The sequence below is a fragment of the Sminthopsis crassicaudata genome, chromosome 2 (assembly GCF_048593235.1).
Source record: "Sminthopsis crassicaudata isolate SCR6 chromosome 2, ASM4859323v1, whole genome shotgun sequence".
NCBI lineage: Eukaryota > Metazoa > Chordata > Mammalia > Dasyuromorphia > Dasyuridae > Sminthopsis > Sminthopsis crassicaudata.
In genome coordinates, this window is record NC_133618.1 from 331,375,386 (window position 1) to 331,480,389 (window position 105,004).

General features: G+C 35.8%; 1 protein-coding gene and 1 pseudogene across 2 annotated transcripts; both read left to right on the forward strand.

The window, feature by feature from the left end:
* Window positions 1-10,903: 10,903 nt before the first annotated feature.
* Window positions 10,904-92,667, forward strand: FNTB (farnesyltransferase, CAAX box, subunit beta). 2 transcript variants are annotated; one of them, XM_074290386.1, is made up of 13 exons: window positions 10,904-11,689; window positions 25,428-25,492; window positions 52,435-52,507; window positions 53,210-53,301; window positions 64,205-64,351; window positions 64,445-64,528; window positions 79,254-79,340; window positions 80,246-80,375; window positions 81,445-81,577; window positions 88,796-88,907; window positions 89,912-90,026; window positions 91,034-91,072; window positions 91,500-92,667. In XM_074290386.1, the coding sequence occupies exons 1-13, from the start codon at window positions 11,543-11,545 to the stop codon at window positions 91,512-91,514; spliced, it is 1,239 nt and encodes a 412-aa protein (XP_074146487.1). In that variant the 5' UTR covers window positions 10,904-11,542; the 3' UTR covers window positions 91,515-92,667. The 2 variants fall into 2 exon arrangements, with proteins under 2 accessions (XP_074146487.1, XP_074146486.1); XM_074290385.1 differs by lacking the exon at window positions 91,500-92,667 and having other exon boundaries at window positions 91,034-91,496.
* On the forward strand, window positions 71,510-79,247 carry LOC141556084 (ADP/ATP translocase 3-like; annotated as a pseudogene).
* Window positions 92,668-105,004: the final 12,337 nt, after the last annotated feature.

Genomic DNA, 105,004 nt, shown 5'->3' on the forward strand with positions numbered 1-105,004 from the left:
TGACAGAAAATTTATTAGTGTGTGATTTTTAGCAAGTTACTTCTGTTTCTGTTTGTTGTAATATTATAGTCAATATTTCTATGTTGCTTTATGTTTATGTTTTACAGAGTTTTACATGTTATCTCATTTGATCCATACAACAACCTTATGTGATAGGTACTTTTATTATCCCTTTGTACAGGTGTGAAAACTGAGGCTGGATGGGTCCTATGGACTCAGATAAAGTATCTGAGATAAAGATTCATGGTTTAAGACATCTAAGTAAATGATTTTGGTCAATCTGTCAAATAAGTAGGCTAGGAAAACAACATGATCAATTAAAGATATAGCTATACTAGATGGTTGTATATAAAGTTGGAAACCCTGAAGATAAGGATTATCTTTCTGTGATTGAAAGAAAATTTAGAGATAACATAGTCAAATCCCCTCATTCTATAGAAAGGGAACTGAGACCCAGAAAAATGAAGTCATTTGCCTTAACTCCCACAGATGTAAATAACAGTCATTTACTTGCACTCCAAAGCCTGGGCTCTTTCTAACATTTCTCATGCTTAATTTAGAAAATATCTCAGTATTTAAATGTTATGATCTCAAATGCAGCCTAAGTCACAGTTACTGTTATGTATTGATACTAATATTCTTAGAGAAGAAGTAAATAGGCTTTGCAACTGCAGGCAGCTTGTTTTGATTTATTTCTAGTATTTGTTATTCTTTTTTTCTTTTTCTTTTTCTTTTTTTTCTTTTCCAAGAGGGGAAATAGTAAAAAAAAAAAAAAAACACCAAGTCTGGAAATTCCATGAATATAGATCAGCAACTTAACTATGATCTTGGTTTTGATTTTGTTTTCCACTTAATAGTAATTTATTTTTCCCCAATTATATGTAAATAAGATCCTGGGTAACTAGATGGGCATTGATAGAGCCTGAATTACTAACAGGGAGGGATACTTACAGGATCATCTCAGTCTAAAGTGTACCTTTTGTTCAATTGGGCTTGGATTATAGTTCCACTCCATGTGGAGGTCTCTGGAAACCCTTTTATTGTATCCAATCAGAAAACCAAGTTAAGATGTCAAAACCCCAGAGATTTTATTTCCCCTATAAAAGATCTGCTCATAAGGTAGGATCCTTATTAATTGAATTCTTTAAGAATTTAGCCTGACACTTGATGGGGATCTTGCCTTATAGAAATCTTTTTCAGGGGCAACTAGGTGGTGCAGTGGATAGAGCACCAGCCCTGAATTCAGGAGGACCTTAGTTCAAATCTGGTCTCAGACACTTAACACTTCCTAGCAGTATGACCCTGGGCAAGTCACTTAACCCCAGCCTCAGGAAAAAAAAAAGGAAGAAGAAATCTTTTTCCTTGTTATAACTAACTCCTTTTTGAGATCAGTCCACTTGCTAAGCATCACAACAGTTAATGTGTATTAGGACTCTAAACCCCTTTTAGGATTAGTGCCATAATCTCCCATTTGCATATTGAATGGCATCTTCTTCCTAGTTAATTGTGAGTTCCACTAGGAAACTTGTTTTTCCTTTTGTTATTTGCTAAAACTCTTTTCTTTGCTGACTTCTCAAAGAATTTAGCCATATTTTAGTAGCATAATAAAAATTTTGCCTCTTGATTTGGACGATTTCTAAGCCTACAAATTCTTTTGAGACAACTCTTGACCCTGGCCCATAACTCCAATATAGTTTTGAGATCCAATACCCTTATACCTCAACATTATGGTAGTCTATATGAGAAGAGTCTAACTGCACCCTATATCTCAACATAAAGATAATTTTCACCATTCATCTTGGTAAGATTTTGAGTTCCAAATTGTTCTCCTACCTTCCCCCTCCCCAAGATAGTAAGCAAACTGCTATCACCTATAATTTATAGTCTTGAGAATTTTCTATGATAGGGTCAGAGTAGTAATTCCTTTTTGAAATATAAGATACAAGGCACATATGTTGAATTCCCAAGGGTATTCTCTCTTTTTAAATTTATTTAATATTTTCCCCCAGTTACATTTAAAACAGTTTTTTTCATTTGTTTTTAAAACTTATGAGTTCCAGATTCTCTCCTTTACCCCCAACCTAGCCCCCATTAAGAAACTACATGTGAAGTTATGCAAATCATTTCCATTAAAGTCATGTTGTGAAAGAAAATATAGATCTCCCATCCTAAGAAAAATTCTCAAGAAAAAGAAAATAAAAATAATTATAAATTTTTAAAAAGATTTTTCAGATATAATCAACTTCTGGGTATGGATAGCATTATTCATCATAAGTCCATTAGAGTAGTTGCAAATTATCTGCTGCTAAGAATAGCAAAGTCGTTTACAACTTATCATCCCAGAATATTGTTATTACTTTGGATAAAGTACATTTCACTTTGCTTGACTTCATGGAAGACTTTCCAGGATTTTTCTGAGAACATCCTGCTCATCATTTCCCAAAGAACAATAATATTCCATCATAATCACATACTACAATTTATTTAGCCATTCCACATTGATGGGCATCCTCTCAATGTTCAATTTTTTTGCCCTGAGAAAAAAGCTGGTATAAATATTTTTGCACATATAAGTCCTTTTCCTTTTTAAAAAATCTCTTTTGGTATTCAAGGCTAGTAGTGGTATTGTTAAGTCAAAGGATATGCATGATTTTTGTTTTTCTTCCCAGGTTATTTTTACCTTCTGAATCCAATTCTTCTTTTGAAACAACAACAAAAAAATTCGGTTCTGCACACATATATTGTATCTAGGATATACTATAACATATTTAATATGTATGGGAATGCCTGCCATCTAGGGGAGGGAGTAGAGGGAAGGAGGGGAAAATTTGGAACAGAAGGGAGGCAAGGGATAATGTTGCAAAAAAAATTACCCATGCATATGTACTGTCGAAAAAAAGTTATAATTATAAAATTAATTTTAAAAAAGAATGTGCATGAATTTATAACCTTTTGAGCATTTATCAACTGGGGCAAGATTCTTATATTTTATAAATTTGACTCAGTTTCTATTATGTTTGAAAAATGAGGCCTTATTAGAGAAACTTGCTTCAAAATTCTTTTTTAATTGCCAACGTGTATTTCCCCCATTTATTCTTTCTCTTCTTTCATCCTGTCTCCTCAAAACTGTTTTGTTACTGAACACTCCCTTCCCAACATACCTTCTCTTTTTCACCTTCCCCAACTTCCTGTATCCCATTCCCCTTCTATTTTCCTACCCATATTGAGATTTTATGTTACTTCCTTTTTGAGTCAATTCTAATGAAGTAAGTTTCACTCACTTCCCCTCTGCTCCCTCTCATCCCTTCCACTATAATAGCTTTTTCTTGCTTCTTTTTTTTTGGTGGCAGATAATTTACACCATTCCACTTCTCCCTTTCCTTTTCTCCCAATATATTCCTCTCTCATCCCTTAATTTCATCCATCATTTTTATATGTTATCCTTTCATATTCAACTCACACCTGTACCCTCTGTCTATATATACTCCTTCAAACTGCCATAATAATGAAAGTTCAAATGAGTTATAAGTATCAACCACCCACGTAAGAATGTAAACAGATAAATCTTATTAAGCCTCCAATTATATCACTTTCCTGTTTACCTTTTAATACTTATCCTGAGTCCTATATTTGAAAATCACATTTTTCATTTAGCTCTGTTTTTTTCATCATGAATACTTGAAAATCCTCTATATCATTGAATGAAAAGGTTTTCCTGTGAAAGACTATATATTCACTTTTGCTTGATTAGTGATTCTTGGTTGTAATCCTAGCTCCATTTCTCTCCAGAATACCATATTCCAAACCTTCTAATCCTTTAATGTAGAAGCTGCTAAATCTTGTGCAACTCTGACAAACTCTGCCATACTTGAATTTTTTTTTTTCTGGATGCTTGCAATATTTTCTTTTTGACCTGGGAGTTCCAGAATTTGGCTGTAATATTCCTGGGAATTTTCATTTTGGGATCTCTCTCAAGAGGTGATCAGTAGACCAGACTGCCATCCTAGTCAGTCTTCCCTAGCTACCCTTGATATTTGATAATGAAAATGTTCTGGTATTCCAATAATATTACATGTTCCTTGTGAGCCTCAGTTTCTTCATCTAGAGAATGGGAATGGATAACAACACGTGTATTTATGAAGTGTTCTGAGAAAAGCATTGTGTAAACTTTAAAGTTTTATGAAAATGTAAATGATTGTTATTTTAATTTATTAATGTGCTTACTTAAAGCACATCATTAGAGTTATTCAGGTTGATGTCAAAGAATCAGAAGACCTGATTTGAGGTCTTAGTTCAGATTCTAACTATGAAAGATCCAAAAAGCAACACCATTTCTACAACACAGCTTGCTTAGATGGAAACTGTGGACAATAATGGGGATCCCATGCAAGACTGGTGGGAAGAGATAATCAGAGGGTAGATGTATAAATCCTTTGAAATCAAATGTGAAGTGTGTCCATGAACTCCATTTCAAGGTATAGATTCTCACCAGGGTTTCAATAAGAAATTTAATCCATCAAGTATCTTAACCATATGCAAAGCACCCTTGCTACTCTACAAAATCTTGGAAATTTAGAGTGGGAAGGGGCCTCATTACATGGGCCCATGCAGGCCAGTGCTCTCACCTTATGAGAAGCATCTCCACGGCACTTGAATAACTTGCCTATGACCTTGACAAGCGAGTGAATTGCATATAAGTAAGGGAGAGCCGTCCAAGGTCACCAGCCTCCCTATTTCCTCTGGATTCTTCTGGGTCTCTTACCCAAGAGGATTGGAGATGGCCCTGGAGGCAAGGTTTTTAACAGGTCTGTTTTCCTGAGGCAGTTTGACCTGGGGAAGGGCATTGACAAGATTATCTTGTCTTTCAGTGGGCCTTTGTGGCAATGGTCTCTTGTTGAGTTTCTTACATTGTTAGGGTGATTTTGACCCCACAGACAGTTTTCAATCAGAATGTAAATCCCCCAGCTGACTCATTAGGAATTGACCCTCAGTCCTGCCCCAACTTTGCCCACCTTATGGCAACATAATAAAGCCTTTTGCCCCTTGACTTGGAAAAAGGGTGTCATTAGGGTTAGGTAAAAAATGAGGCAAAGATGGCTTCTTTCACCTACTTAAGATCACATTTATAACAGCTACTTCTTTCCTTCCTCACTCCCACCATCCTTTCCTCTTCCCTTCTTTCCTTCCTTACTTCCTTGCCCTTTCTTTCTTTCTTTCCTTCCTTCCTTCCTTCCTTCCTTCCTTCCTTCCTTCCTTCCTTCCTTCCTTCCTTCCTTCCTTCCTTCCTTCCTTCCTTCCTTCCTTCCTTCCTTCCTTCCTTCCTTCCTTCCTTCCTTCCATTTGAATGGGCCCAGGTGCATATTTCTCAAAAGCTGTAATACCCTAGGACTAAACTACAGGAAATTACATGACCCACAGGTAGTAGACAGCATTCCTGATCATTGGTCAGCTGTCATTTCTTTTTTAGTTCATCCAATGAACCCAAGTCTTTTGCTATTTAATCCATTCTTGGCTTTTGGCTCAGGGCCCCACACTGTGTTGAGCTGTTCAATTGAAATGCTTAGACCTATCTTGATGAGGACAGAACAAATGCTTTCTCTTTGTACCTGGAGATGCCTCAGAGAGTCAAGTTGGGTAAGGTGTTCTAGCATCCTGTCCCAGACAGTTGATGGGGGCCCGTCCGAGATCTGTGCCTTCCTGCTCTTTTCAACAAAGAGATGATTGAGGTCAATTCCAAGGATCTTGTGATGACGAGAGTCAACCCACATGCAGAGAGAAGACTGTGGGAACTGAGTTTGAATCACAACATAGTATTTTCACTTGTTTTGATGTTGTTGGCTTGCATTTTATTTTCTTACTCATTTTTTTTTTTGTTTTTGTTGTTTCTGACCCAATTTTTGTGCAGCAAGATAATTGTATAAATATTCACATATATTAGAGTTAACACATATTTTAATATTTGACATATATTGGATTTCCTGCCATCTAGACGAGGTGGAACTATAAGTGCAAGCTGTCCCTGGAATTAGGTTTGTTATTATTTGTCATACAGACCTGTGCTGATTTGTATTTGCCTCTGACAAGGGCACCTTTAATTCCCCAAATCCTGACTCTTCCATTCCCTCTTTTAGCTCCCAGACAAATACATTCTTAAAGGGCTGTTAAATCCCCTTTCCTTCAAGTGACCTAGAGGAGTACCTTCTTAGGGAAGGATTGGTAGATGGATTCTGCAATAAGCCCTAGGCAGGGGCTTCAAAATACTTCTCAAAACCTTCTGTTGTAAGTCTGAAAAGGCTTCAGAATTGTTACTAAAGGAGATCATACTCCCTGAAGGCCACACTGTTTTACCTATTGCCCCTACTCCTTTGAGGAAACAAAAGCAGGAATTGGGGGAAAAGTGTTCTTTGGTACCTATTTTAGGAAAAGCTGTCTGGATGAGCCACCTTCATGAAAGCTTCATCTTTCCCCTCAGTCTGCCTCTGGGTGGGGTCTCTGGTTATTCTCCTTAGTAATCCCTACACTAACTCCAATTTTTTTATTCTATTTTTAGTCCCATTTGATCTTTGCATTTTTCATCTACTTATGAGAGTTGCTTCTTCAACATGGTAAGCAATGATTTTCCAATGATTTGGTAAACCTAAAATCACTGGATCCCCAATTTTGCCAGTCGGCAAGCCCATCCTCCTGGTGCTGCCTACAAGTCAATCGTCCCTCTCCTCAGTCTGAATCAGACTCGGCCACATCGGTTCCTCGCCTTTTTTATGCTGAAGCAGGTCCAGAAGATGAGGCCTTTGTCCCTTTGTCTCAAATGAAACCCTGTATGGACTGCTTGAGATGGGAAGAATGGGATAATGGCTCTGTGGCCTTGGGCCTGGCCAATGCTGGAGTTCTTGTGAATAACACCAGTTGCCAGATGCCAAGTGTGTCTCTTTGAAGACAGGGATTTCAAGACAGATGGTGGGAGTTGGTGGAAGCGGGGTCTCTGATTTCTGCTCATTGCTTTAAGCAGCATCATCCCATCACCCCCTTGCTTATGGACTTAAGCTCTAGAATGGGCCAAGATTCCTTAGCTAAAGTGGTGCTGGAAAGCTTCCACTGATGTGAGGTTGTTGGATCTTTCTAAATGGTAGATGTCGGGTTACAGTTAATACTGAGGAGAGGGATGAGCCTGAAGGCCTTGATAACCAGGATGTCTTTGTGAAAGAAATGCATCAGGACTGGTGGGAGAAGGAATGAAATAGAGAGACTTTCCTGCAAAAACAAGAGAGGAGAAGCCACAGGTAATCCTAGAGAACTTCTTAATTTAACCCTTTACACTATTAATTGTTTGGTTTTTGATGACGACCCACTGGCTCCAGCAGACAGGTTTTATAACTCTGTGGAAGGGCAGTATCTAGTGTGAGTAGCTCCAGTATCTTTAGATAGTTGCCAGGTGATATGAAGAAATCCAGAGAGTCATGAATGGAAGGGACCAGACAGACTAACAGCTTGGTCTCTACAGATGGGGAAGGAATCTAATGGGTGCCAACATGCAATATCCATCTTGTCATTGGAAAGAGACAGAAAAAGAGAAGACCCAGGAAACATTAGGTGGTTCCATCTCTGATCACTCCACCAATGAAAAGAATATGGCCCTATGTTTATGGCAATTGACTAACAAATATTACCATGGTCATAAAAGTAAATGAGTGTAAACTGTTAGCATTTTTTTGTTTTTCTCCCCAGGTTATTTTTACCTTCCGAATCCAATTCTTCCTTTGCAACAACAACAACAACAACAACAAATTTGGTTCTGCACACATATATTGTATCTAGGATATACTATAACATATTAAATATGTATGGGAATGCCTGCCATCTAGAGGAGGGGGTGGAGGGAAGGAGGGGAAAATTTGGAACAGAAGGGAGTACAAGACATAATGTTATAAAAAATTACCTATGCATATGTACTGTCAAGAAATGTTATAATTATAAAATTAATAATAAAAAAAGATGTTATTCTTTATTTTCTCCCAAAGAGGACCAATGACACTATAGAGTGATGTCTTGATGAGCATACATTGGATTTAAGTGAGTCAGTTGCACAAAATCATCAGCCTCACTCTTTTAGAGTCATCAAAGTCCAGTGACTGGTGATGGTCTGGGATGTAGTTGATATCCTTGGCATCTTTGATATCTGACCAACCTCTAAACTCTCTGAAGTGCCTGGTTTCACTTCTTAGCCATTAAGAACAGATTGTTCTCATTTATCCATTCTGGCAGGGGAAGTCTTCACATGTTAGAGGAAGACACTCCTTGAACTCATTGATGGATTTCTGGCCCATCTGTTACTTTCAGTCTAGTTTAGCGTTACTTTGTCTGTGAGATGGTTTACTAGGGAGTGTCTGCTGTTCATGGTATAGCTTCTTAGAGTTACAGGTGAGAGTTGGAGGTTAGATGGACACCAAAAGTGGATGAATAACCCTAAAAAGGGCTCAGCCAGCTCTTATACCAAACTAACTAGTTCTCTGAAGTGGACTTTATCTTGGAAGGGGCATTTTTATACAATAGAGTCAAAATCATGCAATGTAGCAGATGCAAGATTAGGTCAATTGGGCAAAGCTGTCTAAAACAATGATAATTATCCAAATCATGTATTTTTTTTTCCTTGTTATTTGTAACTGCAATGTGTACACCAGGAAAAATGCTAAGCTTGAAATAACAGTGAAAGATATCTCTAAAAACTACTAGTTGCTTAACTATAGTGAGTCACTTATACTCTCTGAATTCAGTTTCTTCACTTATGAAACTGGATAATAATACTATCCTGTGTTGTTGTAAAGAAAGAGTTGTGCAACATTTTAAAAACACTATACATCTTTGCAAAAAATCATTGTAGTTAGAAGAAAGGATATGAATTGGGAAAACTTTGCAATAACTATTTCTTATATCCAGAATCATAGGGGATTGATACAAACATACAAATTTAACAGCCAGTCTAGTAGATAAGTAATCAAAGGACATGAAAGTTATCAAAAGACAAAGTATCAACAACCACTTGAAAATGTTCAAAAGCACTAACAATTAGATAAAAGCAAAATCAAGTTAATCTTAAGGTACAATTTCCCATTCATTAACCTAACAAAGATGCTCAAATGTGATAGCAATGCTGTGAGGATCAAATGAGATAATGTATGTAAAGTATTTTGAAAATTTTGAAACATTATATACATGCTTATTATTATTATTATTGTTATTAAATGTTAGGTTCTTACTAAGTGCTAAGTTGGTATTTTAACAATTCTCTAGCTCAGAATTCACACCTTTACAAGCAGCAGCAAGTTCATTGGTTGTAAGTAATTCCCATAAGCCCCTGGGAGTACCCACAAGCCCATTCTCTGGGAGGATAAAAAGAGGCAATATTGAGTCTGGAGGAGCAGTCTGGATTAGGGTCAAGGGCAAGACTAACCAGAAGAACTTCATGGAAGCTGGAGGAGATTCAGAGACAGGATTCAGGAAGAAGAGGATTCTAGATTCTACCTTCGCTCTGGCTGCCTCCCAAGAAACCTGATCACAGAGAAAAAGATTTACAGAAAAGAAACCTCTTTTGGAATTTGGAGAATTTGGAACTGGAAAGAGAAGACAGAACATTACATTTTGGCGCCCAATGTGGGGCAAGGACTTTTGCTTATGCTGACTCTGGCTGATTCTGAACCCTTCAATGGAGCTAGCCCGGACCTTGACAATTAAAGTCATTCTCTGCACCTTCTACTAAACTTCTACTGAACTCAAGCAATATTTAATTAGCAATATAGGGTGTACTGATAAATGTTTAACAACTGGGCTCTCCAGAATGAGAATATTTATACAGTAACAAACATTTTATGATGATCAACTCTGTCTGTGAATGATTTTGCTATTTTCAATTATACAAAGATCCAAGAGACAATTATAAAGGGCATATGATGAAAAGTGCCATCCACCTCCAAAGAAAAAATTGATAGCCTCTGAATGCAGATTAAAGTGTACTATTTTTTACCTTTTTTGGGTGGTTTTGTGTATATGTTTTTGTCATAACTAATATAGAAATATGTTTTTATGATTGCATCCATATAAGCTATATAAAACTGCCTTCTCAGTGAGGGGGAAAGGAATGGCAGGGAGAGAATTTGGAACTGGAAAATTTAAAAAACTAATGTTAAAAATTGTTTTTACATGTATTGGAAAAATAAAATACTTAAAAAGAAAAAAAAAAAAGATTGGATTCTCCCCCCCAAAAAAATAAATAAATAAGGAATATAATTTTAAGTTTAATATGCATTGTCAATATTTCTTAAGTCTAGACAGGAAAAAATAAATCAATTCCTGCTTCATAGTGATTACCAATTTCTAAGGTGTTAATGTTTGCATTAAAAATTTAACAATCCTGAACATAGGTTCGGGATCACTCCTGCTGTGAGAAAACTGAATAATGGAGACTAATTTACTTAGGCACAATTGTGAATTAATTTAACTCCTTGAAATTCTTTGAAAGAACAAATTGTTCAATTGTTCATACCCACGTCACATAGAGATACCACTAGCGGGATTAGACAGGGAAGCTTAATTAATGCTTATTGATTGATGTGGTTTTAAATTCTGCCTCTGGTACCTCAGTTTCTTCATTTGCATAATTAGAGTTTGGGACTGTTTGAATTCTGAAGCGCCTCCTGAGCTGTAGCACTCAGAGACTGAGTTAATTAAAGAAAGCTACTGACATCAGGACAAAAGGGGAAAAAATCATAATAACATTAATGACAATAAAAAACTGGAAACTAAACATGTAGCAAGTATTCATTGCATTCAATTACATTAAAATCTATGGAATGTTAGGTGAATTATATGATACACTCGTGAGGCTGATCGAATGTCACCATTCCATAGAGAACGGGGAAGCTGAAATTCAAGGAAACTGGAGGTTGAACGTGAAGTTTGGCAGAGCTAACGGAACAAGCGGAACGAAGGTTACAGCGCAGTAAATGAAGTCCGGGCTCAGACTGAGTATGTGTACCACCCTGTTGAAGTTTAAAGACATCCCTTCTTTCTGCTAATAGAAGACCATCGGATCGGGCTCCGGCGGATTGTTATTGGGAACCAGAATGTACCAATATGTTTGCATAAAGAGCATTATCCGGATGCTTTATTAGTATTATTGTCATTCATTATAAAGCTAGGCGAGGTTCCGATCCGGGCAGGGCTCAGTAAGTACGACAAACTAGTCTGAAACGCAACTTCAGGGCAAATTGTTCTTCCGTCTCCTCGGGGTTAAGAATATTGCAGCTGCTTCTTCCTCCCTAAGGAGGGCGGCAACATCCTAGCAGTTCGCCCAGAGAAAACCCGTGTAACAGTATGCGTTTCAAAGGAGAAGGGCGGGGAGAATGGGAGGGAGATTCGCCTTCCGTCCTTTTTGGCTGCCTTCGCTTGCCGTAGCAGCCTCGGCCCGCCTGGGATTCAATACGCTACGCGTTGCAGTTTGACGAGGTTGAGTACAGTCTGCCGCCAGCTGTATTTTTTTTTTTAAGCCATGGCTGCCGCTGCTGCTTCTTCCTTTTCCTATTTTACTCCGCCCCTTCCCCCAGCCTGGTCTGAGTCTCTATACTGCCTGAGCCCGGAGCACGTGCAGGAGCGGTTGCAAGACGACGCGGTGGAGACGGTCACCTCCGTGGAACAGGTGAGGCTGCGGGGCTGGGGGAAGCCGAGGCCCGGAGGCTTCTGGGAGTGGCAGTCTGGCCCTCCATCGGTGACCGAGACTGAAGCACTTCTGGGGACTACCGTTCCCACAGTGCATCACGGTGGCTCTGTCCTGCGGGGTGCAGGCTCCCAGTGCCCGGGGCTGGGTGGACTGGGGGAGGGGAAAAGTTACCTGTACAGGTTGGGATGGGGAGGGGAGGAGGTGGACGACCTGGGGCTACCTGAAATAGGAGGTGAGTCCTCCTTGGTGGCTCTAGGACGGGGAGTCGGGGAGCTCCTGAAAAAGGTCAAGGGTCAGACTGACCTGCCCTCGTCTTTTCCTGCCCCCTTCTGCCCGGAGGAGCTGGAGTTTATCTCGGTGCTTGCTCCTGTCTTGCTGTCCCCTTCTCTTAATTGAGCCATTCAGTGTGTTTAAGGCTTTTGGGAGCGGAGGAGGGGAGCAAACGAGTAATTCTTGTGTTCCTGTGGTTGACCCCCAAGTGCCGGTCTGTGGCCCTGCCCCATCCACCTGCAGTCCGATCGCCTGGGCTGGGTGGATAACGGGGGCGGAACGCCCCTCTCGCTGCCAAGATGGGCCCGGAGGGCTTTCTGCTCGCGTTTTCCTTTCTCGGCGCCCTCTCTTTCTCCGAGCTGGAAGGGTTCCCAAGGTGGTCATTACTAACATTTTCACCATCTGGTGAGGAAGAAAAGCAGCCTGGCTGATTGACTTCAGCAGTGGGAGAACGGGCTGCTTTCCAAGCGAGGGAGACCTCCCGGAGGAACATGGAGGGAACAGCATGGCCTTTTAGGGCCAGGGTTGGAAACCTGAATTAATGTGAAGTTCTCCATTTTCCAGGACCCAAAGGCCCTGCTGGTTAGAGAGGAAAACCATTTAACTGAAGAGCTTGAGCTCAAATGGTTTAGTAAGAAATGAAACCCGTCCCTCGCAGATTTCATTTGTCCAAAGCAGGGCATCTTAAACTTTTTCTACTTGCAAGCCCTTTTTTGCTGGAGAAATTTTAATGTGATTCCGGGTTAGGTATATAAAGTAGCTATACGAGTCAACCATTTACTGATAATAAGCCACACTTTTGCTCCCCCCACATTCAGCTTTGGGGCCCCAGATGGACCACATTTTGAGAAGCCGGGGTCTAGGGCACTTTAGGGGTTGTGAAAATTAAATCTCCCGATGACAGTTTTTCTATCTATTCAAATTTCCCCAAAATTCTCAGGGAAAAAGTATCTAAAGAGAGTATTAACGGTAATAATTTAAAAAGGGGGATCAGTATGTTAGAGAACCAAAAAAATGATTAGGGAGAAAAAGATAACAAGTAATAGGGTTTTTTTGGATTTTTTTTTTTCAGTTCATAGGCATTTTCTCCCCCAGTTACCTCCCCTACCGGAGTTTGTGTGTGTGTGTAACTTTGTAACAAATATGCATAGTCAAGCAAAATGCCCCACATAGGACATGTCCAAAAATGATTATTTTATTCTGCCTTTCTCTTTTTGAGATTAGATAGTATTTGTCATCATCTATCCTCTGGAATTTATATTTCTTATATTTGTCTCATTTAATCCTCCCAAGAAGAGGAGTATTTAAATGGATAAAGAGTTATCCTTAGAGTCAGGAATATTTGGATTAATTCCTACCTCATGACACATTTGACTTCATGATCCCTTAGCAAGCTATTTTAATTTCTTAGGGCCTCAGGTGATCTTCTAAGACCATTGTATGTAAGTTGCCAATCTGCATCTGTGAAGAAACATCTTGAGGTCCTACATCAGGAAAGTCCCAAGTTATTGATATTTTAAGTCCAGACCAACGAAGTCTATATAACAACTCGGGGACTATCCCCATTTTGCAGATGAGTCAAAAGAAGCAAGTTAAATGGTTTTCCCAAGTCCTTGCTATTAAATGCAGCTTCCAATTCAAACCCAGCTTTCCCAGTTCTAAGTCCATTGGTCTTTTCACTAAACCACATTTATTTTAGGTAGGTACTCAGTCAGTTTTCTGCTCTTGCTGCTTGTTTGAAGTTTCTCAGTATTTGTCTTAATATGTCTTAAGCATGTTTTTTCTCATGGCTCACATTTGTGGCTCTTACTAGTAAAGACAAAGTGGTTCTTTTATTACTTCTCCTGATTTTATTTCAACTCAAACTTTGAAGGAAAGGGAGGACAAAAGAAGGGCTCAGATTGCAGGAGAATGTTCCTGGAGAATCTTAACCTTTGTGGCTAGCTTTGGTATTTTGATTACAGCTCTTATTCATATAATGACATATACTGAAAACTGACTCTTAATTTTATGCTTTTGCTGCTGGTAACAAATAGGTGCTTATCTCCATTTCCATATTTAATTATCATAATGCTGTATTTTAATAAGAAAATGTGATGTTTGAAGTGAAACCAAATAATGCTTGGCTAAAGGCCTTCTTGAACTTATCCCTCCCATTATCCTTTTCCCCTTTTCCTTTTATCAGTGCTAACTGTGACTCCCTTCTTAATGTAACCATCTGAAATCCATCCCTGTGCAAATGCTCTGTGAGTCAGGGCTGTATATAGGCTAAATATTAGTACAAGAATATTCTGAAATACTACTTTGCCCTGAACAGATTGTTCACTGATTATCCTGCTCGAGGTTTTTTTTGTTTGTTTGTTTCTTTGTTTTGTTTTTGTTTTCCTTTTTGCCACCAGTATAAGTGATAGAATGTGTCATTAGCCAATTATGGAATAATCAGGTAGTTGAGTGTTTAACTATAGATATGATATAGGTACTTTTAGGCTGTTATGTGGATGAGGGAGAAGCTTGTTTGGTTTGATTTTAGAGGACAGAATTAGAAGCCCCCCTAGAAGTTGCAGAAGGACCTTTCTTTTTGTTTGAATGTAAAAGAATATCTTCCTCATCATTAGCCTGTTGATTACTACATGCCGTAGGAGATATCAGGTTCCCTTGTCATTGCCTATTTCAAGTAGAGCTGGATACTGCTTTATTGGGGATGTTCTAAATGCTATTTCTGTTTTGGTATATATTGGAGCAGAAGATTTCTGAATTTCTTTCAACTCATATTTTGTGATTGTTATTTTTATGTGTTTTCTGCCTTCCAGCCAGCTTATATTTTATTTGGGGAGATGAGTCATACACATAAAACAATCAGGGGTCATGTAATTGTAATTTTTTAAGAGCTAGAAGTGATCATGTTGACATTATCTATTTCAGATTTGTCTGAACCAGAACCAGATTAAAATAGAATTAGGTTAAATTAAAAAATTTAAGGGAGAAAATGACAATAGAACATAGACAATGTTAATAGGTAATTTTTAAAGCCAATATTGGGCCAACAAAGTTCTTTTTTAATAGCTTAGAGTATATATATATATTGACATCTAGGGGACGGAGTGGGGGGAAGGAGAGGAAAATTTGGAGCACAAAGTTTTGCAACAGTCAGTGTTGAAAAATTACCCATGCATAATGTTTTGTAAATAAAAAACTTTAAAAAAAAATAGCCTAGAGGTCCCTGTATCCCTTATTTTATAGATGGAAAACTAAAACTCAGAGAAATTTATTCATTCATAAACATTTATTAAATACCTATTAATAAATATCAGACTCCATGCTAGGTATTTGTAATACAGAGACTATGCCTTGTTGCCTTTATGTGGAAAACAATATATATGTAACTAAATAGGAAATATATATAAAGCAAAATAAAAATAATAATTTTTTTTTATTGGGAGAGTAGGACAGGGCCTAGAAGAAGGGCAATTAGTTGGCACAGTAGAGTGCCTCAGAAATTTTACTAGTTCTGTGACCAAGGCTAGTCACTTAACCCATTTTGCCTCAGTTTCCTTATTTGTCAAATGAGCTGAAGAAGGAAAGGTTAAACCATTCTTGTATCTTTGCCAAGAAAACTCCAGATGGGATTATGAATCGTTGTACATGACTGAAATGCTGGACAACAGGACAGGGCACTAAGAGCTGGGAGCATCAGTAAAGGTCTCCTGAAAGAAGTGCCATTTGATCAGAACCTTGAAAGAAGCTGGGCATTCCAAGATAGGAAGTGAAGAGCAAAAGCATTCCAAGACCAGGAAAACCTTTGTGAAGGCATGGATATAGAAGATGGAATGTGATGTGGGGAGCAGCAAGTGAGCCAGCTTGGCTAGGGCGGAGAGTGTTCGAGGAGGAGTGATGTGTGATCTGCCTGGGAACATAAGCTAGAACTAGAATTGTGAAGGACTTTTAATGCCAAGCAGAGAGTTTTATATTTTATTTTAGAGACAATAAGCTGTTGAAGCTTTGTGAGCAGGGGAGTGGCATAATTAGACCTATGCTTTAGTAATATCAATTTAGCAATTCTGTGAAGCGATGAGATTGCGGAGGGGAGAAACTTGAAGCCAGATTATATTTCAGTAGTCTAAGCTGGAAGTATTTGGAGGGTCTGACTAGGATGGTTTGAGATGAGCTGAAGGAAGTAGATGTTAGAGATGTTGAATTGGGTTCAACAACACTTGGCAGCTGATTGAATATGAGGGCTGGGCAGAATGAAAAATAAAGGTTGATTATAAAATTGCTAATCTGGTTGATTGAAATGGCGGTGCTCTGCACAGATGTTGGGAAGTTAGGGAAAAGAATGAATTTTGGGGCAAAAAATAAGGAGTTCAATTTTGGAATGCTGAATTTTAGATGTCTGTAGGATTGCTATTGTCTATCCTTCAATTTCGAAAAGGACCGTGACATCAGGGAGGTGATGCCATGACATGCAAGTGAATTGGATTAGAATGAGAGAGGGCTGTGCAAGGTCACCTGCCTCACTTTCCCTTCCAGAGCCATCTGAGGAGTGACCCAAAAATTAAGGGAATATTGAAGATAGAACTAATCTTAACATTACTAAAACACAGGGAGGATAGAGTATTCAGGGGAAAGAAATCTTTAACAGGGTCAGAGATGTAAAAAAAGGTCAAGAATGAGACGACCTGAGAAAAAGCTGTTAAATTTAACAATTACAAGTTGTGGCTTAGGGAGGATTGGAACTTATCTACTTTCTAGATAATGCTTTTTGGGGGCATTTAGTTTTTTTTAACTTATATACATTTTCAATTAACAACCATTTATTTTTTCTTCTCCCTAAATCCCCCTCATCCTCATCTTCTCCTAGGTCCTGCCCTACTCCCCAATATTACTTTGTATATATTTTCTGTAAGTTACATATATGCATGTTATTTCCCCACATAAAGGCAGCAAGACATGGTCTTTATATTCCAGATGCCTAGCATGAAGTCTAGCATATAAATAAGTGTTTAATAAATGTTTGTAAATGAATAAATTCCTCTGGATTTTAGTTTCCTGTTCATAAAATAAGAGATGAATTAGGTCAGCAGTGTCAAACTCAAATAGAAACAGGGGCCACTAAACTATTTATAAGGAACTTTGCAGACCATATATTGACTTAGAAAACTACTAATTAATATCATCAATGTTTTATAGTAGGTTTTAAAAAATTTTTGTTAATGTGTTATAATTAGTCACTTAGTGTTTGGTTAAGAGCTGGGAAACATTCTTCATCAGTCTTCTGGAATCATGGTTGGTCATTGAATTAATTAGGCTGTTGATCAGGGTTTTAAATTATTTTTTAAATTAAATTTTTGTAGTCAACAAAAATCCAGCTTCAGCAAAAACTCCCCCTTCACCTCAATCAGTTCAGAAAGAAAAAAGTACAAAGTGTAATAAATTCCTGCATTGACCATGGTTTTTTTTTTTTTTTGTTGTTGTTGTTGTTGTTTTTTTTAATTAGAATCTATTCTCTTGAGTCTCATCTTTCGGAAGTGGTAGGTAGTATATTTCATCATGAATTATCTGGAATTGTGGTTGGGAATTGCATTGAACCAAATTCCTAAGTCTTTCAAAATTGTTCATCCTTTAAGATATTTTTATCACTTTAGAAATTCTTATCTTGGTTCTACTCACCTTATTTTGGATTATTTTATACTGGATTAGTCTTTCTAGTAACCATCTCTTTCATCATTTCTTTTAGAGCATTAGTATTTTATCACAGTCATATATCTTAATTTATTCAGCTATTTCTAATTGATGGTCACTCTCACTGCTTAAAATTCTTTGCCATCCCAAAAGTTGCTAATATAAATATTTTTGTATCATCTTAGAATTTGTAACATCTAGGACTAATTCATTCCTTAACCTACACCCCTTACTCTCAATAAGTAACCCTTTCTCTTTTCTTACCCTGGTAAATGGTCTCTCCTTATGGCTCTTCTTGGCTAGAGCCTGTTCCCAGTGACTGTTCAGTCCTTATACTACCCTAACCTAGGAAAAACAACTCACTATGATTTATTTATTTATTTTTTTAATTTTATGATAATGACTTGGCCTGATCTGATTTCTAGATTTAGGTGTTATTAGAGGGACCTGGTATGTGCTCCTTCCTGCACCTCTGCTATCATGGCTCTAACCTTATTGGCTCCCATTTCTTAAGTCTTGAATAGTTTTTCATTCTTAAAGTGTTATTGTTATTGTACAAAATGCTTTGATTCAGATCTCTCCAAATTTCATGATTTTGCTTCTGTCTTAGAAGAGGACAGCTTTTAAGTTGTCAGGACAGCTAGTTGGTGCAGTTGTCAGGACAGCTAGTTGGTGCAGTGGATAGAGCACCAGCCCTTGAAGTCAGGAGTACCTGAGTTCAAATTTGATCTCACACACTTAACATATCCTAGCTGTGTGATCCTGGGTAAGTCACTTAACCTCAATTACCCTACCCCCCCCCCAAAAAAAAAAAATAAGACGACGAAGAGACTCATGTACTCATTTAACCTAGTTAAATAAGTAGACCATGCAGATTTATATGCAATCTCTCTTAATTATAAAGGTTTAGCTTTTTGTTTTCTTTCCAGTTCTAATTAATAGTAATTTTGTTATTTTTAAAAAATGTTAAAATGACTCTTTAAGTAGCATCTATGTTTTCAGAAAGGACCTCTAGGAATAAAGAAAAAATATTGAAAGAAACTGATAGTTCCTGAAAGGAAAATTGATGTCCTTATTAAATTGATTTAAAGTAACAGCTGTGAAAGTAAAACTATTAGAAATTGCAATGCTGTATTTTTTATTCTTCCTCAAATATCAGTGAAATGGAAAGCATATCATATTCCCACTAATTGGATATCTAGAGAATATTTTATTTTACAAACACAAATTCAAATAGTGCAATAGAGAGTAAATTTTTCTGATTAAATATTAATTTTATTGGATTTCTGAATGATTTTAAGGAAATCACTTGGATCTCTTATTTTCCAACCGTCCAGATACTTCTTAGTTTATGAATTCCTGGACAAATGAGTAGCTCCTCCCCATCCAGATGAGCAGAAGGATCAGTTTTTGTTTGTAAAAACAAGATTTTCTTAATCTTTACTAAATTGCAGGTTTGGTGGTTAAGGGAAATAGGGGATATATTGTTTCAGTTAAAGTATGCATTAAAATGGACTTTTGAACATTGTCATTTATAACTTTGTTTCAGTGGGGAAATGTGGTCCCAGTTCCAAATAGCTCCTTCACAAATGAACTTTTACAACTTTTTTTTTTTTTTTTTTTTTAGGGGAAAATGGTTGAAAACTGTCTAAAACAGAGTTCAAAATGAGAAGTCTTGGTGCAAGGAAATGTACAAGTTTTATTAAATGCTTATTATGTGCCAAACACCATGCTAAATGCTTTACAAATACTTCATTTGAATCTCACAACAGCTCTGGCAGGAAGATACTATTATTTCCATTTTAGAATTGGGGAAACTGAAGGAGATGCTTTTTACTGACTTGCCCAGTACCACACAGCTAGTAAGTGAGTATCTGAGATCATATTTGAATTCAGATCTTCCTGACTCTGGGCCCAACTCTATGTCCATTTCGTCCCTTAGTTGTCTGATTGGATTAAGCTTCATAAAATGAAATGCTTTGGAATTACTTGTGAAAAGAACTAGGATAGCTAATACAGTTATGACTGTTATTATTTCATATAGGATAATAATTGGTAATATTTGGGGGCTTCATTTGGAGGTCCTCTTAAATAACTTCTGGGTTAATCAACATCTTTATCTTTTATTTTCATCTTAGCCACCAACAAGAATTTTTTTTATCACACTTATGTTATTACCACCCACATATTCCTTCCCCACAATCCATGCTTCTAAGATTCCTTTATCTAACCATAGCCCTTCTATCTTTCAATCTCTTCCTGTGTCTCAGCTCTTCTAAATCTGTTTTTTATTTTCACTGTAACTTATAATCTTTCTTCTGTCCCTTCCTGCTTTTCCTAGGTCCTTATATCTACCTTCACTTAATTCTCAAAATCTTAAATCAGGTCAACTTTTTTGTATCTTAGACACTTTTTTCTGACCACTAATTATTATTTCCAAGTCTATCTCTGGGTTATTCTACTTACTAGCCACCTTGTCAAGGTACTGATCAGTTTTCGAGGAAATCCAAAATCCAACTGTTCTGACTTGGCTCACTATAAATGTACTTTTAACCATGCACTCATTGCTATATATCAGTCCTTTTATTCTGCTCTGGAAAATTACCCAAAGTATTTTCCATAGAGAGCATCTCATCTTCTCTCATTTTCTCAAGCTACTTAGATATTCTCTTTATCTTCAGTAGAAAATCTCATTTTATTGATACCATTGAATTAAAAGCTTGCTTTCCAATTCTGTACTTTAAAATCACTTCAACATCATTCACCCATTCTCTCATTCTTTGCTTGCTAACACCAATCTCCCTAACCTTTGATTATATTTCCTCGATTTTTCCTGAAATATTCCCCTTTGACCATCCTTTCACTATTCTTAATTTTCTTTTTTAAATTGCCCTCTCCTTACTCTTACACTTACTACCTATATGATGCTGGGCAAGTTACTTAGCCCTGTTTGGATCAGTTTCCTTATCCATGAAATGAATTGGAGAAGGAAGTGGCAAACTACTCTAGTATTTTTGCCAAGAAAGCCTCAAATAGGGTCACAAAAAATTGGATATGATTAAAAACAACTGAACAACAACAAAATTCATTAAAACAACTTGATATTCATTGAAAAAATAAAAATAGATCAACTGAATAGAATTGATAATAAAAGCAATTAAAAAGTTTTTTGGTAAAACTCAAAAGTAAAACATTTAAATGACCATCCATCAGTAATGAAGTGTTTATTTGAAAATAGATTGCATAATTTGTGTAGGCATATGCCATTTTTCTAAGCAGTAAGATTTTTGTATGACCTTTCTGTTTCATGTATCTAAATGTTTAAAAAAAAAAAAAAAGAAAAGAAAAAAGCTCTGCACTGATCAGTTAATTTATGTGTTTTTAATTCTTAATATTTTATTTTTCCAAAAACATGCAAAGATAGTTTTCAACATTCATCTTTGCAAAGCCTTATGTTCTAAAATTTTCCTTTTCTCCTTCCCTCCCCACAAGAGCAAGCAATTCAGTATAGGTTAAACAAATACAATTCTTCTAAACATATTTGCATATTTGTCATGTACTTATACAAAGAAAAAATCAAAAGAGAAAAAAACACGAGAAAGGAAAAAACAACAAACAACAAAAAAGTGAGATACTATGCTTTGGTCCACATTCAGTCTCCATAATTCTCTTTTTGGATATGGATGACACTTTCTATTACAAGTCTATTGGAATTTCCTTAAATCACCTCATTGTTGAAAAGAGTCACATGGAATATCACATGGAATTGGATATCTTCAACATAGAGAAGAGCTAATCCAATTCCAATTGATCAGTGATGGACAGAATCAGCTACATCCAGAAAAGGAACACTGGGAAATGAGTGTAAACTGTTGTTTTTACCTTCTGAATCCAATTCTTCCTGTGCAACAAGAAATTCGGTTCTACACACATATATTGTATCTAGAATATATTATAATATATTTAACATGTATAAGACTGCCTGCCATCTGGGGGAGGGGGTTGGGAGAGGAGGGGAAAAAAATCTGAACAGAAGTAAGTGCAAGGGATAATGTTGTAAAAAATTACCCATGCATATGTACTGTAAAAAAAAAAAAAGTTAAAATTATATTAAAAAAAAAAAAAAGAGTCCATCACAGTTGATTATCTTATTATCTTGTTGTTACTATATAAAATGTTCTCTTGGTTCTGCTAATTCACTTAGCATCAATTCATGTAAGTATTTCTAGGCTTTTTAAAAATCAGTCTGCTTATCATTTCTTGTAGAAAAATAATATTCCATTACATCCATATACTATAACTTACCCAACCATTCCCCAATTGATGGGCATCCATTCACTTTCCAGTTTTTTGCCCCTGCAGAAAGAGCTGCTACAAACATTTTTGCACATGTGGATCCTTTTCCCTCTTTTGTGATCTTTTGGAATTCAACCCTAGTAAAGAGACTGCTGGATCAAAGGGTATTATACACAATTTTAAGCCCTTTGGACATAGTTCCATATTGTTCTCTAGAATGATTAGATCAGTTCTATGTGATTTATTAATAAAGGGAGCATTAGGAAAAGATTAAAGTGTTTGACTTGAATCTATATTTGAAAGCTTTGGTATATTTCATTCTAATGCCATTGAACTAAGCTCCTTTTAAAACTTCTGTCTCCCTTAATTTCCCTTCTGTCAAGTCAACAATCTGTAGGCATTTTTTAGTACTTACTATGTGCCAGGCTTCGTGCTAAGTGCTGGGATTCATAGAAATGCAAAAATTAGTGCAGAGACCACATTTTTGTACTTCTTTGAAAGAAGCCAATTGAAGGGGAAGGCAAACACTTTATAGACATTGGGGATAGTCAACGAAAAGACAGAATTGAAAGATGGAGTCTCATGTGCAAGGAACAACAAATAGATCAGTGTTGCTGGATTGTAGATTATGTGGAAAGTAGTAAAATATAAAAGAAGCTAGTAGTAAAATATAAAAGAAAAGTAGGAAGGGACCAACTTGTGAAGGACTTTAAATGTCAAAAAGGATTTAATATGTGATCCTGTAGGTGATAAGGGGCTTCTGGAGTTTGAATGAGAGGTGAGTGAGTTGGGGATGACATGCTCAGACCTATGTTTTGGAGAATTATTTTAGTGACTGAGTGGAGGATCTATTAGACTGAGGACAGGCTTGAAATAGAAAGATCAAACCAACTGAAGCCAATGAGAGCATGAACTAGGGTTCAGCAGGGTGAGTGAAAATGAAATATAGAAGAGATGTTGTGAATATAGAGAAAAACCCCCAAGATTTGGATATGCAGCATGAGAGAGAGGGGAAGATTATAATGTGACCCTAAAGTTGTACATATAAGTGACTATAAAAATTGATTTGTTCTTGACCGTAACAGGGAAATTAGAAAGAAGGGAGGACTTGGGGGCAAAGTGTTCTGTTTTGTATTTATTGAGATTAAAGATGTCTTATGTAATATCCTATTTTAGATGTCTAATAGGAAGCTAGAGATAGGAGATTGAGGATGAACAGATGTAGAGGAAATTACAGGTATAATGGAAAAAGAGAAGAGGGCTCAGGATAGAGGACTAGAGGCAACCCAGAGTTAAGACTTACTTTCAAACTAAAACTTCAGAATGACATAAATTCATTTTGGAGTTCTCATTGGTATTGCATGAACACACTTTTAACACTCATTTTCAATAGTTAGTGTAAACATACACTATAGGATCTTAGGATTTAGAATATGAAGATCATCTAGACCAATCTTTCAGTTTATAAATGAAGAAACTGCTCATGGATGTTCCTCATTGTTTGTTGCCATTTGTTCAGAGTTATATAGCTAACTCTATTAGCCTCTTTATGATATTCACTTTTAATTTTTTTCATGTTTTTTGTGAACTAACAACCACACACAACACTGTGGATCAATATTAGTAACAATATATATCTGTCTGTTCCCTAGGCATATGCCTCTAAAACAAACTTGAGATCATTAAAGGAACTTTGAAATTTCCTGGAGGTATTCCAGACCATCCTCTTTCATGAGGATGAACAAGGATAATCCTCTTTCTACTTAACATGAACCAAATACTAGCTAGATGATCTTGGACAAGGCACTTAACTTCTGTTTGCTTCAGTTCCCTCAACTATTATAATATATATAATAAGACATAGAATACATATTTTATATATATATATATATATATATATATATATATATAAAGTATAAAAACTATTATAACAATATCCACTTTCCAGTGTTATTATGAATATCATATAAGATAATATTTGTAAAACAAAAAGTACTTTGCATGATACCTGGTACATATTGAGCATTATATATACATACTTATTTCTTTCTCCCCTTTCCCTCTTCTTTTTTTAGATGTACTTAAGTGATGAACAAATTCTATAGATTGTCTCTCTAATTGCAGATCAGACCTTTTATATTTGCAGATGTGGTCTAGATATTTACATCTTTTTATATAGAATGTGGATATAGCCTACAAGTAAAATAGCTCTTTTATTCACTCGCTTCTTGTTTTGACAGGTCCTTAAAAGGGGAGGACGTCTTATTGGAGAGTTCTAAGATGTAGGCTTTTTCCCCCCATTGAAAGCCTAGATATCTAAATGTTGAGCAGATGTCAAACTTAACTGTTTTATATCTAAGATGTCAAACTTTGAGCTCACAGATTTTCTAAGTCTATATGTGCCACCATTATTTTATATTAACAGTTTTAAATGAGGAATATAGATTGAAATAGGCTTGTGTTTGAGAGTTTTTTTCCAAAAACTTTTGTTTTCTTCCAGTCAACATTATCTGACCTTGTAATGTATACTAAGCAAATATTTCTTTTGACATAATTTAACAGAATGGTTGTCCAAATACTTTGTTTATTATTCTATATTATTTACTTTTCTTATGTCACTCAGCTTAAAACCCCTCAGGAAGTCTTTGAAACCATATTTAATTATATTTTCCAACCTGGGAAAGTATGAATTAGAAATAGATCAATTTAGAAAAAGACCAACTGTTTATTTAGTTTGGTGTTTCATATCAGTTTAAGCAGTACAGTTTTTACTGGTAAAATGTTGTGAATGGGAAATTTAAGAATCTGGACAATTTTATTTCCAAGTTGTCTAACTTACCAGTGTTTGAATTCTTGACATATCAAATATATCCCTGTCCAAGTTACCTAAAAACAAATTTTTTGGACCAGGGGTTTCAAACTCAAATAGAAACTGAGATCACCAAATCCTGGTCTTGAACAGTGACTTAGAAAACCATGTATTAATATTAGCTATGTTCTGTTATTGTTGTTATTGTTGTTTGTTAAATATTTCCCAAGTATATTTTAATCTGGCTTAGACCATACTCTGAAGTGTTGATGGCATTATCATGTTTGATACCTCTGTTTTAGCTTATTTATTTTAGAATATTCATTACATAGATCTGAGAGGATAATGTAAACATAAGAGTATTATCATAAATGGGAATAAATTCCTCATTAACCAAGGAATGTTTATTATATTTATTTTAAATAATTCTATACATATATACATTGTGTATCTGAACTTGAATATAAACTGCTAGACAGCAGAGATTTTTTTTTACTTTTTTCTTTTATTCTTAGTATCTAGCATAGTGCCTGGCACATAGTAGGCATTAATAAAAACTTATTGATTGATTGGTACTGGCAGGAACTCTCTGAGGCAATAGGATATTGAATTTATAGATTTCTTAACCACATTTCTGTTTTTTCTCCCCCCTCTCTTTACTAGGCAAAAGTAGAAGATAAAATACAAGAGGTCTTCAATGCTTACAAGATCAACCATCATGTGCCAAGGTAAGATAAGGTGCTGAATACAGAGAGGAACACCAATGAGTGATTCCCCTTTCTCTATAACTTGTGTATTTTGATTTGAATCAGTCTTGGTTGGGAAGGACAATGTCTCAGCTATTATTAATAGATGACTAAGATTTATTAACCCTGGAACTAACTGGATGACCAAAGCCTCTATGGTTCTACTGGTGCTATGGATATTTTCATATGTTAGTCAGAAATCTTTTTGGAATTTAAATCCAGTAGTGAGTTAGATGTGTCAAAAGACATGAATAGTATTGTAATTTTTCTTGTAAAATCTATATTGTTTTCCAAAAATGATTGTCAGATTATAAGAAATGAATTTCTGTGCCTGTATCTTTGCTATTTTTTTTGATGTGAACTAATCTCAAAATTGTTTTTATTTGAACTTCTCTGCAATTAATAGAGATTTTGACATTTTAAAAAGATTATGGTTAATAGTTTACATTTCTTTTGCAAATATTATGTTCATATCTTTTGATTCCTTGTCAATTGGGGAATGGCTTTTATTCATAAAAGTTTGTGCTAATTCCCTCCAGATTTTGGATGTTATATTTTTGTCAGAGATAATTAATGCAAATATTTCCCCAGTTTTTTTCTTCTTATTTTAGCTGAAATTATTTTATTTGTATAAAACCTTTTAAACTTTATACAATTGAAAAAGTCTTTTGTCTTTTGTGATATGTTCTGTATCATTGTTGGTTACAGAGTCTTTTCCTATTAAGTTATGAGAGAGAACTTGCTACTCTCGTAACTTTTCAATACAGAAACTCTTGTTTATTTCTCTGGAATTTACTGTGGTATGTGTTGTCCATGCTGGGCTAAACCTATTTTCTGTCAAATTGCTTTCCATTTTTCTAGAAGTTATTGAACAATAAAAAAATTCTTACATTGATATTTTATGTTCTTAAATTTATTGAAGCCTAGACTGTTTGTATGAATTTCCTCGCTTTTCTGATCTATTTTATTGATCAATGTTTCTATTTTTATTTAGTATCTAGACCCACAACACCTCTCACCTGGACTATTGCAGTGGCCTCCTAATTGGTCTCCCTGCCTCAAGTCTTTCTCTATTCCAGTCCATCCTCCATACAGCTACCAGTGACTTTTTAAAGTACATTTCTGACCATATCACTCCCTCACTCAATAAACTCCAGTGACTCCCTATATAATTTTTTCTCTTTGGTTTTTTTAAAGCTCTTTACAACTTGGCCTTAACCTCCTTTTCCAGCTACATTATATATTATTCTCTTTCTTGCACTCTGTAGTTTAAGAAAACTAGCCTTTTTGCAGTTTATCTAGACAACACTCCATCTCTGATGCCCATGCAGTCCCTATGAGGATTGTACCTTTTGCTTATCACCACCTCATAGAATCCCTTCCTTACTTAAAGATTTAGCTACATGAAGCCTCTTACTGATTCCTCCAACTTGCTAATGTCCTCCCTCTCTAAACTATATTGTATTTTTTTAATTCCGTATATACTTACATATGTCTATATGTATATATTGTCTTCACCACAAGAGTGTAAGCTCCTTGAGAGTAGGGTCTGTCTCATTTTTGTCTCATCGCCTAGCACAGTGCCTGGCACATTGTAGGTGTTTAATAAATGCTTGTTGATTGATTGGAAATGTTGAATATTTTTGAAAGTAATTCCTATCTAATATATAATTTGAGATTTGCTCATGCCAGACACCATTAGTTTCTACTTTTTTTGCCATTATTTCCCTAAAATATCACTTTGACAATTTGGTTTAGTGTTAAATCTGTAGATTGATTAATTTGGATAGTATTGTTATTATTACTATAGTGGGAATATAATCTATTCATGATTATTGTGTATGTCTTCGTTTTCTTTATTTCTGTGAAAATTGTTTTGTATTCCTATTTATATTAATCCTATGTGTGTGTCTTGGTAAGTTAGTTCCTAAATATTTAATGCATTTTGATATTAATTTAAATAACATCTCTTTCCTTACTTTTTTGTTGGTGGTAATATTTGGAAAGTGATCTTTTGTATATTTTGTATACTGCTAAATAATAATAATTCAAGTTTTCAAAGGATTTTCTTTACATATATTATCTTAATTGCTGAAGAAATTGTCTTCATTATTTTTTTTGTTTGATTTTTGATTCTAAATAAACTATCATCTACAAATATTATTTTGCCTCTTTTTGCCAATGCTTACTTATTCCTTTAAATCCTTTTGTTGTTGTTGTTTAGTTTTGTTTCTTATATGTGTCTGATGATAACATTGCTGATAGCCATCCTTATTTCCTGATCCTATTGGGAAAATACCAAGTATTTTCCCATTATCAATAATGGTAGTTTGTGATTTTAAGAAAAGGTCCTTGTGCTTTTTGTTTTTTACTGGTTTTTGGCGTAAGCTATTTTATAGAAAATATTTTCAGTATCTATTGCTTATTAATGTAATTTATTATGCTACTTGTTTTCTTAGTGTTGAGCCATTTTTGCATCCCTATTATAAGTCATTCCTTGATCTTAATGAATTTTTTTTGTATATGTTACTGAAATCCTTTTTATTTCTTTGCTAGCATTTTATTGAAGTTTTTGAGTAGGTATTCATTAATGAGAAGGCAACATGGCATAGTAGATAGATAGCTTGCTGAACTTGGAGTAGAATTGCCTGGATTCAAATTCTGCTCTTATATTTACTCGTTTTATATATATGATCCTTGATGAATTACTTCATTTTTTAATACCTTAGCATTGCTGGAGTAAGCTCTTACATGAGGAGATTTCCTTAAATCACAGATACTATTCATTAATTCATTAGTGATATTGTTCTGCAGTTCTATTTCTGCTTTATTTCTTTCTAACTTGGGAATTCAGACTATGTTTGCTTCATAGAAGTTATTAGGTAAAGTATTATTTCCTTTGGGGAGATGGGGTTGAGTTTGTAATATATAATGAATATTTGTTTTTAAAGTATGTGATAGAAGTCATTTGTAGATTAGTTTGTACTGAGAATATATTTCTGAGAGTCCATTTATAGCTTGCTTAATTTTTCTTTTAGAAATTGAGTTACTTATTTTCTCTTTTTGATGTTTTTTGAGTTACTTGTCTTTTCTGTTTCATGTTAGAGTATTTTAAATTTTTGAAGATAGCCATTTCACTTACATTTTTAGTTTTTGTTTCTATATAATTTTATAGTAATTTCTGATAATTTTTCTCCTTTCCATTTAGAGGATATTTACTGTATATATACTGTAAAAAAAATTACTTTTAATTTTTATTTCTTTTTTTAATTGCCTTTTTTTTTGACTTAGCAAATATTTCCTAACAAATATCCAAACAAACCCTTGAAAGAATATTCCTGAAAATAATTTATTGATTACAGAAAAAAGATGGATTTTTTTTTCTTATATTTGTTCACGTTTTTTGGATAAAATTATATCATAGTTGATTAATTTTCTTAATCTTCCAAAAACATTTTTATTTTTAAAAAAATCTTCATTTTTGTTTCTAATATTTAATTTTTTAAAAGTCTCTTTTGTGTTTAATTGAAGATTATTAATTTTTAAAGTAAAGTTTTTTGCTTTCTTTTTTTTTTTTTTAATAACCCACACTTCATTCTATATTCTTCCTTCAAAACCCTATAGGAAACTGTCCCTTACAACAAAGAAAGAAAACTAAAATGAAACAAAAAAAACCCCAATTAAGCAAAACTAATAAACACATTGAAAAAATATTCTTTACTTTATCCACTATGGAACTGTGAAATACATACGGTCTGCCACTTCTGCATGGAATGGATAGAAGTACCTAGTACCAAACTTGGTCATTATGATTTCATACATTTAGGTTTAGTGATTTTGCTGAGGTTTTTCCCCCATTTACATTGTTGTAATCATTGTATATTTCTTAACCTAGGAGTTATGAATTTGGGGCAGCCAGGTGGCGCAGTGGATAGACCATCAGCCCTGAAATCAGGAGGAACCAAGTTCAAATCTGGTCTCAGACAATTAACACTTCCTGGCTGTGTGACCCTGGCCAAGTCACTTAAGCCCAATTGCCTCAAAAAAAAAAAAAAAAAAAAAGGAGATATGAATTTATTTTAAGAAATATTTTTATAACTATATTTCAATATAAACTTATTTCTTTCATAAACCTATATATTTTGTTTTATGAATTTAAAACCACTCTTCTATGAAGGGAATAATAGGCTTCACTAGACTGCCAGAGGGGAGACCATTATAAATAAAAAAATTAAGAAGTCTCATCTGTTTTCCTTACTCTATTTACTTTATTTTGTATCCATTCATGAATATTGAGAATTGTATCCAATATATTCATCATCTTAAAAAATATTCATTTTCCAATATATTTATTTATCTTGTTTAGCAATTCCCCAATTGTTGGACATCTACTTTATTTCCAGTTATTCACTATTACAAAAACTAAATATTTTAATCACTAGAGGCTTTTCTTTTTATCTTTAACCTCCTTGGGGTATATACCTTGGGATGGCAGGGCCAAAGGATGTGCATATTTTGATCACTTTCTTTGCAGAATTCCAAATTACTTTCTAGAATGTTTGTACCAATTAATCACAACTGTACCTCTAGTGTTCATGCGTACACACAAGCCCTCCAATATATATACTTTTCCTTTGTCACGTTTGGATGGGTATAATGGTATATAAAGGATATAATATGGAACCTCAAACCTGTTTTGATTTTCATTTCTCTTAGTATTTTTTATTTTGAGCATTCTTTCATATTAATAGTTTATTAACAATTTTTGTAGTTTCTTTGTAGACTTGTTTATATTTTTTGAAAAATTACAAAGAATAGCTTTTGTTCTTAGTTATTTCTGTTAATTGCTTAAATATTTTAAATAGCAGACCCTTATCAGATGTATTTGTTACACATATTTTCCTTAGTTGATGTAGGAAATTCTAATCCTAGTGACATTAATTTTGTGGCAAAATTTTTTGTAATTGAAATAATTATTTTTTGTAATAACCTCTGTTCCTTTTTTTTGGTCTGAATTAATCCTCTAACCAAAGTTGTTAAATTCTTCTGATCTGGTGCTTTTCTAATTTTTTTGTTATAGCTTCTAATATTTAGATTACATAAGAGATTATTAATTTGCTTGTTTTAAGGATTTTTAAAAATTGCACACTCAATTCATTAGTCCTCTTGTTAATGTCAATATTTAGGAATATTTCTTTTTCTATAAATATTGCTGTGGTTGTATTTTATATATTTTGCTAGGTTGTTTCGTCATTATTCTTACCTTTGGTATATTTTTAAAAATGTTTCTGTGGTTTGGCCCTTTATCAGCTCATGTAGGATGACATTTTTATTTTCTATTTAAATCATCTTTTGTTCATATTTCTTTTGTTAATTCTTCAATTTAATTCAACAAACGTGTGTGCAAAGCACAGCCACTGTATTAAACAGTGAGAGTACAAAGACTAAAAAGAAACTCCCTACAAAGCTTAAATTTTCCCAGGAAAAATACAAGACTGATTTTGACAAATAACTACAAGGCACTTACAAGAGGGGTAGGGCACTGATGTCTGGAGGGAACAAAATAAGGCTTCCTTTAGGAAGCAGCCTATGAATTGAGTTTTAAAGGAAGCCAGTTTCTAAAAGTTGTATGTACATATGGAATGCATTCCAGGTATAAAATGGAATCCTGAGGTAGGACATTTGGCTGGAATATAAAACACATCAATGGAAATAGTATGAACTATATGGAAATATTAAGCATGGGTTATAAAGAACTTTAAGAGCCTTAGGTTATATGTGAATTAATTGGAACAAAATAAAATATATTTATTGACATGATAGATTTTGTAATTTTTAACATCTTTTAAAATAACTTTTTAATATGAAACATATTCTTGCTTTGCTGAAATCATTGTATAATTTGGTCTTGAGTTCACAAGATTTTGACAGATATCCTTTAATTTTTCATGAAACTACACTTGATCATATTGGATGTTAAGCATACCTTTGAAGCAATATATTTTTCTAACTCTGGCCTTGATTATAATCCATAGGTTTTCTAGCTTAATGTCTTGTGAATTCCCAGGCCCATTAAACATGTTTTTGTCTCTCTTTTGGATAGGTTTCTTAACTTTTTCTGATGTGTGGCATAGTGCTAGGTGATTTGCAATATTCCATCTCCATTTAGGAATTTCTGTAATTCTGGAACAATTTTGTTTCTCAGTGTATTGATACAGTTATCAGTTCATTGTTTCCTCAATGAGGATAAAACTTCCATGTCCAGTGGAAGTAAAAAGGAAAAAAAAAAAATTCCCCTATATTTATGTGGGAGTGTTCTCTTTTGATGAAAATGCCCAAATTTTATTAGATGTCTTCTGACTATAATTTTGAATAAAAAATTAGTTCCATTGCTGTCATGAACATTTTGGGCAAAGTTACATTGCATGGCTAGAAGCCCTACTAATATGGGTCAGAAAAATTTATTGATGTTCATAGACAAGTAAAATTTAAAAATGGACAGATAAACAACAATTCAGTCAGGGATAATACTGAATATAGCTTTCTTCTCTTTCACTTTCTTTTTGGCAACATATCCAGTGATGGTGAGGATGAGTAGTGGGATAGGTTAAAAGCCTAGAGCCACTGATGTCTTTGGTTTACATAGGGTTTTCAGACAAAGGATCTGCAATGGTAGCTGTGATGGGGCCACATGGATCAGTAGCGAAAAGGGCATTTCTCCTGTCCTCCTCCCCCCACCTCTCTGTCTCTCCTTCTGGCATCTCTGTCTAATTTATTTTAATGATGAACTAAGAAGGCTTATTCAGGTTGAGGAATATGGAATTATAATTGGGATGAATCAGCAAAATTGCTGGAGCATTTTAGCAGCAGTTTTAACTAGAATTGGGTATAGTTTAGTTTTAAACAGAAGCATTGTGGAGCAGGAGGCCTGGAAGAGTGGAGCTGTTGGGGATGTGCAGGCTTTTGATGAGACAAGGCGCGGGTGAAGTAAAAGAATTTACTAAATTATAAGTAAAGGTAGAAGTTTAAGTTTATTATAAATCATCAAGAGATCTCAAATGGAGCAGAACTCTTTGATGGAATTAGAGTTCTGTCCGTTCTGCTCATCTGCCCATTCTTCCCACCCTCATATATATGATTTGAGACAATACAGAGCTATTGGATTTGAATAGGCTTCAGTAAGGATATAGAAAGTTTGATTAGTGATAGTTCAAATTGTATAGAGCTTAAGTGGAGGTACTAAAGGTGAATTCAGTTCTATTGATAGTTAAATAGGGGTACGTAACTACTTAGCTTTGGTTCAGCTCTATAGAAAACTTGGGTGGTGTCTGCTGAACTCTATAGAAAGGTAAATTAGAGGTACTTAGAGGTGGGGTTGGGCTGGCTTCTAGGTCTCGATAACATGGGAAATGACTCTTTTTGGGGTTTCCAGCCTCAGTTTCCCTTGTCAGATTCCCATCAGAGCTACAGACTCTTTTGGTAATTCAATTGGCAAAAATGTTACCTTTTCCACCAGTACTCCAGTCTTTGCATTGTTTTGCCCATGACAAGCATTGTTGGGGGTGGGGGGATTGGTTTTCACAGTGATAAATAGCTATTTTAATTTATTTTTGTTATTCTTGCAACTACAGCTGCCAGATGCCTCTGAAGGTCTTTGTTTGATGTTTGAGGATTAATTAGCCTGTTGCACAACAGCAGTTTGTCATTTTTTTTTTGGGGGGGGAGGTTTGTTTTTTACTCCTTTCTTTTTCATGTTAATGTAATCCTTGTACATTGTAGACTGCATTGACCTTTGAAGTACTTTACTTCCCCACACCAATAGCCCATATTTCTAATATTAATTGGTAGTGTTATTTTAGTTATGTTTTTTCATATCTTTATATGTCTGTTCTTAAAAATCAGAGTACTAAAAAAAAACAAAAAAAGCTCAGTGAAACATATCTAGCATCAAACTGATTATCCCAGCTCAATCTGCTTTCATCTAGTGAGGAAGATCTAGAAAAATCAAGGTTCTAAGTTATAAGTTTGAGAATCATCTGGCTATCAACTAAGATAGCATTTGCATGAGAATGATGAGGAGGAAAATGAGGCTCAAAGGGAAAGATGGTTCAATGCTTCCTTCTCCAAAGAACTTTTGAGATCACTTGTAGAGGAAAAGAAGTCTAGGATAGTCTTATGAAGATCATATTTCATGGTTCTAAGATGACTGATAATTAAGGAAATGAGGAACTGTCAGATATTTGGTAAGAGATTAAAAGAGTAGTCAAACATGTAGAGAAATAGTATCACAGAAGACAAAGGAGAAAAGACCATTCAGGGCAGAAAGGGTGGCTAAGTAGTTCAGAATTCAAGTGGAATATGAATTGAAGAGAGGTTGTTGGATTTGGTAATTAAGACATTGTTGGTAATCTAGGTGAGAACAGTTTCTTTTGAATGGTGAGATCTGAAACTAAGGTTGAGAAGCTTTGAAAGGTTAAGAAATGGCAAGCATATTCAGCTCTTGGAGTTTGATTGTGAAGGATAATAACCTTATGTCAGCTAAAATCAAGGGAACGACACATTTAAGTGAAGGGTTTTTTAAGGATAAGAAATTCTTAGACTTGACTGTAAGAATGTAAAGAAAGAACCATTAGATATGGAGAGCTTGAAAATAAGAGGTAATGATTGAAGGAGAAAGTTTCCAGGAAGAGTACTATCTCTTAAACTAAAGGACTTTGATTCATGTGCTCCTTATTAAAGTCATTTAACATCCCTGGGCTTTAGTTTTCTTATCTCTAAAATGAAGGGAGTTTAGCCTAGATGATATTTGAATCACATAGAGCTCTATGAGTGAGGTAGAAGAGTGTCTCAGTTAGAAGGGATCCAACGGCACAGGAAGGGGGTGTTGCTCTTGGACACAAGGTGGCCGTCTCTTCAAATGGGCAGGTAGGTAGCATAGTGGATAGAATCCTGGACTTATAATCATGAAGCCCCCTCTTCCTGACTTCAAATTCAGCCTCATACAAGTAATAGTTACATGGCCCTAGGCAACTCACTTAACTTTGTTTGCTTTGATTTCTTTTCAATAAAATAGGCTGAAGAAGGAAATGGCAAACCACTCTAAGTATTATTGCTAAGAAAACCTCAAGTCACATAGGTGGGAAGTCATCCCAAATGCATTCACAGACTCAAAATTATTTCTTCCAGGTCAAGGGGTAAAGCTTTATTATGTCAGTTAGCAAGGGGACAAAGTTCCTAATGAATTTAGGATTAACAATGTAATGCCAGAGAAACTGAGGCAAGATAAAGATTAGAGAGTTTAATATTTTATTTAAGGAAGAGATTTACCAAATAGATCCGTGGTTTGATCCCAGGGCTGAATGAGACTATCATCTCCAAGAATCCAGCAACCAATGTGAGTTTTCAATGACATATACTTGTAGCTCAGATACAGGGGGTAGACAGAGATAGAGGTAGAGTCAGGGTACTGTGAGTGGGAACGGGACTCTTGACAAGGTTGGGGGAGGCACAGGAGATAGGGATGACATAATGGGGGGAGGCACTGGAGATGAGGAGATAAAAAAGGTATCTGATATTCTGATAGATTGGGATGGGGAGAGGCATTCTGACATAAATATAAGATCTTTTATCCTTATCAAAATATTCTGATGATTAAGAGGGAGAGGTGGTTTTGCAGGATTAAGCAGAACAATTAGAAATTGAGGCAGAACAATTCAGGAAAACCAGAGCAGGACAATTTAGGGAAACTGAGTCAAGACAATAAAAGAGAACTGTAGTACAACAATCAAGGGAAGAGGTGGGACCTTTTATGAGAAGGGATGAAGAGTGAGTTATGTATGCTAACTGTGCTAATTATGTATGTCAGTAAATCAACTGGTGGCTTGTACAAGATAACCTTGGGAATTGACATATATACCTTTACCTCCAGATTGTATTGTAACAGTGGGCATCAATTCAGGATATCTCTATACAAGATAATTCTGTCAGTACAGAATAATTCTACAGGCTCAGTTTGTTTCTCACTGGGACCCATTCGGATATTAGGTTGCTACTAGAGATATCATCTTTTGCTGGAATCCATTTACTCCATCATAGAGAGTTGTCACAACTGATAACACCACAGGACAAGATTAGTGGATTTTGAGAAAGGAATAAGGAAAAAGAGAGTTCATAATGTACCACTTCTGTTTCTCAGTAAAGGACAAAAGGCCCTCTATTACTAGGAAGTATTAAGGGAGGGAGTCTCAAGTAGATACGAAGTTTGAAGCACCCACTATGAGAAGTACCTTAAGAGTTCATCTGAGAACGATTGAAGGCCCATGTGAAAGAAGACATTAAATAGTGCATTTAGAAGTGGCCTTAGCACCTTTGAGCTGCATTTGAATTAGGAACAGAGAAGGAAGGTTGAGTAAGGCAGTCTAGAACCAGATTTAACAAAGCATGAGTGGCAAAGAGAAAAGGGATTCAGGAGCAGAATATACTGGATAGTTGAACAGATCAGTCTTAGAAGCAAGATTTTTTCAGAGCAGTAATTGTGGATTAAAAGATGGCATGTTTGGGGGCGGAGCCAAGATGGCGGAAAAGCTAGATGGAACTTTCTAAGCTAATTTCTTTTCTATCAAGTATTTAATTCAGCCTCAAAAACAGCACTTGACTGATAAAACCCATGAAGATTGGAAATACAACAACTTACCAGCGGAAGAGAATCTGGAATATCGCCAGAAAAGGTTTGACCTTAGGTAGTGGGAGTAGACCAGCGCAGGCAGGGATAGCTTCAGGAGCGGGTGGTCTCTGTGGTTGGAAGGTTTACATAGAGCTCTCTGCCCTAGCCTGATTGCTTTGCTTTGGTGGCAGAGTAGTGGACCAGCAGAGAAGTTGGAGCCTAGGATAGAAGGTACTTTGAGGGACGCCAAAGCCCAAGAGGATCTGGCTGCGCTCATCCAGGACCGGAAGTGACTCAACGCAGACCATAACACAGCTCTTTGTGGCATTTTTGCAGTGAGGGGCTCGTGGTGGGGGGCAATCACACACAACAGGGGCACAGCCCGGGGCAGCCTCTCATCTGTATAGTGATGTTCTCGGCCTGGGGTAGTGGAATTTCCTCAGCTCAACTGCACTCCTCAGGCAGAGACACTTCCAGTGTGGTGAGGGACAGGATGACTGCAAATACTCAAAGCGGGCATTTGTGGGAGGGCAGCGATACCTTTGCTTCTTAACCTCTAGCCCCAAGGTGGTCACTAATCCTCACTGTGGGGCTCCTCGCAGGGCACATACACAGCCCTGCCCCGTGATACCCAGGCATACTCACTTCCGAATGTAGCTTGTCCCAGAGCCCTCCTGCAGTTTGGCCATTCGTTGCAGCCCATTGAGAGGCCAGAGACTGTCCATAAACTGATCCTTGCTATGCAGAGGAGGCTGGTAATCTCCTTGCCCTGAAGGCAGACCCTAAAGGCTTTTTTAAAAAAAAAAGGAGCAAAAAAATGAAGAAAATGATTGACAGCTTCTGTGCAGAAAAAGAGCGGGTTTCCAACACTGAGGAGGCTAATAGCACACAGCCTCCAGACAATACCCCAAATAACGCTCTCCTAGAAGAAACTATTAAAAATCTGGAGAGAGAATTAGAAGAAAAATGGGGAAAGGAAAGAGAAGCTATATTAGAGAATAACAGTGTCCTGAAATCTGAATTAGAAAAGGTAAACAAGTTCCTGAAATGTGAATTGGAAAAGGTAAAAAATTCACAGGAAGTGCAGGGAAATAGAATTAAGGAGTTGGAAAAGGTAAAGGAAACACAGGAAAGTAGGATCTGTGAATTGGAAAAGATAAAGAATTCCCAAGAAAGTAGGATTTGTGAATTGGAAAATGAAAATAACTCACTAAAAAACAAATTTAGTGAAATGGAAAAAAATTCCATAGAGCAAAACAACTCATTTAAAAACTCAATTGGACACATACAAAAAGAAGTAAAAAAAACCTAATGAAGAAAATAACTCATTAAAAATTAGAAGTGAACAATTTGAAATGAATGATTCACTGAGACACCAAGAATCAGTCAAGCAAAGCCAAAAAAATGAAAATCTGGAGAAAAATGTCAGCTATCTACTTGCCAAAATGACAGACCTGGAAAATAGATCTAGGAGAGACAATCTGAGGATTATTGGACTTCCCGAAAATTATGATGAAAAAAAGAGCCTAGATACTATTTTACAATTTTACAGGAAATCATCAAAGAGAACTGACCAGAAGTAATAGAACCAGAAGGTAAAATAGACATTGAAAGAATTCATCGAACACCTTCTGAAAAAGACCCTTTAAAAAAAAAAAAAAAAACTCCACGGAATATTGTAGCTAAATTTCAGAACTATCAGACTAAGGAAAAAATATTACAAGCAGCCAGGAAAAAACAATTCAAATACCAAGGTGCCACAATAAGGGTCACTCAAGATCTGGCTGCCTCTTCATTCAAGGATCAAAGGGCCTGGAATCTGATATTCTGAAAGGCAAAAGAACTTTGAATGCAGCCAAGAATAAACTACCCAGCTAAGTTGAGCATTTTTTTCCATGGAAGAAGATGGACATTTAATGAAACAGATGAATTTCATAGGTTTCTAAGGAAAAAACAGAACTACAGAAAAAATTTGATCTCCAATCATAGGACTCAAGAGAAGCAGAAAAAGGTAAAAGGAACTCTCGAGAACTATATTTCTGTTGTGGATATACATTAAGACTAATGTATAATTTGATTTTAAGGATATAACAAAAAAAAAGGGGAAGTAGAAATGGAAAGGGGATAGTGTCAGAAAAAGGGGAAAGGGGAGATAAAAAGAGGAAAACTACATCGCACAAAGAGGCAAAGAAAACCTATCTGAGGGAAGTTAGAGAGGAGGAGGAACATTGTGTGAACCTTACTCCCATCAGAATTGGCTCAAAGAGAAAATAATTGACATATTAGTTTTACAGAAAATTCTTTCTCACCTCATTAAAAAGAGGGAGAGGAAAAGGGAAAAGGAAAAGGGAAAAGGAAAAGAGCAATAATGAAAGGAAACAAGAAAGGGAAAGGGATTTAAAGGGAGGAGGGTGGGATACTAAAGAGGGAGGGCTGCGTGACACAAGTGGGGCTCATAAGTTTAATACTGGGGAAGAGGTTCAGGGGGGTAAAGAAAAAAGCATAATCAGGGGATATTATGATGACAGAAAATACAGAATTAGTAATTTTAACTGTAAATGTGAATGGGATGAACTCTCCCATTAAGTGGAGACGGATAGCAGACTGGATCAAAAGTCAGAACCCTATATTGTAATATATTGTTTACAGGAAACACATTTAAAGCAGGCAGATACATACAAAGTAAAGGTAAAAGGCTGGAGCAGAATCTATTATGCTTCAAGTGAAGTAAAAAAAAGCAGGGGTAGCCGTCCTTATTTCAGATCAAGCAAAAGCAAAAATTGATCTAATCAAAAGAGATAAGGAAGGAAACTATATCTTGCTAAAGGGTAGCATAGACAACGAAGCAATTTCAATATTAAATATATATGCACCAAGTGGTATAGCATCTAACTTCCTAAAGGAGAAGTTAAGAGAGTTGCAAGAAGAAATAGACAGCAAAACTATAATAGTGGGAGATCTCAACCTTGCACTCTCAGAATTAGATAAATCAAACCACAAAACAAATAAGAAAGAAATTAAAGAGGTAAATCGAATATTAGGAAAATTAGGTATGATAGATCTTTGGAGAAAACTGAATGGAGACAGAAAGGAGTACACTTTCTTCTCAGCAGTTCATGGAATTTATACAAAAATTGACCATATATTAGGACATAAAGATCTCAAAATTAAATGCAGGAAGGCAGAAATAGTAAAGGCTTTCTTTTCAGATCATGATGTAATAAAAACTACATTCAACAAAAAGTTAGGGGTAAATAGATCAAAAAGTAATTGGAAACTAAATAATCTTAAAGAATGATTGGGTGAAACAGCAAATTATAGACACAATTAATAATTTCACTCAAGATAATGACAACGATGAGACATCATACCAAAATTTGTGGGATGCAGCTAAAGCGGTAATAAGGGGAAATTTTATATCTTTGGAGGCTTACTTGAAGAAAACAGAGAAAGAGAAGATCAATGAATTGGGCTTGCAACTTAAAAAGCTAGAAAATGACCAAATTATAAACCCCCAATTAAATACTAAACTTGAAATCCTAAAATTAAAAGGAGAAATTAATAATATTGAAAGTAAAAATACTATTGAACTAATAAATAAAACTAAAATTTGGTTTTATGAAAAAAACCAATAAAATAGATAAACCTTTGATAAATCTGACTAGAAAAAGGAGAGAGGAAAATCAAATTGTTAGTCTTAAAAATGAAAACAGAGAACTGTCCACCAATGAGGAAGAAATTAGAGAAATAATGAGTTACTTTGCTCAACTTTATGCCAATACATTTGATAACCTAAGTGAAATGGAAGACTGCCTCCAAAAATATAGGCTTTCCAGATTGTTAACAGAGAAGGAAGTAAATTGCTTAAAAGTCCCATTTCAGAAAAAGAAATAGAGCAAGCTATTAACTCCTTAAGAAAAAATCTCCAGGACCAGATGGATTCAAAGGTGAATTCTACCAAATATTCAAAGAACAATTAGCCCCGAATGTTATATAAACTATTTGAAAAAATAAGGAATGAAGGAGTCCTACCAAATTCCTTTTATGACACAGACATGGTACTGATACCCAAACCAGGTAAGTTGAATACGGAGAAAGAAAACTATAGACCAATCTCCCTAATGAATATTGATGCTAAAATCTTAAATAAGATATTAGCAAAAAGACTACAGAAAATCTTCCCCAGGATAATATATCATGATCAAGTAGGATTTATACCAGGAATGCAGAGCTTGTTCAATATTAGGAAAACTATCAATATAATTGGCCATATTAATAATCAAATTAACAAAAATCATATGATCATCTCAATAGATGCAGAAAAAGCATTTGATAAAATCCAACATCCATTTCTATTAAAAACACTTGAGAGTATAGAAATAAATGGACTTTTCCTTAAAATAATTAGTAGCATCTATTTAAAACCATCAATAAGCATCATATGTAATGGAGAAAGATTGCAGCCATTCCCATTAAGATCAGGGGTGAAACAAGGTTGTCCACTATCACCATTACTATTCAATATTGTATTAGAAATGCTAGCATTGGCAATAAGAGTGGAGAAAGAGATTAAAGGAATTAGAATAGGTAATGAGGAAACTAAATTATCACTCTTTGCTCATGATATGATGGTATATGTAGAGAACCCCAAAAATTCAACTAAAAAGCTATTAGAAATAATTCACACCTTTAGCAAAGTTACAGGATACAAAATAAATCCACATAAATCATTAGCATTCTTATATGTCACTAACAAAATCCAACAGTTAGAGTTACTAACTGAGAAATTCATTTAAGAGAAATTCCATTTACAGTAACTACCAATAGTATAAAATATTTAGGAATCTATCTGCCAAGAGAAAATCAGAAACTATATGAGCAAAACTACAAAAGACTTTTCACACAAATTAAGTCTGATCTAACCAATTGGAAAAATATTAAATGCTCTTGGATAGGGCGAGCAAATATAATAAAGATGACAATACTACCTAAACTAATCTTATTTATTTAGCGCTATACCAAAAAACCTATTTTAATGACCTAGAAAAAATAACAACAAAGTTCATATGGAAAAACAAAAGGTCAAGTATTTCAAGGGAATTAATGAAAAAAAAAATCAAATGAAGGTGGCCTAGCTGTACCTGATCTAAAATTATATTATAAAGCAGCGATTACCAAAACCATTTGGTATTGGCTAAGAAATAGATTAGTTGATCAGTGGAATAGGTTAGGTCCAAAGGACAAAATAATCAATAACTCTAATAACCTAGTGTTTGACAAACACAAGGACCCCAGCCTTTGGGATAGGAACTCAATGTTTGACAAAAATTGCTGGGAAAATTGGAAATTAATATGGCAGAAAGTAGGCATTGACCCACACTTAACACCGTACACCAAGGTCAGGTCAAAATGGGTTCATGACCTAGGAATAAAGAATGAGATTATAAATAAATTAGAGGAACATAGGATAGTTTACCTCTCAGACCTGTGGAAGAGGAATGAATTTATGTCCAAAGAAGAACTAGAGATCATTATTGATCACAAAGTAGAAAACTTTGATTATATCAAATTGAAAAGTTTTTATGCAAACAAAACCAATGCAGATAAGATTAGAAGGGAAACAATAAACTTGGGAAACATTTTTACAGTCAAAGGTTCAGATAAAGGCCTCATTTCCAAAATATATAGAGAATTGACTCTAATATATAAGAAATCAAGCCAATCTCCAATTGATAAATGGTCAAAGGATATGAACTGACAATTCTCCGATAAAGAAATTGAAACTATTTCTAGTCATATGAAAAGATGCTTCAAGTCATTATTAATCAGAGAAATGCAAATTAAGACAACTCTGAGATACCACTACACACCTGTCAGATTGGCTAGAATGACAGGGAAAGGTAATGCAGAATGATGTAGGGGATGTGGGAAAACAGGGACACTAATACATTGTTGGTGGAACTGTGAACACATCCAGCCATTCTGGAGAGCAATTTGGAACTATGCTCAAAAAGTTATCAAACTGTGCATATCCTTTAACCCAGCAGTGTTACTACTGGGTTTGTATTCCAAAGACATTTTAAAGAAGGGAAAGGGACCTGTATGTGCAAGATGCTTGTGGTATCTCTCTTTGTGGTGGCCAGAAACTGGAAACTACGTGGATGCCCATCAGTTGGAGAATGGCTGAATAAATTGTGGTATATGAATATTATGGAATATTATTGTTCTGTAAGAAATGACCAACAAGATTATTTCAGAAAGGCCTGGAGAGACTTACATGAACTGATGCTGAGTAAAATGAGCAGGACCAGGAAATTGTTGTATACTTCAACAACAATACTATATGAAGATCAATTCTGATGGATGTGGCCATTTTCAACAATGAGATGTACCAAATCAGTTCCAATAGAGCAGTAATGAACTGAACCAGCTACACCCAGCAAAAGATCTCTGGGAGATGACTATGAACCACTACATAGAATTTCCAATCCCTCTAATTTTGTCCGCCTGCATTTTGGATTTCCTTCACAGGCTAAATGTACACTATTTCAAAGTCCAATTCTTTTTGTACAGCAAAACTAGTCATGTAGACATATATTGTATTTAATTTATACTCTAACATATTTAACATGTATTGGTCAACCTGCCATCTGGGGTGGGGGGGAAGGAAGGGAAAAATGGGAACAAAAGGTTTGGCAATTGTCAATGTTGTAAAAATACCCATGCATATATTTGGTAAATAAAGACTATTAAAAAAAAAAAAAAAAAAAAAAAAAAAAGATGGCATGTTTGTGAAGACTTTTGGGGTGGAGGAAAATATCATGGTAAGAAGGAAGTATAGAAAGAAGAATATCAGAAATTGGATTTGAAAGAAATATCAGAAACTGAGGTGGAGCAAAGATATGGGTCATGAAGAAGGAGAAAGGTTGGTATTTGAGAGAATATCAATATGTATATTGAACTTTCTTACTTGCATAAGTTTCTTTCTTGTAAAGTTTCTTACTGTGAGTCTTAAGGGATTTCAATGGGTATATTGAAGTATCTGACTTCAAAAAAGGGGGTTAGATTTCCCATAGTGTTTTTTACTTGTCAGTTCTCATGCTTGTTTTTTTGAATTTCTTCATTGATCCTATTTTACGTATGAGATCTTTCTTTACAGTTCTTATTATAATTCTAAAGTACTTTTATGGCTATTGTGATGTCCAAACTTGTTTCCACTGAGGCAATTTTGGTTTTTTCCTTCTGGAAATTTCTAACTTTCTTTTTTTCTCCACTTATTGAATTAGATCTCTCTCTCTCACTCTCTTTTTTTTTTTTTTTTTTTTTTTTTGCCTTCCTGATAATGTTTCCTTAAATTACATTCTGTAACAGTTTCTTTCAACTACTTTTTGTTGTTTATTTGTTGCATTGTCATTGTTTTGAGGTGATACAATAGATTTAGGTTTAGTAATAAACACTCATCTGGGAATCCCCTGCCTTACTCTTCCCAAGCCATTAAAAAAACCAAGAACAGATTCTGAAAATATTGGTAATATGAATAATAAAGAGCATCACTGAAATAATGGCAGCTCTCTTTTTTGATCTGTGTTTTAGTAGATAAGCACTTTTCTATAAGGGATTATTTTTAAAAACAAAGTTTTAGTAGAATAATATACAAATTATTATTTTTATAAAACATAAGTTTTTCAGATGTAAAAATAAATAAAGTGGCTAATGGTAATTCTTCCTTTAGCCCACAGTGATTTTTTTTTTTTTTTTTTTTTTTTTTTTATTTTTTTTTTATTTTTTAATTTTTTTTTTTATTATATATATATATATATTTTATAATATTATCCCTTGTATTCATTTTTCCAAATTACCCCCCCTCCCTTATTCCCTCCCCCCGACGACAGGCAATACCATACATTTTACATGTGTTACAATATAGTCTAAGTAAAATACATGTGTGTGAATATCATTTTCTTGTTGCACAATAAACATTAGAATCCGAAGGTATATGCAACCTGGGCAGACAGATATTAGTGCTAACAATTTACATTCCCCTCCCAGTGTTTCTTCTCTGGGTGTATCTACCTCTGTCCATCATTGATCAACTGGAAGTGAGTTGGATCTTCTTTATGTTGAAGATTTCCACTTCCATCAGAATACCTCCTCATACAGTATCGTTGTTGAAGTATACAGTGATCTTCTGGTTCTGCTCATTTCACTCAGCATCAGTTGATTTAAGTCTCTCCAACCCTCTCTGTATAGCCCACAGTGATTAATGAAAATTTTACTAGTGTTGAAATCTGCTAAGGAAATATTTTATCAGTATGTCTCCCAGGCATTTTCCACATCCTCAGCAGGTTTTCTCTGGCCTGCTCAGGCTCTGTCCAGACCTCCCAGCATAATATTTGCTTGAAAAAAATTTTTTTTTTGTTGGGGTATGGTAAGACTCATTAGGGTACAGCCAATTTTATGGGAAGAGTTGAGTATATCTTTTTGCCTTCTATAAAATTTTGTGTAGCAACAATCCCAGGAGCTGAAGGAATTGTGGAAAGGTATGAAATTGAAAATGATTTAACAAGATTAGATTGTGTAAAGATGGTGACAGTTGTGGAATTTTAAGAACTCACACTTTTTTTTAGTTACAGAATCCTAAAGCAAATTCTGTACGTGAACATAAGTAAGGCCAGGTCTCGATAGAACTTTACTTGGGCTTCTGATTGGTTTATCCCTCAGTAGACAAGCAGAAATAGAAGCGCAGACAAATAGTTCTCCTGAAGTGTAGTTTATTTGCATTAGAAATGCTAATAAAATCTGTCTTTGAGAATCAAACTTGGGAAAGCTTCCTAGAAACAAACAACTTAAGTAATATACTCCCTCTCCTTTCACTTTCTGGCTGAGTTAGCTATCTCTTTTCACTTTCCCTCATCTTTCTTTTCTCCTTTCCTCCTTTTCCCCTCTTCTTCCTTTGCCTCCTTTCCTCTCCTTTTTGTTGTTTTTACTTCTTAATTAGATATTCTAATTGGAAGCAGATGTAGAAGTACACTGTACTCTGATGGATCTAATACTTTGATTGAGATGAAAATTGAACTAAGCTCCTTATCCTTTCTTTATCATTTCCCTAGCCCTCTCTTGCTATAATTAGAGTCATGAGACCTGAAAGCATGAGATCTTTTGAGATCATTATTTTGTAGGTGAGTTATATAATGCTATTGGATATTATTAGGCATAATTTCTCTTTCCTGTAATCTTAAAATCTAATGGTATGTAGTGCTAATTCTTTTAATGATTTCTTTTGCAGACATAGAAATACTGCTTTACAAAAACCTTAGATCATTTCATTATTGAACTAAGACTTACAGATTAGGAGTCTTGACTCAGCATCTTGAATTCTTCTGTAATGGTGATTTTTCTTTTCCATAAATTCTGAGAATGGAGTACTACTTGTTCCATTCATGAATAAGACTAGCACATTATAGCAGGTTTCTGGCCAGTATACTGATACTGATAAAGTACAAATGAAAACTACTGCTAAAATAAAAAATAAATACTATCTGGCTTTAGGTTAGCGATTAAAGAAGATATCAATGAAATTATGATAGATGGATTACTTAGGGGTAGTCATAGTGAAAACTAAACTCAAGGAAATATTCTTCACTTCTTGAAGAAATATCTTTAAAATGCAGAAAAAAGAGAAGACATAGAAAGTCATTAATGGCTCTATTTTTGGAATGAGAAAGGGAACTTGAGCTGCAGAGCCAGAAACCCTGTGAGTGATATCTCTAACTGGTTACAAATGTGATTTCTGCAGTACAATAAAGTTTCTGCAGAGAGGATGTTGTTGACTATATTATCCATATATGTTCTCCAATATGACCTCTAGGTGCTTTTATTCAATTCAACAAGCATTTATTTTGTCATATTTTTATTCATCTTTTATTTTTATATCACCTTCATTTCTTAATGTATCCTTCCCCTCAAACTTATCCTTTGTGACAAATATTTACAAAGAGGGAAAAAAAAATTCAGCAAAGTTAACCTCAAACCAACCAAGTCTAACAGTATGTGCAATAATCCCCCATCTCTGCAAAGAAGGCAGGGAGGTGAATTTTTTTAACTCTTCTCCAGGCCCAAGTTTGTCAACTAGCATTTGTTAAGCACCTACTTTGTGCCAGGCTTTGTGCTGGATGCTGGGGATACAAAGACAAAAATGAACAGTCCCTGCCCTCAAGGAGCTTACATTTCTACTAGGGGGAAACAACATGTACACAGGTAAGTAAATACAAAGTGTGGATAAAGTAAATACCTAGTAATTGGGGGGAGGGGCATAGAAGTGATTGTGGAGAGTACTAACAACTGGGGGAGTTTGGAAAGGTCTTGTGCCATTAGAGATACTACTTGAACTGAGCCTTGAAAGGAATAATGGATTCCAAGAGATGGAAGGGAGAGCCTTAGCCATAAGAAGATAGTCACGTTGTGTATACAGAGTTGCAAGGAACAAGGAATATTTTTTTTTGGCAGTTGTGTAGAAATTTGAATTGGAAAGGGTTAAATGTTTTTTAAGAAATAATTGGGAATGGTTCGATCTGAAAGTTATAATGGCATTAATTAGTGATTGTGATGTATGTAAAGAAAAAGGGGACAGAGTTGAGAGACACTGTAGTAGTAGAATCAGCAGGATGACAACTAATTAGGTGGGGTGTGAGTAAGAATGAAGAGTTGAGAATGATTCTTAGCTCCTGAACTGGAAGAATAGCATTTCCTATATCAGAAATGGGGAAATTGGGAGGGGGGTGAGTTTGGTGGGAAATAAAAATTCTTTTTGATGTGTTGCTTAAGGATCTGCTTGAGGGCTTCCAAGAGATTTCAGTAGAAAATGGAAGAGTAGAGAGAGATTTAGAGAGAGCTAGGGACTAGACATTTAAATTTGGAAGTCTTCTGCAAAAAAATGGTAGTTCAATCCATTAGAGTCAACTAAATTACTAAGAAAGTTATGCAGAAAGAGGAGTTGGAAGCTAGGATAGAGTTCTAGGGTATAGTCCATTCACAAGGGTGGAAAACAGATGGTTCACCAGTAGAGGAAATGGATGATTTTGGTCTACTGAGAACAAGAAATGAACAAAGTTATTGAAACTCAGAGAGGAGAAAATATCCATGAGAATCAAGGTATTCAACAATGACAAATGTTGCAGAATAATGAAGACTAAAGAAAAGTTACTGTATTTAGCAACAAAGTGATTATTGGTGACTTTGGAAGAAGTGGTTTTCAGTCAGGTGATGGAATCTGAAATCCCATGAGTTGAAAAATAAATGGAAAGTGAGAATCCATGGATAAAGAGTGCCAGGCAACTTTCTTTGTTATCTAGAACTTTGGCTATGGAAGGGAGGAGAGAACAAGGACAATTCATTGATAAGATGCTAAGATCCAGATGGAGGCTATCTAGCTATGTTTTTAGGCTTCAAGGAAGGAGCTAATTGGTAAAGAAAGATGATTGAAAATTAGGGAGAGAAGAGAGACGATCAAAGGGGTTTATCTGCTGGACAACACAAAATCAAGGGCCTACACAAAAATGCTTATATCTTTTGACATGAGAGAAAAGGAAAAGAAAAGATGTTGAGGGGATTTCAGATATAGAAATGGAGGACAAGAATGAAACTGTTGTCTCAGGTTTTGTTTTGTTTTGCTTTTTCTAGTAAAATATGAAGTACAATCTATTGCTGAGGGGAAGAGGAGGGGAGGTGGTAAAAGTGATTTGAGGAGAGACTTAGAATAAAAAATGTGAATTCCTTGAGTGAAATTCAGCACTGGGGAGTGCTGGGAAGAATGGTAAGAATGTCAGCTTAGGATATGGAAAAAGATATGATTGATTAAGCAAGGTGTAATGCCGGAGAAACTGAGGCATAATAGAGATTAGAGAGTATTTAATAATTTATTTAAAAGAAAGAGATTTACTGGGACCAAATGGATCCATGGTTTGGTCCTAGGGCTGAATGAGACTGTCCTCTTAAAGAATCCAGCAAACAATGTGAGTTTTCAATGACCTATATACACATGGCTCAGACTCATAGGGTAGACTAAGGCAGGGGTGGAGTCAGGATGCTGAGAGGAATAGGACTCTTGACAGGGTGGGGTGAGCCTCTGTAGCGAGCTGTCGTCTCCAGAAGCTGCTGGATCGCTCTCTGGGAAGAGATCTGCTGTGTCTACTCAAATCTCTCAGACAGATTCTTCTTCCTGTAATGAACCATTGTCTCCAGGCAGTTGCTGTTAACTCTTGTCCAAAGAAGTGACTTCCCTTCCTGCAGAGAGCTCCGTCAAGCCTGATGCAATTCAGAGTCTCTTCTTTCTCTGAGAGTCCTCTCTTTTATTCTCCCAGAGAATGGGCGTGGGATAATGCAAGGGCTTCTGGGAAGAACCACCCCAGCCAATGAGCTTGCCCCCTCTATCAAGTCAACCTGAGTTCTCACCTTGTAATTGTCCAGAAAACCTCAGTTCTCACTTAGTAATCCTAACATCTCCCCCTTTCTTTTGATTTAGAACATAGGACAGTCATGACCTTGAAACATAAATCCATCATTATGGGAAGTATTACAGATAATTACATAAATTACATAAGCACATAGTAACATAGTAACGTAACACATGCTAGAAGTATATAACATAATCATAAATTGAAAATTTATAAATGTCCATAAGTCCATTGTCCATTAGTCTCATCTTGTGTGAGGAAGTCCAATGATTCCTGCTGGTTTTTAAAGTTCTTTAACAGTCTTCTTATTATCCATGCTCTTTCAGTGTCAGATGTTTCTTAGATCTTCTCCTTTATTTTGAGGCCTTTCTCTTTTTCTGTCTCTCTCTGATGGACAAGGCGAATATGACTCGTTGGCACCCATCTGATTCCTTCTCCTGCTGAAGAAATACAAGCAAACCCTCTCCCCCAGGCAGTTAACCTATCTGGTCCCTTCCATTCACCACTTTCTGGATCTCTCCACATCACCTGGCGATTATCTAAGGACAGTGGAGATGCTCGCACTGGACACTGCCCTTCTGGTGGGTTATAAAACCTGTCTGCCGGAGCCAGTGCATCTTTGTCAAAAATTAGAAAATTAATGGTATAGAGAACTAAATTTAGAAGTTCTCTAGGGTTACCTGTGGCTCCCCCTTTCTTTTGTTTTTGGAGGAGTGTCTTAATATCTCTGTTTCTTCTCTCTTAGCTTTAACCAATGCTTTTTCTAATCTTGTCATAGGCTTAGGCTGCTTCACAGGCAATTCTGTTTGTGTTTCTGCCTCTTCCCCTCCTTCTTCCTCCACCTCTGAAGGTGGGGTTGATGTGGGCCTGTCAATAATCTGTTCTCTAGGCAGAGTTGAAGCTTCTTCAAGAGAATCATACCATAATTCCTCATTTAAATCTTCTTGCTCTAGGGCAAGATCTTGATCTTTCCTTTTTTCCTCACACTTCCTCCTCTGTTCATTTTTAAAACTTTTCCTTCTCCTACAACTTGCTTGATAGTTTAAGGCTAATTGAACTATGTTGTAGATATAAAATACTTCTGCAGAAATTGAACGAGGCCCATTTTTTGCTTGAAATTCTTTCATTTCATATCCCACTAGCTTCCATTTATCTACATCTATCTTTTCTTCCTCTAAGAACCAAGGGGATGTGCATCTCAATGCAGCCAAGAGTTTAGCAATCTGTACCCAGGTTACAAGTAAACTCTGCTCCTCAATTATCTTGATTATACTCTCTATAGTACCACTCCTAAATGGGGGTGGAGCTGAGGTTGCTTCTGGGGCTGGGGTTGAGTCGGCTGAGGTCCAGGGATTGAATATAGCTAACATCTGCCCCATTTCAGCTATAAGAGATTCCTGGTTTAGCCCTTAACAAGTTGAAGTTCCTTATTTATCTATTAGCACGCTCACTTAATCTTTAACAAAGTTTCCTCGTTACTCACGGTTCTGGGTCAGAGAGACTGAGATCTAGATCGGAAGCTTTTCCACTGGAATCAGGACCGTGTCTGTCCCTGTTCGGGCGCCAAAATGCGAAGGTCTGGTCTAGCTCTTCTTGTCAGGATAAGCAAATGTCCTTGCCCCACGTGTGGACGCCAAATGTAACGAGCTGTCGTCTCCAGAAGCTGCTGGATCGCTCTCTGGGAAGAGATCTGCTGTGTCTACTCAAATCTCTCAGACAGATTCTTCTTCCTGTAATGAACCGTTGTCTCCAGGCAGTTGCTGTTAACTCTTGTCCAAAGAAGTGACTTCCCTTCCTGCAGAGAGCTCCGTCAAGCCTGATGCAATTCAGAGTCTCTTCTTTCTCTGAGAGTCCTCTCTTTTATTCTCCCAGAGAATGGGCGTGGGATAATGCAAGGGCTTCTGGGAAGAACCACCCCAGCCAATGAGCTTGCCCCCTCTATCAAGTCAACCTGAGTTCTCACCTTGTAATTGTCCAGAAAACCTCAGTTCTCACTTAGTAATCCTAACAAGCCTCTGGAGAGGGGGATGACATAATAGGGGGAGGCGAGTGGACATGGGGAGAGGCATTCTGATATTCTAAAACATAAGATCTTTTATTCTTATCAAATACTCTGATAAAGAGGGAGGGGAGGTTTTACAGGACAATTATAAACTGAGACAGAACACTTAGAGAAACTGAGTCAGGACTGGGTCAGGATAATTAGGGACACTGAGTCAGGACAATAAAAGAAAACTGACATAACAAAGGAAGCAGGGGATTGATGGATAAAGGACAGTGAAAATTTTTACTGGTTCTTAGGGTCAAGATTTATAAGTTATTTTGTATGACTTTATATTTGTCATGGGTTTTGTATTTCCTTCTCACAATGAGATGGGGAAAGGGGAAGGGAGGAAAAAAATCTGAAATTGAAAATGAAATAAAATTTAGATTAAGAAATTTTAAAAAGAAATGAAAGATTTTAAAATGGAGGAATAAAAAGAGGCCAGAGAGAGCTGATAGTCTGAGAAAACAAGGAGTAGGAGGCATGACTGGAAATGTGGGAAGAATTAGAAATTAATTTCAGGAGGGATGAATTACAGAGAGAGACAAGGAATGGGAGGCAGTGTATGGTCAAGAAAGAGAAATTTAAAATTATGCATAATGATGAACTCAAGAGTATAACTATAATGAGAATTGAGGATGTTGATAAACTAGCAGCCATACATCAATATGTAATTTGATATATATGGGTAGGAGTTGGAGTGAGGAAGGAAACTATGAGCTCAGCACTGAACTGGAATTAGAATCTAGACAAAATCAGATGGAATGGATCACAAAGGAGGGGAAATTGCTAAATAATGGAGTCTAGGGAGAAGATCTGGAGGTAGCAGTCAGGAGCACTATTCCACCTATGCTTATTCCATCTCTGGGACAGTATATTGGGAGTATGAGTATTTTCAATACTGGAGAAGGTAACCAGGTATGCAATGTTTGCTTAAGAGGAGTCAAACTTCTATGAATGCAAAAAGATATGAGATCTGTGAAAAGAAGAGGCCTAATATGAAGAACAGTTTGTTAACTGTAGAATGAGGTTTCTCTAGGAAACATTGGAAAGAGAGGGGAAAGTGATATGGAGCATGTAGGACTGAGGGAGCAAGGGATAGTAGTATCAGGACAGATCTTCCAGCTACTAGTCAGGCTACATCTCTGAATTATAAGGATTCTAATTGGAGAAAAGAGCTGCCAGCTATAGGACAATGGAGATATTTAATGTTGCTATTTTGTCTTGTAAAAAGTTTTATTGACTCCTTTTGTTTTTTAGAGTATTGTCATTTCCTGATACATGCTTCTCTTCCTCTTTCCTTGAATTCTCTTTTCTAACAAAGTAACAGTTAAGCAAAGAAGCAAAACCACCAACCTGCTTCACACTCTATTCTCTTGAACCACAATTGATCATTGTAGTCAGTCAGAATTTTTTTGCCTTTTTGTGTTGTTCTTGTTTATATTATTGTAATCATTGTATAATCATTCTGGTTTTTCTTTCATTACTCTGCATCAATTCATATAATTATTTCTCTGACTTTATCATATTTGTCATTTCATAGGCCTCAATAATATTCCATTACATTCATATGCTACAGTTTATTCAGCCATTCTCCAATTGATGGGCACTCAGTTTGTTTCTTTTCTTTGCTTCCATAAAATGTTTAACCACCTTTTAGGGGTATAAAACAGAGTCTATGTTTAATTGTTAGGGGAAGGGCACTATTCATGTTAAGTTTTCATAGAAGGTTTATTTATATATAATAAGCTCTTTGTCTTTTCAGACTTATTCTGCATCGAGAGAAGCACTTCCATTACCTGAAAAGAGGCCTTCGACAGTTGACAGATGCTTATGAGGTAAATATATCAACTCAGGATCACTGAATTTCACACTTCCCCACTGATCAGACCAATAATTATATAAACCTTTATGCCCTCTTTTTACCTGCTTAAAATTTCCTGAAATTGTCTTTCTCAAGATAATCCAGTGTACTATATACATTCTCATTGTAGGACTGTCATTATACTGGCAGTATTTCTAGCCCTTTTATGGGAATAAGCCATCTCCTTCATTTCCTCACATGGAATACTAGTCCCAGATATTTTTTTGAAGCTATGTTGTCCTTTTCTTTGAGATAAGAGCTTTTTTCTCTTGCTTCATCCTATTAAATATTTCGAATACCTCTCTGAGTTTATCTTCTCTGTTGGGTGTGTTCAATGATATTTAATAGTAGGTTTCATTAAATAAGAAAGCCCTTTCCCTTTCTTCTGCCTCCCAAAACCTCAGCAAGAATGCCAATAAGCTTTTGTTTTCCCTTAGCCAATGTATTCACTTACATAAGGTCCATTCTGTGTATCATTCCTTTGTTACTTATATCAGTTCCTGGCCAAGGCCATAGCTTCCCAAGCCATTTTCCTTCATTTATTGATTCTCATCAATAGGATGTCCTAACTTCTCTCTCACCAGGCTACCTGGAGTAAGACAGATGGCAATCATGTCACTAATGTCTTGGAGTAGTATGAATAGGAAATATGTTTTCTTCCCTGTTCATCTCACAGTGTCTGGATGCTAGCCGCCCCTGGCTCTGCTATTGGATCCTGCACAGCTTGGAACTGCTTGATGAACCCATTCCTGAGTCGGTGGCTTCAGAGTGAGTTTGGCTTTAAACTCATTAAATTTAGCTTTTGGGTGCGCTCTCTCTCTCTCTCTCTCTTTTAAAGAGTTAGAACATTACAGAAGAAAATTTTGCCTTTTCTTTGATATTTATAAACTTTATAAAATTTTCTTTTCTTTTTTTTCTGAGGCTGGGGTTAAGTGACTTGCCCAGGGTCACACAGCTAGGAAGTGTTAAGTGTCTGAGACCAGATTTGAACTCAGGTCCTCCTGAATCCAAGGCTGATGCTCTATCCACTGCACCACCTAGCTGCCCCCAATTTTCTTCCTTTTCAAAGGCTCAAATGTGAACTTTTAGGTAAACCAAAATTTGGGAATCCAACAGAAGGATTTTTGACTTTTTCTCTAGCCTAATCTCATGACCAGCTCATGGTCTTTGAAAAGTGAATTTGTCATCAGCTCTGATCATTTTAGTAAAAAACAAACAAACAAACAAAAAAAAACCCATGATCTTGGTAGAAAATGCGTAATGAATTTTATACTCACTAGTCATAGTCAAGTAGGAACTCAGGATAGAATCGTTTCTGTAAGGTACATTATAATGAAGATTTACTATATGAAGGAAGATTCTTTCATTCTAGGATTTGTATCAAAGCTTAACTTCTTTGGAGAAGCTCTACCAGTTCCCATTGAACAGATTATTCTTTTTTCATAAGTATAGTCTATCTCTATAATACCTCTTACTTTAGGAAAGTGGTAATAACCTTTAATAGTGCACTGGTGCTCAAAACTCTCTGGATAGACTTTTTAACTCATGATTTTCTTAAATATTCTGATTGCATAATTGGAGACTTAAAAATTGTGAATTTTCCTTAGTGTTTTGTGCAGGTGGTATTCTGTGTTTGATACTTTTTATTAAAATATTCCCTCTGTGTTTTGGAGAAGAAAAAAATGAGTTCTACAGTCTTGGAAGGTTTTTTTTTTTTTTTTTTTTTTTTATTCTTAATACAAAGATGAGTTAGGAGTTATATTTGGTGCTTGCTTTATTGATCAGAGAGAAATCACACTTTCCTTTAAGGAAAGCTTGTTATAGTTTTATAGACTGGGAAAGGACCTTTAATGTCATCTAGTCTAACATGCACTTTCTGAGACTCGACTCTGAGTTACAGGACTCAGGAATGGAAAGGCTCTCCAGCCAGGTTCATTTTTTATGCATCAAGTGGAGGCAGCTGTGCCAGGATACATGGAGCCCAGCCGGTGCCCTGGCCTAGGTCACATTGTCATGCCATAAGAACAGAACTGCACATTGTCTCATTCATTCTTTCTCAACAATAACCTCCCATTCTTGCTTTCCTGGGTGTAGGGTGTCTTGTGATGAATGCGGATGGTGGGGATAGTAAGGAATTGCACTTTGAACAAATCTCTTCTGAGGAGGAGTAAAACAATCTACATTGTCTCCATCATCATGAGGATACTATGGGCCAAATTTCTTTTAACAGTGGAAGTGGAGTTGGCAGAACTTCTGAAATAACAAGGATTTATTTGTCAAAATAAATGCCCATGTGCTTTTAAAATACCAGTTGGGGTGTGTGAATGGCATTTTTTTTCTTCAAATAGCAATGAAGCAGTATAGGAGAGCATTCTAATCTATAAGTGATTTTTTTTTTTTTTAATGCAACTGTCATAGACTTTTGTGTGATTTCAAATGGAGAGGGTCAGACTTGAGTAGCATCAGGCTAGAGAGATGACAAGATAAAATAAAGAATAAGTGAAGGTGAATAGAAAAGTACAGGTATAAATTAATTTGAACTTTATTTTCCCTAGATAGCATACTTATTGTTCTATAACTGTACAAAGCACTTGACTTATTTGAGTTCTCCAAGGAAAAGCAGTAATATGAGTCTTCCATTGTGTTGCTTCTGTGGCCAGTCCCAACTACAGTAATAGTAACATTAGCCACCTAGTTGAATTCCAAGCCATTTTTTATATTTGGTGTTTGGGGATTGCTATTCCACATTTTCTTCACTAACCTTGGATTTGGTTCTTCAGAATGAAAATTACATAGAGCATTTCACTTTCCAATAATGCATTTAGTTTCGAGTTTAGAAGGGAGTTATATAATGTATATTAATTCCAGCTAGTGAGCCAGATATTTATTATCCTGACTGTTTGATCTGGGAATTTGTGTGTGTGTGTGTGTAAAAGTTTTTCCTATAACATTTTTATTTTAATTAGAGAACAGGAAATTTTCAGATTATTCTTTTAAATTTTGTATATGAGAAAAATATATAGCAAATGAATTCTTAACTTTTTATTTTGGGTGAATATTGGAACTGGGCTGAGGTGCTAGCTTTTGGAGAATGGCTTTTATTTGTGGGATTCTGTTCCTGCCAGAAATAATATTTTTCCTCTTAATTTTATATTTCATTCACTGTTAAGCTTTTGTTAGTTTTTTTTGTTTTCTAGTTAGTAGTTTTATGAACAACTTGGGTTCCCTCTTGTGGTCAGCACTGTTCTTACCAAGTCCTATGTCTGGGGAACAAAAATAATAAGACTTAACTAGTACATTTCAAGGGGAATATGATCAAGTCATAATGTTTTTATATGTATTGTCATTTAGTTGTTTCAAGTCATGCCTAGCTCTTTATGACCCCATTTGGGTTTTTTTTTGGCAGAGATATTTGGAATAGTTTGCCATTTCCTTCTCCACCTCATTTTATAGATAGGAAACTGTGTCAGAGGCTGATTTGAACTCAGGTCTTCCTGACTCTCTTGGAATTCTTATCTGTTCTGCGACCTAGCTGCCCCTTTCATATGTATAGTACAAAATTACTCACATTTGATTTTCTTAATTGTTCTGTCATTAAAGAAACTTTTCTGACCCTGGACTAATGTGACCAGTTGTGTAATAGTGTCACTGTGTTGAGGTAGTTTTAATTTAAAGAACCATTGTCTGAAACCTAGTTAGTCATAAGCATTTATAAGTACCTACTGTGTACCAGGCAGTGTGCTAATTATTGGGGATAGAAAAAAAGGCAAGACAGTTCCTGCTCTTAAGGAACTTGTAGTCTAGATTCTGTGTGTGTGTGTGTATGTGTGTGTGTGTTGGGAGAGACCTATGCAAATAATTGTGGACAAAGATATGTATATGATGAATTTGAGTGACGTTTCAGAGGAAAGGTACTAATATGAAGGAGGACTTGGAAGAACTTCTTATAGAAGGTGGGGATTCAGCTGAGACTTGCAGGAGTTCAGGAAAGCCAAGAGGTGTAAGGAAAGAAGGAAAGCATTGTGGGCATAGGGTACAGCCATTGAAAAATCTCAGAGTAGGGAAATGTTTCATACAAGTAACCGCAAGGAGGCCATTGTCATTTAATTGAAGAAAATTAGGTGTAGGAAGAATGTAAAAGTAGGAAGTGGCAAGTCATGTTGAATTTTATCAAAAAGGATTTTATATTTGATCCTGAAAATAATAGGAAGCTACTGGCAAAGGGCAGTCTTTAGAAAGATCAGCTGAATGGGGAGAGACTTTCAGCTAGGAGATGAACTAGGTTATTGCACTAGTCCAGATGAGGAATTGCATAAAGATTCTGAAATAGCAAAATAATATGGTACAATCTGTTAGGATTACTAAGTGAGAACTGAGGTTGTCTGGACAGTGACAAGGTGAGAATTCAGGTTTTCTGGACAATTACAAGGTGAGAACTCAGGTTGACTTGATAGAAGGAGCAAGCCCATTGGCTGAAGTGGTTCTTCCCAGAAGCCCTTGCATTATCCCACGCCCATTCTCTGGGAGGATAAAGAGGACAGCACTCTAGGAAGAGAAGAAGACTCTGAATTGCATCAGGCTTGACGGGGCTCTCTGCAGGAAGGGAAGTCACTTCTTTGGACAAGAGTTAACAGCAACTGCCTGGAGACAACGGTTCGTTACAGGAAGAAGAATCTGTCTGAGAGATTTGAGTAGACACAGCAGATCTCTTCCCAGAGAGCGATCCAGCAGCTTCTAGAGACGACAGCTTGCTACAACAATCCAATTTAGTTTAAACACATGCAATTCTAATATGTTTGAAATTTTGAGGAAAATATTTGGAAAAAAGTTAAGTTGAAGAGCTCGTTGCCAGTTTACATACTTGTTGATGAAGATTTTACAGCATCTCTTGGAGACAACTCATTTCTAGAGGGATTGTAATATGTGTTTGTGGATGGAGAATTCTCACTAATAGCCAATTTCAGCCTGAGTTTGGTGGAGGGGAGTGAATTTTACTTTTATGAAGTTACCATGGGCCTTCGAGGTGGTCTTCACTTTTACAGATTCTGAAACTTGATTTTATCAGTTCACTTTGGAAGGTCAAGTTCTGAGAAGTGTATTCATATTAATCAAGTTTAAAGGATATTTCTAAACTAAGAAGCTGATTTCTTAATTTATCATAGGACACATGTGTGTGTATATGTAGTATAGTGTAAGAATCGGTTAGAATGATTTGCCATAGGATGTTCCACCAAAAAGATCAGATGAGAAGACTGGTGAGTTTAAAGATTCAGAATTGAGTCAAATAGATCTTGACTCTATAAAGGGATGTTTCCATGAACACTCAACAAGTTTTAGGGAAAGCAATTTACATTCAAAAACTAATCTGAATTGTATAAAGCTAATCAGAGAAGAAAAGGATTGTTAAGAGTCTGGAGTGTAATGTACTAAGAATTAAGGAGAATCGGTTATGCCATAAAATTGTATTAGCATCTTACCCTATATGGATTCCAAATGGATAAATAAAATAAATATATGTGTACATATTTATATATAATTCAAAGGAAAACAGAAGGTAATATATCTCAGTTATGGATAGGGATAAGTTTGTATTTAGTCATGCCATGGAAATGATTATAAAAGAAAACTTTGGTTATATAAAAAGAAAAAAATGTGCTTTTTAAATGCTATTAGAATATGAAAAGAGGTCAGAAAAAATTTTTTGTACAGAATATTCCTAATAAAAGTCTGATATATAGAAATTTTTGTGAATTGATCTAAATCTGTAGAATTAAGACTAACAATATATAAGTTGCCAAGAAATATTACAGTTTTTTTAAATTGAAATTATGATTTCATTGATAATAGAAACTCCTAGTAAGGAAACTCCCTCTACTAATATAAACCAGCCCCTTCAATATAATTGTCCATGCTCATATAGCCAGTAAGTATGTGGCATAAACAGTACTTAAATCCAAGTGTTTCTGATTTGAAAGTAAGCTCTTTATCACAATGCCATGTAGCCTCTCCAAACAAACATTTCTTACAGGAAGAAATCCCTATCATTAATACAAACTGTCAGAGAAAATTGCCAAAAATTGCCAAAATTGCCAAAAATAAGAGTAATGACCATGAAAATAATTCTGAAGTGTCATCTCATACCATTTCCATCCCTACATTGCCCCCCCCCCCCGCCGCCAAAAAACAAAAAAAGATAAAAGAAAATTTCAGTGTTAGCAAGGATTGCAGGAAAACAAGGCAGATAATTCATTGTTGGTAGAACACTGAATTTGTTCAGTTATTCTAGAACTAGGAAAGTTACAAATTTGTCATACTTGATGACACTTCCAGTTTATATTTCAAAGATTATTGACAATAAGCAAAGCCCTATTTGCATGAAAATGTTTATAGCAGCACTGTAGCAAAATACATGAAAAATGTATGATGAAAATGAATGATGGAGGAATATGAACATATGAATGTTCATACATATGCATGTAATAAGATATTACTGAGGGGTTAACATTGAGGAATGACAAATACTAAGAATTCGAAGGAGTTTGGGAGAATCAGAGTGAAGTGAGCAGAACCAAGATACTTTATATAATAAAAATAGCACTGTGAAGAAAAAGTGATTTTGAAAGACTTAAGAAATATAATCAATATGACCAAATATCAATATAATAATAATAATAAAAAATGATCAATAACTAATTGTAAGCCAAGAGGACTCATGACAAAACAACTTCTGATGGAGAGGTTTTGGACTCAAGGTACAGAATGAGATATTCTTTTCGTTACAAGAGCCTTGTTTTTTTTTCTTTTTTTAACTGGAGGTAGGTAACAATATTGTTACCAAAAAGAAAGCAATCTGAAACATTTAAAAGAAAATACACAGAAGAGTTGAGAAGGAAACAGTGCAGAATAAGATTCTCTATTGAATTAATCATGTTTTCAGTTTCTAATGCAATCCTTTTTCTATCCTACTTTATGTATGAAAATACTCAATTTTAGCGCAGAATTAAATTTTTTTTAACGGTAAATGATTGTACTAAGGTAGAGATATAAGAGCAGAGAAAAGGGGACAAATGTGTTTTTGTGCATCTGTTAAGTTCCTCTTATACTTGCCTTTAATACATAGTACAATATGCCTAAGAAATATCATTTCAGTTCTAAACAACCAACAACAAAGAAACATGGGTCAAGTATACTGATAATAAATTATAAAGTATATAGCTGTATTCTTTTAAATAGGATAGAATAGGATTTCTGGAGTGTTAAGTGTGTCTAATTAGGTTGGGCACTACAGAGTAGATGGTTCATTGACAAAGTAGAATAGATTAAGAAGAGTATGGATTGGAATAGTCTTTTGAGAGTCAAAATCACCATAACATTATAATGTGCTATCAGAGGAGCATTTTAAGATTTCTACTTTACATTATTTCTAAATTAGAAGATACGATGAAAAATAATAGTAGTTATCAAGCCATACTCTTTGAGAGAACTGAGAGACCGAATATGAACAAAGGGGTAGTGTTTTCGCATGTTTGCTGTTATTGTTTGTTTGCTTTTTTCTGATTCTTTTTTCCTTTCTTTCACTTCTTGATCTGATTTTTCTTGTGCAGCATAATGAATATGGAAATATGTTTAGAAGAACTACATATGTTTAACCTATATTGGATTGCTTGCTATCTGTGGGAGGGATAAGGGAAGGGAGGAAAAAAAAGTTGAAACATAAGGTTTTGCAAAGATTCATGTTGAAAACTATCTTTGTATGTATTTGGTAACATATAAAGTTATTAAAAAACCAAAAAAATGCGATTTAAAAAAAATCTTTAATTTTAAAAAGTCAGCTGTACATTTACTGAATGGAGGAAAGCATAGATAGATGGAAGTAGATTTGGAAAAATAAATCTGGGCTAAGATGGTTGGTTGTCTGAGTGGGAGACAGACTGTCCATCTCCCACATAACTACAACATTAAAACTGAGGATCTTATCACTTTGAAGAACGAACAAGAATTTCCATTAGAAATTATACTAGGTGTCTTCTACTCCCACACTTCACAAGAGGTCAACTAGAAACCTGAGCACAACTGGAAGGGGGGCTACTAGGAAAATTAGCACAGAGGTGGTCTCCTAAAGCAGTAAATCAAGACTGTGTGTAATCTGTAAAGCTCTGTGTCTGAAAACATCAAGGGTAGAATATTCCCTGAGAATGCTCCAGGGTAAGGACCTTTGAAATTCTGGGCAGTCACAGCAGGTAGTGTGGTTAGTGTGATTTGGAAGCATTTGGACCAGGATATCTTTGGCCTAGGAAATCTGGAGTCCCTTTTACTTTGTCTTGAAATGCTGGAGATATCCCTAAAGATTCAGTGTTCTGAATCTCAGAGATTCAGGACAATCTAAAGAACTGATTGGGAATCCAGGGCACCAAAGGTAGTGGAGCTCCTGACTGTAATGTTCTGTGTTTAGGTTTCCTGGAAGTCTCTGGGAGCAGCCTTCTTTTCGGTCAGATTAATCACCACAAGTACAGCCAGGTGTTAAAGTCTGAATCCTTTTTTATCTCCTTCAAAGTCTTGTCTCTTTTCCTGGGGCACAGTTATTTTTCTTAGAGGCCTATCTCTCTCCTTGGTTCCAAGAGCTTGAGCTCCCACAGTCTTCTATGCCCTCTGAATCTCTCCAAATGAATCCTGGCTAAGGCTCCTAGTTTATATGCTCTCTTATAGGTGTGAATCTTGTAGAACTATATTAAGTACTAAGTACTGAACTAGAGAACTGTTAAGCACCATGCTAAAGAACCATTGTCTTTATCAATTCTACTGAGTTAGCACCTTGTAAAAATCCTTTGTTTCAAGTTCAGAGTTCTGGCCCATAACACTTTACCCTAAAGGTGAAGATATAAATAAGTAAAAGAAAATACTAAGCAGTATAATAATGTATTTCAAATCTAAACTTTCCTTCCCTCCCCAGAGAAGAAGAATATGTTGTTACAAATGAATGTAGAGAATCACAGGGGGGAAAAAAATGAGCTTTCCATGGAGAGAAATTAAAAAAAAAAAAGGCAATTAAAACTCTGGAGAAAGAATTTTTTAAAAAGTAAATAGCTTAGAAGAGAAACACTCCCTGAAAACTAGAATAGAACAAACCGAAATCTGATTCTATGAACAAGATATATTAGAATGACAGCAGAAATTAAAGAAATAGAAGTAAACATAATAACATAATATAAGAACAACTGACCTGGAATATAGGGCAAGGAGAGATCATTTAAGAATCTTTGAACTGTCTGAAAAACCATGGCCCACCCTCCTTCTCCCCAAAAATCTAGATACTATATTTCATAAATTAAAATTGCCCAGATATTTTAGAACCAGAGGGAAAAGTAAAGATAAGAGTCTACCAGTCACCTCCTTTCCGAAAGAAATCCCCAAAGGAAAAGTCCTCAGAAATCTCACAGACAAAATTCAGAATTCCTACATCAAAGGAAGCATACAGCAAATACCCAGAAAGAATCACTTGTGGTATGAAGGATGCATAGTCAAGATTACACAAGACTTGTCAGCTTCTACTATAAAGGCAATAATCTTGGAATATAATATTTCAGAAGGCAAAAGAGGGAGGTTTACAATGAAAAATAATCTGTCCTGCAAAGCTGAGTATAAATCCTTTCATGGATATAGGACTTTGAAGCTTTTTTTATACAAAAACCACAGCCGAGTAGGAATTTTGAAATGTGAAAACAAGGGTCATGAGAAACCTTAAAGGTAAATTAATTGAAGCATTTGGAGGGAGCTGTATGATTTTATAGTGCTAACATCCCTTTTTGGGAGGAGGGAAAGAAGAATTTTTTCAGAACCATAATACCTTCAAAGGACATTAAGGGAGTTAAGTAAGAGAAACAAGTCCAAAATAAGGCTTAGTTCTGTGCATTCAAAAAGAAGAATGTATTGCTATATATAGGCGAAAGAAAGAAGTAAAACTTTCTGTTTCTTATAATTGGAGCATATGAAAAGTTATACAAATCTAAAAGAAAGAGTGAGGAAAGTTGGCATTATATGAATTTCACTTTTACCTGAAATGGACAAAGGAGGGTTCAAAACAAAGAACCCCCACCCCTCCACATAATTGGTATAGAAATAATTCAAATCCAGAGCAAAACAAGTAGGGAAGAGTTGGGAGGATAATACCAGATAGTTATTAGCTGTAAACAATGAAAACTAGCCCTGATCTTGATGAGGTTAGTAAAAAGTCAGAGAAAAAACAGAAAACTGAAATCTAAGGGGATGTCTTAAGATTGTCTTAGATAGTTAGGGAACTGGCTGAACAAATTGTGATTTGTGAATGTGATGAAATACTATTGTGCTCTAAGAAATGAACCAAATAATGATTTAAGAGAATCCTGGTTAGTATACAGTGACCCAGAGTAAAATGAACAGAATGAGAATCATTCTGTTCATTTTACTCTGAAACTCAAAGAAAAATAATTTGGAAAAACTAAAGAACTCTGAACAACACTGACCAACCATCTCTTTATAGGACCTAGGATGAAACATGTGCCCCACCTCCGGACAGAGTGTTGATAAACACAAGATACAGAGATATAACATTTTTTGGACATGGTCATTGTGTGGTTTTGTTGTTCTACCTGACTATGCTTATGTTACAAGGACTTTTTTTTTTTCTCTCATTCTTTCCCTCAGTTTTTAATAAGATAGGGATGAAAGATGAAATGGGGAATTTTTTAAATGATTCCATAATAAAATTGTGATGTTCAGAATTTTAAATAACATAAAATTCTTTTAAAAAATATTCTGGGATTTTAGTGAGCCACACATTTAGCAGGAGTCAGTAATGTTGTCCAGAAAAGCCGGTATAATTTTAACATATATTAAGAGTCAAAATTCAGAGAGTTGATAGACCTGCTTAAATCACATCCTGAGTATTGTGTTTAGTTTTGGTATAGATGATCATTGAAATCCCTGAGATTCTGGTCATGTTTTAGCTTAGCAAAGAGAGAATTTGGGAGATACGTGATAGGTATCTTTAAATATTTAAAGTGTTATATGAGATAAAACCCTGTTTGACTTAGGACCAGAGGGAACAGATTACAAGGAAAGATTTCAGTTCATCATATGAACTTATCATATAGGTCTTAAAGATTAGGATTGTTCAGAAATGGAATGGCTTTCATATTCATGTGGAAGCCAGATGAGTCCTTGTCAGTGATGTGCTCATTAAGATTCCTACTTTGGGCAATAGTTAGTCAATATGGAATTCCTTCAAACTCAACAATTTAGTCTTGTTCCTTTTCTAGGGAGGTCATTTTAGTTCAGATAAATAAGATCAGATCAGCAAATTAAAAAGGAACAAAATTGGCACCATTGAATAAGCTTGTAATCTCTAATTCTAAGGGAAGCATTCTTCATTCTCTGTGGAAACTGTCTTTTGTACTCCTTCCTTTTTGGAGAACGGTTTTTCATTGTTAGCTTGTTCTTAATGGCAAAATCTATTTATAGTAGGATTTAACCTTGCCTAAAATTCTTACAATGAGCTAGAAAAGAGAGAGAGAGAAATACCAACTCATTTATTCCTTTCTGAAAATAAAAGGGATAGAATTGCTTTTTTGGTTTGTTGCTTTGATTTGTAAATGTAGCACATTCTGATTTTGCTTTTCCCTTTTGCCATTTATAGTGTGTGTCAGTTTCTGGAGCGATGCCAAAGCCCAACAGGTGGTTTTGGAGGGGGACCTGGTCAGCACCCACACCTTGCACCCACATATGCAGCGGTCAATGCATTATGTATCATTGGCACTGAAGAGGCCTTTGATGTCATCAACAGGTATAATCTGGTTCAGAATCCCCAAACAGCAGATCTGCATCTACTCATAGCAGATACTCACCCACTAATTCTTCTTTCTCTTTTGTGTCTCAGAGAGAAACTCCTAGAATACCTCTATTCCCTTAAGCAGCCTGATGGTTCTTTTATCATGCACATTGGAGGTGAGGTGGATGTCAGGTGAGTTGGGGATTTATTGGGCTCTTGAGAGTAGGAGATTATCTAGCCTTTTCTATAGCTTTTAAAACTTGTTTGCATTTGGGGTCAAGTATTTATATTTTGGATTTATTCATTAGTCACCAAGGAAATGGAAAAAAAACAAATAAACAAACATCAGAACATTATGTGGTAGAAAGAAATAGCTCTCTTAGTGGTGTAGTGTAAGAAGAATGTGATGGTAAAAATCACAGGAATGAGGAAAAGGGCAAAGAAGTGAAAAGGTAGGAATAATGAGGTTAGGGAGCCAAATGATGTGGTTAGTGGCAGTGCAGAGAGTCATGGGAACCCCTCTTTGGTTGAAGAAGGTCCAATGTGAAAGAATTCACGAACCTGAAATATTAGACTAGCAAAAGGAAGTTTATTGGCACTGAGAAATCAACTTTTGCTAGGAGACTGATTTCTTCAGTGGCAAGTTTCTAACAGGGACATAAAGGCCCTAGCAGAGAAATCCTGACAGAGAGATAAAGAGGGTTTAACGCTGAGAAAAGAATGTTTTCACAGTGGACAAGGGTCCTGGCAGGCAGCTATGCCAAAGAGAGTTCCCTTGGCATGGCATGATTACTGCTTTTAGGCCTCTGCAAGGAAATGAACCCCAAATTGCCCTTTAATAGGAAATCTGAGACTCAAGTTTCAATTGAATGAGATTCCTTCAATGTTGTCACTGGCCCCAGGCCTAGATTTCTAATCGAATAATGTGTGGTACAGAAAATGGTGAGGGGTCACCATTTAATAAAAAAAGCTGGAGAGATCTTGTAAGAGCCCTTTAAAAGGGCGGCACCACAGCGCATCGGGAGATTGAGGCCTGTAAGTAATTTCTGTGGATATTAGGACTGCCTTGTAGGTGGGATCTTGTCCACATTGAGATAGCTTTGTAATGGGTGACTCTCTCGCTGACTGGCTGTGTGTGTGACCTCACAGGCCCTTTATAAGCCCACTGCAGGCAGCAGTCGCTCTCTTTAGCCTGGCTCTCTTTACCCTGGCTCCCTAGCCTGTGTGGCCAAGCCAAGATGGGTAGCCAAAAGAGGTAAGGATTTTGGTAATGAACACGTGGGTCTTCTGACCAGGTGTTCACTCCAGAACCAACAAGTCAGGGCATTATGTGAGTAGGTATAATAAAGGCTTTTAAGATTACACGTGGCTGTTTTTGAGTGTGCTACCAGTTATTAAACTATAGATTCAAGAGATCGTGGCCAGAGACCTTTGAAGGCCTCAGAGGAGGCGAGCCGGGTAGAGTTCACACTGCAAAGGTCAGTGGTCAAAGGTACTCTGTTGGGCCTAGGGCAGACTAGTAATTGTAACTGCCAGGAGGGCACGTTACAGAGACAGCAGAGATGGCGCCCCACGTTGGGCGCCAAATGCTGGAACTCTTATCTTCCCAGAAATCAGCCGGAGTCAGGATCATTAAATGTCTTTATTCTAGATCTTTTACCATCACCCTCCAAGGCCAGGTCACGAGTGCAAGAGAGCGTGAGTTCCACCACCCAAGTTTCTCCTACTCCTCCCACACAAGTCACTTCCCCCTCTTTGTCCCACCAATCAAGTCAGCACAGAATAGCTGAGGAGGGTCAACCTTCAAGCAAGTTAATAGGGAACCTTCCAATTGGCAATTAGTCTCATGTGCTTCATTATCCAAGTGCATTGCTCAGTTCTAGCCCTTTACAAGATCTCTAGAGCAAGGCAAAGTGTATTGTACATTCTTCTGAGAAGGGTGTCCCACCCCTTGGAGCAGACAATCAAAGGAAGGAATCCTTCCTGTGGGCAGGATTAGCACCTTTAATCCCTAACTCAAATACCCCTTCCCACCCCTGACCCTCATCCTTATTGGCTGAGAGTGTTACATTCTAAATGCGAGATCTACCCACAAAATTGAACTTGATCAATAAGTACATAGTTGCCCATATATGACTGAAATAGGGAAGATTTTTTGTCATGGGAGGGTAGCAGGAAGGGGATTCAAGTATGCCCTTGACTCAATCCTCAAAGTCCTTCAAGCCTACTCCAAATCTGAAGTAGATGAAGCCTTACTTGATTTTCACAACTGTCTTGAAAGGTCTCACCTCATCTCATTCATTAAGACCACTTAAATTCCAGCTAAGTAGGAGTGGTCCTAGACTAATTTTCAGTTCAATACAGAGTGTAGTTACTCAATAGAACTATCAGGCCCAGATCTCCAGCTAAATGAGACCACTTAAGTTTGAGCTAAGTAGGGAGTGATCCTGGGCCAATGTTAATGAAACCACTTAACTGTACCAAAGGGTGGATCTGTGTCAGGAGAGTTTCAGAATTCACCCTAGAAGTCAAGAACAGTTTCAGGATCCTTCCTGTCAGGAATTGTATTGAAGGGGCTATAGAAAGATAGATAGGCACAAGTTATTGGTACAATTATAAATTGGCCCATTTTTTCTGGAAAGCAATTTGGAATTACCCTTTTAAAAGTGACTATATTTATACCCTTTATCCAGAGAGCCTGGTGCAACACATGTATCCGTGAAGAGTAGAGGGAGGGAAAGACAGAAAATACAGAAGACAGAAAAATAGTAGCATTATTTGTGTATGGAAGCCAAATAAGTATATTTTGACTGGAGAGTGTAATGCCGGAGAAACTGAGACAAGATAGAGATTAGAGAGTTTTTAATAATTTATTTGAAAGGGATCCATGGTTTAGTCCCAAGGCTGAATGAGACTGTTGTCTCCAGGAATTCTACAAACAATGTGAGTTATCAATGATATATATATATATATATATGTATATATATATATATATATATATATATATATATATATATATATATATATATGCACAAGGCTTCAAGCTACCAGGGGGTAGACCGAGGTAGGGGTAAAGTCAGAGTGCTGAGAGCAGGAACAGGGACTATCAGAATCAACAAACTGGTTCTGACAAGGTGCGGGGAGATATGGGGAACATCTGATAAATTGGGATTACAGAATGGGGAGAGGCACTGGACATTCTGCTGATGCCTAAGATAGAAGATCCTTCTCCTTATCTGGGTCATCATGAATAAGAGGGAGGGGTGGTTTGTAGGATTGACCAGAATAATTAGGAACTGAGGTAGAACAATTTAGGGAGACTGAGTCAGGACAATTAGGAAAACTGAGTCAGGACAATAAAAGAACTGTGTCACAACAGGAGTAGCTAAACAAATTATGCAACATTACATAAATAGGATAGAATGATATTTAGCATATGAAATATGCTAATAGTAGTATATGAAATAAATATGAAAAATTCATAGAAGCATGGGAAGATTTGTATGCACTGTCAGAATGAAGCAAGCAAACCCAGGAAAACAAGATGCATAATGTTTACATATATATCTTATACAAAGATACAGCTACAAATACATCATTATAATGATTGTAGGTAATGGAAAGTTCCAAGATCTCTCACTGTGGTGTGCTGGATTAATTTTTTTTCCTTAAAAATTAAACAGACTGTCCTGAAAACTTAATTGTCTCAAGGAATGAAGTATTCTGGTCAGTGACACAGCTCTCTGGTGCCTTAGGTGTAAAAGTCATGTCTAGGCACTTTGACATTCAAACCCTTCATAACTTAGTCCCCTCCTGCCTTTCCAGTCTTCTTATACCTCATTCCCCAACGTGTATTCTTCAATTCAGGGCCCTTGATTTCCTAGCCATCCCTTCATTCTCTCTGGCTGGCCCCCATGCATGCCATGCTCTCTCTCCCCTCTGCTCCACTGATCTTTCTTTGAAGTCCCAACAAAAAGGCTTCTCACGTAGTGTCATTGGATCTTATAAGAGTCCTTGAAGACCTCACTATTGTCCTGTGTTGCAATAATAAATTTTTTAAATTTAGCTGGTTATGTGTTTTTAAATATAAACTGCTATTTAAAAAAAGAATTGCATCTGTTTTCATAATGTGCATTTTCCATTAAAAGTTAAAACTGTATCTGGAAAATTAAAAGTATAAGAAAAATAGTAACAGCTTCATAAATAAATGCATTATCAAGTTTGAGAAAATCATTAATAATTTCAACCAAACACATTAGATAGTGACATAGTCTCTGTGAGGTGAGATGTTTTGAGTGATATTGTTGAGGTGTGAGGAAATGAGGGTTGAGAGATCTCCTAACAGCAGTGAGGTCTCCTGGCCAATCCCAGGCTTTGCAAATTTTCAATCCTGAATCAATACAGGCACAGATTTTTAACGGACAAAATCCTGTTAGAATTTTTGCAAAGGGTTGGGCACACAGCCTTTGATTATATTGGATTTTTGTTGCCCCAAACCAGAGAGCAATTAGAGGGACTAATTTTCAATCCAGTAGAGGGTAGTGATTATGCCCCAGGCCAAGAGCTCCAATTGAATTTTCCCCTATGAATGGAGGGTAGGGTCCTTCCCAGAGGGGTTTGAGATTTCTAACCCAGGACCACCCCTCCAAGATCTCAATTTACATCAGTATCTCCTATAGACTAATAGATTATATAGTACAATTAATTAATATAGTGCTTTAACAGATGGTTTCTCATTGGTTCAGAATTCTTTTCAGAAATGTCTAGTATATATTAGCAGCTTATGTGCTAGATAGAAAATATAAAACATATAGTGTAATGCCAGAGAAACTGAGCAAGATAGAGATTAGAGAATGCAGAATTTATTATTGGAGACATTTACTGGGACCAAATGGATCCATGGTGGGTCCCAGGGCTGAATGAGACTATTGTCTCAAAGAATCCAGCCCGAATATCTGATACACAAGATTCTTTTATAGGGTAACAAGAACAATGACATAATGGGGGAGGTACCTGGATGGGGATGACCTATTGGGTGGAGGAACCTAGGATGACATAATGAGAGGTAGTGAAGAGGCTCCTGATATTCTAATGATATCTAAAATGGATAAAACCCTTTATCCCATCAAACATTAAGAGGGAATGATTATAGCCTAAGGCAGGAATTCTCAAACTGGTCACAAGGCCAGATATGGCAAGCTGGGTTTTGGCAAAATGGGCTGAGAGGCGGAGACAGAGTGTGAGTTTTTGTTTTTACTATAGTCCGACCCTCCAACAGTCTGAAGGACAGTGAACTAACCCTATTTAAAAAGTTTGAGGACCACTGGCCTAAGGTTTAAGTTACAAGACCTTTATCCTAACATTAAGAGAGAATGGTTATAAGGCAGAGGCAAAGTAACTGAATAGGACAATTAGGGAAACTGGGTCAGGACATTAAAAGGGAACTGTGGCACAGCAATAGAACTTTTGCTTACATTCACTCCTTTACAATTTAAATTTTCAAAAAGCATAATACAGGGATATTGATAAAATAGGTAATTAAATCCACAATAAACATAAAATGAAGGGTTTTATTTGTGATATTGACTGGCTAAGCAAGAAATGGAACTAAGGACCTGTGTATTAGAATGAAACAAATATAGCTGTTGAAATAAAAAACATTTTGATGAGGTGAAGTCTAGTTTTTGGGACTTCTGGTGTGGGAACCAAAAATATGATGAGTTTTAGGGTTCCCATTTATAAAAAAACAAATGATAAGGTCTAGATTTAGGGAACCAAAATGAGATGAGGGTTTTTTGTGGTCAGGGAGCTAAATGATGAGGTCTAGTGGCAGGTTTGAGGTTCAGGGAACCAAATGAAGAGGTTTGGCTCCCCTGCAAATCCCCTTGTGCCTTGGGATTTGGCACAAGAATAGGGAGTTTTGGGGAACCCTCTTCTGGTGGCGCAGAGATTCTCTATAAAGGAATTTACAGACCTGAAAACCTAGATTGATAAAAGATGCTTATTATGGGGATTGGGAAATAAGGTTAGAAATCCTGACAGAGAGGCATAAAGTCACATTAGGGAAATAGGTGAGGATAAAGAGAGGGTGCACTGGAAAAAGAATATTCCAGTGGACAGAGGCCTCCTTGGCATGGCATCCTTAGAACCTCTGCAAAGAGGATTTTAGATTGGCTCTTTTATAATAGGAGCTTTGGCTACAAGCTGAATGGGTGGAATTCTATAAACTAGATTTCAGTTTGGGCTGAAATTTGAATAGAATTGAATGAGTTTCTTTAATTCAATAGGTTGGAATTCTTTTGCTCTGGACTGAACTGACCCCACCTAGATAACAGAATGACATTCCTTGTCTTGTTTCCCCTGGGCTGGGTCCCACACTGAGGTAGAGTTGAAGGAGATTTTCTAGTTTCAGGGTCCCTTCTTCGATTTCATGCCTTAATTAAGTAAAATTCCCCCCCCCAAAAAAAAAAAAAAACACAAACCTTCATTTATTTATTTGTTTGTTTCTTGCCGAGGCAATTGGGGTTAAGTGACTTGCCCAGGGTCACACAGCTAGGAAGTGTTAAGTGTCTGAGACCAGATTCGAACTTGGGTCCTCCTGACTTCAGGGCTGGTGCTCTATCCACTGCGCCACCTAGCCACCCCTAACTGTAATTTCTTAAGGTAAAACAAAGATGAACTTTTTCTATAGATTGTAGAGATCCTTCTATTCTATAGATTTCTTGTCCAAATACTGGCTTGGTCTTTGTGAGATCATCAAGACAGAGGCCTTCACCTATCAGATGTCTCCATCTGACATATAGATAGGTGGATGATATCTAATTTCCTTATTTTGGGTGCCTTTAAGGAATATATTTTGTTGTGCTTTTAAGTTCCTTCAGATCTTAATTTAATGTTGCACTTTAGTACCTTTGTTTCCTAAGTATTTCCTGTGGCTCAGGAAGCAGTGAGCTTTGAACTACATTATCTAGATGGGTATCAGCTGTATAATGTTTGATGCTTATAGTATGTTTAAATGTTGGGAACTCTGATGATGGAATAGCATGAAGAACAGCTAAGCTTTCTCCATCTTCTTCCAAACATCTCAAAACCAGATCAGATTAACTCCTGATTGAGAAATCTAAGGAGGGGAGGGGGGTGATTAGTGATTATTTTTCTAATTCTACATTAACAATGAGTCTAGTAAGGAATGGAGTGTTTAAGTATCCAATTCAATTAAGTATTAATATCTATTAAGTATAAATGGAGTATTTAGAGTATTCAGTTGCAAGAAGTCACGCACCAGAACAGGAAGAGGTTCCAAGTCTAGCATAGAGGAGCTTATACTTGCACAGGGGTTAGGAATTGGTGCCATCTCAGTTATTTATTACTCAATTCTGGGTTACAGATAAGGGGGCTATACCTAGTCATAACTTTCCAGGGTAAGGGGCAATTGTGGCCCTTAGATGTAAAGGGCTAGAACTGAGCAAATGCACTTGGATAATGGAGCACATTAGACTAATTGCCAGTTGGACGGTTCTCTATTAACTTGTTTGAAGGTTGACCCTCCCCAGCTGTTCTGTGCTGACTTGATTGGTGGGACAAAGAGGGGGAAGTGACATGTGTGGGAGGAGGAGGAAGAGGAAATTGAGGCATTCGCTCTCCTGGCGGTGGAGAGAAGAGGGTGGTGTGGAGATTACTAGATCTAATTCCCTGACCAAGAATAAAGACTTTTGATTATCCTGACTCTGGCTGATTCCGGGGAAGACAGAGTTCCAGCACTTAGAATATGCACTGGACAAGGAGCAGATTCAGAAACAAGCAGCAATTAGGCAGTTCAGATTCTAACAGTAGAATAAGTAAAAGATAATAGCTTCATGAGATAACAAGAAATATTAAAACTTAAGTCAAAATATTGAAAAAAAGAAAATAAGAAGTATCTCATAGCACAAAGAACTGGTTTGGGAAACAGGTTGAAGAAAAATTTTAAGAATCGTTGGACTACTCTTTCAGGCGAAACTGTAGCAAGGGGATGCGCAGGCAGCAACAAGTTCTAGCTTTCAGTCCTCTCTCATCGGCTATCACTCCAACAACTACCACATCTGTAACCATGATGAACAATCCATCTCCTTGGCCAAGGACTTCTTAGTTGGCACTGTGACCACAGCTATCTCCAAGACTGTGGTGAACCTGACTATTGCAGGTGCAGCATGCAAGTAAATAAATTGCTGCAAATAAGCAGTACAAGGGCATAACCGATTGTATAGTCCAAATTCCAGAGAAACAAAGGATGCTTTTCTTCTGGCGTGGTAATCGGCAAATTTCATCAAATATTTTCCTCTTCAGGCTCTTAACAAGGATAAGAATAAGCAAATGTTTTGGTGAGGAGTGAACAAGCACACACAATTTTGGAGGCATTTTGCTGGCAATCTTGCTTCTGGTGGTGCTTCCGGAGCCCCTTCTCTCTGTTTTAACTACCCCTTGAATTTTGCAAGAACCTGCTTGGCAGCTGATGTTGGGAAGTCTGGTACAGAGGAGAATTCAAAGGCCTGCCTTAGGAAAAATCATCAAGTGTGATGGAATTCTTAGCCTGTATCAAGGTTTCAGTATCTTAACGCAGGGTATCATTATTTATAGAGCAACCTATTTTGAGATCTATGATATAGCAAAAAGTATGCTCTCAGATCCCAATAACACTTATATTGTGATAAATTGGGTGATTGCACAAACAATGATTGCTGTGGCAGATGTGGTCTCCTATCCCTTTGATAATAAGGTGGTGAATAATGATGCAGTCTGTGCTCAAAGGAGCTGATAGGTACACTGGCACTGACTGCTAGAGGAGGATTGCTAAAGATGAGGGTGACAAAGCTTTCTTCAAGGATGCCTGGTCCAGTGTTCTTAGGACATGAGTGGAGCTTTTGTGCTTTTCCTGTGTGGTGTTTTAAAGTTAGCTCATCCTAACTAAAAATGGAATCAGGAAAATAGATCTTGTAGATACTTAATCATTTTGAACCATAGACCTTCAAGAAATACCTGTTGTCTTTTTATCAGATCGTGTTTGTAGAAGAGCCAGGAAAAGCTCTTAGAAAAAGAGATTCATTTATTGTGATCCATTATTCACATAATAGAACTGATTATAATTCAGTATGTTGATTCTATTGGTTTTGGGGAAAAACAACAGTTACTGTGGGTCCAAGGAGGCAGATCATATCAGACTATCTAGCTTAAATGATGTTTTGGTAGGACCATAAATTTTTTTAAAATGTAATGCCTTGTGCTTAGCACTATATATACTATTTTGCACAGCTGACTATTTGGCAATTTATAGTTATGTGTAATTGGACATTCTGCTGTAAAACAATAAATACACAGAAGACTCTTAAAAAAAAAGAACCACTGGACTCCCTGAAAACCATGACCAAATAATCTAGATATCTAATTTGAAGGAATCATTGAAGAAAATTCCTGAGATTTCTTAAAATTGGAGGGCAAAGTGGAAATTGAAAGGATGCAATGGGTCTTCTCCTGAAAGAAATCCCCAAATGAAAACTACCAGGAACATTATAGCCAAAATCCAGAGCTTTTTGTTTTTAAAAAAATTGCAGGCAGTCAGAAACAAAAAATTCAAGTAGTAAGAAGCCGTTAGACTCATACATGCTAGCAGCCCTATTGTGAATGAATGAAAAATTTGAATATGATATTCAAGAAGACAAAAGCAAAGAATAATTCAGAAAAACAATATATATTTGGAAGAAAGCTGGATCTTTAATGAAATAGAGGCCTTTAAAGCATTCCTGATGAAAAGACTATACCCTCATAGAAACTTCTAAATATAAACAGAGGAGCCAAGAGAAGCATGAAAAGGTAAACAGAAGTGGACAATGCTAGGAACTAAAGGATAAACAGCTAACTTTTAAATATAGGAAGATGATTTACATGTCCTCTCAGAATCCTGTTATCAAGAGTCCAGTTGGACATAGTTCCTGGAAGTGGTTCTTTTATGTTTTGATTATCTTAAAAGAAGAATAGAAGAGGAAGGAAAAAGGAATATACTGGGGAGAAAGGAAGGAAGAGGAAAATTTTCTCACAAAATCAGAGCATGCAAATAGAAGTATATACAATCAAGAATGATTTGAACCTCAATCTTTGAACCTACTCAGAGGAGGGAAAAATACACAGAGCTGGCTACAAAAATATATTACACTCAACAGAGAAATTAGAGGAAAGGAAAAGAGAGGGCAGAGAAAAGGTAAATAAGAAAATATATTGATACGGGAGGGATTAGTTGTAAGCAAAGGAAACTTTTGTACAATATAGCAGTTCTTTTTGCAATGTAAAAGAATTGAAAATTGGTAATAGCAAAGAATTGGAAACAACCTATCAATTGGAATATATATGGTATGTAATTGTGATAGAATACTACTGTGCTGTAAGAAATTATAAAGGGAATGTTTTCAGAGAATGGTTTCAGAGAATGTTTTCGTTTTTCTTCCCAGGTTATTTTTACCTTCTGAATCCAATTCTTCCTTTGCAACAACAAAAAAAAATTCAGTTCTATACATATATATTGTATCTAGGATATACTATAACATACTTAAGTATGGGAATGCCTGCCATCTAGGGAAGGGGGTGGAGGGAAGGAGGGGAAATTTCGGAACAGAAGGGAGTACAAGGGGTAATGTTGTAAAAAAACCTATGTATATGTACTGTCAAAAAATGTTATAATTATAAAATTAATTTAAAAAAAAATTTGGGTTGAAATGAGTAGGAAAAATACTTAAAATCAAGAACAATACAAAATAGAAAACATTTTTTAAAAAAGGCAAGTTAGAATTAAGTTTTGTTAAACTTTGTGTTGGACATAGGCTATGTTAGGTCTTTCACCACAGTTTATAGAAAAGGATTGTGAATTTATGAGCAACTTTAATGCCATCAACATAGAAAAAACTTTTGAAAAAGTTTTGAAGTGTTTCCTGATGTTTACAGATTTATCTTTTCAAAGAAATTGATAGAGAATTTTTATCTTAACTTTATCTTGGTGTAAAACACTTTCTCTAGTATTCAAAACTTTTCAAGAAAGTTTGCTTCTATTCTCTTCTTCCATATCTGCAGCTTAGCCAAGAAAGCTTGTGATTTTTCAGTAGCCTTCATGATGGTGACGTTAGGACCTAAAATTGAAACATTTATATCATTTTTATAATTAAAAATATCTCCCAGGTAATGAATAAAATTCTCTGCTCCAGTTTTTTGACAAAATCTTTTTAAAAAGTGATGAGTCAAGAGATTTTCTTCTGATAAAGTTGATGGTTTGTATGATAACAAAACTTTTTTCACAATTGTTGGAAGTCTTTGTTGTTAGTTCATGTAAAAAAACAATGAATGATGAAGACATGAGGAATATACTTTTCCACTAAATTAGTAAAACCAGATCTATTACCAAGTATTGCAGAAGCTCTATTTGTGAAAAGTGTTAAGATTTTTCTTTCCAGTCAAAGGTTTGTTTGCCAAAAACAAAACAACCCCCATTAACCCTCCCCAAAACTTTTTACTACTCCCAAAACATCAGTGACCTTTGTGGTTTCCAAAGGAGACTCACAAAATGAGACTTTTTCGATGGTGTCAGAAAGCATGTGATGAACAAATACAAGCTGGCTACTTGGAGAAATGTCTGTAATTTGATTCAGTTACATACTGAAAGGGCATCATGAGATTGCTATTTTCTCATTCATTGGCTTCAAAATGTTAAAAGACTAGAACATATGTGACAATGGAACTGCTTCCCCTTTTCATCTTTTATCTCATTTCACAAACCAGCTTGACAATTTTTATTATGACACTTCTTTTGTTTAGGAATCTGGCAAACAATTTCATAATAGGCTTCAAGAAAAAAGTTTTTGCAAAATAGCCATTGTGAGTTTTGGAAGTGTCGTCTTCTCCTAAAGAAAGCCTAGATGGATTTTCAGGATGAGCATTAAAAAAGGTATTCCTTCAGATTTGTTTACTTCATATTTCTATTTGAAAGAATTTTTCTATACAACACTGTGGCTTTTGTATTTCATCACATCTTTCAAATAGAAATGGAAAATTAAGAATTTTTTGAAATGCCTGATTTGTAAAACTTAAAAGAAAATTATTCTCTTTTCTGAATGAATCAACAAACAATTATAGCTAGGGACCACTGGAAGACAACTAAGTTTCAGAACTCCCAACTTCAACATTTTGACCAATAGTTGGCCAGCAACATTATTTAAGTTATTGGTAGACCGAAAGAGCATTCTCATGCCATCTAGAGACATCACCAAATGAGCAGCTAGTTGGGATGGTGAAGAAAGTACCAGGAGGATCTAAAGGTCTGGTCTATCTTATTGGTCACATTAGAATACCAATAGAAACTTAATATTTAGGAGCAGCTAGGGGTTCAGTGGATAAAGCACTGGCTTTGGAGTCAGGAGGACCCGAGTTAAAGTTATTAGCCATATGGCCCTGGCCAAGTCAGGCCTAATTACCCTCTCCACTCAAAAAGAGATAATGTTTATAACTGGTCTCAAAACTAGAATTATCTAAACTTTTTCTTTCTGTCACAGCAGTATCAATTAGGGCCATTTATATTTTTCTTTGTTTCATAGGATTACTTAGGCCAACTATCTGCTAAGTGGATTGACTACCTTTCCATACTTATCAAGGCTAGTACTCATAAGATAGGCAATCTGTCACAATCCTTGTCAGAGCCTTTCTAGCACTTACCAAGGTTTGGCTGTGTCAGCAGGAAGCAAAGGTCACCCCTATATCATAGTGGGGCATTGAAGTGGAACTTTTCTATGATATTTCTTAATATGTAGAAATTTTTCTTAAAACTAAAAAGCTATACCTAAGTGATTTTTCTTGTTTGTTCATGAGAATAGTGATCCTTCAGAGCTTATCTTTTTATGTATCAAAGGAATAGGCAGCTTAGTGTATAGAGAATAGAAATTAAAGGGATGAGAGGAAAATGCTTGGAAATTAGCTTATTTTGAAAGAATATGAACAGGGTAAGCTAGAACCTATTCTTGGGAACTCTGCCCCATGCTTAGGTGCCATTGACATGTGTTTGGTGGTTATTCATATTAAATTGTCAACTTATGATCTGAATAGTAATATAAAAAGTTTATATTTGTATGACATTTAATATTTTACAAAGCTTTTTTCCTTATATATTGTCACATTTCTTTGGTTTTGTCTGGGCTTTAAATAAGGTTAAAACAGGTTGTGTTCCTATCAAACAAAAAGAAAGGGAGTCGCTTCTGTTTACTTCCCTGTACCTCTTAGGCTTCCATAGAAATAGGGATTATGAATGTGATTAGAGGAAATAGTTTTTATTTTCTCCAAAACAAAGTTTAAGGGCTAGATGATTGAAAAGATTATGCTGGAAAGGTGGGATTGACTGTAGAAGTGACCTATGATACTGGAACAAATGAAACAAAATATGATCATGGGACAAATTAAGCCAGACTGAAGTGTTGGGAATCATTCCACATCAGCTACAATATCTTTTCAAGAGACTTGTGCCTTTTTTAAAATTTGAAAGCTTCTGGTCATCTGGTTTCTGGCCCAGTGTCTCAACCAACTTTTCTGGGTCTGTGGGGTTTGTTTTTCTTTTTGAAGACCTTGATTTTAGAGGATGGGATTTTAGAACTATGGCCTCCATTGGTCTTTTCAGTAACTGAAAAGGAGGATCTCAGATAAAATTTTTGCTTACTTGGAAAGTTCCTAAGATATCACTTCATATTTTCCCTAATACTGCTTTATTCCACTGATAGATTTCATGCTTTGCTTCTTTGGGTGTGTAATGCTAATAAAGATTATTCAGTATGTGATATGTAATAGAAAACAAAATTCAAAATTCTGATAATATCTGTTTTTATCTGGGAAGAAATAAGTGGATATTTCTGAATTCTCTCATTTTTTACCTTTTAGAAAAAAAAACTGAGTGTCTCTGGTGGATTAATGTTTTTGTTTTGATGTATAAGAAGTCCTCTTCATCTTATAAGTACTTTAAAGCAGAAGGCAAATAAATGTGTAACTTTTTTTTTTTTAACAGACATTCCTAAAGAGGTTATTTTATCACAGATTAAGATTACACCAAAAAGTCTATAAAGTTTCTGTTTTATATCTAGGCTAGCTTATTTTTAACACCCCTTACATTGTTCACTTCTCTGCAATATGTTTAAACAAAGTGGTTAATCAGTGATGAAGAAGTATTCATTTGAATGCCTCAGCTTCACCCTAATGTTACTTTCACAAAAGACTTCTTAAGGCCCCCTCTCTCTAGCTTCCTAGCCAGATAAATATGCATTATAAGGAGGTCTTTTTTATTTTTTTTTAATCAGGCTTTCTTAAAGAAAATAATTAGTATGTACTCATACTGAATTATCTTGAACAACATAAACAAAATAGTGAAAAATTTTAAATTGCTACAATTAAGCTTGGCAAAAAATATCTCTGGCATTAATATTAACAGTTGTGTATATTACAAATTAAAGCTATTACCAAAAATGATTCTTCCTGTTGAATGTAAGCTCCTTGAGGACAATAACTTTCATTTTTGTCTTTAAATCACCAGTACCTACCAGTATATCTTGAATATTGTTGGCCATTACTAAATATCTATTGAATTGAAAGGTAGATGACACTGGTATCAAGTCATTATAAATCACAGAAGGAAAGGGTAAATTCATTTCTAAGTGACATGGATTCAATACCTGCATTATATCTTTGTATGTAAATTTGCCATGTGAAGGTGAGAATAGAATGCCAGTTTTCTCCATTGGGGAATCAGATGGCATGGCTATATATTAAGCACATAATTACCACCCACTGGAAAAAGAATCTGAAACTGAGTGAACAATATACTATCGGTCTTCAGAACTGAACTCATTGTCTCTGTCAATTTTTTTAGAAGTGCTTACTGTGCTGCCTCAGTTGCTTCCCTAACTAATATCATCACACCTAAACTCTTTGAAGGTACTGCAGAATGGATAGCAAGGTAAGAAAAACAGTAATTCAAAGTGTGATTTTAATATAAATTGTTGTAAAAAAAAAAAAAAAAAAACATCAAAAACCTTTTATTCCTGAAATTCAATCTTGAAGTATTCCTGGACAACTAATAACTAAAGATTATGACTATATTAATTCATGTGATGACTGATCTACATTTTGAAGGAATCAAGGGGATTCTAAAAGATGGAAGTAAAGATGGAGTTAATTCTAGGCATGGTGTCAAGAGCAAGAGCCATTCAGCTGTCCAAAAAAGTTATAATTTTGAATAGTTCTTTTATTAGTTTTGGTAGAATGTTTTTATGCTCAGCTAAACTTTTATTTCTTTGAGGGGGAAAGGTCTCTTGCAACTTTATTGTTAATGAATAAATGAAAATTATTTATGAAACATTTACTGTAGGCCCAGCATTGTGCTAATTGTTAGAGATATAAATACAAAATTGAAGCAGTCTCTGGGCTAACAAGTTATATAGTCTGATGGGGAAGATAGCACATATAAGGAAGTGATAATCAGGCTAGTCTGGGAAGTCCCAAAAAGTGAACATAAATAAATAGCCATCAATTAACATCCCTTTGAAAGACAATTTTATTGTTAATTTGATTATAAGTCTTAATTCTAGAAGTGAAAAAGAGGTGATAATAGGGAAAGTACTAGTGTAATGAAATGGTGCAAAATGGCTAGCTGAAGAAAGAATACTATTTAGTTCCAGGGATTGTAGAGCCAGGTGATATTGTTGATATTGTTAATTTCTGAGTTGTGACTATTGAATTTAAAGTGTGTTTTCATTATTTATTAGAAGAAATGATCTTTAGTTTGTGAACATGCATTTAGTATCAGCATCAATTAGGTATTGCTGACTGCTCCTTAATTTGTTTTATTCATTCCCTTTTTAGGTGTCAGAACTGGGAAGGTGGAATTGGTGGTGTGCCAGGTATGGAGGCCCATGGTGGTTATACTTTTTGTGGACTGGCAGCACTGGTCATTCTCAAGAAGGAGAAATCCTTAAACCTGAAGTGTTTATTAGTAAGTACCTTTGTGTGTAATCTTCACTTTAGGTTTGAATGTCAGGCCTTGGTATTGATTCATTTTAGTTCAGAGAATTTCAGAATAATGATTGATTCACTGTGATGAAAGCTAACAAAACACTAATCTTAAACTTACAAATCACTAGTCTAAAGCTCTCTACTAGGACTAAATTTTCATAGCAAGAACAAATTAAAGAGATACCATCCTATTGGAAAGGAACTTTTGCCTTCAGTGTTAGAATTTTTTTTTTTTTTTTCCTGTTTTGGCATGACATTATAACAAAATACTCTGATTGCTCTGAGGGTGAATATAGTCATCTAGCTGAACTATATTTTGGGGAGAAAAAAAGATAAAATGACATTTTCTCAGCTGGCTGGTTGTACTCATCCTAAAAACCAAACTATCCACCTATTTATCTCAGCAGATAAGTATACTTAGCAAAATTAGATCCGACTATCTGGGAATGGCGTGTATCGTGTTCAGTTTTGAATGAGTGGTATTAATAGCTCCAGAACAAGTGATCATTTTGTCTCCACTTAATGGGCTGATCAGTAGACAGCCTAGACTGAACAGTCATTCGTTTATAGTCTGTCCATTTTGTATTCATTTGGTGTGACCGATTTGCTAAGAGACCTTGGGTAATTTGTTTCCCATTCAAGTTTTAGCTTCCTTGGGTTCCATATGTTGAGTGAGGGAGTGAAGGAGAAATTTGAGATTGCCTGAAGCGGCAGGAGAAATGGGATATTTTAAAATAAAATGATCAGGTTATTGAAAAATAACAGATTACAAACCATAATTTCTATACACTTAAGTATTCATCTTAGCTTAGCCTGGACAGACTTCAGAGGAGGTGACCATAATTCTTGGCTCTTGATGGGACGAGGGGGTGCCTACATTTTGTTTTGAAGTATAACTGCTTCATTCCCTTATATTGAAGAATGAGTGTTGGGAAGATCTCTAGCATCAAGCTTTTAAACGACAACTTCTTTTAAAAAAAAAAAATCATTTCCCTGGATTTTGTCTGTGCTGGATGTCAGTAACCCTCCTTTTTGTTTCTTGTTCTCAGCAATGGGTGACAAGCCGGCAGATGAGGTTTGAAGGTGGATTTCAGGGCCGATGCAATAAGTTGGTAGATGGCTGTTATTCTTTCTGGCAGGCAGGGTTACTGCCACTGCTCCACCGAGCACTGCATGCTCAAGGTAAGTATAAGATGCAACTGAATCGCAAAGCTGCCAGTGCTGGATGAATTGATGAGATTTATAATTAGTTGAGAAATCCATATTGTTCTTTTTAGGTGCTTAAAATATTATGATAGATATGTGTACGTGGTCAGATAAGTGAGAGAAAAGAGGAATATAGGGAATTATTCAGTCCCTGAAGTTTTTAAGTGAACACAAATATGGTAAGAGATTTAGCATTTCTCTTCCTGTAGACCAAGATTGACTACAAAATTGAATCTTGTTAGTGATAAAAATTTTTTTTTTGCTTTTTTTGTTGAGGCAGTTGGGTTAAGTGACTTGTCCAGGATCACACAACTAGGCAGTGTTAAGTGTCTGAGGCCAGATCTGAACTAAGGTCCTCCTGACTTCAGGGCTAGTGCTCTATCCACTACTTAGCTGCCCCTAGTAATAATTTTTAAATGAAGTGAACAGACTTCTGATTAGCAAGCTGATGTATTAGGACCTAGGGAAGTAGAAGTCTTTTAACAGATTCTCCATTAAATTTCTAAAAATTCACCAGAAGGAATGATAATAAAGAAAAACAAAGAAAAATAGCTCTGAGCTCTCCCATCCGATTCTGGATGCCACAAAAAAGATCGCCAGTAACCTGATGACATTCTGAGTGAAAACAAACCAGAAGAGATGTAAGCCCCAGTGCCTAGGCATCCATGGCATGAAATTAAATTAGAACACCACCTAGAGTGCATGATGCTAAAGAAAGTCATGTTGGATCCATAGAAGAAGACAAGGTTATTGCAGCATCTAGGTCTTGCAGGAGACCTGCAGTTGATAGCAACACGTTGGGAACGGTCAGCCAATTTTTAGTTCTAATTTTTGCAAAGTAAAGGAGACAGAGGAGTTGAAAAACTGCTAGAAGCTTAATTGTAAGTGACAGATTTATATAGACGGAAGAGCTTAGTCTTAATCACTGATAGCATAATCAATGCTGACCAGTGTACACAGAAGACAGGGCTAAGACAAGGTCTGACTGCCTTGTCCAAAAATGTGGGAGGGAACAGAGTCTTCAGTACAAAACCCCAGCCCAGAAACTGTTTAAATAAAAGTAAATACAAAATATGGCCAAAAAAAAGTGCTATGAATTGAGAGAAGCCTACAAGGTAAATCCAGAAAAAGATAATCTCAGAGAAATTAATAGCTTGGCCACAAGGACTATAAGAGTACCAATAAAAAATCAAGCAAATGGATTAAGAGAAGAAAAAAAAAAAAAGAGCTCTGTAGAAAAAATGCAAGGAAAATAAATAGCTTAAGATAGAAGGTGGAAAAGCTTATGGAAGTAGTGAACTTCCTGGAAAAACTCAGAACTCAGTAAATCTATGCAATGATAAATATTAAGACAAAATTTTAAAATTGGAAAAATAGGATAAAATATATTAGCTGTCAAAATTAGCTGCCCTGGAAAACAGAATAAGGAAAAGCAGGTTAATAATCAAGAGTACCTAAAAAAACCATGATCAAACAAAAGACCTAGACACTATCTTTTAAGAAATCATAAAATAAAACTCTTAAGGTCTATTAGAGCCAAATGACAAAGTAAAAGTAGAAAGAGTCTGCCTGTTACCACCTGAAAGAAAGTGCAAATTTAAAGTCATAAATGTCAGAACTGAAATACAGGGTTTTCTAGTAAAAAAGAAAAAAAAGACCTGCTAACTGCTGTAAGTACTATCAAACTCCAACTAAGGATCACATAAGACCTAAGAGCCACTGTTTCAAAAGAGAGAACATATTGGAATATTATATTCCAATTAAGAATAGCTTAATCTGCAAAGCTGAGTTTTTCTAGCATATGGGGTAAAAATAATAGACTTTTTAATAGAATAATAAACTTTTAAGCATTTCAGATGAAAAGGCCAGAATTGGGTAGAATCTCTGAAATGCAAACACAAGACACAAAAGAAATCTGGAAAGGTAATAACTACATTTGAGCAATAAGAAGAGAATAATAGGTCACAAAGTGCTACATTCAAATACAGAATGGAGAGGCAAGCATCCTTTCAAAATGCCACTGTTCACAAAAGGAATAAAGATACACGATCTGGGAATGGTTTAGTTCCATATTAGTTTTAGAAGAGGAAAGAAAAGGTGTAGAGAGAGGGACACAATATGGATACAATAAGGAAAAAGGAGGAGGAACTAGCTTTTTTTCTTTTCTTTTTTTTTTTTTTTTTTAATAAGATAGTTGGGTAGCACTGTGAATGGAGAGCTAAACTTGGAGGCAAGGAAGACCTGAGTACAATTCCTATCTCAGATCCTTCCTAGTCTTAAGTGTAAAATGTGCCCTCTTAGCTAGAACTTGAAAAATAAGATATTGAAAAATTCTTCTCTCATTGGTTTCTCTTGAAGAGACTCTTCTTCATGAGGTGTCCTCATTTTGGAGGAGAGGAAGCCGAAGCTCAGAGAGGTTGTCACTTAATTGTACTCAGGTCTTCCTGCCTCCAAGTTTAATTCAGAATTTAGTCAGAATACTTGGCGATTGGTTCATATTCTAAATGATTTGATTGGTCACAACCATTTTTGAAGGAAGATCCAAATCTTTGCACATTTCTACCCACTCACAATGGAATAATCTGTCCTGTCGAGTTTTATATAACACAAAGATAGAATCCTTAGTAACCTCCAAATCCATTCTACAGAGATCTGTATTTTCTGGTCTTTAAAAGATCTTTGACCATATATTAGTCTGAGATGGGCACTGTGCTTATTCCTCAGCCTGTTTACTTATGTAGATATGAGAAAACGAGTTTTGAAGACTTTTTTCTTCTGGAATAGGAAATACATAAAAGAAATAAGAATTTGGATTTTTTAATGTTCTTGTTAGAATTGTTTGGACTAAGAATACAATAGAATTGTTGATCTTTTGGCATACTTGGGTTCTCTTTTATGACTATCAGAAAAATCTAGAGAGAGCTATAGAAAATCAATCCTATGATAATCTTTATTGGCTGGGAGAAAGAGCAAGAAGAGCTACTTATTGATGTTTTCATATTAGCTCACATTTTAGAGGATTTTTCTTATATACTTTGTTTATAGAATATTATGGAAATACTTGACTTATTTTATAAATTAAAAATAAACAAAATAATGGTGGTGAGAAAAGGAGTGTCTAAGGAAGAAAAATGTTATGATATATATCAAGCCTCCTGAAGGGGGCAGCAAATTTAATCTTGAATCTACATTACTGATTGAGTGCTTGTAGATATTAGATCAACTCTCTATTCCTATTATAACTATTACTTACCTAAGCAGAGAACAAATTATTATTTTAAGATTCAATTAAAATAACTACAAAGTATATAAAATATCTAGGAATTAATATATTCAAAAATGATGTAAATAAAACTTTAAAGAAATAAGACAAAAAGTTGGGTTTGTTTTTCATAGTTTTCAATAAGTTGTATCAGTATAACAAAAATTATTATGCTTTAGTGTTATACTCATTTTAGTGACATGAAGTTACTTTATAGCATTGGGTAAAATAGTTACAAAATTCCATTTGGAGGAATTTAGATTTTCAAAGGAAATAATGCGGGAAATGTCATAAGTGCCTTTCTTTCTTGCATTTTTTTCCCCATTATTTTCTTTGAGATTTTTTATTTTTTGTTTTTCCAGATGAACTTTGTCATTATTTTGTCTAGTTCTATAAAGTAATCCTTTGATAAAGTCAATCAATTAAGTAGCATCATCATGTTTATTATATTGGCACAGGTTAATCATGTTGCTTAGTCATAGCTTTCCAGTCATTTGGATTTTCTTCTCCTAGCTGTTGTAGAGTCCAGTACTGAAAGCTAGAGGACGTAGTTTACATATATTTAAGTTATTTTATACTAGTTACAAGATCTACAGTAAGACTACATTGTATATAATTGTGTAATGTAGTCATACTAATCTTTTGTCATTTTTTTCAATACTGTTCACAGATTCTTTTTTCATATCTATAACTTCAATTATTAAAATTTAAAAATACATAGACGTTTTAAGAAGACTCAATTCCACAACTGCTCGTTGACTTACTCTCTTTTTGTTATGAGCTAGTTTACTTCTCCTTAGGCATCTTGCTGCTTCCCTTCCCACCCTCATTCCCTCCAACCCATGCCTTGTGCTAGACTTACTGCAAATACCTAATCAGCTTTATACCTACTGTAGCTTAGAACCCTTGAGTTCAAATAATCCATCAGCCTTGTTGGGCTACAATTATGTCCCATTATGCTTGATAGACGGCACAATTATCAAAATTCACATGATACTTCATTGTGAGAGCTATAAAAGCTGTCTGTCACTGCCCCCTTAGAATTGGGGGAATAGCTAGAAATGTTTTATAAGGTAATTTCCTAAGGTAACAGAAAGGTAGAGGAAAAGCCCTAGAAAGATAATGAAACTCTTCAAGTTTATTTTAAGACCCTAGTAAGTGTAGAGGGAAGATATGAATAGCCAGAAGAAACAGGGTGCTTTCCCCTACTCCCCCAAACAAACCAAACAAACAGCAAGTTGAAACATTTTTTAAAAATGCACCAAACTGAATCCTGATCAGGATTTTTTGAAAAGTGAATAGTTTTCCAACCCAAGTCATCATAGGCAGACAGAGGTCTGCAGATACTAGAGTATTCCAGTTCAGGGAGCACCAGATCAAGAAGAGTCCGATAGGCATAAAAGGGCCTAAATTTATGTAGGAAAAGGAACCAGGTGACAGTTCTATGGCTCACTGTACTCAGTTCTGGGTAGACTGAGGAAGGCACCTGTCCTTAGGAGTGGCATTACAGGGTAAGGAATGGTTGTTAAGTCCTATATGGCAGACAAAGAGTAAGGTCAGAAACAATCAGCCTTGTGGATCAGATCCCAGTATGGAACAGGATCTCAGAGGTTCCAGCTTCTAACCCAGTCTGAAGCCTGAAGATGAGTAATCAGGACAAAAATCTCAGACTAAAGGGAAACCTATAGTTCTTTCACTCTGAACTAGAAGAGCTAGAAAACTATGAGCATCCTTCAATGGCAGTTTACTGAAATGCCCAAGGATGCAGCCTAGTGATGTGTCACCCAGATCAAAAGCCACGTCAGGAATTTTAGAGCTCAGATTAGGGAAGCAGAAATTAGACTGTTCTGGTTCAGACCACTTTGGGAACATATCTTGTGCTGCTCCTGAGAGTTTAGAAAGACATAACATTCCTCCCAAAAAACATCCAGACATTCTTTTCAGAAGTGTGCAGAGCCTGACTCTAAACTGGTGTCTGAAGCCACTAAACTGAAGAGGTGTTCATTAGTTGGGAAATAGCAGAATGTTATGATGTGATGAAATACTGTTGTGCTATAAGAAATAATGAAGGTGATGATTTCAGAGAAACCTATGAAGAATTGTATGAGCTGATGCAGATAAAAGTTAATAGAACCAAGACAATTTATACAATGGGAATATTGCTTTTAAATTTACTTTCTTTTAAAATATATTTCCTTTAATTAAATGTTTCTCAATTATGTACAAAAAAATTTAACATTAATTTTTTAAAAATTTGGCTTCCAAGTTCTCTCTCTCTGACTTTTATCCCACCTGTTGAGAAGGCAAGTAATCAATCTATACATATGAAATAATGCAAAACATATTTCCATATTCCATGTTGCAAAAGAAAACACATATACACCCACACACAAACAAGAAAAAGAAAATTTAAAAGTATGCTTCAGTCTGCACTGAGTCCATCAGTTCTTTCTCTGGAGATGAATAGCTTTTTTCATCATTGGAATTGTTTTGGATGATTGAATAACAAAAATATTGTCAAGGCAAATAACTATGAAAGACTTAAGGGCTCTCATCAGTTTAATGACCATCCATGAGATGAAATATTTTTTTCTGTAAATAATATTTCATTTTTTCCAATTATATGTAAAGATAGCTTCCAACATTCATTTTTTTCATAAGATTTTGAGTTCCAAATTTTTCTTCCTCCCTCTTTCCCCTCCCCAAGATGGCAAGTAGCCTGAAATAGGTTATACATGTGTAATCATGTTAAACATATTTCTACATAAGGTTGTGAAAGAGGGAGAAACCACAAACAACCCTATACCAGAAAAAGTGAAAAGTAGTATGCTTCATTCTGCATTCAGATTCCATAATTCTTTTTCTGGATATGGATAGCATTTTCCATCATGAATCTTTTGGAATTGACTTGAATCATTTTATTACTGAGAATAGCTAAGTCTTATGGTTGAACATAGTTTTATGTTTATGTTACTATGTACAATTTTCTCCTCGTTCTGCTCATTTCACTCAGCATCAGTTTGTGTAAGTCTTTCCAGGTTTTTCTGAAATCTCATCATTTCTTGTAGCACAACATTTTACCCACTTCCTATTAGAGAGGTGAAGGAATCAAAATGTAGACTAAGATAGTGTTTTGTTGGTTTTTTTTTTTTTTTTTTGACATGGCCAATGTAAAAATTTGTTTTGATTGACTATATATGTGTTTAATAGGGACTTTGTTTTGATTTCTCACTTGAGGGAAAGAAGGTAGATTTTTGCTGGTTGAAAAAAATTTTTAAAAAATATACCATAGGTCCAATAGCATTCTTCAATGGGAGAAATTCATAAGACCAAATACTTAGAAATGAATTTGTGTTTTACTAAAAACAATGTTCATTTTTGAAAGATCTTATCACCTGTATTGGGAGTAAAATTTACTTTGGGATGAAAATGGGGGAAGGGGGAAGGAGAAATTAATCCTTTTAGAAAAAAAAGAATATAATTTTAAATATTAAGACATTATTAGGAAGTGGAAAGAGAAATAAAAATCACATTTCTTCCTGCTAAAAGTTCCCTTAACTAATTAGAGCACAGTAGAGGAAAGCAGTATCATTTACAGAAGTACTTAAACCAATTTCATAAGGGGTGTAAGATCCTTTATACCATCCCCAGGTATAAAAACAAGGTTAAGGAGAATTAATATCAGATGATGAAACCAAAAGTGTAATTTACTGCCTGGAATGAACTATGACACAGAAGTGCTCACCCAGTTTGATGCTGTAGCACCAGGGATGTGAGTGCAACTCCACAGTGGCCAAGAAGATCGGTAGTGGGCCAGAGGCGAAAGGAGGCAGGCGGCCTTGGGACCCCATTTTTTAGGTTAATTCACATAATGGTTACTACTGGAGTCATTTTGCCTTATTTAATGTGGGCTTTCTTTATCCTTTCTATAGGTGATCCTGCCCTTAGTATGAGTCGCTGGATGTTTCACCAGCAAGCCTTGCAGGAATATATTCTCCTATGCTGCCAGTGCCCTGCAGGGGGTCTTCTGGATAAGCCTGGCAAGTAAGTTCTATTTTGAGAAGCAGAAAATGGAAAATCCGTATGCAATCAGATGATTTCCAATGATGGATGGATGGTTAGGGCCTAGTTCCCACTGCTTCTCCTTCAAACTCATATTGTTTAGTGCTTTAAAGTGAGAGGGGCCCAGTTGAGGCCCTTTCCGAACTTCCTTGAGTGCCCCTGATCCAGACATCACTGCTGGTTTCTAGTCTCTTCCTCAAACACATATCTAAACATGTGTACCCCATTACACCACTGGGTTCCAAGAATCTGAAGCAGAAGTAGATAAACAGGCTTAATAAGGGCTTTTTTTTTTCTTTTCTTAAATATTAGGCTGACTTAAAAGAACAACAGGATTTAAAAGCCCATGATTTTAGCTGACAGAGATTGTAATCACAACAGCTAATTACAGAGTTGATTAAATGATGGGAAAACAAATATATAAGATGCCTTTATATGTTATTAAAAAAAAAAAAAGCAACAACCTGGGAACCAAACAAGCCACCACTTTCTTGCCTCCTCCCTAACTTAGCCAGCTTGCTACTTGATGATTAGGCATCCAAGACAGTTTGTCAGAAAGGACTTTGCCTGTTTCTAGAAGTCTAATTATAAATTTGAGAGGAAATAGATTTTCTCTAGTGTTGAGTCTACTCCTTAAGTATGTTTTTTATTTTTTGGGTTTTTTTGCATATCTGTATAATAAATAACTGTCACATTGTCTTAGTAAATGGAGATGAAAGCCATGTCTGCTGAGCAGAATGCTTAAAAATGAAAGTATTTCCTTAAAACCATTTAGGAAAATTATATTTTCTATAATTATATGGATTCCTGTGTATTGTTATTATATTCAATATATTTTGTAAATCTGTACTCTTGAACTTAGAATCTGATTCAAAATTGAATTTGAATGAGACAGCTGATCCAAAGAAAGACACTATATATAACCTTACATTGTTGGACTTTTTCTCTACTAAGGGGTTCTACTCAACAGTGTTTTTTCCCTCTAGGTCAAGGGACTTCTACCACACCTGTTACTGCCTGAGTGGCTTATCCATAGCACAACATTTTGGCAGTGGAGAGATTCTATGTGATGTAGTCTTGGGAGTGCCAGAAAATCGCTTGGTAAGTTGGGAGGGAAGCCTCTTAGAACATAACGTAAATCTACCATGTCTTCTGAGCCACCATTTCACTTAACCCGGGGACTAACCTAGAACTTGCCTGGAAAGCCTAATGTCATGTTGCTCAGAATAGAGGAACTACTTTAAATTCCTATAGCTAAGGTTGCATTTTCTTTCCTATGGAAGGAACTTTAATCTCTTCTTCCTTCATTTATGTTCTAGCATACACCATGACCTTTGATATGTGATGATTTATTTCCTGATGTGTGGATGCCTTCCTTCTATTTCTTTTTCTTTTAGAATCAGTAAGTCCTGGTTGATTATCATGGTCAGATCAGATGTTCAGGATACTTAGAACAGTTAGGTTAATAGTGGTTATGCCTGTGCTGAGTCAATCTTTACATTGTACCCTCAAAGAACCTTAGAAGACTCAAGGTTTCCCCAGTAGCAAAATTCAGACATATAAAATCAGAGCCTTCATATCTGTATGAAATCTGCATAAATTGCATATTCCTAGAAAGATTTCCTTCCTGTAAGTGGTTTTTAAGATTAGAATTCCATTGCTGCTTTTAATATTTCCATTTTTTAAAATTGATGCCTCTTTAATTATCTATTCTTATTGACAGTTACTTATACTGGCCAGAATGAAGTTAAATACATTGAGTTATTGAGTTGGGGACATAGGCTCATAGCAATATAGATTTGTAGCTGGTAGGGAGCACAGAAGCCATCTGATCCAATCTTCTCATTTTATAGATGAGGAAACTGAGGTCCAGAGTGGTTCTTTAAGGATTAAGACTTGAGCAGGGTTCCTGAGAGATAGTGGTAAGCTGATATTAAGAGAAAATTTACCTAGAATGGCACCCTGCTCCAGACCTGATTGTTCAGCTTTTACATCAGAGGGAGAGAGTAGAAAAATATTAATATGGACTAGGATCCTTACAAAAGAAAGTATTAACTGTTTTTTTTTTGTTTGTTTGTTTGTTTGTTTTTTGCCTATTCTTTTTGCAGCAACCTACTCACCCTGTATACAATATCGCACCAGACAAGGTGGTCCAGGCTGTCATGTATTTCCTACAGAAACCCATCCCATGTGTAGAGGAGGAGGTAGCAGTAACATCTGCTGCCACTGACTAAAAGGCACTGTGTCCCCTCCAGCCACCACTTCGATGTCACTTTCTCAGTACACAGCATATCCACGGTGTACACAGTGCTGTACAAAGCCTTAGCTACCATGGAGCTATGTTTTTTCCCCTTTCTTAAAACACACAGAAATGTGTGTGTGTGTGTGTGTGTGTGTGTGTGTGTGTGTGTGTGTGTGTGTACACATGCATGAGTTTGTACATATACATACATACCTACACACACACACACACACACACACACACACACACACACACACACACCACACACCATGGTCCCAGGTTTGAAGAACACTGTTTTTTTGTCATTGTTCTTTTTATGCCTAGGAGACCAGGCAAATTGTATTTAAACTAATAATGTATGTGAGTATTTTAGCATCAATTGCTGCTGTTTCTGCTTGCACTCCACTGTAAATTTGCCAGGAGAGATGCCCTTCCAGGAGTAGCAGATAAGCCCATCTGAAGCCATGGGACCACTAAAGGTCTTTTTAAGATGTTTTCTCCAAAGGACATTGATAGGGACTCAGTCAATACCTAAGCCCCAGTGTATTTCTTTAATTGCTCCCACCTGCTGCCCTAAATCTCTTGAGAAGGTAGATGTGGTGGGAAGTCCTGTGTAGTTTGTTGTTTTTTTTTGTTTTTTTTTTCCCCTGTGGCTAGTGGAGATTGAATCCTTCTTTGCTACTATGGGAGACTGGAGAATTTCAGGTCCCTCCCAGAGGCCACAGTTACACTGATAGGACTTTATTCATTCTTGGGTGCTATATACTAGACATTGGAGACCAGTGAAGTGTGAGAAATGAGCCTCCAGCTTAAATCTGCACAGCAAAAGAAAATAGATCCCCATGTCTCACATCCTCCATCATTTCCTTTAAAACAACTTTGCATCCATTAGGGAGTACTTGCATTAGGGAAAGATAGCTGGAGCCTGTGATCATTCAGTACATTATCACCCTTTGCCTCCTATTCCTTCAAACTCCAGCCTCCTCAAGAAGATCCAAGGACATGGCCCCCACTTCACCCCCATCTGTTAACACTACTAAGGCTTTCACTTTAAAATTTGATCTGGGATTCTTGAATGTCCTGCCTATTGTTGGGTCAAAGAAATGAGGTTAAGCCTCAGGATGGAACAGCTCTTATATAGGCAGTTAAATGAGTAAAACTTGTCATGGAGAGAGTTCGTGCTGAGGGGAGGGTTTTGGCCAATCTGAGCTCTGACACCTGCCCATACTGAGGATCTCCTCCATTTAATCACCTCATTCAAGGCTGCCTCCTGACTTGGAAACCCATTTGCTGCTGCAGTTAAAGTGGAACTCATCAATACTGACCTGGACTTTGCCCAAACAGCGATGGACCATGGTGGGGGTGGCTCAGAAATGCAGAATTAGGAATTTCTGCTGTCAAACTCTGGCCATTTTCCACTTCTCATATCCTATTGCTTTTGCTTTTTGGGCTACTATGTATTACCTCCTTTAGATAATAAAATAGTAACATTTTTTTTTATTATGATGGTGTCTTTTTGGCTTCTGCCAAAGTAGTAATTCAGGTTATTGGATCTTGCTTCATCAGCATATATTTTCTGTTATACCCAAAGTGAGAGAGAGTTGTTCTTGTGGCCTAAAAGGCCAGAGTTCAAATCCTGTGGCATACTGGCTTTGCTGTCCTGGGCAAATCAGTTAAGATCATGGTGCTCTAGGTAACTTTTTTTTTTTTTTTTTTACAAAATATATGCATAGGTAATTTTTCAACATTGACCCTTGCAAAGCCTTTTCCCCTTTCTTTTTTTAGTATTTTATCAATACTATCAATACTAAACATATATGCACCAAGTGGTGCAGCATCTAAATTCTTAAAAGAGAAATTAAGAGAGCTGCAAGAGGAAATAGATAGCAAAACTATAATAGTAGGAGATCTCAACCTTGCACTCTCAGAATTAGATAAATCAAACCACAAAATAAATAAGAAAGAAGTCAAAGAGGTAAATAGAATACTAGAAAAGTTTGATATGATAGATCTTTGACGAAAGCTAAATGGAGACAGAAAGGAGTATACTTTCTTCTCAGCAGTTCATGGAACCTATACAAAAATTGATCATATGCTAGGGCATAAAAACCTCAAAATCAAATGCAGTAAGGCAGAAATAGTAAATGCATCCTTTTCAGACCATAATGCAATCAAAATTATATTTAATAAAAAGCCAGGGGGAAATAGACCAAAAAGTAATTGGAAACTAAATAATCTTATACTAAAGAATGATTGGGTAAAACAGCAAATCATAGACATAATTAATAACTTCACCCAAGAAAATGACAATAATGAGACATCATACCAAAATGTGTGGGATACAGCCAAAGCAGTAATAAGGGGAAGTTTTATATCTCTACAGGCCTACTTGCATAAAATAGAGAAAGAGAGGGCCAACGAATTGGGCTTACAACTAAAATTGCTAGAAAAGGAACAAATTAAAAACCCCCAGACAAACACAAAACTTGAAATTCAAAAAATAAAAGGTGAGATTAATAAAATTGAAAGTAAAAAAACTATTGAATTAATAAAACTAAGAGTTGGTTCTATGAAAAAACCAACAAAATAGACAAACCCTTAGTAAACCTCATTTAAAAAAGGAAAAAGAAAAAGCAAATTGTTAGTCTTGAAAATGAAAAGGGTGAACTCACCACTAATGAAGAGGAAATTAGAACAATAGTTAGGAGCTACTTTGCTCAACTTTATGCCGATAAATTCGATAACTTAAATGAAATGGAAGAATACCTTCAAAAATATAGCTTGCCCAGATTAACAGAGGAAGAAGTAAGTAGTCTAAATAGTCCCATCTCAGAAAAAGAAATAGACCAAGCTATTAACCAACTTCTTAAGAAAAAGTCCCCAGGACCAGATGGATTTACATGTGAATTCTACCAAACATTTAAAGAACAACTAACTCCAATGCTATGTAAACTATTTGAAAAAATAGGGATTGAAGGAGTCCTACCAAATTCCTTCTATGACACAGACATGGTACTGATACCTAAACCAGGTAGATGGAAAACTGAGAAAGAAAACTATAGACCAATTTCCTTAATGAATATTGATGCTAAAATCTTAAATAAGATATTAGCAAATAGACTTCAGAAAATCATCCCCAGGATAATACACTATGACCAAGTGGGATTTATACCAGGAATGCAGGGCTGGCTTAATATTAGGAAAACTATTAGTATAATTGACCATATTAATAATCAAATTAATAAAAACCATATGATCATCTCAATAGATGCAGAAAAAGCATTTGATAAAATCCAACATCCATTCCTACTAAAAATGCTTGAGAGTATAGGAATAAATGGACTATTCCTTAAAATAATGAGCATATATTTAAAACTTTCAGTAAACATCATATGTAATGGTGATAAACTAGAACCTTTCCCTATAAGATCAGGAGTGAAACAAGGTTGCCCACTATCACCATTACTTTTCATTATAGTACTAGAAACTCTAGCCTCGGCAATAAGAGCTGAGAAAGAGATTCAAGGAATTAGAGTAGGAAATGAGGAAATCAAATTATCACTTTTCGCAGATGACATGATGGTATACTTAGAGAACCCCAAAGACTGCTAAAAAGCTATTAGAAATAATTCAGAATTTTAGCAAAGTTGTAGGATACAAAATAAATCCACCTAAATCCTCAGCATTTTTATACATTACCAACACAATCCAACAGCAAGAGATACAAAGAGAAATTCCATTCAAAATAACAGTCGATAGTATAAATATTTGGGAATATATCTATCAAAGGAGAGTCAGGAATTATATGAGCAAAATTACAAAACACTTGCCACAAAAATAAAGTCAGATTTAAATAATTGGAAAGACATTCAGTGCTCTTGAATAGGCCGAGCGAATATAATTAAGATGACAATACTCCCTAAACTAATCTATTTAGTGCTATACCAATCAGACTTCCAAGAAACTATTTAAATAACCTAGAAAAAATAACAACAGAATTCATATGGAACAACAAAAGGTTGAGGATTTCAAGGGAAGTAATGAAAAAAAAATTAAGTGAAGGTGGTCTAGCTGTACCTGATCTAGAACTATATTATAAAGCAACAGTCACCAAGACCATTTGGTATTGACTAAGAAATAGACTAGTTGATCAGTGGCATAGGTTAGGTTCACAGGGCAAGATAGTGAATAAAAATAGCAATCTAATGTTTGACAAACCCAAAGATCCCAACTTTTAGGATAAGATTTCATTATTTGACAAAAACTGCTGGGAAAACTGGAAACTAGTATGGCAGAAACTAGGCATGGACCCACATTTAACACCACATACTAAGATTAGATCAAAATGAGTCCAAGATTTAGGCATAAAGAACGAAATTATAAATTGGAGGAACATGGGATGGTTTACCTCTCAGACTTGTGGAGGAGGAAGGAGTTTGTGTCCAAGGGAGAACTAGAGACCATTATTGATCACAAAATAGAAAATTTTGATTACACCAAATTAAAAAGTTTCTGCAAAACAAAACTAATGCAAACAAGATTAGAAGGGAAGTAACAAATTGGGAAAACATTTTTACAGTTAAAGCTTCTGATAAAGGCCTCATCTCCAAAATATACAGAGAATTGACTTTAATTTATAAGAAATCAAGCCATTCTCCAATTGATAAATGGTCAAAGGATATGAACAGACAATTTTCAGATGATGAAATTAAAACTATTTCCGCTCATATGAATGAGTGTTCCAAATCACTATTGATCAGAGAAATGCAAATTAAGACAACTCTGAGAAATCATTACATACCTGTCAGATTGGCTAAGATGACAGGAACAAATAACGATGAATGTTGGAGGGGCTGTGGGAAAACTGGGACACTGATGCATTGTTGGTGGAGTGGTGAAAGAATCCAACCATTCTGGAGAGTAATCTGGAATTATGCCCAAAAAGTTATCAAAATGTGCATACCCTTTGACCCAGCCATACTACTACTGGGCTTATATCCCAAGGAAATACTAAAGAAGGGAAAGGGACCTGTATGTGCCAAAATGTTTGTGGCAGCCCTTTTCATAGTGGCTAGAAGCTGGAAGATGAATGGATGTCCATCAATTGGAGAATGGTTGGGTAAACTATGGTATATGAATGTTATGGAATATTATTGTTCTATAAGAAATGACCAACCGGAGAAATACAGAGAGGCTTGGAGAGACTTACATCAACTGATGCTGAGTGAAACGAGCAGAACCAGGAGATCATTATACACTTCAACAATGATACTGTACGAGGATGTATTCTGATGGAAGTGGATTTCTTCAACATAGAGAAGAGCTAATCCAATTCCAATTGATCAATGATGGACAGAAATAACTACATCCAGAAAAGGAACACTGGGAAATGAGTGTAAACTGTTATTTTTACCTTCTGAATCCAATTCTTCCTGTGCAACAAGAAATTCGGTTCTACACACATATATTGTATCTAGAATATACTGTAATATATTTAACATATATAAGACTGCCTGCCATCTGGGGGAGGGGGTTGGGGGAGGAAGGAAAAAATCTGAACAGAAGTAAGTGCAAAGGATAATGTTGTAAAAAATTACCCATGCATATGTACTGTCAAAAAAAAAAAGTTATAATTATAAAATAAAATAAAAATTAAATAAACAAAAAAAAAATATATGCATAGGTAATTTTTCAACATTGACCCTTGCAAAGCCTTCAGTTCCAAATTAACCCCTCCTTACTCCCAACCCCTCCCCTAGATGGCAAGTAGTCCAATACATGTTAAATATGTTAAAATATATGTTAAATCCAATATATGTATACATATTTATACAGTTAAATTCTGCACAAGAAAAATCATATTAAGAAGAAAAAAAAACTGGGAAAGAAAATAAAATGCAAGCAAACAACAGAGAGTGAGAATGCTATGTTGTGGTCCACACTCAGTTCCCATGTTCTCTCTCTGGGTGTAGATGGCTCTCTTCATCACTGAACAAGTGAAATTGAATCATCTCATTGTTGAAGAGAGCCATATCCATCAGAATTGACCATCATATAGTCTTGTTGTTAAGCAACTTTTAAGACTGTAAATTGCAGATAAGGTGGTGGAAGGTGTTTTCTCATCTTAAAATTCCATAGAGTACTGAAATCACAAGTCCAGGTCACCTCCCTATAATTCTAGCAGGATGGAGAATATAAATACATAAGAAAAGATCCTTGCTTTGAGGGATTTTGGTTGGGAAGGCAGAACATAAATGTGAAAAGTTAGGTACAGTAATATTTCCAAACATTTGAGGCCAAAGTTCCTTTCTGTAAGGTTACATCTGGGCAGGGAAGAGAGATTAGAGAGTTTTGTAGAAGACAGCAGCAGCTCCAGGCAAGAAACAAGAGGACTGTTTGATGCAGGCTTCTTGTGCCTGGCTGAGGAGAGGGCTCCCATAACCACCCACCGGAATATGGAAGAGGCTGGGGCCCACGTACCATGGAATGGGAGGACCTCTGACAGAGAGCTAGGAGCCTGGGGAAGAAAGAAAAGAAAGACTTATCCCATAGAGACTAGGCAGGGAGCAGTCTATCCTGATTCCAATCTATGGGACACTTACATACACAACTACCAGTTACCCACTTTTTGATAATGGGATGTTGGGCCATATCTCTGTCTAGAAGGAGGCTATAAAGGAGACAACAGTGGAAAGGAAAAAGCACTGGATAAAGGGTTTGACTTCTGGATCAAGTCCCACTTCATCCACGTGGGCGAGTAACAGTCTTTCTGGCTGAGCCTTAGTTCCTTCTGTCCGGACCTGCTCACTGAAGGATTTTGGAATCCTAATCATGAGTAGAGGAGTGAAGGGGCAGAACTCTCAATGATGGTCAAACAGGAGTCCATTTATTCAAAATTCTCTCAGCCTTATGTAGCCTAATGCATAATTATAGCACATTGCACATGCACTAACTGTAGGATACTGGGCATGTGGGGCCACATAAACAACTTACTGTTGTGCGCAGATATCTCCTTGCCACCTGTAACTTGCCAAAGTGTAACTAATTACTTTTAATTACAACACAGGTTGCAGGCCCCCTGACTTCTCAGAAAGGCTGAGATGCCCCTGAGGGTGTGGGGAGCCAAACCAGAAAGGGACCCTCACCCAGAGTATCCCACTATGTGTGGCCCTCCACTCCATCTGTGAAAGGAGAGCAATACATGCTCTAGCTATGGGGGGTTGTTGTGAGGACTAATTTAAAGTTTGCCAGACCTTGTACTATGGAAGTTTCAGCTTACTTAGAGGTATTGAAACAGAAGCTTTGAATGAAAAAGGTGGATTCAGTGGGTAGTTCATTTGTTGAAGAAACTTTATAGAAGAATTAAGGACTGAATTATCTTAGTGTATTTTAATAGAGAGGAGGGGATGATAATGTTTTGGATTCCTAATATAACTATTCTCATGGGAACTGCAATAGGACCTACTCTTTTTACTGTCCTGTTTTAGATGGGAACTAACCAGGTTTCCCAGTTTGTTTACATGATAAGCTCACTGAGGTCAGGAACTTGGTCACTTTTGTATTTGTATTCCAAGCTTGTAGCATAGTGCTTTGCACATGGTGGGAATTTAAAAATGATTGTTGTTTAGGGTCAAGAACTATTAGATAATTCTTTTGCAAAAAGACCCCAACTCCCAAGTAATAGAGAATTGCTGCTCACTCAATCCCCAGTTAAATCCCAAACTCCCACCTGATAAAGGCAACATGAAATGAAAATGAAAACACAATGCTTCTTTCACCTACTGCTCTTTGTACTTGAAAGTTCTGTTGTGCCAATCTTCCCTGCCATGTCCCTAACCTGAATCTGTTATCTCTGTGAAAGATCATTCTCTTTATTTTTACAGTGTCCCACTACTTAGTTGGTTCTTGGCTGGTATCCAATCCAACTTAAAATGGATTGAAATATTAACAAAGTCAGTTAAATGGCTGTTTAACTTGCTGTGTTTCTGTGACTGATTTGATTTGGGCAAAATAGCTTCTTTTCGATTCCTATCTTTCTCTGAGTCATCTGTAGAACTTTGCAGAGGCTATATCACTTCTAGATTACCCTCAGGGGATCACATTCACTTTTTAGAGAGCCACAAATCTGATTCAATCCAGTACTTCTTTCTAGTGTCAGTTCCTGCCTCAGTATTTATTCTAGAGTTCTTTATTATTAATGATGGTAGATTGTCAATGAAGAGAAATTCAATTTGATCCAACTCCAATTTTCACTTCCAAATTTCTACCTGATTCATTCTTCCCCTTTTGCTAATTACCTGTGTCTACCTATTATAATTGTTCATTTATCTATTATCATCTTGATTTGAGATCCCATTAAAAAGTAACATTTTGTTTGCCCTGTTGAAAATACCCCAAACTCCTCTGATGTTTAGTTGATTCAGAGAGATCTCTTACCCATTTCCAAAAGTCATGTTCCCATAAGAATTTCTCAAGATGGGTTCAGCTGAATAAACTTTCTAAGGTTAGTGGTTCCAAAATATCTTGCAGATGATATGGAAAATGTCAGTAATGGGGTACATGAAATAACTGAATGAAAAGCTAATCCAACTTTAGTATTTCCATGGAAGATCTTGCAAAAATTTTTCTCCTTTTCCTCCACCGTCTCCAAAAAGGCTATGCTTGTTTGTCCTGTTTTTCTGAACGTGAATAGCGTCCTTTATAAGTCAAAGTCTTTCCATATTTTTCTAAATCTACCAATTCATTTTCTACAGCATAGCAATATTCCAACCTTACCTGGTTCTTTTATATACTATCTAGTTCTTTTACATAGTCTAGAATAATACTGATTAAGATGGCTGACAGTGTAGTTTCTCCATTTTCCTCTTTTGATTAAATATATTTTAGTTTTAAATTTGTCTGAAATCAATGATTACTACCTGCTTTATTTTTCCTAATGAATTCTATTCCTCATTTATGTTTATTTCCTTATCCCTACTGATTCTTCTGCTTTACTTCTACCCATTACTTTGCCTTGTTACTTAACCTATCTCCACTTTTACCTTCTCCCCCTATCATTTCCTTCCCTTTTTATCCCAATACTATTAATCTGTACACCTTATACCATTTCTATTAATCTATACACCTTTCTATAACCTTATCTTATTCCTTCTGCCTCATTTATTTTTAGAAGACTTTTATCCCCATCTATATATATATATATATATATATATATATATATATATATATATATATATATATATATATATATATATATATATATATATATATATATATATATATATATATATGTATTGTTCCTTCTTTAACTCATTTCCAATGTGAGTAGGATTCCAGAACTACCAATCTTTCTCCCTCCCTCCCCTCCCACCCTCTTCTAATTCCTGTGTCAATTCTTGCTTTAGCACCCCATTCATATTACATAAATACTCATTTTACCTTTTCCTTCATGGTTTTGCCTTTTAGAATCACATATTCAGCACTACCCCAATTTTTCTTTGAAACTACCCAATTACTGATAAGAATCTTAGATATATGCTTTACATTTTCATGTATGAAACACAAAAAGTTTCTTCTTATTGAGTCCTTTGAAATTAGTCTTTGATATTCATCTTATATTTATTTCTTTGTATCTTTTATATCCAAGTTCAGGTCTTTTTGCAACAAAATCCTGAAAATCTGGCAATTCATTGAATGTCCTTTTCCCTCTAATCCCCCATTCAGATTTATGCTTAACTTTGCTGGATATGATATTTTCAACCAGAACCCTAGTTCTTTGGCTCTTTGATATATAGTATTACAAGACCTATAATCTTTTAATGTAGCTGTTGCTAGATCTTCTGTAATTCTAATTGTGATTCTGTCATAGTTAAATTAATTTGTTTTTGTTGCTCATATTTTCTCTTTGATTTGGGGTTTCAGAATTTGGCAATAATGTTCCTATAGGTTTTTCTCATAGAATTTCTTTCAGGTAATGATCAATCGATTTTTTCCTATTTCTTCCTTGTCATTCTTACTTATTAGTTGAGTCATTCAACAATTATTGTGCTGATCACTGTGCTAAGTCTTAGAAGAGATATGAAATTTAGATAGCATAATAACTCCTTGTGGAATTTGTCCGATGGGCTAAGAAGATAATTACAACACATATCAAATTATGAAAGAATTTGAGTTGTAAAAGTGTTATATATAACTATACTTAAGCATATGCATTTACATAATGTAACTAGTTATATGTATTCCTTATGAATGAGGGTCCACATCTGATGCCAAGCTTGGCATGGAAGTGACACTAAGTTCTTTTTATTTATGTGTTTATTGTTATTTTTTCCTTGCTTTTTTATTTATTTTATTTTAAAAAAGAAAAGAAAAGAAAAAGCAAAAAGGAAAACAAAATAAAAGAAAACATTGTCATGTGCCCAACAGAACATCAGGGAGGATTCAAAATATATAACATCAAATTATCAGTTCAAGAAAGAAAGCGTCCATCTTTTTTTTTACTTCCTTGTAAATTGTTCTCTGCTGCATACTTTTTTTACTTTTTTACTTTATTCCCCCCCTTTATTTCCTCCCCACCCCCAAGCAGGCTATAATTAAGAAAGGATATATTTATGTTTACATTTGTAGATATATACATACACAGATATCTTTCCTATCCCTGCTGACCCTTTGCTTTAATTCTTCTCCTTAACTTGCTTTGCTATTACTTAAACTCCCCCTACCCATGAATCCCTCTCTTGTCTTCTCATTGTCCACTCATTCTCCCCCTCATTTCTTTATAGATTTTGGAGGATGCTTTACCCTTCATGGTATATATATGTAGTGTTGCCTATTTAATCCATTCCCAATGTGAATAGATTTTCAGAACTATAAGCTCTCCTCCCCCTCTAATGCCTCTGTGTCTATGTCTCTGCATCTCATTTGTATAACACAATTACTATTTTTACCTTAACTCTGCTCTAGTCTTTCTTTTGAGCTACCCTACAGTTGATATAAATCTTAAACATATGGTATACATTTTCCATGTTAAAAAAAAAAGCATAAACAATTTGTTCACGTTGAATTCCTTAAAACTGATCTTTGATGTTGACTCTATGTTAAATTTTCTCTTAAGTTTGGGTTTGGTTGCTAGTTCTGACAATCTGCAAGTCTGTTGAATGTCCATTTTTTCTCATTTAATATTATAGATGATTTTGCTGGATATAATATTTTTGGCCACAGGCCTAGTTCTTTTGATTGTCAGTAGATATGATTCCAGCACCCATGGCCTTTTTATTATGGCTGTTGATAAGTACTGTATAATTCTAATTATAACTCCAGTGTATTTGGATTTTTTTTTTGTTTGTTTCTTGCAAAATTTCCTATCTCTCCTTTTCCCTTATGTTCTTGTTCTATCACTCTAGGACAATTTTCTTGGATTATTTCTTGCATTGTTGTGTCAGGTTTCTTTTTTTGTTCACAACTTTCTTACATTTTCTCTTTTTGATCTATCCTTTAGATCTGTCATTTTTCTTATATTTCACATTCTGTTCTATTTTTTCATTCTTTAAAATCTATTTTGTTATTTTGCTTCTTGCCCAATTCTAATTTTCAAAGAGTTATTTTCATCTTTGAGATTTTCTCCTTTTCTAGTTCACTTTTTTTTTCATAATCTTCTTGCTTTTCTTGGATGAATTTTATTTTTTATTTTTTTCCTCAATGTCTCTCATTTGATTTTTAAATTCTTTTTTGAGATCTTCTATAAACCCTCTCTGGGCAAAGAGCCATTTCACATTTTTCTTTGGAGTAGAAGTTTTTTTTACTTCAGTGTCCTTGTTCCCATAGTAAATTTCTATATTTGGGTTATTTCTTTGTTCATTTTTTTTTTAAATAGCAAGTATTAGTGTAAACCTCTCTGAGGTGAGGGGATAGTACCTCAAGCTTCTCTTCAGCTCTCCCCTCTGACCAGGAACCCTAAACCAAGAGCTCCCCCCTCCAGCAAGTAAGTCCCCACAGCCAGCAGCGTCCCTACCCTTCTGCCTCTGCACTCATCGAGTGCTGGCTCCTTCACCACCAGGGCCTATCTCTGCAGCACAGCAGGGCCTGGTTCCTAATCAGCTGAAATTCCCTGTTCCCCCAAACTCAGACTCCCAACTCCTCAAGCTGTCCAAAAGGTGAAAGTTTCTGTGGTTTGACTGAGACAATAGCCAAATCCCACTCTCTATCCCCAGGGCTCCTGCTCTGTTTCTGTGGAGCTACTAGCCTGGAGGTGTTTGCACTTTACACGGGCTAATCTCCCATTCTATGTGTCTTCAGATTTCCTTGGGTGTTATTAGGAGGCCCTGGTTCTGTCCCAGGGCTTTTGGATTTTTCATGAATCATCCTGAGGGACAAATTTGTTCTATTTATGTGGGGGAAATCTGGGGAGTTTGAAATTTACCAATCCACTACTCCACCATCTTCCCAGAGTCCTCCCCAACACTGAGTTCTAAAAGTCTGTGCTTTAGAGGCTCTGGAAGGTCTTGGCAAGATAAGGTTTTGTTTGTTTGTTTTTTAGTAATAAGCCTAGCAATAGATGATCTGTTAGCTAAGGGCCAGCCTACCTAAAGTCAGAGACTGAATGGATAGAATACTGAACCTAGAATGTCTGTTAACTGTGTAAGCCTGGGCACCTGTTTTAGTTTCATTATCCATAAACTATGCTAACATCTATCTCTGGGAAAATGGGTTATTTATAAAATATTGTTGCTATGGTAATGGTGGTGGTGGTGGTCATTACCAAAATGCTGGCTGGCCACCTGGAAATAATTTTTTTTTTTTTTTTTTTTTTTTTACCAAGCCTTTACTTTTTAAGAGTCAGAAAAGAACTTTAGATGAAAGAACTATTGACTTTGGACATTAATAAGAGAGAAGCAGAACTGAAATTAAAATCAAATCAAAATTTTCCAACTCTTTCCACTGTATCAAATTTTTCAGCACATCAACTTATGAAGACTTCAAGGAAGGGTAGCAATCTGCATTGTTCAGCAAATACCCTTATTGGGGAAATCTTTTTAAGTCTTAAAACACGTGTCTGTGTTCGTGTGAATCTATCCATATCCTACCCTTGCTCTTTTTTGTGAGCCGAAGTTTTCAAACTGACATTTGTACTCACACTGCACACCATACATTGTTTGAGCTACTGCAAATGATAAATCATTTTTTTTTTATGGTGTTGGATGAGCAACATCAGGATGGACAGAACTGAGTAAATGCTAACTTTGATGCCTGAGTGGCTTAGAGTTATCTCTGGTCTGAGGATTATATTCCCTGATACATTACACATGTATATCAGTAGTATATGTAGCTTGTTTTATTTCTGGCTGAATACTCCATAGTTTTGATCTGAAGCTGCTGGCCACCGTCCTTTAACCCTTAAGCTGACACTGCTCCACATACTGATGACATGGAGAGGTATTAAGCAATGGAAGCCTCAAGCACTTAGAAGGAGCAAGATTATCTTCGTCATAATGGGTGACACACCTGTGGGTAAGAAATTGCATTGTTTGTGGACTGGTAGGCTAGGCGTAGAATTTTGTATTTTAAATTGTTTACTTATTTCCCTGTGCTACTGCCAACTCATGCACCTTGAGTTTATTGTCATAAAACTAGTTTTCATTTGTATTGCAGATAAACTTTTTTCTTTTTAAATTTTTTTGTAGAGGGACTAAAGTTCTTAAGAAGGCTTTTACAAATGTGCTGGAGAAAGGGCAGCAGGGTTTACTAGATTTTAGTCTGGAGACCTAGGCTCCAGAAAGTCTTACCACTGGATGACCTTTGACAAATCATAACATTCTATCACCTTGCTGCCCTTTAAGGA

Bases quoted from the DNA above. Each gene is read 5' to 3' on its own strand.
- FNTB (XM_074290385.1), top strand. From the start codon at position 11,543: ATGGCTGCCGCTGCTGCTTCTTCCTTTTCCTATTTTACTCCGCCCCTT. The intron at 25,493-52,434 runs GTAAGATAAGGT...TTGTCTTTTCAG, and splicing joins ATCAACCATCATGTGCCAAG to ACTTATTCTGCATCGAGAGA. The intron at 64,529-79,253 runs GTGAGTTGGGGA...CAATTTTTTTAG, and splicing joins GGAGGTGAGGTGGATGTCAG to AAGTGCTTACTGTGCTGCCT.